Consider the following 144179-nt stretch of genomic DNA (forward strand, 5'->3'; position numbering starts at 1 on the left):
TGCAGTGCCATCAGAGTGCCTTCAGTTTAAGAAATAATAAACTAATCTGCTGTGCTTCCTGGTGTGACAGTTAGCAGCCCCCGCCTCCCTTAACAGCTAGTAGTCTTATAATAGCTGGCAACCATTAGGAAAAATTGAACACCTCATGGACACAGTAGCCTAAACTTTTAAACTGTCTTTCCTTATCAGTATTAAGGCAGTTATCAGTCATAAGGCAAGCTATGGTATACTCATTTATGTCCATAATAGGTGGCTGTCGTTCATGTCGACATACATTCACCAAGATTATCCAAAAGGAGATTTATGAGCTCCCATTTAATTTTCAATATCCAGAATTGTGCTACTATGATGTTCTTCAGAACTTCACCTTTAATATCCTTTCTCTCATCCTCTTTTTGCTGCTGTTTTTGTTATTGTAGGGAACCAGATTTGTCTAATTTAACTAAAGAAACATACTTAAACACTGAGATAAAACTGTGGAGCAGTCCTACACGAACATAAGGTGGGGAAATAAACAGTAGGAATCTAGTGGATAATTACAATATAATCAAGAATGACACAGTTGTATGTGTTGTATAGATACTTGAAGCTCTGCTCTTCAAGTAATAATGAAAATACTCCTCTAGCTACATGTTCCCCTGCATTGAAGCCTGTGTGACTCATCACACTGCTGCAGATATTGCAATCCATAGTGAGTGCTTTGAACTGACTGAGAATGTGAGTCTTTATAAAATCACAGTCATAAGAACTAGAAATATTTTTAAGTGAAAAGTCAGATTTTTGATCTCTGTTCTGCAGCAAGGGATGCATTGTGTAGCAATAGAAGTGCAGACTATATAGACTGCTGCCACCTGATAATTTTATCATGAGTCTTTCATTATTTAGTTATTTTTAAGGCCCCAGCTCCTGGAATCTTACTTTTTTAAAAAAAATAATAATCTACGTCATTACTATATTTACAGAGTTCCTACAATAAAAATATCAATAACAAAATATTAGATATTGTGTGGTTAAAGTTAGGCATCTAGAGAAGTGACCCAAATATCCAAAAGTGCTTACTCTCCAGATCTCCCATATTTATAAATAGGAACTGCTCTGTAACTCTAAGAACTAAGGTTACTTTTTTAGGTGCTTAACTTTAGCCACAAGTGTTTCATTTAATCTCTAAACTATCTAATACAACAGTGACTCTACATTTAATTTTTTCTTACTCAATTGTCTTCATGTACTCTACTTTTTACCTGATTTGTGGAACGGCTGTACTGAATGAAGACAGAGAATAGAATCAGAGTTTAGGATGTTGTTAGAATGTGTATTATGAATTTTGATATGTCTATATTGCTAATCAAATGCATAAATTGTAAGAGTAATAACATATTTGTATTAATTGCTTGATATGTACATTTTGTACTTTTTAATGCTTACTTTTAAAATGTCAGTATTCTTATATAACAGGTATCAGGATTCTATTATATCAATCTTAATGATAACAATTATGTTTTAGCAGGATATCATAAGATCTGGAATGTAGAGTTAACTAAGGGTATGTTTATGTGGAGACATCCAGGAAAATTAATCTGAATGAACTAAAGGTTTATGTTTGAAGTGGATTAGTTAAATTGCATGAAATCTGTGTGGATGCTGTTATTCAGAATTAAAGTGCCATTAATTTGATTTAGACTAATTCACTTTGGAAGTGAATTAAACAAAATCACATTTAATTCTAGAGGAGAGTGTCCACACAGGGATTTAATGCTGTCTGTCTAACCCACATCAAATTCACATCTTTAGTTCATTTGGATTAATTTTCCAGGATGTCCCCATATAGACACACTCTAAAAAGTAATATGTATTCAATATGCATAGTGAATATCTTCCTCTTACACTGAAAGAGATTTTTTTTTAAAAATCCTTAGTCTTGACAGTAATGTTTTAAAGTACTCTGAATTACTCTATCAAGTAACTATCTCCTATAGAAGAGTACATGTTAATAACTGTCTTCTTACCAAGATAAATAGGCTTGATCTCCTTCCCTTAAGCCCAATGCAATTTTTGTCACTAATTGCAATGGCCCTATAATTATAAAAATATTACACAGTAAATATATAATTAGGGTAAACAATTAAAAAAAAAGAACACTACCACTTAGAATATCTATGACTTGTAAATTAAACTCAAACAGAGCTTTTTGAAATAACATTTTTGTTGAAAAATGCAAAACATTTTAATTCAATTCTCCTTCTTCAGGTTATTGCAATGCTGAAAACAATAAAATATAATGCTCCAATTGCTTATGGTATGGTACAATTATAAAACTGCAGTTTTATCATTTTTAGTTTTAAATTATTAATTTTGAGCAGACTAGGATTTTTAATCAACACATAAAGTGGGTTGTTAAAGCTGCTGACCCACATATAGTGTATAATAGAAACATAAAAATCACAATAAAATTTACTAAACTAGGTCCTTTCTGAATGATAAACTTTTTAAAGTGTTCACTGAAAATCTTTAAAATCCCAATTTTTGTTTTTTTTCTTAGAGCAACATCGTTACAACCTGCTCAGAAACCAAGTAAATTACACTTGTAAAATAAAATGATTAAAAATGTATTCCTTTATTTGTGTGAGAATATCCATTATGCCAAAAGCACTACATAAAAAAATAATGATTCCAATTCTTAACTGATTCCAGTGGAGTCATTTTTCTTTCTACAGCATTAGTTAATCACTTGATTAAATCATTTACACTACTGTATAAGAGTGAAAGATTTAGAAGTGACACTGAAAATAATATTGTTTATAAAACAAATGATAGTTATGAACTTGATCCTATAGTCCTTCTCTGTGTACAAGTTCTATCTGTTTTAGGACTGGTCTACACCTACAAACCATAGGTTGACCTACCTATGTCACTCAGGGGTGTGAAAAATTCACTGCCTTTCAAGGGGGTGGATTAACTACAGTGATGGGAAAGAAACCTTCCTTTGTTGTAGCAAGTGTCTACACCAGGGGTGGGCAAACTTTTTGGCCTAAGGACCACATTGGGGATCCAAAACTTTATGATGGGCCGGATAGGGAAGGCTGTGCCTCCCAAAACAGCCTGGCCCCCGCTCCCATCCGCCCCTTCCCACTTCCCAGCCCCTGACCGCCCCCCTAAGAATCCCTGACCCATCCAACCCCCCCAGCTCCTTGTCCCCTGACTGCCCTCTCCCAAGACCTCCGCCCCTAACTCCCTCCCCCAACAGGACTCCACCCCTTATCCACCCCCGTCCCCTGACTGTCCCTGGGTCCCTCTGCCCCTAATCCAACCCCCTCACTCCCCGCCCCTTACCATGCCGCTCAGAGCACTAGGACTGGCAGCCGTAAGTAGTACACCATAAGTGGCACATTCCTACAGGGAGCAATTTAATCCACAACAGGGACAGATCTCGCAGCCATGCTGCTCAGCAGGAGCTCGCAGTCCAGAGCACTGGTGGCACAGTAAACTGAGGCTGCAGGGGAGAAGCCGGCAGGTAGTCTCCCCAGCCAAGAGCTCAAGGGCCAGACAGGATCGTCCTGCCAGCTGGATGTGGCCTGCCAGCCGTAGTTTGCCCACCTCTGGTCTACACCATAGTGCTACAGAGGCACAGCTGCACTGCTGTAGCTGTGTGGCTGTAGTGTAGACATATCCTTAGATTCTTGTATGGGCCCCATCACTGTAGTATCGGCTATCCTCCCAAGCTTTAATTTATTTATCATCACATCGCCCCTGGGAGGTGGGGAAGTACCATTATCCCCATTTTACAGATTAGGACCACTGAGTGTAAGGCCCAGATCCTCAAAGTTATTTAGGTTCCTAACTTCCCCTGAAATCAAAGGCAGTTAGGAGCCTAAATACATAAAACTCAACATTTTAAAGCTACTTAGGCGCTGAAAGATGCTGAGGTATATCCTATTAAACACCTATCTGCAGGTGCCTAAATACCTTTGTAAACCTGGCCCTAAGCACCTGGCCTACAGTGCAAGATGTAACAGGTCTAGAACCCAGGCCTACAGATTTGACAGCAGATCCATACTGCCACCCAGCAGCAGCTGTAACTAGCTTGTGCTCCGTAGCCCCATGACGCGCTATGGATATAGACCACGGGAAGTCCCGCCTCAAGGGATTTGACAGGCAGCAGCCTCGTGACTCCCGATTGGCTCTCTAGCCTATATAAATTCAGGAATTGTCCAGGCAACTATGTGGGTCTTCTATAGCTGGCACGACCAGTTCTGATCTCTGCTTCTGAACTCCTGGCTTTGACCTTGGCTTGAGTTGGATTTCGCCTACTGATCCAGACCCAGAAACCTGACTTGGATTTTGGCCTTTGGTATTGGCTCTGGCCTAGAAACTGAGTATGAACACTTGTACTACTCCAGGCCTCAGGTTTGCCCTTGCTCTGACCTTTGGTCCTGACTGTTTGCCTGGACCACCCTAGTCCGTGGTGAAGACCTATCCTGTGGGGAACATGGAAGCACCCAGCTACTCCCCGTCCATAATGTCCCCAAATGGTACTGGAGATACCTGAATGGTTTAACTGCTCCCAGGAGGAATTCCCCATGCTTCAAGCCCAAGTATCACAGCTTGCAAGAGAGAACCAAGCTTGACAATCTACCTATGATGAAAACTTTTCACTGTAGGCTCAACTGGCACAGCACACTGCAGATAACCAGATGTTATAACAGCAGGCAGCCTGGCTGCAGGAGGAGAATCCTGCACTATGGGCATGCTCTGTGCTGCGTACCCAGAACCAGTCCCCCTCCCAGAATGTTTTAATGGGGACCACCAAAATTCAGGGGGTTTATTAACCAATACTGCCTGATATTTCTGCTCTGCTCCCAGTCCTACCCCACTGACCAAGCAAAAGTAGGACTCGTTATTTGGTCTTGTCTACACTGGCAAGTTTCTGTACAGTAAAGCAGCTTTCTGCATTGTAACTCCTGAGATATACACACTGCCAAGCTACTTAATGCACAGAAACTGCATAGTTGCAGCACTGTAAAAAACACCCCGACAAGAGGCGTAGAGCTTTCTGCACTGGGGGTACAGTGGCACGATGCCAGTGTAGACACTCTGGTCGATTATGGCACTATGATTGGCCTCCAGGAGGTGTCCCACAATGCCTGTTGTTCCCTCTCTGGTCATCGGTTTGAACTCTACTTCCCTGCCCCCAGGTGATCAATTGTCATCGCCACCCCATAAATTCCTTGGGAATTTTGAAAGTCCCCTTCCTGTTTGCTCGGTGACGCGTGCAGTGGTATCAGTGTATCTTTCCAGGGTGACCACGCCTGCTCCATGCACCAGGTGATCCCCTGCTTGGAAAAATGCTGACTTGCTGGACCTCATCAGCATTTCAGGAGAGAAGGCTGTCCAGTCCCAGCTGTGCTTCAGCCGTAGGAATTATGATACCAACAGACAGATTTCACGATGCATGACAGAAAGGGGCCATGACTGGGACTGCAATGCAGGGTCAAAGTGAAGGAGCTGCAGAACGCCTACCACAAAGCATGAGAGCTAAACTGCCACTCTGGTGCTGCGCCCACAATCTGCCTGTTCTACAAAAAGCTGGACATGATATTCAGTGGCGACCACACTGCACTGCAAAGTCCACTGTGAATACTTCAATGGCTTATGTGCCAGTCGAGAGTGGACAGAGCCAGGAGGAGGAAATCTTGGACGAAGATGTGGAGGGGAAGAGGGAACCCAGAGGCAGAGGAGGACTCGCAGGCCAGAGATGCATGCAGTCGGGAGCTCTTCTCTACCCTGGAGAAGGCTAGCCAGTCACAGCTCTTGGATCTTGGGGAAGTACAAACAGGAGAGGAGGCCCCTGGTAAGTTGCTATGATTTTGGGAATTGCTGAAGTGAGTTGTTGGGGGCAGGAGGGTTGCAGAAAGCAGACTTGTGTCTGTCTGATGCACGTACCGCCACATGCCTACTCTGAGCAGTGGAACAGGGTGTTGATTGACTCCCTCACTTCAGGGGAATCTGCCTCAGAGATCTCCAGGAAACTCTCATGCAGGTACTGGGAAATCCACTGCTGCAGGTTTTTTGGCAGAACTACTTTGTTTCTTGCCCCATTAAGGATAACTTTGCTGTGCCAATCTGACATCATTGAGGGTGGGGGGGACCATTGCTGCACACAGGCAAGCCGCATAAGGGCCAGGAGGAGGCTGCAGTCTTGGAGAAGACCCTCCCTTGATTCCCTGCTCACCTTCAGCAGTGAGATAGCTTGTATAATGAACACAGCCTGTGGAAAATGTGGGGACAGGAATGATTATAAGCCCCCCCTCCCGTACAGTGCTGGCTCTACCCAAGAACCACATGCCCAGTGTACAATATGGTCCTCGAACACTGATTTCCCCTGCCCCTGCAGCTACTCACCATTTTGGGGGGCTTGTGGCTCATGTGTGCTTGCCTGGGGTCATCCAGTCAGTGATAGGTATGTGAATAGTGGCTGTGTTTTAAATCATTGAATCAATGTTCTCTGTGTTGCAAACAATAGTGCTTCTGTAAAATGTTGCATTTTGCTTCACAGATATAACCTTGGGAGCCCAGCCTCCCTCTTTGTTATCGCCAGCTGAAAGGCTATGGAGAATTTGAAAGCGGCCGTGAAGAACTAAGGAGGACTTTCTGCGTGATGTCATGGTGAACTCCGGAGCTGAAAAACAAAAGTTCAAGGAGTGGGAAGACAGCGAGAAAAGAGACTGAAAGGAGCACGTGGCAGTCCAGAACGAATCCACAGAGTGGCTTTTAAACATTATGGAGCACTAAGCAGATGTGCTCCAGGCGCTACTACTGCTGCAAACTGAGCAGCTTCGTGCCCACCCTCCCCTGCAGCAGCTGTTACAAAACTCTTTCCCATGCACCCCCTTTAAACACCGCCAACACACTATTATCAACCTCCTGGCTCCAGTCTGTACCCACAACATTCCACTTCTCCACCATCACAGTCCAGCACTGCAGACTGCCAGTACCCATTGCACTCAACAATTGTCCTTCTGCGGTTCAGCATTGCTGAAGTACAGTACCCGCTGTACTGTACTCTAAAGGACAAGGTTGCATATGATACCTGGACATACAGAAATCTTTAACCATCCCAGGACCCCAGTTCCTACTGAGACCCTCCCTTCCCCCATCCCACTCAGTGCTGATGTGTTTTTTCGTTTCTCTCTTACAGTTGTTGTTTTTTTATTAAAAGAATTGTGTTGGTTTTAAAACAATATTTATTCTATTAATTGAAAGAGAAAGAGCCCTGAAAAGCAACAGTCAATTTTATTAAACCTTCATAGTGCATCATCTGTACCAATCACAATAATCTCCTAGCATTACAAGCACTGCACTCCTAACCATAGAAACTAATATTAGTGGCTTTCAGCTTACAATTTCTGCCTCAAGGCATCCCTGATCCTTATGGGCCCGTGCTGCACCCCTCTGATAGCCCTGGTCTCTGGCTGTTCAAATTCAGCCTCCAGGTGCTGAGCCTCAGTGATCCAGCCCTGAGTGAAACTTTCACCCTTCCCATCACAAATATTATGGAGCATACAGCACGTGGCTATAAGCATAGGAATATCATCATTGGCCAGGTCCGGCCTCCGATATAGGCAGCGCCAGCAGGCCTTTAAATGGCCAAAAGCACACCCCACAGTCATTCTGCACTTGCTCAGCCTGTTGTTGAACTGCTCCTTGCTGGCCCATGTATGGCTTCATAAGCCATGTGTCACAGAGTGAGCACAGGCTCTCCCACTTTTGTACCTGCACCCTGTGTTTAGGCTGGTTTAATAAAGAGTGTTCACTCCCTCTTTTGTTGAATCACCCCAGTGTCTTTATTTACAGTGCTTGTGCAGTGCCCAGATCCCCCAACAGTTGGTGCCCCACAGACCCTCCCCAGGGTCTCCTGGCCCTTGAGGCTTCCTTATTGGCAAGAAGACAGAGATACTGCCCTCCTGTCTCCTCTCAGGCTAGTCTCCCCACCAAGGTTTGCCCAAGGCTTTTACAGCCTTCTCCTGCTTCAGCCCAGCTGTCACTACTTAGGCCAGCAGGTTTCTCTGAGCCAGCCCTCGTTAGGGCTTGCAGCTGGGCTCCCTGCTGAGTACCTGCATCTCTACCCCGGCCTACCGGCCAGAGAGCAGGCTGTACCCAGCATTTTGGCAGGACTTTAAAGGGGTTTTACCCCTGCCCTGCCACACCATGCATTAAGGGGTAGGCAGGATTTCCCAGGATCACAATGGGCATTTTGACTTCCCCTATGTCATAAGTAGATAGGTAAGGTAAGGGTTAATTTTCTTTTACTGTTAAGGGTTTACAAAGGGAACCAAACACCTGACCAGAGGACCAATCAGGAAACAGGATTTTCAAAAGTAAGGGTGGGAACCTCTGGAGGTTTTTGGCTTTTTTCTGGGTCTTTTTGTTATCTTTGGTTTCCCACAGCTATGGAGGAAACAGCTTTCCATGCTAACTCTCCTATTTCTTTCCTATATTCTCCTACAAAGTGGTGAGTTAGCAACAGGCACAAAGGCAAATAGGCTGTTATAATGCTTTGTGTTGTAATTTACATGTGTGTGGTAACTGTGTTGGACTGGTTTACATTGGCTATCTTTTAAATCAGACTGTTATTCATATTTTCTTATAAGCAAGAGCTGTATGATCTCCTAAGACAGTAACATTGATTTTTTGTAATTTCTTTCTTTTTAATATAAATTCTTTTAAACCCTTGTGGAAGTTTCTTTCCTAGTGAAGGCAGAGGGAAGAGGAACCGTCTGGGGGCCCCAGAGCTCTGTTATAAATCGATGACAGGCTAGAAGGGGGAGGGAAACCCAAACTCTGTGTCTCCTTCCCTAGGTTTTTTGCCTTCAAGGAGTTAAGTACTGCATCGCCCAGGCTCACCCAGGGAAATGCAAGCCTCGGGGGGGTAAGATAGCGGGGGAGCAGAGTAACGAGGAGACAGGCTCAGGGGAAGGAACTTGTTTTCTGGGTTGAGATAGGGAGACCCAGGGGTCTGGGTCTTGGGGGTCCCCCAGGGAAAGGTTGGGGAGGCCAGAGGGGGGTCCCCCAAGGAATTTGGGGAACCCAGGCTGATAAGAGCCTCCTTATCTGGTGGCAGCGAGATAGATCCAAGCTGGGTATAAGCTTGGGGGAGGTTCACAGTAAACACTCAGATTTTGAACTCTAAGTCCAGATTTGAGACAGACGTTTACCACATGGTGGCAGCGGTGGGAAGTAAGAATCCAGAAGCCAGTAGCTACATATATTTTCTTTTTCCTGCTAGGGATTAGCAGGAGAAAGGGGTTGGTTTTAAAAGTAGCCAGAGAAAACTTTTTTTCTGCCTGCTTTTAGCAGCTTGCATTTTAGCAGAGTCATTAAGAGAACCATTACAGGTCTTTTGTTAAACAATTGGGACTTAAGTACCCAGCCAGCAAACGCACACAGGTAAATACAGTAGCTTTTGTTTGGTTCAATTGCCTATCAAACAGAGCTAGAGCAAGTCAAATCAGTTGCTAGGCAGACTTCAAGAGACAGAAAGCCAGCAGTTCAGACAACAGACACCAGAGGGCACCACAACACAAGAAAACAGAAACCATGAGTTCCAAAATGCCGCTAAAGCAGGAACGCGCGAGACTAGAGGCAGAGAACAAACAAAAGAAGCCGATCACAAGCGAGACATGGAAAAAGACTACAAGAGATGGAGATGAGAGAAAAAGAAAAAAGAGAACAAGCCCAACTGCTTACAAAGAGAACAAGAAGCCAAAAGGCAGGATGCAGAAAGGACAAACAGAAAACAAAACTAGAAGAGGCAACCCAAATAAAAACAAGAAGAAGAGCAGCCTACCGAAGAAAGAAGAGAGGCAGCCTTCAACAGAGAGATGGAAAAACAACAAAAAGAAAGTGAAAGAGAGGGAAAACAGAGAAGCATGAACTGGAATTAGAACAGGCTAAGCATCAGACCCAGCAAATCCTAACCCCTCCGCGCCAGTTGTTGTTCACCGCACAGGAAATTTCCAACTACAAGGCAGGTGATGACACTGAGACCTTCTTAGAAAATTTTTGAAAGGGCCTGTCTTGGGTACAAGATCCCTGACAGACCAGTACATGCTAGAGCTGAGGTCACACATCAGTGGACCCTTGCAGACGTGGCGGCTGAAATGCCAAGGACCAAATGAACGAGTTATAAACTGTTTCAAACCATGGCCAGATCCAGAATGGGGATAACCCCGGATCACGCCCGTCGGCGGTTCAGAAACCAAAAGTGGAAACCAGAGGGGTCATTTCCCAAACACGCCTACTACGTGGGGAAGCATTGTGACGCCTGGATAGCAGGAACCCAGGCTCAAACCTTTGAACAACTGCGCCACCTCATACAAATGGAGCAGTTCTTGGATGGTGTTCCTGAGGACATAACACGGTACATCCTAGATGGAAAACCCAAAACTCTCACCGAGGCGGGGGAGATTGGAGCCAAATGGATGGAGTGGCAGAAAGCAAGAAAGCTACTGTAAAGGGGAGTGAAAACCCCAGGGGCCACACCGACAATAAACCCTACAACCGAGGGCAACCCGACAATAAACCCTAAAACCGAGGGCCCCAAAACCCCACCTACAAACCAAGGAAAGCCACAGACACCCTATCCTTCCACCTCACCAGTCTTCAGTAACTTACTTCAACCCAGTGACCCGTTATCTGGAAGATGCTATAAGTGTAATGAAAGGGGACATATCAAAGCCAACTGCCCAAAGGCCAACTGCCCGAATAACCCCACCCGGGTGCAAGTCATTGCACCCCAGCAAACCAAAGATCCCCAGGCCCAGATACCTCTCAAATCCCCTTGGAGCGAAGGGAAAATTTGAGAGTGGGCGAAAGAAGGTTACCGCGTGGAGAGACACGGGGCACAAGTGTCAGCTATCCACCAATCCTTCGTCGATCCCAAACTCATCAACCCAAGGGCCAAAGTGACCATTTACCCTTCATGTCACAAGCTGTGGACTTGCCTACAGCTGAACTGCCTGTCCAGTACAAAGGCTGGTCAGGAATGTGGACTTTTGCAGTCTATGACAATTATTCCATCCCCATGCTACTGGGGGAAGACTGGCCAACCAAGTGAAGCAGTCCAAGAGAGAGGGAATGGTTACACGCAGCCAAACCAGGCAAGCTTCCAGACCCATTCCTGTTCCTGAGCCGTCCACAGAGAACCTGTCTGTGTTACCAGAGACCCAGACTGAGGTAGTGGACCCGGATCCCATGTCAACGGCTGAACCAGCCACAGCACCTCCAGTCCCAGACCCGGAACTGGAACAGCAACCAGCACCAGCACAAGCAAGTGCAACCACACCTTCAACCCCAACGCCAGAAGGGACCAACGAGCCTGAACTGGCAGAAGCAACAGACAACCATACCGAAGAGGCTCAGCCAGAGCCTGAAATACCACCAGGTGCACCAGCGGACAGCGGTACACCAGCTACAGAAACAACCCCATCATCTACTACATCACTTCCAGAGGGACCAAGCCCAAGTCCCCAGTCTGAGGAAGAACTGGTGTCCCCAGCTTCAAGGGAACAGTTCCAGACTGAGCAGGAAGCAGATGACAGCCTTCAGAAAGCTTGGGTGGCGGCACGGAGCAACCCACCGCCTCTCAGCTCTTCTGACCGATCCCGTTGTTTTTATAGACCCCAGATAGGACCACCCTTTGATCAAGGAAATTTCTTTTGCGGTATGGTGGACAGCCAGGAAAGAAATGAGCAGCCGCACAAATGGTGGGTGAGGTGTTCCAACTAAATCAGGTGGGAAGCTCTTAAGCTTAGCCCATGATTAATCCCAGTGGGTCATTGGCTGGGTGCAACAGGAACAAAGATAGCTTGGGAAGTCTTCTATGGGAAGGCGGATGGGCAGAATTGCCAATAATGTCAGTCTTGTGAGGTGTGCCAAAGAGTAGGGAAAAGCCTCAAGATTGGTTCAAGGCGTCCTCTCTCAGCCACTCCCATCCTGTGAGGTCCCATTTCAGCGAGTAGCTCTGGAATATTCAATGGGTCTTTTTCCAGAAAGACACCCAGGGGAAAGCAGTACGTACTGACTTTCGTGGACTTTGCTACCCGATGGCCAGAAGCAGTTGCTCTAGGCAACACCAGGGCTAAAGCAGTGTGCCAGGCCCTAACAGACATTTTCGCCAGGGTAGGTAAAGGGTAGGCAGGATTTCCCAGGATCACAATGGGCATTTTGACTTCCCCTACTGTGATCTTCTGGTCCGGGAAGAAAATCCTAGCTTGCAGATTCCTGAACAGGCCCGTATTCTGAAAGATGTGTGCATCATGCACCATTCCAGACCAGTCTGCCTTAATGTCCATGAAATGCCCACAGTGATCCACAAGTGCCTGGAGAACCACAGAGAAATACCCCTTCTGATTAATGTACTCAGTGGCTATCTGGTACGGTGCCAGAATTGGAATGTGCATGCCATCTATCACCCCTTTATAGTTAGGGAAGCCAATTTGTGCAAAGCCATCCGCAATGTCATATATATTACCCAGAGTCATGGTATTTCAGAGCAGGATGCGATTAATTGCCCTGCACGTTTCTGTCAACATGAGTCTAATGGTCGACTTACCCGCGCTGATGATCTTCACTATGCCTGCTCATCAGAGACAGCACTGCATGAACTCCAGCAGGGTCAGGGACTGGCCTTTTCCTCTATCTCCCACTTTCGGCAACTAGTCTCTGACACAGACTAGAACAAAGTGGCCCAATTCTACTAATTCTGATGGGGACTACGCAAGGAGATTAAAGATGATCTAGCTTGTGTGGAAGCCCCAACCAATCTAGGTGTCTTTATCAACCTTGTCATATGTATCAACAATAGGCTCAGCACATGACATGAGGAAAAGTAGAAATCCCTTTTACCACCTAGCTGGTACCTCTTGGTACCTATCTCCAACCCAGACCATGTGTGACAGGTGCCCCCCTTTAAGGTGCCACCTGATGTACTGGGATTCCACTGAGCCTGCCTGTTCACCAGTCTGGGCCACCTTCACTCTGTCTTGCTGAACCAGTCTCTTAAGCCTCCTCTAGCACACACACAGGCAGAGCCACACCCAGCTGCAGAAAGACACAGACACTGAGATCAGCTCTGGGAAGACCCAGCTTTAGAGACTTGCCCCAGCACTCAGGTGCCCACCTCCCTTGGAGTGCAGACCCAAAGGTATAGTGTCTTGAGCTCAGAGGTGAAAGTAAGCCATTATGGTCCGGTATGGCAAACTGGCAAGAGCAGGTACACAGCCGACCATACTGGAAGGGGACAGCTTTCCCAGACTGGGAACTTAAAAGGGCCCTGAGCCCTGGGCTTCCTGCAGTGGTTGGAGCCCCTGGTCCTTTAAATCACTGCCAGAGTGCCGCTGCCAGAGCCCTGGGTAGCAGCGGCATCTGGGAGCTCCCAGCTGCCACTGTAACTGCCACTACCATGGGGCTCCGGCAGTGATTTAAAGGGCCCGGGTTTCTTGGCCACCTCTACCACAGCCAGAGCCCTGGGCCCTTTAAATCATTGCCAGAGCCCTGGGGTAGCAGTGGCAATGGAAAGGGCCCGGGGATTTAAAGGCCCCGTCCCTTCCGCCTGAGGCCCAATCCCTTCTGGTGGAGTCCCCCCTGCCTCTTGCTCAGGACCCCGGCCCTGTGTACTAGAAAGTTACATTCACCCCTGCTTGCACTGTATAGAAAGATCTGCAGAGAGTAAGCTCATAAAAATTTGCCCTCTCTCCCAATGTGAAGAGAGATATACACAGCTTCTTGCTCCCTCCCCCCCGCACCCCAAATATGGATTGCAAAAACTGGGTTATGTTATAAACAAAAAATAAGTTTATTAACTACAAAAGACAGATTTTAAGTGATTATAAAGGATAGCAAACCGAACAAAGCAGATTACCAAGCAAATAAAACAAAATACGCATACTAAGTTTAAGATCTTCAAGATTCTGGTTTCAAGAAGTAATTTCTCTCCCTAAATGTTATTTTAGGCGAGTTGCAGAGTTTTGAAACTTAGAGTTCTAGTTATTTCTTCTTACAGACTGTACCCCTGTCTCAATCTGGACTCACCTGCCTTTCCCTTCAGATTGGTTCTCTTTGTGCCGTCAGGTACTTTCAGCATTCCTCCTTCTTGGGTAGGCAATGGAGAAGAGCCCTGTTTGCCTTCTTCCCCAGCCTTAAATACTATTTACATAAGGTGGGAATATTTTGTTTCCTAAACTTGACTTTCCCCTCCAGTTAGTGGAAGATTAATAGAAGTCCAAGACAGTGTTTAGTGTCAGGTAACAGGACCAGCTGACCTACTGGTGTCATAGCTACATCCCATGATGACTCTCAGGAAGAAGAGAGATTAGTATCTTTACAGTCTTGTTGTTGCTTCCTAATGGCCCATCACGGCTGATGGCCTGTTGTCTGGTGTATGTCTCCCAAAATACATACCCAATTATAATTGTTACATAGTCCATATTCCTAATTTCAGACACAGAAATGATACATGCATGCAAAATGGATAATTACATTCAGTAAATCATAATTTTTCCAATGATATCTTACATGAGACATCTTAAGAACATAAGAACATAAAGTATATCTTAGTTATGCCATATTCATATCATAACCATATTTCTATGAAAAATATGGGGTGTAACATCACACCATCAACCCATGCAGCCAGATAGCACCCACTGCCATTTGATCCCTGAGAAAAAAAGATCACTATTGCCACCATGGACTATGTTTCTACTTTGGAGAATCCAGCTATACTCCAGCACAACACAATTTGAGAAACAACTGTGCCTGATCCTGGTAGAGTGAGCCCCAAGATAAGGCCCCTCTACTCCTCACCGAGGCATGCCCCGGGCCTGGTGGACACTCCCTACACATTCCAGGTTTGCCTCCATGTTCCAGGGGAGCCTTACAAAATTCCACCTAGTGGGCACTGGTGGATTTTAGGGCAGCAGAAAGCTTCATTGATGCTGATCCTGGCCAAACCCTGGGTATTCCAGTTGAACCAAACACTGTCCCTGACCTAGTGGAAACTATAGATCACTCAGTCCTGTCATAGAGGTCAGTGACACAGGAGACAGTGTCTCTGGAAGTTGCCATTCAGGACCATAGGGAGGTCCTGCACTTCTGAATGATCCTTTCACCAAACTTCCCAATAATCCTTGGCATTTCATGGCTGGTAATCCACACATCCTTTGCATGAGCACCAGGTTAGTTTCTGATCCAAGTTCTGCCAGCAAGTTTGCCTTTGTGTGCCATTTAATAAACCTCAAAACCAAGAAATACCCCCTGGCCATGGGTCAGGTGGGACCAGCATCACAGTTGACTGCAACACTGACTCCCAAGTACAGAGACTATGGTGACAGCTTTGAGAAGAATTCTAACATCCTACCACCATACTGGGATTGTGATTGCCCCAATCTGCGATTTGGCTGTGTCTATACTTAGAACTTGAGTTGGCTTGTCTGCATTCCTATCTTCAGGATAATCTGGCCAAGGGTTTCATACAGCCATCTATCTCTGCCGCTGGGGCCCCCGTTCTGTTTTGTTAAAACGAAAGATGTAATCCTGAGTTTTACTGGGTCCTTAGTCAGGTATGCATCATGAATCAATACCCCCTTCCACTTATCCCACAGCTACCGGACCATGTATGACAACATGGCTCGTATCCAAATCAGGGATGAGTGCAAGACAGCTTTTCAAACCCAATACGTTCAATAGGAATACTCGATAATGCATTTGCCTCACAAATGTCCCTGCAACTTTCCAGCGCTTCGCAAATGAAATCTTCCATGACATCCTAGACCAGTACATCATGGTCTACCTAGATTATACCCTCATCTTTTCTGAGGATAATGACAACACACTCAACACATCTGGTCAGTCCTAAAATGACTCCACCAGCATGGCCAGTATGCAAACATGAACAAAGTGCAGATTTGACTTGTGCTTCATGAAGTTCCCAGGCTACATTTTGTCTCCCCAATGTCCTCCAAGGGACCTCTAAAAGGTGGAATTGGTATGGACCAGGGCACCACACCAAAACATCAAGGAGCTGCAGCAATCCCTGGGATTTGCTAACTTTTATAGGTGTTTCATCTCCAGGTTTTCAAGCCAAATCACTGCACTGACAGCACTTCTTCAAAAAAACACTACTTTCACCTGGTTTCCAGAGGCCCAACAAGCATTCAACTAGCTCAAGAAGACCTTTACCAGTGCCTCAATCCTGCACAACCCTTTATTGTCAATACTGATGCCTCCAATGTGGCAACTGGGGACATTATCTCTCAGTGGCATGGTTCCCAACAGCACCTCCACCTTGAACCTACTATTCGTGGAAGCTCATTCCAGCCAAATAGAATTATGACATCCTACATAAAGAGCTTCCAACCAGCGAAGAAGCCTTTGAAGAATGGCACCATTATCTGGAGGGTGCTCAGTAACCAGTACAGGTATATACTGTTCATAAAAAATGGAATATCTTGGCTGAGCCAAAGTGCTGAACCAGAGGCAGCTCCACTGGGCCTTATTCTTCTGATGCTTCAATGTCACCATCATGTACCACCCAGAACAAGACATCTGATGCCTTGTTTGGAAAAGGGGAATATGTCACCTTACAGAAACCTCACCACATGAAGTTGCCATGCATTCTTACACCCCAGAACTCTCTGGAGGCCACAGTTCCCTGAGACCTCATGTCACTGATTCATTCAGACAGAGAAAAGGAACCCCTTCCCAAGGAACTTGAGACAGCAAGCCAGGGGCAACATCAGATCCAGGATGGCTTGCTCTATGTTAAGGGCCATGTGTTTGTTCCAACAGGACCTCCCAATCCCCAGTTAGAAGTACTGCATCTCTCTCATGATTCACCATTAACTGGCTATCTGGGGTGCCTCCAAACACACCACTTGTCTTCCCAATCCTTTTGGGATGGCCCATATGCACATGAAAATCCACTCATATTTTGATTCCTGTGAGACATTCACCCTCACCAAGACACTGCGCTAGAAACCCCTCATGCCTTCTGAGACCCCATCTAGACCCTAGGTGGACATTACCTTGGATTTCATAGCTGAGCGCCCTGTGTTTAACAGGCATCCTGTAGTTCTCACTGTGATCAACCAGTTGACAAAAATGGCCCACTTTGTTCCCATTGTCCCCTACTATCTGAAGAAAAAATGGTCCAGTTCTTGGTGACTCATGCTATCCATCTCCACAGACTTCAAAAATCAGTCACCACTGATTGGGATCTGCAGTTTTGGCAAGAACCCTACAATGGTTTGGGGTCTACAGTTACACTGCCTATCACCCACAAACTGATGGTCAGACCGAACTATTAAATCAAGAGTTAGAAAAATACTTGAAGTGCTTCACGAATTTCCACCAGGACAACTGGTCAAGCCTCCTCTCTCAGGTGGAATATGCTCACAACAACCCTGACCATGTGTCCACTGGGCAGAGGCTGTTCTATGCAAGCTGTGGCTCTCCCCACTCCCATCTTCCCCATACCTATCATCTCCACCAATCCTGTAGCGACTGAATGGGTGTGTCAGATGCATGCGATCCAAGAAGAATTCAAGATCCATCTGGACAAGGCTAGAGAGGATTAAAGTGGTACCCTGACAGCTGGCACCAGGAAAGCCTGGCATTCACTGTTGGGCAAAAAGTGTAGCTCTCTGATCAAAACCTCCACACCTCCCGGCTGTGTCATAAACTGGACCACTAATACCTAGGGACATATCCCATCAGCCAAATAATCAACCCAGTGACCATGAAGCTTCAGTTATCTCAGTCCCTCAAAATATACCCAATGTTTCATGTAGCCTTGATGAAATCCTACACTGACAATCCTTTTGCCCACCAGGCTCAAGCACTGCTCTCTCTGGTGAGGATCCAAGGTGATAATGAGTACAAGATTCACAAAATACTGCACTAAAAATTAGATGTGGCTCCTTTTGGTTCCTCATAGACTGGCAGGGCTACAGCCCAGAAGAACAATCCACACGAAAGTCCATACCCCTGACCTTGTGGGAGCCTTCCATGCAGCCCATCCAAACAAATACAGACCTGTGAGGGCATTCCTAGGGGGGTAATGTAAGACCCCAAGGGGTCTAGAACCGAGGCCTGCAGAGTTGCCAGCAAATCCATGCTTCCACCCAGTAGCGGCTGTAGCCAGTTTGTACTCCACGGTCCCACAACCTGCTGTAGACACAGACCATGGGAAGTCCTGCTTTAAGGGGTCTGACAGGCAGCAGCCTAATAGCTCCTGTTTGGCTCTCCATTCTATATAAACCCATGGAGTGTTCCAGGAAGTATCCAGGCAACAGTGTGTTTCTTGTGCAGCTGCTATGCCCATTTCTGCTCCCTGCTCCTGAACTCTTGGCTTTGACTTGGCTTAACTTTGGCTTCACCTACTAACCTGGACCCTGAAACCTGATTTGGATTCTGACCTTTGGTATTGATCATGGCCTGGAATCTGACTCTGAACTCCTCCACTACTCCTAGCCTCAGATTTGCTCCTTCTCTGACCCTTGGTCCTGAGTGGATCCTGAGAAACAGGAAGTCTGTAGCAGAGCATGGAATGGAATTGGTCTGCCCAGACCCTGTCTAATGGCCTAACCACTGGATAGTCCTTCCTCTACTTCTCTCCTTCAAATTATACTGAAGACGGTATTTATCCCTGAATAATTACAGGATCAGTCCCAATAATAAACATAACTTACATTTCTATAATATTTTCATCCTGAATGATCCTAAATTGATGTATGTACCATGGGCCTGATTTTTCTTTAAAAGGCACTATAATTAATATTAATTTTTGCAAACAATTTTTGATGCCGCCTATACTAATCCATGGAGTTGGCTGGGCAGTAAAAAGAGAGTGTGTTGCAGCATCCATTAGGATGAAGCAATGTAGGCACTCTTGGTTTTGACTGGGATTTTTAGAGGGACTTTGGTACCCAACTCCCATGGAAGTCAATGGGAACTGGGTGCCTAAATCCTTTAGTCCTCTTAGAAAATTCTAGCTGTTATTTTGTTTGTGTCACCTTAATACCTAGAGGCTGTAGTCATGATTTGTGGCCCTGCTAGGTGCTAGACAGAGGCATAATTCCTCCCAGAATTCAGCTTGGTGTAGTGTGGTCTGTACAAACTCCAACACAGATCAGTGGCTAACTGCTACAATGGGGCCTCAAATAGATTTTGTTGATACAATAGTCAACTATTTGCACTTTAAAAGAAAGTGTGTGTCAGACGACATCAGGCAACAATTCAGTCTAAATTTGAAACCGTCTAATATTTCCTAGTAAGGACTAAATGCAAAAGTACAAGCTATGAAAAAAAAATATCAGTGGTCTTTGCATGCCTCGCTCTGTTGATGTCATATAGATGTAGCAATCATTAGCACTTATTTCTTCAAACCTCCTGTTCTCAGAATGATTGAAGATCATTGCCCATGTACAAGCTGAGGCTTCTTAAAAATCAATTAAGGCTCAATTTATCATTTTTTTCTTTCTACTGAAGTACCTTAATAGTATGTTTTGGGTCATTATATTGTATTCTCATAACTTCTCTGCTGTTTCTCATTATGTGTGGGTAACTCGGCTTTTTCATAACACAGCTATTATGTGTTAAATGGCACTCACAGTAAAGTGGGCTTTGCTAGTTTTAAACCTCAACAACTGAGGAGGCTCTTCTCATGTTGTTTCTTGATTTCCCATTGACACAATAGAAGATGTAGGAATCACATGATAAAAGACTGTAACAGTATGCAAGGTAGCTGGAAATTAGAAAAGATATTTTCTTTTCTAGGTGCATGAAAAATCAAATGTAGAGTTCATTAATATGTCTGAAAAGGTAATCTCAGATTGTGGAAATTGACAGTACAGTTTCTAGACACAGTGCTGCATGGTACATATTGTACATCTCACAGTTGGTGGTGGTTAATATTTGTTTAGACATCTAATACAACTGTTGTGTTTTTTTTTCCATAGGACCTTTCAAACAGAAATATAAGAAAGCATTTCTTAAAGACACTATAATAAAAAATTAAGGGAATATTCTATTTAGAAATAATTCTGTATAGCATATTTTGTTTTATTTTTTCTTCCCTTATTTCAACATGAAATGACTTCCTGACTCATGAAGTGCAGCACGAAAAGACTGCAGATGGTTCCTTTGCGTTTGTCATGATGCTCTGTTTGTTACATATTTGGTGAAGATTTTTACAAAAGAGGATCCTAAAAGCAGACTTTTCAATAAATAATCAGGCGGAGACTTTCCAAAGGTGCCTAAGGGAGTTAGTTACTTTGTGGCCTGGTTTTTAAAAGTGATGAGTATCCAACAGCTCCCATTGACTTCATTGGGACCTGTTGGGTGCTCAGTACTTTGGAAAATTAGGCCACTTATTTAGGACCCTAAATATAGCATTGATTCCTTATTTAGGATCCCATTTTTGAAAGTCTTGGTCACTATATTTTCTGTGGACATAGTTAAAATGTCAGAATCTAAGGCTCTTGAGTTCCGAAGAAGAGTAGCCACTACTAGCACACAAACTTTCCAGTTTTCATGCCAATATTTCTGGGAATGAAAGAACAAAAACAAAATTGAAATCTATGGACATATGGGTTTGGGAACCATCTGGCCCTCTCCTAATCATAGAGAATACCTCATGCTTTTTTATAAGAGCCTATTGGCCATTTTAAGTAACAAAAGGAAAATATGCAATTTTTTTTCCCCTCAGGCACTATGGAGACTTTATCAATGGAAAATAGGGAATTTAGGCACCTACAGGGTTAGGTGGTAGCTGAGCAGGGGGGGTGAGGATCTAAATTTTGGATTTAGGCACCTAAAATGGCAGATACCAAAATTCCTTTGTGGACCTAAACCTTTACCTCTAACTCAAGATCAGCTGTTTCTGTTTCTTTATGCACTCTTCCCTCTCACACACATTAGTTCTAATAATTTTTTCTTGGTAACAGAGAAGACAAGGGACTTTCTATGTTATGGAGTAAGAACTTTTCATACACTGGACAGAGTTATATAGTAAAAGCCATTGGTTAGATTTCTGAATCAATACCACAAAAATCAAGCAGACAAGATATGGTACATTTCCAGGCCTGAGTCTCTAAAATCCATTTTATTTTGTAGTATGTTGAGTAACTTCAAAACTTTCAAAAGTAGACTCATTTCTTGTCGTGGTTCCATGATATAGTTTATAACTTTCATACTTTCAATATTTTAAAATATTTGCTGTCCACCAGGTGACTAGAACAATTAAAAATTGCTGTGCTTTTGGAGAAACATTTGAATTTCTGACATGATCACTGAAGTTAAACAAATCTAATGTAGAAGCAGCAAAGAGTCCTGTGGCACCTTATAGACTAACAGATGCATGCATCCGACGAAGTGGGTATTTACCCATGAAAGCTCATGCTCCAATACATCTGTTAGTCTATAGGGTGCCACGGGACTCTTTGCTGCTTCTACGGATCCAGACTAACACAACTACCCCTCTGATAAATCTAACATAATTTCCTATCTTGAAATATGATTAATCTTTTCAGTACTTTTTATCCTTTTCATGCAGTTGTGTGTGTGTGTGTTTTACTTTCTTTTTAACTGAGCCCTTTCCTGTACAAAGCTTGGGGAAAATGAGAGTAAAAAAATTTATTGGCCAGCTAACATCCTCTCCCCTCACCCAATTTTAAGCCTTCAACTAAAAGTGCAAATTCTGCAGATTATTCATTTTTTGTGGTGGGGGCACATATTTTCATATGCAATCACAAATAAGTGTTGCCACCTATAATACTTAACATTTTTAATCAGAGGCCAGAATGCGCATAATTAAAAATAGCAATTAAATTAGTAATATAAACTATTAAGCTCTAATAAATAGAGAAAAACCCAGAGACATGTATTTAAATTATGTCAGTTTGATTCTACATTTAGTTCTGAGATAGAACCATATATTCCAGGGCCAAACCTGAATTGAGCACGGAGGATCCATTGAAGTCCAGAAGAAAAGGATCCTTCACTTACTTAATGATGTTCCACAACTATTACTTCAGCCTCAGGGCAACAGTAGCTTCTGTGGATATTAAACTTGCCCTCTATAGGGGAAATGGCTTGGACTACATGGAAGCACAACCACCAGTTCCCTTTCCGATGGCAGCATTGAAGGAGGATGCTAGGAGAAGTGTGGTACCTGGAATCCCCTCTTCAACCAGTTGGTTGTTCCACAGTATTTCTGCTGCAGAGTAGGTCTTCTCTGACTGTGGCACAGGATTTGCCCCATAGTGTTTACTGAATTGGAAATATCAAGTCCATAAATTATTAAAAAGTTCAAGGGCTTGAAATGACCATCCTGGCTTTTTTTATTAATGGCTGGGAAAAAGAGGACATCTCTACCTTATCCATCGATGCATTAAGGTATGTTGCAAAAATTATGTCAGTCTATGATATACATATAGGAAGCTAAATTTTGCTCCCTACAGATTGATTTCAGGCTACAAAATTTGGTCCATTATATCTGAAACATTGCATGCATTTTTAAACATGTTTGGAAAAATAGTATACCTTTTTGAAATTTCACTAGCTTAACTCAGTATGATTGTTGGCTACCTTGTCACATTGCATTATCCCAAAGATGTGAGAACCTAAGGGGAGAAGCAGTGTTGAGTAGAAACAATTCCAGCTGACTGACTCTCTATATAAATATTGTTGTAATGTTATTCACCTGAGTACCTAAAGGTAACATGAAAACATGCTAGATTTAAATGGACACAATAGTGCCACTTGTAAGTTCAATGCCTTGAGTTACCTCTACACCGGACAAAAGGCTTCATCTGTTAACAATTCACCATTTGGAGAAGGAGAAGGCAGAAAGTCATTCAACTCATTCTATATTGTACAACACTGTTTTTGCTTATGTTTGGCAATTAGTGGCATGGGGAAAATCCTGCTATAATGAGTGTTCTACAATGCATATATGTAAATAAGTAATTAATAGATGGCACTCAAGAATGCGGACTAGTTAATGGGTTTTGTAGGATCAATACAACTTTTATTCTTGTTCTGCACTACAAATGGCTTCCTCTGTGTAGATGTTTACAAGGTGCTCTTACCACCTTGTTGCTCATAGACTTTCAAGATAGGGGAAAGTAGAGGTAGGCAATCTGGCAGTAAGTCTTGGACTGATTCTAATTCTATTCTATACAGCTTTTTATACTGTGTATATCACCATAGTATCTGATTGCCTTCCAGTAATACAAGAAACAGCATGACTAAACATGGTCACATGTTGTTTGTTCTCTCATCCTCTCTACAGAGGGAGAGGCATGTGCAGTGGAATGTCTTGTTTTGGTATGGTGTCCTTTTTAAAAAATCTAAATATACCAGTTGCTATGTGTCTATGTTAGAAAAGGGAAGATCAGAGAAATACACTTTGTACTTGAAACTGAAAGTTTCGAGGTTTGCAGTTGCCTTTGGTTCCTGGTTGAATTCATTTCATAGTCTCAGAACAGCCCCCGGAGAACGTTCTGTCTCCCTCACAGATGAACTTTACTCTTACTTTTGAGTTCCATTTTGCCAGAGGCGTGTAGCTGTCAACCACAGTCTTCATTCCAGAACTTCAGACTATCTTTCAGATATCCTGGGCCAGATCATACTTTGCTTTCAAACTAAGGGCTGATACTTTGTCTGATACTAAGGGCTGAGCTTGAGTAAAAATTCTTTGAGAAATGAGTGTAGAGAATGGAGGACAAGTTTGATATGTTTATGGTAGCTTCTGCTTGAGGAGTTGCGCTTCTGTGTTCTGATCTAGTTGGAGTTTCCTAAGTGCTGAAGGCTTCACGAGCAGAGATATTGCATTGCTGTAATCCAGCCAAGAGGTGACAAAGGCATAAATAACTGAGGCCATAATGGGACAGCATTTCCTAGCCAAGAGAAAATAGCATAAAAGTGTCACTTGTGGATGCTGCTGTGTGAGACATCAGCATCAGTGAAAAATTAAAAGTATTCCTAGATAATGGACTGGAATGAGCAATTGTGGTTGTGTCCCTTTACCCAGCTGTGACTTCCAGGGATGCAAGATCTTCAAAGTGTGTTCCTCTGTTCTCCAGCATCACCTCCGTTTTTCTTGGATTCAGCTTCAGAAACTGTTCATTCATGAGCTGATCTCATTCAAGAACTGGGGGATGAGGATGGGGCATACTCTGGAGCATATGTTTCTGTTCCCCTATAATGAAGTACCATATGCCACCTCTAGCAAACGCTACATATATACAATGAGTCAAGAAACTACTCTTCCTATGCCAGCACCCACACAGAGTCATTGAGCAGGGCAGTTGTGTCTACCAGACTTCTTATGTCTCTTTAACCCCAAGCATACTTGGAGACTATCCTTCCCTGGTGTGTGTAGAAGTCTAAGGTTGGAGGGTTGGGGAGAATGCTTCTTGTGTCATATCCAGTGCACCATAGCAAAGGATTTGGCTCATAATGTCTGACAGTCAGTGCATTATCTCTCTAATTTGAATGGTAGTTGTTAAAGCCATTTCAGTGATTTTAATATTTTACCTAATAATATTATGCCATCTGACAGGAAACAGAGTCCAGTGCTGGAGAGGAATGTTTTCTCAGATACATTCAGAGAGAGTAATGAGTGGAGGAAAATCCTTTGGAAAATATCAATTAATTAGATTCTTTCTGTTTTTATGCACAAGGCCAATGTATACTGGACTTACAAGGCTAAAAAACTGAGAGGTTCAAATACTTCTTTGAAATGGGTTTAATACATATTTGAAATGCAACCATACAAATTAGAAAACCATTACAAAGCCTGTATCAAGGGATAAGAGACATTATGAAATATAATATACAGGTCACTTTTAAAACTGGCCAGTTTTGCCTTAGGAAGATATTATTTAGATTTAAATTTAAAAAACAAATATTCAGTGGGCTGGGCACTTTTAGGAACTCCCCCAGCATCCACCCTTCCCTAATAGCCCAACTCACTGAAGGCAGCACGACAGTAGTGCCAGTGTTGCTGCTGAAATGGGCAAGATAAATAAAAATCTAATGGAACATTTTCCTATTGAAATATGGGGGTTTATCAAAATCAATATTTTTAGAGGAAAATAAAATTTAGATGAAAATTTGAAACAAAACGTTTTGGTTTGGAACATTATTAGCATCTGCAACCACTCTAGCTACCACACTGCCTGTGGACATTGTAATTCTTGGTCCTTAATGCCCCAATTCTCTGTTGGCCCTTCTTCGCGCCCTAAATACACCTAGCACAGTATCCTGTCTTCTACAGTGGCCAATGATACATGCTTCAGAGAAAATGAACAGAATGATCATTAAGTGACCCATCCCCTGTCATCCAATCCCAGCTTCTGGCAGCCAGAGGCCTAGAGCCTACTAGAGCATGGGGTTGTATTCCTGATCATCTTGGCTAATAGCCATTGATGGACTTAGCCTCCATAAATGTATCTAATTTTTTTCTAAATCCAGATATAATTTTAGTCTTTGCAACATGCTTTGGCAACGAGTTCCACAGGTTGATTGTGTGTTGTGTGAAGAAGTACTTCATTTTGTTATTTAACCTGTTGCCTATTAATTTCATTGGATGACCCCTGGTTCTTGTGTTATATGAAGAGATAAATAACATTCTTCTTTCACTTTCTCTGCATCATTCATGATTTTATAAACTTCTATCATATCACTTCTTAGTTGTCTCTTTTCTAAGCTGAACAATCCCAGGCTTTTTAATCTCTCCTCGTATGGAGGCTGTTCCATACCCTTCATCATATTTGTTGCCCTTCTCTGTAACTTTTCCATCTCTAACATATTTTTTTGTGAAATGGGGCGACCAGACTTGCATGCAGTATTCAAGGTGAGAGCATAACTTTTCCTAGTATTTCCTAATATTCTGTTACCATTTTTGACTGCCAATGCACATTGAGTGGATGTTTTCAGAGAACTATCCACAAGGACTCCAAGGACTCTTTTTTGAGTGGTAACAACTAATTTAGACACCATCATTTTGCATATATAGTTCATAGATACCGACTCCGTGGGTGCTCTAAGGCTGTCAAGGTTCCTTCCCCACTCTGAACTCTAGGGTACAGATGTGGGGACCCATATGAAAGCCCCCTAAGCTTATTTACCAGCTTAGGTTAACAATAAGCTGCCACCACCAAGCGTGTTCGAAATCTTAGGGGAGAGTCACTTGGAACTCTGCCTTTCCCCAAAGATTTCCCAAATCTCTAACCCCCACCTTTCCTAGGCAGATTTGATACTAATTCCTCCACTCCCCAAGTCCTTACACTCTTTTTCTGGATAGGCTTAAGAGTATACCCTCACAAATTAGTCCTGCTGAACACAGATCCAAAACCCTGGGATCTTAAAACAATGAAAAATCAGTCAGGTTCTTAAAAGAAGAATTTTAATTAAAGAAAAAGGTAAAAATCATCTCTGTAAAATCAGGATGGAAAATAACTTTACAGGGTAATCAGATTCAAAGAGTCCAGAGTAACCCCCTCTAGCCTTAGGTTCAAAGTTACAGCAAACAGAGGTAAAACCTCTAGCAAAAGGAACATTTACAAGTTGAGAAAACAAAGATTAAACTAACACACTTTGCCTGGCTGTTACTTACAAGTTTGAAATATGAGAGACTGATTCAGAAAGATTTGGAGAGCCTGGATTGATGTCTGGTCCCTCTTAGTCCCAAGAGCTAACAACACCAAAACAAAGAGCACAAACAGAAGCCTCCCCTCCCCTAAGATTTGAAAGTATCTTGTCCCCTTATTGGTCCTTTGGGTCAGGTGTCAGCTGGGTTATCTGAGCTTCTTAACCCTTTACAGGTAAAAGGATTTTGGTGTCTCTGGACTGGAGGGATTTTATAGTATTGTACACGGAAGGGTTGTTACCCTTACCTTTATAGTTATGACAAGGGCCATGGAAAAAATTAATGGGTGCTTAGCATCCACCGGCAGCCAGCTCTCCATATTCTCCCTCATCACCTCCCACCTGCCGGCAACCCCCCAATCAACTCCTCAAACTTACTTCCAGTGCCTCCCTCCTACCACAATCAGCTGTTCCACTGCACAGAAGTAGAACTGGGGAGAGGGAGACGGGTGGGGTCAGGGCACGCTCAAGGGAGTGGATGGAACTGGGTGGGAAGAGGTGGGGTGGGGATGGAGCGGAGGTGGAGTCTGGAGCAGAACGGGGTGGGGGAGCAGATTGAGCACCCCCAGGGCAAGTAGGAAGCCATCATCTGTGGTTGGGGTTATGTTTTGTAGTGTGCATTCATTTTAATTTATCAACATTGAATTTCATCTGCCATTTTGTTGCCCAGTCACCCAGTTTTGTGAGATCCCTTTGTAACTTTTTGCAGACAGCTTTGGGCATAACTATCCTGAGTAATTTTGTATCATTTGCATAGAGATTGTATTTTCTAAAATACATCACAGCCTCTCAGCCATGAGACCTTGTGAACGGTACAGGAGAGTGCTGAGCCAGGTTGAGAGAGGATCATAAACAGTAATTCTTCCACCTGCTTTACAATAAGACAAGTGGCTCTTGCTAGGTGGAGGAAGAAGCACTGAAGGTCTTTAAATAGCAATCACATGTAGGTCATAGCTGGAAGTTTGAGGTAGATCAGAGACAGTATTATTCCCCAGCTGCAAACTGTTAGGGAAAATTTGCCTTTCTCCCCTGCCTCAGTAATGTCTATATACCTGGGCCCTGAGAAACATCAGCAGGTCTTGTTGAGGAACCATAAGGCTTGAAGATTCTAGGAAAGCAGAGTGCGTATCTGCATCTGACTTTCTCGTTTTGTAATTCCTATATGTTTGTTTCATTAGGATAAATTTCAGATGGAGCTACTTTTTTTGCATCATACTGTTTCAGGGGAGTGGGCCAGGAAATCAAATGCCATTAAAATATAGAACAAGTAAACAAAAGAACATAACATGTAGAAAATTAAAATCAACTCAGCTGCCGAAGTACAGTAACTTCTCATTGAAGCAGTAAAGAAAGAATCAAGTAGTTAAGAGTCTTTGGCAAGTTTCCCTCAATTTAAAAATATTAAAAAGAAAACCTAACAAAAAAACCCACGTTTATTTGGCAGCAATTGTGTTAAACTCCACAATTAACATTTTTCTTACTGTGCATTTTGGTCATCCCTGCTTGATATCCATGCTCAATCCTAGTTCAGCTGTTCTGATGTGAATAGATTTTCAGCTACCTTCCCAGGTATTCCAAATAAAAGTACCATGACCTCAGTCGAAATGTTTCCTTGCAACTTTGTTGGTTCCTGTGCTTAAAGAAGTTTGAATTCTCTCTTTTTAATGGCTTGGACTTGGTGTCACATTTTCACCTGGTTGATATTTGTTGAAAATGAAAGCAATGCTTAAGGGATGAATGGCAGTGAGCTCTTGAGGTTCAAAGGACTATATGTTCAGCTACAGTGGACTGCTTGGAATAAGTGTATATTAAAAAGAAATCAATCAATGGAGTCTTAAAGGGAGATACTATGCTTTGTGAAGCCACCGATCAGCTCTGAATTGTAGAAAGTACAGTAGCACAGTGGTTCTCAACCAAGGGTATGTGTATGTGTTGGGGAACGCAGAGGTCTTTCAGTGGATACATCACCTTATCTAGCTATTTGCCTAGTTTTATAACAGGCTACATAAAAAGCTCTAGCAAAGTCATTAAAATCTAAAATTTCTAAGACAATGACTTGTTTATACTGCTCTGTTTACTGTATACTGAAATGTAAATACAATACGTATATTCCAAGTGATTTATTTTATAATGATATGGTAAACATGAGATAGTAAGCAATTTTTCAGTAATAGTGTGTTGTGATACTTTTGTATTTTTATATTTTATAAGTTTTTAAGTGAGGGGAAACTTGGGGGGATACACAAGACAAATCAGACTCTTGAAAGGGGTTCAGTAGTCTGGAAGGGTTGAGAGCCACTGCACTAACAGATAAGCCATTGTACATTTCCAGACCTGCTTCTGCTTTAGGGAAGCCCGGAGGTCCCTTACCTTTCAGAGTGGATGCTACTTGGCTTAACTAGGGAAATAAAATGAATGAACTGAGGTGGAAAAACTGAGAGGAAATTATGTCAAAGCAACTTTGCTTCAAATATATAAATACTTTTTTTTACACTGTTCCTTGTAACTGAGAGATAGGCAGTCCATACTACTTAAGAACACCAAACACATAACCTTTAGTTACTTTAAGTCTTCTAAAAGTAAATGTAAATAGATTTTAGCTATATGCTAGGTACACATACAGAAATGTATACTGTAAATAGATTTTACTTTACAATCCACATAACTCATTACATGAAGATATTCTTAATTGTTTTAACCTTAGATTATATGGCGTCTTAAGGACAGTGAGACACTTGTAAAAACAATTGTTAGCTTTTTAAAAAACACCATGAAGACACAATGTAGGACAAGCATTTTCTCATTCATGAGTAAATTCTGATTATTTAAAGCTCAGTTATCTGAAATTTGGATTGTCTAAAATTCAGAAATGTTATTGATTTTATGTGTATAAAATAAATCTTCTAGTATTGTCTCAAGGCACGAGGCAGAATCAGAGTGCCATTGTGCAAGACACTGTACAACCATCCATGCTGCATAGCGCTTACAATCCAAATAAATCTGGCTGACATTTTGTTTTATGTTGCCTAAAGTACAGTCCTAGTTATTGCCCCAAGCCACTCATCAACGAGTGACTGCTAAAGTACTCCAACATGGTGACCCTATTTATTTTCCTTCAACCCTCACTAACAGGTAGAATTATTTTTGTCAGACACTTTATTGCCATCTCTTTTTATTATACTCTTCATTGTCTGGCTCTCATTTGCATTTACCACTCTAGGCATTATCAGTAATCAAACTGCTACAAAATGAGAATTTGTCTTTTCTGAAATTCCAGTGTACTGATGTTTGTACATTTTCCTTGAGGTGTATCGATAATAGGGGCCAGTTTTTGTAAATTGACATAGAACCACTGAGATCAACAAAGCTAACCAGATTTAGACTAGTTGAGGATAGAACCACTGAGATCAACAGAGCTAACCTGATTTAGACTAGTTGAGGATATGCCTTTAAGGGTTTAGAACATGGCCTTTTCCATACAGAGAGAATTTTTTTCAATAATTGGCTTGTTATTTTTTACTAGAATCAGTGCTGACTCTGGTCTGGATGTGGGTTAGGTGACCAGTCAGCACCAGGGAAGAATGAATCTGGGTTCAGGGGGGGAGGTAACTTTGGTTCAAGAATACTTACAAGTTGAATGCTTTAACCCCCTTCTACTACACACACACACATCCTGAGAGCCTTTTCCATTCACAGCAACCCATCTTTCTCTTTCATAGCCTGTGTTTTTTGCTATTAGCCTCCAATAGCCTCTTATTCTGAAGGTTTGCAACATTCCCCTCTGGCTTGTACCACTTATTTGTTGATGTCATCGTAGATCCTAGCAGATCACCATTCTTTGTGCTGTAGCAAAGGCTAGTTTCTCCTCTCCTTATTCACATACTGTGGTAAGCTATTTATAAATGGCCACGCTCTCTCTCTAAAATAATGAATTATAATTCTCTCACCTTTTACATCAATGAAAGAGGCTGCCAAGGAAATACTTGGAAGTTAAACCCCTGACTTGTTTTGATCATAATAAATTAGATGTCTCTGTTGTAAATTGTTACCATACTGAGATGCTTTCCAAGTTGCTTCCCTGGCCATTACATAGCATTCACTTCAGCATAATGCTCATATTTCTCATTTGGCTATTGTAACCAGAAAACATTGTTTCCTAAATGGAAATGACATCTTGCTCTTCCTTAGACAATACTGTCACCACTATATGACCACTTTCTAAAATCACATATAGTTCCAGCCCAAGATAAATATCTCTGATCATTATACACTGAAGAAAAGCTGGGGAAATATCACTACTATGCAACAATATGGCATACTATTCAATGATTAAATTCATTTCCATATATATAAAATAAATATTTCAAGATTTAATGGAAAGGGATATGGGACAAATTTACATATGTTCCACAGGCAAACACTCTTGCTAAACTTTCTAGCAGATTTACCAGCTGAAACTGTGATGTTTCAAAGATTCCGAGGTGTCCAAATCCCCTAGATATCTCTGAAACTCATAGCCTACATCATAGCCTAAAGCTACTTGGCCACCCTTGGAAGGCTACTTATATGTATGTTTTCCAGGCATTCTTGATAAAGCTACAGTGATGGATTCTATCCTCTAGCCAGATGAATGATTAATGCAAATGCTCGCTGGCTCTTCTCTCTTTCCCTGTAAAGGAGATTTCTTTCCTTGTGACACCTAGGGCCTCCACTCTGCACCTCCCTTCCAATACGGAATAAGATTGGGTTGATGAGACTAGACAGTTCTATTGTTACGTCATAAGAATGCTTTGGAGTTTTGTAGAAGTATTAATGATGAGAGTTAACAACATGATTAGTTTTTATGAGGGTTATTTATAGTAATACACTCACTAAGTACAATAGTTAGATTCTACTAACTAATATTTTATTGGATTGAAAAAAAACAAGGAGGTGGATGGATGGTATATTAGTACAAAATATAAGGATAAACAGCCTGTATGGAAATGAAACTATGCTGCCAGTGATACTTTGGCTAGATTAACATTAGTTATCTGGTACCAGAAAACACCAAAGGAAACCAAGGTGAGAGCCTATATTTAGTGGAACTCTTCAAAATAATATGGCTGCTTTAGATCTTATTGTCGTGCATGCAGACCTGTTGTGTGCACACTGTAATTCTCAGGTCTCACTTTCCTTGGAAAACTCTGCAAACTCTGGACTATTGAAATTACCTAACATGGAGTCCCTACCTTACCTTTTCCAACATTACAGCACAGGTTGGGAAATGAACCCAGAATTGCATAGCAAGCCTGCAGCTGCTTGGAGACAGTGGCTACGTTAGATCTAGGCCCATCCCATTTTCATGCCTTCTCAGAGCTGTGTTGATAAGAGTCCTCCTGCCCAGGACAAAATAATAGCTGATGTCCGTGAACCATACAACAGGGAAATGGAAGCAAGACACGTATTTAAGACAATGCTACAGTAACGTCCTCTGATTTATGTTACTAGAATATAAACTTTTTGGGAATTCTCTCTTTATCCCTCTCTTTCCCTCTTTTGGCCTGCTAAATGAAAAGCTCATGTTGAAATACCACCTCTATCCCCAAATACTTTTTGTTTTGAAGCACATGACCATTGACCAAAGATGTGTTCATTTTTCATGTTTTTTTTTAAATTATCCATAGTGTTATTATCTGCGGCTTTAGCAAAGCAACAAAGCAACAAAAAAGCAAGCCACTGAAAGCTCGAGTACTTGCTTATTTAAGCTGTTAGCTACTGATTCCTCCTCCTTTTTCTGTTCCCTTGGAAACAGAAATTGGATAAGCAAAAAATAAGGTAAGCGTTTTAAAATACTGACTTTAAAAAACTGCTGCTTACTTTATTTTCACAGATGTGACTCTTGTTCCCTCAACAGTAAGGATGGAAATGTTTTGCAGATTTACATGGTATTGTTGCTCATCTCTGTCACTGCTGCAAATGTGGGTGTCAAATATTCGATGCCTCCCTCTGTTCTGTTTGCACACATCTTTCAAAATAAAAATGTATGATTAAAGGGAGCTAGAGAGAGAAAAGGGGATGAGAGAGCAGCCAAAGCCAATAGCAGGAAGCAACACCTCTCTGTCACATTCAGCTGCTGTGTGTGCAGTAAAAGTGCCAGTGTGGAAGAAGCACCTTCATATGTTAGGAAACTAATGTTTAATATGGGATAAACAAACAAAACAATATAATTGTCCTTGCACTCAAATTTAAAATAAATCAGATAAAAATGTACTTTTTTTAAATCAGAGATGACACTTTTCAAGTAATGCAGATACATATCATTTATTGATTTGAGTAATCAAAAATTTGGTGGTTGGTGTCAGTGTTTAAAAGCATCTAAACATCTGGATGCTTATCTGAAATTTATCTGAACCTTGATTCAACAGTTATTGCAGATCTTGCAAGAACAGGATTTCTTAGCACTTCTGCTTTTGGTTTATGTCTGCAATACTGAGACAGTAACTTTTTTGTTAGCAAATCTGACCTGGGCCAAAATTCAAAAGTGTAGTTGTGCAAAAATGGAGAAAAATCTCATATGAATATTTCAGTATTTGAAAAATGTTTATATTCTAAAAACAGGCACGCGTGTGTGGCTCAAAGGAGACAGAACTGGGCTTCCTGTAGATGTGAAGGTATCCACTACATGAAAAAGACTGCTTACGTAACTTGCAATTATATATTTCATTAGCAGCGTACCTGTGTTCGATGTTTTCCAGCAGAGGGGTTTGAAATCTCCCATTGCAATGATTTGGCAATCTAGCAGGGCCATCTTCATTTAAACTTATCTAGTGGCAGTATTGCATAGTGTTGCTTATATATAGTATTAATGCTCTCTACATAAATGTACTTTGATAGCTTCACAGTTCTAATGTAGGTTTCATTTTGTATGCAATAGTTTAATGAACTTTCAGATATTGTAATTTATGAATCATGGTTTCCTTTGCTACTGCTTTTCATTCCCTTGGTATATGTTATTTAATTTTAGATAATACTTAAAAAAATAGTGAAACCATATAGGGTTCATTAAAACATATTGATGGAAAAATATTAACTATTCAGATATTGTTTGTGTAGGATTTTTAAGTTCCAGAAGCAATCCTCAGACTTGAGACAACAAGAAAAAATATGTTTCTGAAAAAGCCTCTCCCCTGTTTCCAACCCCACATTGTGGGCCCTATCTCAAATCTGGATACTATTGTTCTTGACTTTGACTCGAGTAGCTGTGTTTCCTTAATGGTTACTAGGCAACTCTTACCTTTACTGGCCAATCACAATGCAACCTGCTTTCTTACCTGCCTCTCTCACCTGGGTCAGCTTTTGTCTTGGGGCATTTTTTCTGTATGATTCCTCCTTGAATGAGGTCTCTGTAGGCTCTTTCCTTCTTTACAATAACTTCAAAAGAGGACATCCTTGTGACTGCTCTACTAGAGGAAGAGTAGTTCCAGACCAAACACATTCATCCTCAATCCATTTAAGGATGGTCAGCTTTTGGGAGAAGCCTTAGCTCAAACTCGATCTGATGAAAGAGCCAAAGATATCTACCTCCTTCTCTTCCTACCACTAGTCTCCCTATAGATCCTATTATAAGATGTGATTATAGAGATCTCACCAGAAAAGGACATCTTGAAACAGAAATAAGCCACCAAAGCTCCTACCCAGCCAGGGAGAGCTTCTGACACTGGGAATCAAGTCATATTCTTCCAGCAGCAGTGAGGGAATATCATGGATAATCCCTGTGCACTCTTCATGAACTGATCTGGATACTAATGTGGTCTTTGAGACATTCTTGCAGACTGGACAGAATCATCCCATCCCCAAACAGAAAATAGAGGCAATGAATCTATCTCCTTGGGCATCAGAGAATTAACAATGGTTCCAGGCCAGAAATCTGCTCTCTGAAGTGCCAGCATGGGCATGGTTCTTCCACCTACTGTTAGATCTCAAATATCTCGATTCCTTTGCTGCCTACAGGAAATTTAAGAGAATGACCTGGATGGTCATTGAAACTCTGCAGCAAGGAGTTCCTTCACATCAATAAACAGGAGAGACATCTATCTGCACACTCCCACTACATAATCACATATAAAATACCTGCACTTTACTCTGGCCCAACGGCATTGTCAATAGACTGTTTTACCCTTTGATCTTTTCTTCATTTCCACTGTCTTTACATAGATAGTGGACCCAGCATCTTTCTGCCACACATTTTAAAACCTTACCTTGATGACTGAGAACATGCCTACCTGAGCACTTACTGGGATGTAAACCTCCAGTGTTCTACTGTCTGTGCGGACCCTTCTGATGCACACTAAGAGTTCTGTAGTGTGCTTTGATGTACTGCTGTTTCAAACTCTGGTACAGCAAAGTACACTAGGAAACTTTTAATGCATAGTGGCAGGGACCCTTGGTGGCACACTGGGCTCTTGTAGATTTACACCCTGGCTTGCCACACAGTAAGAACCCATATAGACATGCCCAGGGTCATAAAAGACACAAGCTTCTGGAGTTTGAGAGACCCAGAAGTCTGTGTTCGTTCTTCACTAGTGGTTTGTTGTAAATTTCAAAAACAATGAAAGTTCCTTCTCAACTATTTTCCCACTTTATGGCTGTCTTAGGGGGGAGAAAAAAACAGGGCCTGGGCTATCCCTCTCAGGAGAAAATAGGCCAAGCCATTTTCTTTACCCGAAATGTGACTGTTCAACACTCTGTGAATATGCTGTGCATGTTATCCCCTTTTCACAGAAGTGGCCCAGGAAACACAGAAGTTACCTTCTAGCAAGTGGGATACACATGGGGAGACCTATATTATTTCGTTTCCTATACCATACTTGTCACTCTGGCGTCTGAGCTTGATCTATAGATGAGGCTTCTCTCGGACCCAACATCAAGTCACAATTATAATGGCAGGTACCAGATGATCTCCCCAGAGGGATCTCCACAACCAACAGCATTTGCAGACACCAGTCATCACTAAGGCTATAATTTTGTCATGGAGGTTGCGGAAGTCACAGATTCCATCACTTACAAATACATCCATGATTTTGGCGGCTCAGAGCTGCAGGGTTCTACTGCCTCTGCATTGGTGGCGTGCTGCAGGGCCCCAAGGTCCGAGCCACCATGGGCAGTGGGGGTACTCTGCAGCCCACTAGTGGCAGGGGGACCTCTGCAGCTCCCCACTGCTGCAGATGGATCCTAGCAGCTCCCCACTGCCATGGGCAGAAGGGGGATCCTTGCAGCCCCCAGCAGCCATGAGCAGTGGGGGACCCCCAGAGCTCCTGGTCTCAAGAAGCGATAAGGGGGATTCCTGCTGCCCCCAGCCCCTGTAGGCAGCAGGAGGACCTCTGCAACTCCCTGCCACCGCGGACAGCAGGCAGACCCCCAGCAACTCCAAGCCACAGGTGGAGAGGGACTCTGGAGTTCCAAAACCCCGTTAATGGTGGGAGTCCCCAGCACTCCCAGCTGCCCCCGCATTTGCCCAGTGGATTCTCATTTTGTCATGAATATTTTTAGTATTTTCCATGAATTTTTCTTTATTGCCTGTGACCTGTCCCTGTCTTTTACTAGAAGAATCTGTGACAAAATCTTGGCCTAAATCATCACTATTGATGAAAATCTCACAGGGTGGAGAATCTGTGGGGGAAGGGGTGAGAAGTGCTCTTTCATCACACAGCATAAGGTCCCCTAGGAAGCTAGTTCTACACGTCTATTTCCAAGTTTCAGGCAGTGAGTCTGGCCTTCCTGATGAGGATTGATAATATGGCAAAAGTGTCTTATGTCAAAATCAGTGATGGTACCAAGGGCAAGAGATGTTCCAGAAAGTTATGTTCCTGACTGACAGGACGGAATGCCATCAAACTTCCCTCAGATCAACACAATTGGTTGGGATGTTTGATAATCAGACATGCTGACTAAACTGAAGAGTCTTCCTCCCAGGTGAATGAGGCTTGCCTCCAGAACGTCAATGAAGAACGCTATAGTCCCAGCTTTTTGGGATCCTGGAAGATTAATACATTTCATATTCCTTGATCTCTAACATATGCCATCTCCCCCAAATCTCTGTTCCTAGACTCTTCATGTTCAAATTTCGTGGATGACTCTGATCTTGCTAGACATGAACTGGCCCCATCAGTTATGGCTGACCTAAGCAGCTGAAGACCACTCTATCTCTGAATCTTCACCATAAGATTCACGGTACAAAGCAGCACAGATTTCTTCAAAACTCAGTTTGAGTCTACCTCATTAAAGGAAATCCCTAAGTCCCCGGGGCCAAAAGAGACAGCAATATTCACTTTGCTAAAATCTCTGAAGGTTTCAGCTAACACTTATGACTACTTGGGAAAAACTCCACTTCAGGGGCAAGGAAAAAGATTGAGAGCTGGTTCCTGTTTTATAGTTAGAATCCTCCAATAGGTTAGAGAAAAGGGTGGCCCCTAAGGGCACATGTCTGCATTTGGAGCAACCTTGCCTTCTCAGGGGTTTCCACTGTGTCTCATACACTAGCTTCCACATCTACAAGAAAGGCCAAAACACTTCTGCCTGGCTAAGCCCAGTCAGAAATCTCTGGAAGCCAAACTTGGTTCCTGTATAGATTCGGCTTCCTTCCTTTGAACCTAAAGCTTAATTTTCTCTCTTCTTGTTATTAACGTAGCATTTATACTGTATATTATTTGGGACAGAAATGTGTAAGATTTAGGAGCACTCTCTCTTGTACATCCCTTTCCTGATTTTTCATAAAAAGGTGTCACTCCCTGTGTGTGATCCCTGGTTTCACTGAACTTGAGTTTTAGTTCCCCTTCTCAATCAGTTCCACTTTAGTCTGAATTGTGTACTGTTAAGCATATCATCTACTCCAGATAGGAGCGAAAAAGAAGATTTTCTCCTATTTTTTTCAGTTCACTTTCTGCAGAGGAGACCCTCAGTCTGGAAGTTGCAATAATCTTGTTTTGCAGTTTGTTCCATTGTTTTGTTAGCATCTGAGGCTATGGAAGCTTTCAACTAAGGATTCAATGTGGCACTTCAGGAAAAAAAAAAAAGACAGCACTAAAGAGTGACGCTACATGATCCAGATAGAAAAGGAGCAAACTATGTCAGTTCCTGATGGGGGGGTGGTTATTGCAGAAAGTGAATTTACAATGTAAGATCTAAATACTTTGCTTCTATGATCCTCCTGAAAGTATAAACATTAATCAAGCGTGTGATTGCTATAGGAACAACCACTGCGTTAATGTTCTGCCTGAGACCTCACACCTCTATTGATAGTGCACACAATGCAGAGCTCGGCATGTTTAACTGAACAAGAATTAACTTGAAAAGTAAAGGATGATTGATTAAACAGCACCAAGGCATAATAGTTTAAAGTACACTTGTCATATTCCAAGCAAATTCTGGAAACAGCAAGTATATACTTGTCAAACTTGTCATTTGTATGCTACTGCATGATGATAAACTGTGAGGTGTTTTAGGTGTCTCTTGTCAACAGGATGTAATTAATTATTGCTACATTAAGGTAGGGTTTTTGCTGAGGAGATCAACAACTCTGTTTCTCTCTGCAGGGAGTGTGTTTGTTTGGAAAGGTTCTTTGCCTTCCTGAGATTTTCTCATCAGGTTCTCTCCAGGGGTTTCAAAGCAATCATCCCTCTTCTCCAAGGAACTAGCAACAATATAATCAAAAGTAAAACAAACACAAAAAAATAATGCCCACTAAACTATGTTTGGGGTTCATTCGTTCAAATGGGTAGAAATGTTCTCTAACCCAGTGTTTGCTTCCCAGGTTTTGTTTATAAATTATGACTCTGTAGACTACACTGAAGCAGTATCATTAATCTTAGATGGGACATAACAGCTAATTAGGTGAAATTTAACTATTTGGAGCAAATGCATTTTCTTTGCTCTGCGTCATCATGATAACATGGTTAATGTATCATAAAATACTTCATATACCACTCTACAGAGCATGTTGATGATCATTAATACATTTTTAAAATAAATCTGCAATCTAGATTTGAAGTTCAACGATTTTCCATTTGCCAGATCCAGGCCTACTGCAAGTGAATGCAGGTCTATCAAAGACATTGCTTTAATTAGGGCTCAATTTGGGGCTATGCATTTAGGTTATCTCTACTTAGACAGATTTTTCCAGTACACTCAATACCCTACAGCTCCCACTGTTGTTAGCTGTGGTTTTTGGGTGATGAACAATTTGGAAAACTGTTATAATCCTGCAGTTCTTACTCAGGCAAAACATCCATTGACCCTATTACACATTTTCTGTCAATGAAAGAGTAATTCCCAAACTCTTTTTTATCATATTGAATTTGAAGTGAAATGAAACACAATAAAGAATACTATACTTTTCAGACATATTTTATAATTGTAAATTAGAAACTTATATGAAAGAGTGGTTCTCAAACTATGGGTCAGGACCCCAAAGTGGGTCATGACCACATTTTAATGTGGTCATCAGGTCTGGGATTAAACTTGCTGTGGCCTGAGGCCAAGCTGAAACCCGAGACCCAACACAGGGCCAAAGCGCAAAGGTTTCTGCTGGGAGATGAGGCTTTGCCTTCAGCCTCTCCACTTGGTGTCTTGTAGGAATTTTTGTTGTCAGAAGGAGGTCAGAGTGCAATGAAGCCCTGCATTAGAGTTTGTGAAATCGAATTTGGACTGTAATATGATCCCCTTTGAGTTAGTGCTCAGTGAATTTTTTTATTCAGTTACTTTAGTAACTTTATTTTGCCTTATTATGCTAAACTTTCATTACTTGATTATACCACATACCAATTACTTATTATTTTTATTAAATGTTGGATAAGAGTTAGAAATACACACTTTTATACTTTCAAAAGAGAATCACCTGGGATATTTTTCTAAGAGACAGCATGCAAATGCAACAACCCATTATCTTCAAACCTTTTAAGCATCATCAAAAGAACATGTTGTGAGTATGATCATGTTCTGTGTAAACAAGATATTGCCAAGGTAATGGAAGTGCAATTTTTCACTGATCAGGAACATGCCATAGCTATTTCTGCAATCTTCTGGGATTATAATAGCATTCCCTGAAGAAACTTTATGAGACTAATTGATACTGTGCAAGTCTCAATCGATCACAGCAATTCAAGTCTACCAATATAGTTTCACAACAAAAAATATTGGGACTATCTATCTACAATTACTTAATTTTTAATTTTAATCTATTTCACACATCTATCTATAGCGCAGTGATTTGAGCATTGGCCTGCTAAACCCAGGGTTGTGAATTCAGTCCTTGAGGGGATCATTTAGGGATATGGGGCAAAATCTGTTGGCTGAACTCTGAACAAATGATAAAGTGTTTTATCACTTTCAGTTATCTTGCTATTGTTGCTTAATTTTTATACAATTATATCTGCGACAGTGCTGATAAATTAGCACTATATATAATCACAATTTCATTAATATTTAGTATACATGTTAGGAAGTGAGAATTACCCATTGTTAGTGCTTTCGTGGTTTCAATGGAAATCATTAGAGGAGTATGTTTGTTTCATTTCTCCTCCCTCCCCACTCCATTAATTCAGAGTGGCAGTGATAAAAACCATGTTGGGAATGAGTTATGTCATCTTGTCAATGGCATATCATGCATCAGCTCACTACAGTACCTCCCTTAGAGCATCACACCAATCTGCTGATGTCTGCTCTCACAAATAAGACAGATGCAGAAGATGATTACAGGACACAACTACGTCACAGAAGGACACGAAGTTTGGCCTCAATATGCCAGTTTAACTCATAATTTATGTCTATAAGTTTATGAATTTAGGACCAACTTTGATCATTTTCTGTAAAATATCAGCCTGTTTTATCTGCTCTGAGATTAACATTTTAATTCCTTGGTAAAATTTGTTCTTTTAAATTGAACTAATCCCCCCGCCAAATTGATAGCGATTATGCAATAGTTAAAATTCCCTGTTACTGTTTTGGTCGAAAAAAAGAGTGACTCATCAAAGTAGTGGGTATTTCAATAAATGCTTCTAAGATAAACTGATGCAATTGAAATATATTACATATGAAATAAAGTTAAAAATTCTAGAACAGTGTTTCTCAATGATTCATCCATGGACTGGCTTTGTCCCTGAGATCTCCCTGCCACAGTTTAAGAAGGCAGCAAGTCAGTTTTTATTATCAAAAAGGTGAAGAAACATGGCTCTAGAATGATCTTATTCCATACATGTGTATATAGCTTGTTTCTCTTCTCACTTAGGCCCTCATCAGGCACATGTATAAATTTATAACTTGTCACCCCTAGGATCGTTTTTTTTTAATTTATGCATGGGGAATTACACACCAGTGAAGCTTGTATTTGATCAGTCAGTTGAAACAATATTTAAAATTGAAAAATAAAACATCTGGGGCAGTTAGAGATTTCCAGATAGGTGCCTCTCACATTTTCAACATTTATTTTCAATAAATCGGAACAACTAACAATGGAAAATTTGTAGTTCAATGGGATGATAATCACTGTGATGCAAGTAACTCAGTGGATTCATTTAAAAGTCTTTATGGTCCTCTGACTGTAGTATGAGAAACACTTTGCTGTCCAATACTTTAAAATCTCTTTGAAGATTAAACCTTTTGAGAATTGTATAGGTGGTGAATTTGATAAAGTAGAAGGATTAAATAAAGAATTGAAAGTCGGCTTTTTGTTTTGTTTTTGCCAAAGTTTGATTTTTATCAAAACATTTGCTGATACAAAGGGTAATAATGATGTTTTTTAAATGTCCTGTAAAATTTTAAAAAGACATCCATCAACTATGTTTGCTTTGAAACAAATTCATTCATGTCAAAGGGGGATGGGGGAAGCCACAAGCAGAAATGTTCTGATTTTAGGTGTGATTGATAGAGAGAAACAGATACAGAAAGCTGAATAGTCTAGCTCAAAAGTGATCCTTGCATTTACATTTTTCCACTAGTAATGCTTTGTGACATTTTACAAAGTGAACTACTCCTTCGAGAACTATGGTTGTTTTATGTCAGGCACCCGCAGCTCTCAAATGAACACTAAAATGGCACTCCATCTGGAGGAATCCTTCACCAGATAGCCTTTCCCTAGTCTCATGTTACTGAAAGATGACAATTTCAAATATTTGTTAGGAAAAGAACCAAACTGATCACAGAAACAAATCAGACTTGTACCTATCAAGGAAACAAAAGTAAACTGACATAATTTGGACTGAGAAGAAATATACTGTTTTATTTTGGCTTGAACAGAAAATCCTACCAATAAGTCCCTTTCATTGTGTCTTGGGTTGAAATAGGAGTTTCACCTGTAACATTAAAACCAACAAGAGCAAACAGCTCCTCGGGTTTTGCAGTACTGATTTTTTTTTTAAAAGGCATGTATGCAAGTACAAAATTGCATGTTCAACTGCATGCTTAATTTGGCCACACAATTACCAGAGATGTGCAAATAAACTGGCTATTTACCTTTCTAAATAACCAGTTATTCAGGCATGCAATTGGTCACTTGTAGGCTTAAATGTGACTCGCATGTGCGACTGTATGCAAATTAGGTATATAATTACTCATTCATTTTTTAATTAGGCCTTACCGCCCAGATTTTTAAAGCTATTTAGTTGTTACTGTGCTCAGTGTTGCAACATATAATTGTTTTAGGTGCTTAAATCTCATTTTCAAAAGGGATTTAGGAACTTTGGAATCTAAATTCCATTGACAGTTGAGCTCAGCAGCATCTAAATAGCTTCAAAAACTCGGCCTAGATGTTTAAATGATATCTAGGAGGTTTCTTGCCAAACAAAACAACATACATACTGCAAAGTAGTGGATGAAAGGTGTGGCTGTAAACATTCAGAATGAGAGTTCTGTTTCTACTAAGCTGCTGCCCTGATAGCTCTGTCAGACAGATACTGTAGCTCGTACTACAGCTGTAGTTGCACTTGCTGCCATCCTAGCGACCCCAGTGCAAGGGGTCTCTGTAACTGTTGTGATATCCCTGACTCCTCTAGGTGTCTAGTAGCCATTCTATGCACCACAAGCTCACAGGCAAGTGCTGGAAGCAATCCAAGCACTAGCTTGCTAACTGTAGCCCTCAGTAGCTTTCCATAAACACTCACTTTGAGGAACAGCATCCAGTAGGGGCTCCAACTTCAGGACCTTAGTGCCCTGTCTGTTTTGAGCCAGACTTGCTGGCCTGCTGCAAACCCAGACCCAGGTCTGAATCACGTCCCCTAACAACTGTAGGCTTACCTAAAAGCAGCTTACAGAAGTGTTCTTGTCTTTAACACTCAGATGCCCAACTCCTAGTGGGTCTAAATAAATCCATTTTACCCTGTATAAAGCTTACACAGAGTAAACTCATAAATTGTTTGCCCTCTATAACACTGATAGATATGCACAGCTGTTTGGCCCCCCACCCCAGGAATTAACACATAATCTGGGTTAATTAATAAGTAAAAAGTGATTTTTTTTAAACACAGAAAGTAAGATTTAAGTGGTTCCAAGTAGTAACAGACAGAACCAAGTAAGTCACTAAGCAAAATAAAATTAAACACCCAAATCTATGTCTAATCAAATTGAATACAGATAATCTCACCATTAGAGATGGTTCAGTAAGTTTTTCCCTCAGACTGGACACCTTCCAGGCCTGGGCATAATTCTTTTCCCTAGTATATCTCTTGTTCCAGCTCAGATGGTAGCTAGGAGATTCTTTATGATGGCTCCTCTCTGTTCAGTTCCACCCATTTATATATCATTGCATAACGCAGGAATCTTTTGTCTCTCTGGGTTCCCGTCTCCCAATTCTCAATGGGGAAGCACCAGGTTAAAGATGGATTCCAGTTCAGGTGACATGATCACATGTCACTGTAAGACCCCAGTTCCTCCTGGCCTGACTCACAGGAAAGTTTGTCTACAAATAGAGCCATTTACAGTAAATTGTCCTGGTTAATGGTAGCCATTAAGATTCCAAACCACCATTAATGGCCCACACTTTGCATAATTACAATAGGCCCTGAGAGTTATAGTTCATATTTCTAGTTTCAGACAAGAGTGATACCTTTATACAAATAGGATGACCACACTCTGTAGACAATAAGCTTTGTAATTATACCTTACTGGAGCCCTTTCGCATGAAGCGTATTCCAGTTACATTATATTCACTCATCAGCATATTTTTATAAAAACATAATGACCTCAGCGTCATAATGCCTACATATCTCTCTTCAGCTTGTGACCTCCCATCTGCAAGTCAGATGTGGACTCAGAAGCTCTGGAAGACTTCCTGCTGATCTTATTCTCTGGATGAATTTCACCCACAGACAGAAGTTCGTCCTCAGGAGAAAAGTGCACTCTGCTCCCTGTGGGGGAATTCTTTAGGTGGGGCATTCATTGGGTCATGAGCAACAAAAGCATTTCACTGTTGAATTGTCCTTTTCAAAACAAATTCATTGTAAAAACTGTATGATGCACTGCCTCAGATGCTGCTTGTCTGTTATTGAAAGGTGATAAATAAATAAAAGTCTTTTTAAAATTTCATGATGCTTTCATATGTTATTTTCTATCCTGATAAGAAGAAAACCTGCATAAATTAGTCATAAAAAGCATTTTGCTCTTGAGCAAAGTATCACTTTTGTTTCCACAGTCTCTCGTCCTTTTCCACAAAAAAAAAAAAAAATTGGGTGAACTATTTTAATTCTATTTGTGGAAGCAAGACAACAACCTTCATGTGGTGCTCCTGTAAATTGGTGGTGGTTTTCATGCTTTGTGCATGTAAGCAAAGTCAGGATGAGCTCTACCCTGACATTTAGTGGTGAATTATGGGGAGTGTGGAAAGAATTTCAGGGAATGTGGAAAGGAATTTCAGGTATTTGCATTGGCACACCCACCTGACCTAGCATAGCCCATGGCAGCCTGGGATGGCTATTTTGACAGCTCTCACTCTCACTCACTCACGCCCGTCACCCCAATCGGGGTATGGGCCGCCAACCACAGATCTCCAGAGTCCTCTATCCTGGGCCATTAGCTCTAGCTGGTTCCAGGTATAGCCCATTTTTGCTATAGTCCTGAGGCCGGTCGCCGAGGTGTTTCTTGACGGGCCTCTTTTCCGCTTGCCTGGGGTTCCACCGCAGTGCCTGTCAGGTGATGTAGTTGCTGCTTGCGTAGTGTATGTCCTATCCAACCCCACCTTCTCCTTCTGATTTCTTCCTCTGCTGGGAGTTGACGATCCTCTCCAAGAGGTGGGTGTTACTGATGGTGTTGGCCAGCGGATCTAGAGACTCTTCTGAGGCAGCTATTAATGAAGCGTCTGGATCTTCTGTGTTGTTTTGGTTGTCCTCCAGTTTCAGCTCCATACAGTAGGACTGATTTCACATTGAGTTAAACAGTCGAATTTTTGTTGCCAAGACAGCTCTGGGAGCTCCAGATGTTCTTGAGCTGGTAAAAGGCTGCTCTTGCCTTACCATTCCTTACTTTGATGTCCGCGTCTGTGCCACCCTGCTGGTCGCATGATGCTACCTAGGTAGGTGAAGGATTGCACTTCTTCCAAGGGCTTCATTCAGTGTGACTGGTCGTTGCTGATGAATTAATCCTAAGGATCTTGGTCTTGTCCTTCTGAATTGAGGCCAACCTGTGATGATGTGGCTGCCACAGTGTTGGTCTCTCTGGCATCTGCTCTTACTGTGCGAAAGGAGTGCAAGTCGTCGCAAAGTCCAGGTCATCAAGCTGGGTCCACAACGTCACTGGATTCCGTCCTACGCTCGTAAGTTGATGTCTTCATATCAATCGATGACGAGGAGAAAGAGAAGTGGTGACAACAAGCATCCTTGTCTGAATCCAGTCGCACCTGGAAGCTGTTAGTAGCTGCCCTCCATGGATCAACTACAGTGTATACCATCATATGAGTTTCTTGATCAGTATGCCATCTTGCTGGAATGCCATAGTGCGAAGGAGCTTCAGAGGGTGTCTCGATCCACGCTATCGACGCTTTCTCATAGTCAACAAAGTTGATGTACAATGAGGAGTCCACTCCACAGACTGTTCGACTATGTGCGAAGCGTTGCTATCTGGTCGTGCTGATCTGTTCAGCCGGAAACCTGCTGTTCATCTCGTAGCTGTGGATCGACGGCATCCTCATTTCTGTAAGAGAACTCGGTGAATACCTTCCCTGGCAAATGACAGGAGTGTGATTCCTCTATATTGGCGCAGTTGCTAAGGTCTCCTTTTTTGGGGATTTTGTGATATCCTCTTTCAGTCTGCGGAATCACTACTTCTTCCCATATCTTCTCAAAGAGGGGTACAGCTTTCCACTGAAGCATCCAGTCTGCTTTCAGGGCCTCTGCTGGGATGTCATCAGGTCCAGCCGCCTTCCTGTTCTTCATCATGGTGTGCTTTTCTGATCTCATCCTGGTTGGTTATCGCAATTAATTGGAGGTCCTCGTGACTGGTTAATGTCTGGTGGATTTGGTGGTGCTGGTCTGTTCAGGATTCCTCAAAGTGCTCCGCCCATCTGTTCATCTGTTGTTCTATCTGTTATAGATTTCCCTGCTTGTCTTAATGGCAGTTCTTGGCTTGCTGAACTTTCCAGACAGTCGCTTGGTAGTATCATACAGCTGTTTCATGTTACTGCTGTATGCTGCCTGCCCGCTTCTGCTGCCAGTTCATCCACCTACTCTCTCTTGTCCTTCCTAATATTCCTCTCACTGCTCTGTGGGTCAGCACTCTCTTTTGAGCTTTGGCCTTTGCAGCTCTAGTCCTGCTGTTTTGACTGCGCCTTCTTCTTCTTCTTTCTTTTGACAGCTCTGCGATCCCCAATTTCTTGTTATTGGGGCAGGAAATAAAGTGGTATTACCCTGATTATATGACGGAACTATAAGACTGCTTATGACAGAAATGACTAAACCTCATAGTAGCACTGCTGAGACAAGGAACATGGTTCCAAACCAGTGATTGAAAAGAGGTTGGGGACTGGTGCTGGCCCCATTGCACATCCTCCTCTCCCACTGTTAAAGAGTACAGCTAATTTTGATTCCATTAGGAGTCCATCTAAAGGCTGCTGAGCTGAGTTCATGTTGGCCAATGGTGCACCAGCACGGGCTCCCCTACTAGAGCTGAAATCACTAAGAATTGAATTCTCTAAAGAGCTGAATACTAAGCTGAGAGCACTGAGTGTGCTCTAACTAGGGGAGCCTGAAGACCTATCGCTAGGCGGCTGGCAGAGTGGAGCAGTTTGCAGCATGTTGAGCAGCCCATGGACAGGAGTGGAGCGGTTGCGGGGACGATGGAGTGGCTTCATGGGTTGGCTGAAGAGCGGCACAGCTGATGTAGTGGAGCTAGTCGTGGGGAAGGCTGCAGCAGAACTCCATGGAGGGGAGGCAGTTGGCCTTGGGCCATGTAAGGTACCCCTTACCACTCTGTGTGGGCTCACCACCCTGTATGGGCCCCCCACCATTCACCAGGTTGAGGAGGTAAAATTCTGCAGTAAACTTCTTACTTGGGGTGGCACTGACAAGATATTTGGTTGTTGGACTTGGGGATGGGACTTAAGACCCTAAGGGGGAAGGACATTGCCAAATGTACTTGAGGTGGTTTTTCTTATGTTTGTATTATAATCCTGTTTGTGGTGTTTCTCCAATGTGATGCTGCATTGTTTCCCTCCTTTATTAAAAGGATTTTGCTACACTCAGACTCCGTGCTTGCAAGAGGGGAAGTATAGCCTCCTAGAGGTGCCTGGGGGGGTGGTATGTAAGTGTCCCAGGTCACTGGGTGGGGGCTCGAGCCGGATATGCATTGTGTTATTGAAACGGAACCCCTGGATACTGAACCTGGCCCTTGTTGCTGCCAACTCAGAAGGGCAGAAGGGTTACGTGTAAATTCATTAACATACCAGTGTCATCAACTGGCCTCTGGACATCACATTACCAACCTCCCAGTGAACGTAGCAATGATTATATTTGAGGTAAACACTTGTATGTGACTGTGGTCACCAAGCACAAATGATAGAGCACATCATATCTGAATGTCCCCTTCATTCTTTGGCCAGGGGCCCGAAGGACATTTACCAGTTCACTGCTGCGGAAATGTTTTGGCTGTCAAATTTAGATATATATTTGTAATCTTTGCTACATACTCCAGCCATACTAAAGAAGAAGAAAATTCTATTTCTTATTCACTGATGAGTGGTTAGAAGGAACATTTGACTTCTGCAGAGGACTTTTCATTTGTTGAGGAAGAACTTCATCAACACTAACAAAGGATGTTTCTACAAAGTCAGGTGGGGAGTCAAGCAATAATCTTTTCCTAAACAGTTTTTGAAATGTTCTCAGGCGGTCACTGGTGGCTGAAGCACAGTCCTACCACCTGCTTCACTTCTCATTAGCTGCATTATTGCAGCAGATTTTCTCCCTGCTTGTATTAGGTGCATGTAGACCACATGCAATGGCCCTTTGCTGACTTGGAGCTTGTGTGCAGAAGCTGGGAGAGACCACCAGTGTAGCAGCCATGAAGTGATACCTAAAGTATCTTCTGTCCACCACTGAAGGGGTCTCTGTACCAGTCACAGCTACTGAAGGAATTTATAGCAGAGGACAAGTCAGAGGAAAGTCATTGTGAATACAATGATACTTACACGTGGTTCAAATACTGTGGATGGGCTGTGACTGCTATTCAAGCCCATAGCCCAAATGGGCAGCTACTGGAGGCTGTGCTGCAGCCTGCACCTGGTTCTGTTCTGGATTTCACTTCTGCAACTCCAACTTTCTGCATATCATCTTCATAATGTTAGATTACTTGGCCTTGATGTGGATCATACCAACTGACCATAAAATATAAAATGTACAGGGGGATCTTCATCCCCAGGGCCAAATTCCATGCTGATATAAATAGTGATTTTAATGGAGTTAGTCTACCAGAGAAAATAACACTCAATTGTTGCAAAACAATTAAAAGAAAATATGGAGCCAGCTCTTCAGAGCCATTATGCACTTTTTGTGCCACTCCCGCCTTGCCAAGGGACTGTAAATTTGCCCTAATTGGGCAGCTGGGGATGCCTCCAGCATAGGGTCTTTCCAAGTAGCATACAGTCAGCACTGATGGCTCTGTAACATTTCTTCCTGCTTTTCCCCAATCCTCGGCATAGGGATCAGAAGGATTTTTTGCCACTGTGCATGGGTGTAAATGATTACATATGGTGCAAATCAGTGGAGGATAAGGCCATTTGCTTCTGGACTCATTTGCCTATATATTTCTGAACAGGCCATGTAACATGCTGTAAGTATGTTAGTACCCTAAAAATGCATTGCCAACACACAGAATTAGAATTATGTATCAGTGCTCAGAAGGCGATTGGGAGACATTAGCTCTGAGGAGTAGTGAAACTTTCCCACTGTTTGACATCCATCTAAGAGATTTGGATAAATTCCATGATTATCTATTTATCTTGAATGCAGCACATTTTCAATGAGATACATTTGGTTGATTGTCTGTAGGTTTCCCAATTTATCTAATGACTTTTGCAATTTGTTGATATGAGATGAGCAGAATGGCATGCAAAACTGACTGTAACAGCCTGAGTCAAGGGAAGTGGTGCAGATTTGAAATAAGAATTATGAATATTTGATGTGGGCTGATTTAACAAATTAACTTGCCAATGTGCTAATTGAACAGCTTACAGGAGCCTACATATCTGATAAGAGTAAGAAAGAGCAAATTCAAATCACTTCTACTCAGAGTCCTGCACTGGCAGGATTCCATGGAAGGATTTTCATAAGTGAGCAGAGCCACAACACCCTGCTTCTTCTAAATCATCTCTGATAAACAGTAGAGGTGGAATAAATGGGGAAGATAAAGGGAATGATGGGCCAGATCTTCAGCTGGCGCAAATGGGAACATATCCTTTACTTCAGTGGAGACAGGCTGATTTGTGTCAGTTGTGGATCTTGCCTTGAGACAATCCCTTGCACTTTTAAATCCCATGCAAGATTCCCCTCTGGGCTGTCATAGATTTGAATGGCAAGTACAAGGCCTTGTTGTGCCTAGACCAACCAGGAGGCATTTTGGCTTGACTTCAGCCTGCTTCTCCTTATCCCCTTTGCTGCAGGTAATGTCTATAATCAGGCACTGTGCTCCATTATGCTTCCCACCCAGCATCGGTTTAAGGGAACAAAATAGGGATGATGCAAGTTTCTTTTGTGTATACCATGCATAGCCTGGCCAGAATCTGGTCCTAAGCTTGCCAAACAAAGTTCATTGGAACTACTTGGTTACATAAAGTTCCTCACATGTTTAAATGTTTACCCTGTTACAGCATTTATTTGCCTTTTCTCACACTTGTAGAAGAAAATAGTGAAATAAGATTCTTTCTGGAAAATATGTAGCTTACAATTGGAAGAAAGTAATAGGTTTGTAGATGCATAACTGAGGTCAACATTTCACCAGTAGATTGATTATTACAAGTGATGATATACAAGCATGAAAAAATCAGGTTGGCTACAACATCACAAACTGCATTTTGAAGGATGGCAACTGAAAAAAAATGACAGGATCACCTCAGCAGTTGGTATAAATCCAATTAGTTCAATTGACATCTTACTTCACCTAAGCATCTGAACCCATGTTTTTACTTTTGTGGCAGGAACTGTGTTTTGCTATGTGTTTCTTCATCACAAACCTCAGTCTGTGATGAAGAAATAATAAAACAAGCAAGTGTGATATGTAAATCTTAATATATGTGGAACATAAGTCATTGTTGTCCAAGTGGGCCCACACTACAGGAACTACATATAACAAAAATGCAGACTGATAGATTTGAACTATACAACCTAAGAGAAATCACATCCTGTCATAAACAGATAGCTAAGGGTTAATGTCTCTTTCACCTGGAAAGGGTTAACAAACAACACCTGAACAGAGGACCAATCAGGAAACAAAATACTTTCAAATCTCGGTGGAGGGAAGCCTTTGTTTGTGGTTTTTGGGCTTTGTTTTGTTCTCTCTGAGTCCTGGACGGGACTAGAGGTGCAACCAGGTTTCTTGCCAATCTCCCTGCTACAGTCTCTTATATATATTCAAAATAGTAAGTATTAAGTAAAAAGGCGGTTATAGTCTTTTAATTATTTCTGCATTTGCAACTGTGTATCTGGCTGGTGGAGTTTTACTGTGTATTTGGGTGAAAGTATTTTAAATTGTATTTCTGCTGGAGAAAGCTTTTTCTCTATTGTCTATAAGCTAAAAGACCCTGTAATACTTATCATCTAGATTACAGAGATAACTTGTACTTTTTTTTTTCTTTCTTTTTATTAAAAGTTTTGCTTTTTAAGGCCTGTTTGATTTTTTATCCTGGTTAAGGCTCAAAGGAACTAAGTCTGTACTTACCAGGGAAGTGGTGGGGAGACAGGGAGAAAGAAGGATGGGGGGAAAGGGGGAATCCCTTTGTTTAGTTTCACGGAGCTTGAATCTGTATTTCCTCTGGGTGAAGTGGAAAGCCTCTGTTTTAAGATTCAAGGAGTTGAACACCAGCGATCTTCTAGGGGAACCCAAGGAGGGAAAGCCTAGAAAAGACACTAGTGAGGGAAAGAGTTTACTTTCCTTGTATTAAGATCCAGGGGGTCTGAGTCTTGAGGGTCCCCAGGGAAGGTCTTGGGGAGACCAAAGTTTATCTGGCACTCAGAGTCCTAACTGGTGGCAGCATATCAAATCTAAACTGGTAATTAAACTTAAAGGATTTCATGCTAGTATCTCATTTTTAAACTCTAAGGTTCGTATACTATAACACATCCTCTATGATGCTAAAAAATATACAGAAAGGATACTCCATGAACCTGTATTTCCAAGAGAAAGAAAGACATCTGTAGATTGGGGTCTACATGGATGGTGAGCTTTAAAAAATGATTGTAGAAGTGCTTCAGCACTAATAGATCAAATGTGTATCTTACTTTTTTCCACTCAGTGACTGTTGGAAGGAAGGCTTATAGTTTCCCTCTTCTCTCTCCCCTCTGCCAGTGAAAGAGATTTTACATTCCCATGAAATGACCCATGTCACTTAGAAAACACTGGATCAGAGGACCTGTATCAGAATCACAATGTGTGTTGTTCTTCACCTTTAAATTTGGATATTCGTTCACATTGTATTAATCTTTATAGCTCTTTTCCACAAAGGATTTTTGTAATCCCGAATTATGGTGTCCTCTCTCTATGAATGGAATTATGTGTGGTAGGAAATGAAATTGTGGGAGATATTTCTGCTAGCTTTTGATTTATTGATCTAGATGTAAGCAGAGTCAGGATGAGCTGTACCCTGACATCTGGTGGTGAATTCTGGTGAGCTGTGCAAAAGAACTTCAGGGGCTGGTCTTGTTTGCATGGGCACACACCCCCGCCTCAGCATAAGCCCACAGCCGCCCAAAGGGTCACTTTGGCTGCTGTGGGATCCGCAGTTTCTCTGTTATTGGGGCAAGAAGAATAAAATGTTACCCTGTATTATGTAAATCAAGGCCAGTGGAACTCTTTTATGGCAGAGGGACTCACTGTCAACTTAGCAGCACTTGCTAGACAAGGGACATGGATTCCAAAACCCAGTGAATTGAGAGAAGCTGGGGACAGATATTTGTACCTAGTGATGTGGGCTGCTTTTGAGGGCCTGAAGTACCAACTGCTCCTCCTCTTCTCTCCACCATTGAATATCAGAGCTAATTTTTATTCCATTCTGAGTCTAGTTACAGGCTGCTGAGCTGAATTTCCTTTGGGCCAATGGTACACTAGCACTGGGGTTCCCCTGCTACAAAATGAAATCACTGAAGAGCTAAAATTACTAAAAGTTGGAATCACTGTGTGCTGTGTTAACCAGTGGGGGAGAGCCTGAAGATATATTGTTAAGCATCTGGCAGAGCAAAGCAGTATGTGGGATGGTTGCAGTGGCTCACGGGACGGCTGGTGGAGTGGAGCAGAGTGGAGCTGAGCAGTTTGTGGGATGACTGGAGTGGCTCATGGGAAGACTGGTGGAGTGCAGCGGAGCTGCTTGTGGTGAAGACTGCAGCAGAACCCCATAGAGAGGCGGGGCAGTCAGCCTCGGACCCCATAAGGTGCTCCTTAATACTCTGTGCCCCCCACCATTTCCCCCCAGGCTGGGGGGGGTTGGTAAAACTCTGCAGATAAACTTTTCAACTCTGGGGCTGCACTGACCAGGGACAGAGACTTTTGGGTTGTTGGACTTTTGGGACTTTGAGTGATTCTAGGGTTGCTGGACTCAAGAGACTTTTGGGTTGTTGGACTTTTGGGACTTTGGGTGATTTTTGGTTTGCTGGACTCAAGAACCAAAGGGAAAGGAAATGGCCCAATTTGCTGGGGTGAGTCTTTACTTGTGGTTTGGTCTAGGAACCCTAGTTGTGGTGTTTTCCCAATTTAATACTGTTTACCCCATGTTATTAAAAATTTTCTGCTACACCAAGACTCTGTGCTTTCTAGAGGGGAAGTAATGCCTCTTTGAGGAGCCCAGGGGTGTGTGCAAGATTTTCCCAGGTCACTGGGTGGGGGCTTGAGCTGGTTTTGCATTGCGTGTTTGGGAGGGGACCCCTATGTACTGAACCTGGCCCTTGCTGCTATCAACTTGGCCTGGCAGAAGGGTTACATATATTTTTAGCAAGGCAGGGATAAAACATAGGAATGTAGGGATTGCCAATACTGGATCAGATGCAAGATGGGAAGATATGTGATAATCTGCCACCTCCACCCTGTTAGGTTTCATCCTGATATCTGATAGTCATTGGCTTCAACCATGAAGCATGAGGTTTAACATTAAAGTTTAACATTGGATGGCTTAGATTAACCATATAATTGAGCTTGATCCCAAACACCTCACAGCTTCAAAGAGCATCATTTTAAAACTATTATCATATCTTCCTGTCTTTGACAGCACAACGAGTGGGATTTCAGGTATTGCTGAATGTCTTACCTACTTGCAATGTAAGCATTATTCGCCTTCTCATTGACCAGAATAGACCTGGGAACTGAAATGCTTCCAAAAACATTATGTTGATATGGATATACCTTTTCTTTTATGGCTTTATATGGAAGAACAGAGAAACTATCTACCTTCCCACTATAGTTGTGCTGTGTGTAGGCCACAAAGCCTGCTGAGATTGTTATTTCTGCCTCATCAGTAAGAACCTTCAGATGAGAAGGCAGATATGATTTGTAGTGGAACAGAGGCTGACAAAGCCTAGCTGGAAACATTTATACTACAATAGATGAAATGTAAAGAAATTAGGTTAGAGCTGTAATGCAAAATTTAATCTATGGCATACAAATGGAACTAAGTAATTCATTCTCATGAGCTGCCAGACAAGTGCCTGAAAATAGCAATGTTTGTATCTTCTTTTTTGATTGAACGTGCCAGTAATAGAGTTAAAATATAAATGAATATTTCTCACCTCCCCAACACTCCATTGCAAAAGGAAATGTATTGCTGAACTGTAAGTGGTTTGATGGCCAGTGAGACATGAGTTATCAGTCCTAGACTAGTTCATAGTGGACAGGTGTCCACCACATCACAAGACCTTCACAGGTGGCATTTGTTGTTAACCTTATCGACCAGCTCAGGAACCATGACATTTTTATTGTCGTAAAGACTGAAAAAGAGACAAGACAAACACTTAGTATGTGACTTAGGTCCACAGAAATGAGCATTCTGAGTTAATATTACAAATTTAGTCTGAAATGTCTTTACTAATTGCTATTTTTCATAAAGAGGTTAAAGATCAAAGATTAAACGGTATATAGATACAGTGAGACCTTATAAAGTTAATTCAACTTCTGGTTTTGAAGTTTATTTTCCATTTCTCTCCCAGAAAAAAAACACATACAAATAATTATCTTCTAAGCCAGTGGAATTTTGCATGAGTAGCCAGAGTTGGATTTCATCCACAGAATGTTGTAGCACAGCACATCATGAGATTCCATGCAGGAACTCCTTTGTAGTATCTATTACAATAGCTATCAGATGTTATTTGGAGAGCACAAAATAACTCTAATGAGGCAATCTGGAAAAATAATGGTGTCATAGATATATTATCATGTGTGTATCATAAAAAACAGTTATGTAATGCAAACAACAAATGCTGATTTGAGGGGTGGATCATTCATCTGCAACCTAGTTTGGGAAACTGCTTTGGGGATTTTGTTGGTGGGGAGAAATAACATTTTGGATCCAATTATAGAAATGCTTAGAAAATAGAGGTGAAAAAAGTTCTATGGGTCATCTCAATTATCACTTCAAAAGTTTTTTTTCTCCAGCTGCTGATAGCTCATCTCAATTGTTTAGACTCTTCCTGTTGGTATGCATAGTTCCACCTTTTCATGTTCTCTGTATGTATAAATATCTCCTGTCTGTATGTTTCATTCTATACATCCGAAGAAGTGAGCTGCAGCCCACGAAATCTCATGCTGAAATAAATTTGTTAGTCTCTAAGGTGCCACAAGTTCTCCTGTTCTTTTTGTGGATATAGACTTACACGGCTGCTAATCTGAAAAATATACCACATAAGTTCTTGTGCAGAACTTGTAATGCATGGTAACTATGATGGAGTAGTGTGACATCAATCTCTAAAAGAGTAGCCCCCGTTATAGATTAATGTACAGTATAAGGATAATTTGGGAGAGGATTGTTTTGAAGGACTGCATAAGTGGGAGAAATGTTTTTAAAATATTTAAAATCAAAGGGATTAATTCCCCTGTCCTGCCATTTTTGCTGCTGTAACATTGACTCGACTAGAGTTACTCTTGATTTAAACAACCGCACATCTGAAGATAATCAGACACAAAGCCTACGTTGCTATTGCCTCATGAAATGGGCCAGTCTTTGAAACAACAGCTACGACCAGCATCTGATATACAGAAGATTTCTTAGCTCATTTTTGCACATTATTTGAAATGAAATAAAGGGATATGATGTAGAGGTACGAAGACAAGTTACAATCACTGAAGTGTCTTAAATCAGACATTGTATTCGTGCTGCTGGTGGTCTATCCTAAAACCCATGATGTTGCTGAACAGCATCAAAACTCTACAATCACTTGTTCTTTCCCTTTACTATAGAAGCTCATAAATTAAGAGCTATTTAGATCCTAATACAAAATGAACGTGGAAAATGGGAAAATGCCAGCGACTGTGTAATTCTGGCACAAACTGCTATAGATTACAGATGGAGGGTGCAGAATCTGACAGTTTAGAATACGAGGGGAAAAGATGTATGACATATGGCCATACAGTCATACAAATGTCACTTTGTCAATAGATTATCAACATAGCAGCAAAGGGATTAGGATGACATATGTGTTTTTAATCTCTGCTTTCCTTTTTCCCCCCGATGTGACCATATTTCACATTGAGAAATTACACAAACAAAACATCATCTTTATTGTTTTATTTTTGAATTTTTATCTTTGTGATCTGGCAATGGTTCTTCATCTGACCAAATAATATTTTGATGCAACCCCATAGTAATTCATTTTTAAGATTGTGATCACCAATATTTACCCTATTATTTCTGGTTACATCTGTTGACCATACTCACTTTTTGGTAAAGGAAAAAAAAAACACTAGTGTTTTTTTAAGCCTAGCCCCAGTAGTGACTACTAAAAAGTCCTGTAGCTATAGTCCAGTGGAACTTTACAATTCTATCTGTTCTACAGTGTCAGTTCCACTGCATTACACTAAGATACTTATTTACTGCAGGACAGGTGACATTTTAATACTTCAGGACACTAATCACATGGCCTGCACTATGTGAACTTCAGATTTTAATATATGGAGTACACAGGGCCTGTAGCTATGGGCCTCCATAATTTTTGATAGAAGGAATATGTCAGCATTTATTTATTTATTTTTAAAATGCCCTTAGCCCTTTTCCTTGAGCTTATGTTATGACATGGAAATTTCCCGCAATATCCTGAACATACCTTATTGAATTACATTAAACCTTACTGAATTATGTTTAGGTATTTTAAGAGTTAATTGTATTAAAATGCAAATGTTTATGTATTGTAGGAGTCTATGTAATGACATGATTAATGTAAACCCTCGGAAATATTATGCACTTTAAAGGACAATTTGAAACAATGAGAACTTTTATAGTTAAGTGAGTTTTCCTTTAGGGGAAGGTGTATGCAAATGCAAAGGTAACCCCTCCAGATAGGCAAGAACTCAGCCTTTTGAAGCTTCACCCTAAAGAGGGGAACTTTATCCAGTGTTCAACGGTTACATGAAGACAGATCAAAAGCCCATTTGATGTAAATGACTGCTGCGTAGATTGGGCTTGTTCTGAGCCAAGGCAGTTATGAACTTTTAACCACAGAAAAACCTCTTTGTGAGTTTTGAAGGACCCTTCACCTACCAGAGTCCATGTTGCAGTCAGAGTGGTCTCTGGTAAGCTAATCAACATGTGTAGGATGTTTTCTGTTTTTCATTATTTTTTGTCCATAACTCGACTTCTACCTTAAGAATAAATGGGCTTGTTTAGAAAAGACTGTGAGATAACTGTGGGACTTACAGGGTGTATAGCCTCTGAGGAGAAGTGAAAGCAGGCCTATTTAGGCAGTCTGACTTGCTGGGGAATTCACAGTGTAGGTAGGAAACTGGGCAGCCTGGAATTACCCCAGTCAGCAGGGAAAGGGATACATATCGCTTCACAAGAGAAGGATGTCTGGAAAGCTGGAAGCCTGAGAGTGGGTGCCTTTGCGGGACCACAGAGGAGGAATAACAGTTCTGTTGCCTTGAATTGTGACATATGTAAACCATCATAAATTGGGTTTTGGGTTCCAGATGAACTATAGCTATAAGTCATTTAATTTTGGGGAAGACCTCTCTGCTACAGGTTACCTGCTGTCTCATTTTATGCTTAGATTGTACACTCTTCAGAGAAAGGACAATCTCTTTTTTATATGTTTGTGCAATGGGTCTGAAACATCTAGGTCAGTAGTAGGCAACAACAGGCTGCATGCGGCCTATCAGGGTAATCTGTTTGCAGGCTGTGAGACATTTTGCTGACATTGACTACCTGCAGGCATGGCTCCCCGCAGCCCCCAGTGGCTGTGGTTCACCGTTCCTGGTCAGTAGGAGCTGCTGGAAGCGGTGGAACACAGGGACGTGCTTTTGATAGAAGTGTGCTATAATTTTGTTTTATATGTAAGTTTTATTTCCATTATTCTTACTCACTATCTCTTACATTTTGATTTTTGATAGTAAACTTATTATTGTTTTCACTGCAAATATACTCAGTGCCCTGGTATTAAACAAGCAGCTAATCCTGAGTTGAAACATATAAGCTACTGTGTACACTGTTCCCTTGAGGACAGCAGATCTGGTATTTCTGTGAGTGTTCAGTAGAGAAGGGGTGAACACTAAAGGGGAAAGCTTCAAAGTGACCCAGGGATGGGGGGGCACCCACTTTTATCTTGATAGGAAAGTGAGGTTCAGCAAAGTCTCCAGGAGAGTGGATAATAAACTGGTGGTTTCACAAAGGTGACACCCAGTTAAGCACAACCATGTATCCCTCATGCTGGAGGCAGAGAAGTAACAAGGTGACTCACAATCCTGGATACCCCAAGAACCGTCACAGGTGCCACAATACAAAAATGAATAATAATAATTAATGGCTGGTTGCCTGTAATTGAGCCAGCTTGTGTCCTGAGCCACCTACATGACCACTGGCAACAAGATGGAGCATCTCAATAGCATGAGAGGCAGCAGGATCTAATGAAATGATCCTAATCCAGACATTAATTCTGTCTGTGGTGTTTGGAGTTGGTCAAGATATAGGCCAATTTTTTCTAGCTTGGATGTCCACTGTGCTCCAAAAAAACATTGTGTAGGCATCATACAAGTATATGGCAAATGGCGATCTCAGCCACAAAGAGCTTATAGTCTACAATCTATTCTACCATTAGTCTACTGTATTTTTTTTTCACCTTTTCAACTTGGAAACTAGACCCATTTACATCTCTGGTGCTAGGCAAGAGGCTTATTTCAAGGTAATTTCATAGGAAATCAAAGAGTGATATGTTTTTCTAAAGACAACATTTTGTTTTAAAAGTAATAATCTATTTCCTAGTTCCATTCATAATTTAAATGATCCACATTCCCAATAATCTCAGTCATAACTGAGTGACTGTATTTTTTAGTTTTCTTTTTGTTTTAATGTCCATGCTTCCCAGTATGGACATTTCATCTCATTTCAGTTTGAAATTTGCTGAGTTCAAGTAGTCCCCTGGGGGCAGAGATCAAAACAATGATGTGTTTTTTTGTGGGGATACCTGGCGTACCAGTTTACAACCTTAAGATGTCACTACCAGTTTTCTAATAATATATTTCAGAGTTATTGAAAATAGCTTGAGCTTTCTTTTCTTTTTGACATTTTGGGGGTTAATTATGTTAAACTTAAGTATTAACAAGTGGTTGTTGCCCGCCATCCTCCACCTGCTTAGGAGTTCTTGACATGAAAAGGGAATCACAACATTTATGAAGAGATCGTATGTGTTTGTTTTTGGAATAGTATCATAAACTTTCTTTGACTAGATAAATGATTTTTTTAGGCAAGGGAAATGCAGTAGATCTAATCTATCTGGACTTCAGTAATGTTTGCAGTGTTGTACCCATATTGGTCCCAGTATATGGGAAACAAGATGGGTGAGGTAATACCTTTTACTGGACCAATGTGAAGAAGAGCTGTGTTATAGCTCTGTGTAGTCTCTTTCATCAACATCAATTGGTCCAATAAAATATATTATCTCACTTATGCTGCCTCATTGAACTTCAATAAAGCAATTAACAGGGACTACATGGAAAAATGATTAGTTAAGATGGAGATTAGTACAGGAATTGGAAGACAGGTAAGGAACTGGCTAAAAGGCAGTGAATGATTGGTTGTAGTGGAGTTCAAAGATTGGTCTTGGGTCTGATCTTATTTAATATTTTAATTAATGACCATGACATAAGAAGTAGGAGTGTACTAATGGAAGTTGTTGATGATGTACAGTTGTGAGGTACCATTAATACAGAGAACGATGGTAATATTATACAGAAATAATTATTTCATTATTAATCCACACTATAGATTGGCTTTTCCCTCCTTTAAGGAATTTCATTTAATATTTCAAAGTTATACTTTGGTTAGGTTTTTGTATCTTTCTATAATTTTTTTCCTTCTTATGCCACTCCATTTCTATACTGCAACAATCATTTAGAAAAAACAATCTAAAAATAAAATTCCTTATAGTGATGCTAAATTAGGGAATGTAGTTTCAATATTTTTGATTATATCTAATTTCATATCTTTCAGGGCTTGGAGTATGGTATGACATTACGTTGGAGGAAAAAGACAGATTATTCACATGCAGAAATGAATCTCTGATTTCTAAGACAGATGAATGAACAGTTTATAAATTGCACCGACTATGTGGTTTGGATCTCTTGGTGTAACAGGCAGTTTCCCTTATTTGACCTTCAGTTTTCTGGGTCTCACAGCAAGTTGAAGGAATAACAGTTTATTAATTCTATACTCCTCTCTGACTCCTGGTTAACGTGTAGGACATAGAGCATTCTACTCAAGGAAAAAATAGTGGTTATTCTTGTCTGACACCTAACCCTTTTAAGCTAGATGAAGGGAGCTGGAAGTTTCATCCACAAATAAATTTTGGGAGTCCTTGGTTTGAAAGTCTACTAATAAGTGGAAGATTCCTTTCCTGGGGAACATGTTCTTCAACTTTAGCTTAATTGATGGTTCTCAGACAAGATGTGGAATGTGCATATTGACTGTTACGGCCCATAGTGCCAAGAAGAAGTGAAAGGTAGGGAATATGCATAGAGATAATTGGTGATGATCTTAGGTACTGCAGACAATTAAAAGGACAGAGAGAGAACAATATACTTTCAAGACATATTTAACATCTATACTTCTGCAAGTACAATGAACAGCCAAGTCTTCTAATGTATAGTAACTTACTTTCTCACGAATGCTATATAATAAAGATAAAATAAATTTAACCAAAGCTGAGATTCTTTGTATAGTTCTTTCATCTTGCTATTCATTCTTTTGGATATATTTCCAAGATTTTAAATTCTCTTGAACTGAAGTGGTTTCTACAGGATCTTGCTTCCCTTTCTCTTTGCTTCTGGCTTGCAAGAAGTCAAATTGTCCCAATTAATTTGTATTTGATGTCACTCGACAAATAAAAGAAATGAATTTTGCAATCTTCACTGGGGACCTCTAGTTGGAAAAAGGCAAAGAATGGAAAAAGGAGGTGAAAAAAATTAATGAAGCAGAAAACCACCCAGGAAACTCACTTTAAGCACATGCTGTCTGGTTGGCTTGAATGCCTACTCTTCACAAGACCCATTTATTTGTTTTCCTGGTCTACTTTTCTCTTTTTACCTGTGATTTATTGACTATCTTCATCCTTCCCCTTTAGTTTTGTCACCTGTTCTGTGCATTTATCAACTTTATTTTGACTCAGTGATTCTTTCACCACAACTTAATTTATTTCCCATTAGCATGGCCTAGATCATGAAACCGTTGCTCATGAGGCTGAGCATTTAATCATATACTTCCATTAAAGCCAGTCACATAAGTGCTTCTCAGAGTGAGAATGGGCTCCATCATCTGGCCCTATATTTTTATGCCTCTTATTTTTCATTCTCACATGGAATGTGATTTCATTCTATTTCTGCTCTAATGATCCTTTTTCCTTTAAAGGTCATAACTGAAAGAGACATCCTAGACCAAATATGGCTGCCAACTTTATTTTCACCAAACATACTATTTAATGCATCCTTTTTGTTCCACTTTCAACCTACGTGTTGCTGACACAGGCTACCCCTCAACTTACGTTCTCTATTTAGATTTTAGCTGCCAGTTCTGCTTATTGTTTATTAGGAGCAGCTTTATACTGCTTAAAATAAATCTATGCACCCTTGAACAAGAGCTTTACTAACTGCTCCATAATGAGAAATTCTAAAGACTCATGAATAGTCCACCGGGAAGACTTAATGTTTAGGAAAACAACTGTTCAGAAAGACTGAAAGATCTGTCACAGATTGTCTAGTCTAGTGTCATTTCATATGAGTTTCAGCTGAGATTTTTTTCCCCTAAATATAACACACATAACAATGGCCTCTATAAATAAATAGGTACTTTTCATTATTGCCATAGCAGCACATGCATCTTCTGATTTTATTTTTAGGTATCAAGCATATATTCCAGGTAGAGTGGAAATTAAACATTAAACATTAAAAAGTTAACAGCATGGTATGACATACCTTTTTAAATATGGGAAATACTGTGGTATGTTAAATCATGCTGTATGGTACATAACTTTTCACTGACATCCTCTATAAATGGCAGTTATTGGTTTATGATGTTTGATATCCCAAAAATGATTAAAATGTGCCCATTCTATAAGTGATTTGTGATAAAACATGCTCTTTACTTGCAAATATGAATAAAGTTGGGCATTTTAGTATGTCACTCCCTTCAGATTTCTGATATTTCCCTGATGTTCTGGTTCCTCTAAATAGAATTAATGAGTTCTATCATCTTCAAATTTCATTCCTTTATTTCACCATAAAGGTTATTTTCTGGTGGCATAAAATAAGAGATTGTGAAGTTTTCCAGCTCTTCCACACACACACACACAAGTCTCAATTACAGCATTTCTTCTGCTTTTCATGTTGGAGAAAGAGTTTAACGTAAAGTGACTTTGATCTGACACAAATGCCATGATACGTAATACCTTCCTTTGTGTTTGTTTCATTCGAATTAATCTTACACTGCCACAAAACATTAAAATATCAAATTATCTGTAATTACTAAACCATCTGAAAGTGGCAGGTATAATTAAAAAAAATGTAGTGACACTCTCTTGAAACCCTGCCCTTGCAGAAACCTAGAAAACTATAGCTACCATCCTTGGTGTCCCTGATGGGAAATACTTCTCCACTCTCAATCAGTGTATCCAGGAATTAAAATAAACAGAACTTTTGTGGGGAAGGGTGGCAGCAGAATGAATTTGGGAAAACCAGAAATTATTAAACCAACAAATTCTATGAGGTAAGACTCTGATCCCCTAGAGGTCTTAACAATGGTCTAGTCATTTCCCTCCTCCACACTCAGTTAGCTGTCCTGGGTTGGAGAAGCCCAAGGATCCCGGCAGGTCAGTACTGTCTGGGGTGCTCTGGAGGCTTTGCCACATGAACTAGCTCAGGTGACTTCAGCATTAATTGCTTTGTAAACAGCTCCACACCACAGTCCCAGAGGTAGGTTGAGGCTATCCCTGCAGCTTCAGCACAAGCCATCTCAGCCCTGCTCCAGGCACCACCATTCTGCAGTGTCTGATGTCTTGAAGCTGCCACTGCCACTCTGCACCATCTGTTACCTCAAACCTGCTGCCTCCCTGTGCCGTCCTTCTCCTGAAAGCTGCCTTTCCCAGCCTGCACTGTCCCCTGTTCTGCAGCAGTCTCAATTCAGCTCTTTAGAGAGAGATCCCTGGTATTTAGGACTCTTTACAAAGTTCTCACTACCAGAAAGACACTCTCAGAAAAGAAGTAACAATCTTTTCCCCCCTCTCTTCCTCTGTTAGCTTTGTCAAGGCTCCCTTAGCCAATTGTGCCTGACGGCAGTCTCAGTCAGAGTTTTGAACCCAGGCACATTCATTGTTAACCTCTTGTCCTTGTCACCTCTCCAACAGATGCAGGCAAAATGCTCCCTCTCTCCCCTCTCTGCTTTTGTTAAGCAGCTCTGGTCTGCTCTTGTCCCATTTCACTAACAGGTGTCAGAGCACTCCCTTCTCTTTAAGATGTCAGGCCCCACAGGGCTTACACTTGCTTCCAAATCCCTTCTCCATTATCAAGCTGAGGGAGCATTAAACTCAGGTCTTCAACATCCCACAGAAGTACTCTAACCACTGAGGTTCGTTTATAAGTGAAGTGGTGGGACTTCCTTTGGACATTTTGTGGCTCTAATCCTTTCCTTTGCTTTTGTCAAAATGCCTGAAGATTAAAAAAAAAAAGAAGAAGAAGAAGAAGAAGAAGAAGAAGAAAATAAAATGTTTAATTTGGACAATACCAAAACATTTAGACTTTTTCCAATTCAGTCTAAATTATTCCTCAAACTCAACATGAAATAATGAATAATTTGGGTCACCAGAAAACTGCATTTTTGGCCAATAAACTATTTGTCTTTAAAATTTCATCCGATTCTATGTGGGACTTTTAATACCAATGGAACCTGTGCTACTAAATCAATTAAGCACTTCTGGACATATTTGGGGACATGTTATAGAATTTAATATAAAAGTGTACCCCACTACAGAATTTTATAAGATTAGGAAAAAACCATAAAGAATTTCATGGTCTATTATTCCTTAGGTTTTTAGCATAATTTCTATAAAACTCCCTATAATATTCTATACAATATAACTTTTCAATAAAAGATAAAATGAAGAGAAACTCAAAAAATTCTCCTTTGTTTAAATTTGGTTGTCTATTTTATTCCCAAGATTTTGAAAGTTTCTTATAGTTGTTCAGCCGCTTGGGAGCCTGAGAGAATACAAAAACTAAACTTAAAAAAACACTGCTCATCCTTCCTGGCAGGAATGGAAAAAAAAAGAAATCCCCAGGTTGATCCTTTTCATTGGCATGTATTCTTCAAAAAAAAAAAAAAGATAATCCTGCAGGGAGAAAACAAATCTTGCAATCTAGAGATCAAATCGTTTCCTAGTAGCAATCGGACAAATTTGCTCCTTGGAAAGGCCCAGGACAACTGGGGACCTTTATGTGAAATGCCCTTCCTCCAATTCTACCTGCTTCCCCTAACATCCTTGAGCCTGCTGTTTTTCTAAAAATAGCACTATATCCATCAGCTGTGAAATCCTCACTGTATATGACTTTACACACACACCTGCCTGAGGTCACACTTCTGATAATGTAAATCCTTCCTTCCACCACAGTGAGGTGGTGAAAAGAGTGCTTGAGAGCACTCAGTGTCCTCTTGTTAAACCTTCACCAAGAAAGGAAAGTAAGGGGTTAGTCATCTGCTTCTGGTGGAGTTCACCACTTTTCTGGTTTTCTGACTCAGTCTGTCAATAAGAAGTTTACTACTCAGCCACTTCAGCATGCCTGTCACACCAGAAGAGGGATTTCTCAGAGGGGAAACATTTCAGTACCTCTCTGCATAGCAGATGCATGAATGGGGAAGACTGGGGAGAGATTCCATTACAGGAGGCCTGTGCTTTAAGAACCTAAAATAGCAGATTCTTGGAAAAGGTAAAGCCTCTGGAGCCCTATTTTTCTCTGAAGGGGAGACATTTTGTTTTCAGATACCAAGCCCACATGTATGATCCAGGCTGCCAAAAGCTCCTTTGCCTAGCCAACCAGGTCAGTCCTGGCCTGCGGATTGGGCGGGGGGTTTTTTCCAGTTGTGGGCTAGACTGGAGACATCTGGTCTCTCCAGCGGCTGGGGCCTTACTGAGCTCTGAGGGTGAGCCTTTACACTTCTGGGTCGCCGCCTGACCCACTGAGGGGCGGGCTCAGAGCTCCCTAGCTCCATCCACTCCGGCCTACAGATGGGCTCAGCACGCTCCAGGGCGGCGGGGAGCTACACCGCCTCACTACAGTTCCTAAGATGGTTTTTAAAATGTCCTCCTACACACACACACACACACACACACACAGTAGCTGTCATTCTACTGAAGGAGGCAACTGCACCTAAAAATTCTGTGGATAAAAGACTTGAGTCATAGAATAAATCACAGGTAATTTTGATGAAGTGAAGTTACAGCTGAGTAAAACTAGAGTAAGTGAGAGGAAAAGCAGGCCCTGAGTAGTTATGCCTTCAGAAGTAAGAAATGAGATGCTTAATTGATGTCAAAGGATCTAAACCCTATTTCCTAAAATAATTTAGCTTTTAGTTACAACTTTGATGTCAAATTAGATATTTATTTTCAGTGATGCAGTCAATCAAATTTGAAAACAAATTTGATGTATCCTAAATAAACTGGCTACTATTAATTATTATTTTAAACTAGTGTTGTTTTATTTTCAAAGAAAAGTAATTTGTGTCCAAAGTATACTGGTACTTCTTAATTCTGAGGTTTTAGTCTGTACACCACTAAGCAATATATATTGCAAATCACAACATAATTATTCTAGACAGAAAACAAAAAAGAACTTAAAATGTTATATTTTTTTTCACAGAAGAGTCCAACATCTTAAGCCTGCAATTCTTCCTTTATTTTAGTTTTATAGGCATCTTTATTTCTTTTTAATCTTTGATATAACGTGCAGTAATTTTTCGTTTGCAGAAAGTGACCTTTTATAATAGTGTCTTCATTTTATAGCATCCACTTTTGTAAACATATTTTTGGCCAGTAAAATGGGCCAATTGTTTGAACTTTCACATGAAATATGCAACGTTTTCAGAACTTGCAAGTATTAAAGTTTCATTTTTAATGTCTATATTGCTTCTTCGAAGAGACAATTGAAATGCCCTATTATGAGCCTTATTGCTTGAAACCTGTCTTTTCCTAAAACTGTCACAAGCTACTGAATCACTGTCTATTTTTAAGTAGGACAAGCCATGGAAAAATGTGTACTTCAATAACATGGTCAAACCTAAAATTTTTTGTTCCTGAACCAGGCTCTGATGGAATGTATAAACCCCACTCTGGTTAAGCATAGGTTTTAACTGGAGCCTAATTAGGCCACTGAGTAGCACCTAGAAGTGTGTTAGGCAAAAGTAGTGATCAAACCCTCAGCCCGCGCCACTTCCAGCAGCTCCCATTGGCTGGGAGCAGCGAACCACAGCCACTGGAAGTTGAGATTGGCTGAACCTGCAGACATGGTAGGTAAAGAAACCGGCCCAGCCCTCCAGGGCCTTTCTCTGCACAAGCAGTGGAGCAAGTTTGGGAACCACTGTCTTAGACTTTTCAACATCAAACTTGTTAGAATTTCAAAACTAACCTCTAAATATATCCTATTCAACTCAACACTAGTATGCACTGCAGTATCATTGGTGCATTTTAAATATCATGCATTACAGTAAAAGCTGGGCCATCTTTTTCAGACAACTTTTTTCAAGAAAAATGCAGATTCGCATTAATTGAAACATATAGCAAATTTGTGCTGATTTTGTCAAATGACTTCAGTAAAAAACAAAACAAATTCCAAAATTCAAATGTTCATCTCTTCACATTTTCAAAATGTAACATTTTAATTTAGATTCTAAATACTTTAATTTTTTTTAAATAAAAGGATCCTGAAAACCAAACAATTGTTTGAGTCAAACAAAATATGATTTTTATTTTATTTTTTATTTCAACCATTGATTTGAAAAAATTAGTAGCACAGCTCTCATTCAATACACTAAGGCATTTTATAAATATATAATTTTGTAAAATCTGAATTGTTTAGTTCCAAAAGAATGTAGTAGGTAACGAATCTCTCAATTTCTCTTTTTATTTGTTTGTCTCCTCTGTTTTAATATGCTCCAATGTATTTACTCTTTAGGACAAATTATGAATTATTCAATCTATAAATAAGTAGTACAAACTTCAATTAAATAATTGATTTACTAGGTGCTACTTACTTCGTCTCTGGCTCCAACCTATTTGTAATACAATATAACACAATACTGTATTATCTCCAAGAAAAATAAAACTTGTTGGAAAAGAGAGAAAGGGGCACATACTTTTAGAAGTTGAACAACTTTTTTCATTTAACTTAAGACTTGGAGTAGAGTCCTGGCCCCAGTGAAGTCAATGGGAGTTTTGCCAGTGGCTTGAGTAAAGTCCAGCTTTCACCCAGGTTCTGAACACATTTCGGTAAACTCAGTTAATGAAAATATCTGTTTTAAAAAAAGATAATTTCAAGCTTTCAGAGTGTAACTAGATAGGCTACACACTCCCCCCCCCCCACCGTCTTTTGTATAAGTCTTAAGGGGAAAACATAACTTATAAAGGAACAATTGAAGGACGTTCTTGTTATACTAGAGTTCAGCATGATAAACACTCATTTTGCAACAAAATGTATTATAATTTTCACCCTGAATAAAACAGAGGCCTTATATTATGTTTTTAGTTGGTAACATAGGTTTGTACTGAGCTCCAGCCCTTGACAATCTAATTGTGTGTGTATATATATATATATATATATAAATGGATCCAAGCTCCCTGCAAACCTCATCAAGGAAAGCAAGACTTTTCCACTCAGGCTCCATTAGAACACAGTATTATGCCTGAATCCTTGCAATCCAGGTTTCCTAATGTGGATCTAAAGCTAATATTTAAACTTTAGTTTGTCTTTAATTTTACTTGCTATTGTTTCCCATAAAATGTCACTTGAGTGAACGCTTCTAAGAAAAGAGCTTTATATACATATGATGTCAACTGGCCCTTTTTTAGTGTCTTGAACTTTGAGGATGAAGTTATGATCGAAGGTGATTGAAGTACCATGTGTCAAGGAAAGAATTTTGCAACAGTGTTGCATTACTTCTAGATTCAGCAAGTTAAGGTCTTTTCACTGCTTGGTCACAGTCCTTTTGCATTAATTTTATAGTAGCATGTCTGTGCAATTTGAAATTTCCTTCACAGTGATGCAGGAATAGATACAAATATCTAATTATTCAGTTAAAAAAAAAGTGGATGTGCAGCATTTCTTTTAAAGTGTTGATGTGTTATTTTCCACTGTGTCAAGAGATAATGTGATCTCATTCATACTGACCAGCATAAATTATTGCTAAGATTCTGAAACTGGGTTTTGCATAAACTTTGAGCGTACTATAGACGTAGGCCCCATTGGCCTAAAAGAGATTTCTTATTTCAAGGATATAGCTGGGGAGTGACCAAAGAACTGCTTGAAATGGGCTCAGACAGGGCATTTGGTGTGCATCCATTGGGAATCAGGTATATAACTGACATGCTCAAGTTTTTCATTAACTTGTGACATCTGCATGTGATGCCACTTTGACTTTTGCATGGTGTATGTGGCATCCACAGAACTGGAGGGCTCCATGTGAAGTTGCTTCTACCTTTTACTACCCAGAAGCAGGAGAGAAGTTCCATCTGCCAGTCACTTTCACTAGCCTCAAAAGGAGCTAAACAGGAGAGCCCTCATCATTAACCCCACACACCTAGATAGAGAGAGGATTGTTTCAGTGGCTCTCAGCCACCCAGTGCCCCTGTACAGAAGAAGGCAGGAACAGGACACAAGGCTGAAGATTCTGTGGTGTCTCCCCTACCTTGGGTTTGTGGAGAAGTGGAAGCGGATGGGATATATATGAGGAGCCTGCAAAAAGGACTGGGGTGGGAAGCAGTGAACTGAACTGATTTAGCAGGAGCTTTTTATCAGATTGAAATTATTCAGACTGCAAACCTGGTGGAGCTCAGGATCAAGGTTGGAACAGGTGCATTAGGCTGACATCCTTGTGTCATATGAGTTCCTTTCCTGAATGTAATCTTGTTTGAGCTGTAGGATTCTGTTTCCCTTCCTATTCCTTGTTGTATTGGTTAATGTCCAAACATAAGAGTTTCACGTCTATTCAGCTGTGATCCCAGCATGCTACTCCTCAAACTAAGAGCTTGATATTCTTCTGGACTTCAGTAAGTAATGCAACAATCTTGCAAGTGGTTCTCAAAACTAGCACTGGAACTGGTAAAATAATGTAAGTCTGCAGATTAACAATAAATTGACAAACTAGTAGTAAATTCATAAAATATAAATAAATGTATAGAATTGTGAAATGAACCTTTAATGTATTAGCAATATCCAGTATCGTTGAATGTGAATGTGACAAAAACTAGAAAACAATATTATAAAGGATCAGGGATATTTGTAGCAAAATTAGAGTACTGTTGGTAATAAGTTGCTTTATCATCATTTTAAGTTCTCATCAGATACAGTCTCAGGAACTAGAAATATCACGTTTAGATTTAGATCTAGGTTTCATCAGGAAAGTGGATTTTGGATTTGAGCTAGAGTACTTTCCTATAGAATGTGATTCTACCTTGCATTTTATATCTGGATGATTTCACCCATGTGAGCATATTGTAGCTATGAATATAGCTATAGTACCTTATGTGGCATCTTATAATCAAATAGTTTTGTATGTGGATTTTATGTTGTCAGAGTGATGAAAGCCCTAATGAGAATTAAAATGGAATTGGATTTAATGCAGCTGTTCTACTTGAAAGACTCAAACTGAAATTTGCAAGTCTGAATAACTTTTCTGCAACTGTGACTCATATGCACAGGTCAGAAGGGGCACACCAATGTTAAATGGACAGATTTATCTTAGCTAGCTTTTATTTCATTGTTTTAGCATTCTCTCTGAAAATATTGGTATTGCTCATAGAGCACTCTGTCTCCCACCTGTTTATAGATGAGTCCCCTTTGAGAGAGAGTGCTGATAATAGGAACTTGGTTCTAATTAGGAAACCATATATATTTTTTAAAAAAACAACATATTCTATCAAAACAATTTACCTAAAGAACTCTTCAAGGCCACATTTGCATCATGCAGAAAAGATTACATGGCACTCTGAAATCTATATGCATACTCTGGAATTTGAAACTTTAAGAACTGTGGTGACTGAAGTATGGTACGGGCAATTCTGGGCTGCCAAAGTTCCAAAGGCTTGTCAATTGGCAACAATTTCAAGCTGGACCTGGATCGGACAGTGAAATGAAATGAGGCTGTATGTAACTTGTACACAAGGATTCTCTCACTGTGCTAACTCAAAGATTTTGTGTTTATTTTCTAACTGTTTTGATCCAATTAAAAAGTTTATATTTAAATTAAAAGGTGTGATTGGCTGATGAGATTTTTGGAAGATTTTTCCACTTTCATGGTTATAGTTCTAAGTTCTAAAGATGATTTCAGTAGTTTGTACACCTTTGTTTTTAAAGTCTTCACAAAATATATTTTGGACATATCCTCGTTTTTCCCCAAAGGCTTAGACTTTAGGGAGGTTTTTGTGGAATAGTGTTTCCATTCTCCATAAAAATCTACCTTCGTGGGAATGTAGTGTGTTTAGAGATTCCAACATGTCAATAAAGTTCTGGCTGTGAATCAAATCAATGTTTATCTTTCTCCATCTTTAGATTACCTTACTGAGGTGTTGATTAAACTAGGAGAAGGACTGCTGTTGCAATTAACACTAAATAAGATTTGTTAATTGGCTTTTTTTGAGGCAAATTGAGACTTTTCTTCTGTTTGATATGAGTTCATATGTGGAGCAGGACTAGTGAAAATTAACTGTGGAGGGACTGACACTTCAAAAATTCAATCTGTTTAATTTATGTACCTATAACACAAATTAGAATTTAAATAGAGTTAAAGGAAATTATAAATGTGTTTATAATGTCGGCTGTATAATTTGATCATTTGCTAATTAGATTAATTCAATTTGGTATCTTAAATTTGAAAAAAATAAATAAATCCCACAACCCAACAGCCTAGCAATGATCACAGATACATGATCCCTTTGGGGACTAATTCAGAATGCATATGTGAAAATTCTTCTAGTCCATTCTGTTTGTTTGGCATTGCTGGCTTTATTGGTATGCTGAAAAAGGAGGCTTGTGAAATTGCGGGGAGATGGGGAAGTCACAACATTTATGTCTAGATGGGAGGATCTTTTTTTAAAGGGGAAAAAACTGCATTCATTATATGATGTCTGTGCACAATTCTGGGGCACCAATCTTGCAAAGACTTAAGCATATGCGTAACTTCGTATAAAGCTAATTGTTTGTCAGTTTTTCCAGGATCAAGGACCTGGGCCTGGATCCACAAAGGGGCTTAGGCCTTGCAATGCTGATCTTTTGAGTATCTAGAAAATCATAGGAGCAACCATGTGATCCACAAAGCCTGAGTTAGGCACCTAAATGTCCTGAACAATAAATGAGACGAGATAGGAGCCTAAGACTGGTATCCAAAAATGCCAGCATGCTATCTGGGAAGCTGTGTAAACTCTCCAATCGGAGATGAAAATAAGAGGGGTGTGTCCTACACCCTGTACCTCTCACAGATTCTGGGGCCTTGATCTAGGATTGAGGAGGCGCTGCTTTCTGCTTCCCATCCACAACTGGGAATCCCTTTTCTGGAGTCAGGCAGCTTAGTTTCCTGAGGCATTTCTTGTGAGAATGTATTAGGTCAGTGGTGGGCAACCTTCCCCCCACTGCTCCCACTCTCTGCAGTTCGCTGTTCCTGGCCAATCAGAGCTATAGGAAGTGGTGGCCAGCACGTCCCTGCGGCCCACACCACTTCCCACAGCTCCCATTGTGCCAGGAATAGCAAATCGTGGCCACTGAGAGCTGCGATTAGCCATGCCTGCAGCAGGTCAATGTTAATACTGTCTTGTGGCCCATCAGCGGTTTACCCTGATGGGCCACATGCAGCCTGCAGGCCGCAGGTTGCTCACCACTGTTAGGTGCCTGCCATACTGCACAAAATGGCCAGAGGACGGAATACTGGTGCCCACCTTATAACCTTTAGACCAGTGGTTACAGTAGTCACCTTGGATGTAGGAGAATCAGGTTCAATTCCTCTGGGAATAGGCGGTAAGAAGATTTGAACAGGTTTGTCCCACATCTCAGAAAAGTGCTCTAGCTATTGAGTTATGGGATATTCTGGTGGGGGAGGCTTTAAATTTCTCCTGTTCGACCTGTTCCATTGAATCATCTCTGCTCCTGATGAAGTGAAAAACAAAATCATTCCCTCAGGTAAAGTGATATTTTCTGTTTGACAGTAGTACATCTTCCTTTTTAGCACAGCATTTGTCACCCATGATGGTCTGTGGTGTTTGTTAAGGCCTATTGAATCTTGTTTGATTAATTACATTGTATGCACTGAAATACAGATCTTACAGTTGCAACTCTGTCAAAAGAATATATTGTGGCCAATGCACTGATCTATTTCATTCTTGGTCGATGATAATGAATTATTGATTTTAAAAAGTGGTAGTTATACATGTGCTAAAATACCCATTTCCATCCGGGTCTACCTGCTGTCTTACAGCATATAATCACTAAGAGCTTGATTCTGGAAGGTGCTGAATTCCCTGATCTCCCATTAAAGACAAATGGGAGATGACAGTGCTCAGACCTCTTCAAAGCATTCAGTACCTTGAAGCAGCACCAGACCCTTAGAGCTGTGATGGAGTTCCTGGGATACAACCTGGACTGTGTGACCACTGAGCCCTCTGTCCCACCAACCCTTGGGCTGCCTTTTACACTGTGATGCTGTGACAGGTTACAAACCACTGGCAGGCACTACACTTACACAGACATCCATGGGCAGGGACACACCCAACTGAGTTACATGAATGCTTCTCCCAGCCATTCATGAACCAACAATAGAGAGGCTCCAGCTAATTCCCCCCAGCTCCCCAGCCTTGCATCTGTAATGTTTTGCACTGGTGAGAAGCCAGACTGCCCCTCCCTCAATGTGGGAGCAACCTTGTGAGCTTTGTAAACTGAGCTGAGATTTCCTAAACACTTCAGCCACAAGACACTGTTTTAGGTAAAATATAAAACAGATTTATTAACTATAGAAAGATAGATTTTAAGTGATTATAAGTAGCAAGTGTAGAGATCACAGTTGGTTGCCTAAGAAATAAAAGTGAATTATGAATCTGAGTTCTATAAACTAAACTGGATTTGAATCAAGCTGTCTCTCATCTTAAGAGATGGTATAATTCCTCAATGCACAGGCTGGAACCCTTTTCCACCCTGGGACCACCCTCCCCAGCTGTAAGTCTTTGTCCTCCAGACATGTTTCCAGGTATTGAGTTGTGGGGGCAGTGAGGCCAAGTCATGATGTCACTACCCCAGTTTGCTTGCAGGAAAGCACTTTTGCTATGATGTGGGTCAAGTATTCTCCATTGTATATGTGGTCTCTCTGAGACGGTTGTTCGGAGAGTGGATTAACTTCAATGAGTCATCTGTGCATCTGGCTACTCCACTATAGTACCTTAAAGGTTGGTTGTGGGTGTTCCCAACCTCAAAATATATTTCAGTAACACACACACAGCAAAACTTTGTAACTTCCCATACGATGATAGCATAAACAATCTAACAGGATATTAATGTTCGTCCCAGCAAAACTTTTTAAATGATACTTTATAAAGCGTACTTTGTACAAAACGTATCATAATTATATGACAGTAGTCAATATGAGGGTTCCAGGGTGCTGCTTTCAGGTACAGAGTGCCACAAGAGCACTTGATAATTAATGTCCTAACTACTCAGAATACTGGATAATACACTTAATTATCTTTAATTTCAATGATATTGCATAGTATTGGCTTTAGGGTGTTCTCAAACTGTGGAGGCAGATAAAATAGTTTATCTTTGACTCTTGAATCACGTCAGCTAGTCAATGTTCTCACATGAAATATCTGATTCTTAGAACTGTAATAGGCAAAAAAATACTATCTAATTATAGTAAACAGGGACAAACACATTCAGATTTAGAAAAGCTCCTAGCCAATAACTGAGAAACTATATTGACACTGAAGATAGCAAGTATTTTTTCATATGCTCTATTTCTTTTATTGATGTCATGTTTCAGTTAATGAGGTCTACGTTGGGATTGTGTTCTTTAAAATCACTGCTCTCTCCTCCCATATCTGTACATACTCAGAGCTGATGGACCTGGTTTTCCTTTTGAATAAAGAAGTCGTCAGTGGAGTCACACAGATGTAAAGCTAGTTAGAGGAGAAGCACACTTTATCGTTGAACCTTAATATATGCTAGACTACCATAATTTCCCCCCAATCCTTATATTTTGACTCCTGTCACCATGCTCTGACCCATCCATGCTAGTTCTGTGCCTCTTCTCCACCTGTGATTCTCATATGCTCTCTTCTATTTCAATCAGTCACGCTGCCTTCTCTCAATTGGTTTTCACCAGTAAAATTCTGGATGCAGTTTTTAAGTGGATAAAAGAATGGAGATATTTGTGAGCACTTGATAAAGAGGCAGATGAGGCTGGTATTATGAAGGAGAGTTGAGAAAGGATGATGTTGTGATATTGTCATTGTTCCTAAGGTAACTGTACCTCTAACCCCTTTATGGTGTACTCCCTCAATGTCACAGCCCTCTGTCACCTTTTTCATGAGTTTCTTTCCCTCCAGAGCAGAGATTAAGGCTGCAATTTACTTCTGTAACTTATTGTGATCACCTTAGCCTGTCTGAGTTCAGTTCAGCATCTAATATCCTGTTCTCTCCTGGGGTTCGATATGGTTTACCAGTGACCACCCAGCATTTGTAAAGCAAAGCATTTATTCAGAATCAATAGCATTAGAGAGAAAATATATTAAAAAGAATATGCAGCTTAAATGCATGCCTCTCTTACCAGGGGCCACCCATCTGGAAACCCTGACAGGTTTCAAAGTCTTTCAGACTGGAGCTGGGTGCATAACTGATTTTTTTTTAAGGACATTGGCACTTCTGGGTGAAGAATAATAACCATAACTAATCATTTGGACCTGAACCAAAACCAATTTTTTGGATGTTTCAGCTAAGCAATTAATGTTTAGAAAAAAAAAATTTAGATTAAACAAAACATTTTAATTCAACTCAAAATAACATTTTTGTTACCAGTATTTTTAATATTTTTGTTTGTTTAATACCCACAAATTAAACAAACAGCTATATCCACCATTAGAAGAGGTGACTTTCCATATTCATAACCAGTGGGCTATTGGGTAACGACCCAACTTGAATGGGCAAAACCCAGGTTTGAATCCTCACTCTGGAACACAGTATTAAACACAGTCCAACCCCGTCGTCCCCCTCAGTGTGAGCCCTAACCACTGTACTATCAAACATATTTCTCTCAAGCTCTGCTGCTGAAGCTTTTTCACTTTGTGGAACTGATCACTGGAGCAGGACTCAAATGTGAGTCTCCCATAATCCAGGTGAGTGACCTAATTACCAGCCTATAGAACTATTCTCTCTAGCCCACAGATTTTTCAAATATTTTACACAATGTGGAACACACCTGCATGGGAGCCTGGGTACGTATTCAGGCTGCTAGCCTGTACTGCCAGGCAGGGCCATCCCTAAAGGAGTGCGGAGCCCAGGACAGAAGTGACGAACCACGCCAAGGGCAGGTGGGGAAGGCGGTGCCTGGAGCGGCCGCCTTAATTCACCATCCCCTAGTGATGGCTCTGCTGCCAGACCATCACTGCAATCATTATTCAAGGCAGCTGGATCTAAGCTAGCTTGGACATATCTACATACTTCTATCATATCTCTGATTGCAGTGCAGACATATCCTGTCATGAATATTGGGGGAAGTGTAGCATAAAATCCCTCCTTAGCAGCAATACTGAATTGCCTTACCTGTAAAGGGTTAAGCAGTTCAAATAACCTAACTGGCCCCTGACCAGAAGGACCAATGGAGAAAGAAGATCCTTTCAAATCTGGGTGGTGGGGGGGAGGATTCATTTGTTGTTCTGTGTGCTGTTCCCTCTCCAAATGGAGAGAGAAGCCAAGCAGGTACAATATCTCCTGAAACATATACCTGGGATAATCCATCTAAAACCATAGAAACTGTGGGTAGGGCAAGGAAATGGGTTAAGTTATCTCTTGTTTTGGCATGTGAATTTCCCTATGCTACAGAGGTAGTTTCATTCCTGTTTTTGTAAATGTGAAGCTGAACTCAGAGGGGAATCCTCTGTGTTTTAAATCTTTTTATTACCCTTCCATCCTGATTTTGCAGGTGTGATTCTTTTACTATTTCTTTATAAATAAAGTTCTTCTTTTATGAACCTGATTGATTTCAGTGTGATAAAGACAAAGGGTCTGGTTAAGCTCACGTTGCTAAGGCAACTGGTTGGTATTTTAATCTCAAGCCTCCCCAGGAAAGGGGATGAAGAGACTTGTGGCGATATACTGGGAGAGATAGGGATTTCAAGTGACCCTTCCCTGATTTACTGGGTAAATCACTTAGTGGTGGCAGCAATATACCATCCTTCATGAGGGTCCCCACATCTGTACCCTAGAGTTTAGAGGGGGAGGGAGGAACCTTGAAATACCCTTAAGAGCATTCTTCTAAATAAGAAACAATAGTGGATATATGTAAAGAGAAGTGTTGTGAAAGCCCTTTAACATAGGAACAAGAAGTTTGAATCTGATGCTATTCCTGCAGGAATCAGTGGAGGGATTCTAAGAATCGGTGATATGCAATCCTTTTTGGACAAAAGCTAAGATCTTTCAGGCAAAGATATTGGAAGTCAGAAACAGAAGCTAAAAGATCTGACTCATACTGTAGCTTAAAATACAAGTAGTTGGTGAAGCAGGGAAAATTAATTGTGAAAATGTCAGTGAAAAATTTTATAATGTTTTTTTAAATATCAAAAATCCAAAAGGGCCCATCACTATGAAAACAAATGAAGCTGTCAAAAATGACTACACATGCTTTGTGCATTCCTGAATACAAAATGATACATAATATTTAAAATTTACTATATGGAGAAGAAAATCCAATCCCACCAAAACTGAAGAATTGCAATTAACCGACATTTTCAGAGACAGAAATTGAAACCTAGAGTATTATAGATAACCCAATAACTCAACAAAAAAGACAGAACTGCAGGCTAAATAGTTTCCTACTTATTTCCAAAGTTCTTCAAATTTTAACCAAATAATTGAATGGCTCATTTTGAAAAAGTGTAACTACAGCATATTCTCTAGCTCCATAGAATCATTGAATCATAGAAGTATTTTGAAAGTATTAAATAACTCTGACATCAATTTTTTACACTTTTTGTTCCCTATTGATTTTTTTAAATGATTCTGAAATGATTGAGGATACAGAGCCTGATTCTCTTTTTACAACAGTTTTTTCACATTTCTGCAGCACCAATAATGTTATGGGGGTTACTTCGGATTGACACTAGTGTAAGTATGCCATTGACTGGTCTACACTCAAGTATTTCAAAGTCTTCAACCACTGCTGTCTGTAGTGGCTCACCATTTTGAGTGCTTCCCTCAGGGCAGATTGTTAGAAAACAAGGGCCGACACCCCCAAACTACTGGTATATTCTAAATTTAGATTTTACCAGCCCAGTAACAAATGCTGCAACAGTCTTACCATGGAGTCACAGAAATCCCTTAGGCCCTCCAGCCTATCTTGCCCCCCAGACAAACTGGACTGAGTGATAATGATCATATAAATGAAAAATCACGTCACATGAGGTTGCTCCCAGTGCCAAGAGCCTAGTCATTTACTCTGGATCAATTGGTATTCCAGATCTTACACCTAAGACAGTGCTGGCAGCCAATTTTATAAAAAACTAAATAGAGGTTTATTAGCTAAGAAAAAGAAATGAGTTGGTTTGTTTTGCTTAATCAAAAGAAGGCTGAGGGGAACTATGATTGTTCTCTATAAATACATCAGAGGAATAAATACCAGGGAGGGAGAGGAGTTATTTATGTTACATGCCAATGTGGATACAAGAACAAATAGATATAAACTGGCCATCAACAAGTTTAGGCTCAAAAGTAGGCAAGGGGAGCAGTGGAGGCAAAAAGCCTAACTGGCTCAAGATTGAGCTTGATAAGTTTATGGAGAGGATGGTATGACAAGCCTACCTGTGATGGAATGTAGCTGTTCGGTGACTGCCAGTAGCAAAAATCCCCAATGTCTGGAGATGGGCCACTAGATGGGGAGGGCTCTGAATTACTACAGAGTATTCTTTCCCAGGTGTCTGCCTGCTGGGTCTTGCTCACATGCTCATGGTCTAACTGATCACCATATTTGGGGTCAGGAAGGAATTTTCCTCCAAGTCAGATTGGCAGATACCGTAAAGTTTTTTTGCCATCTTCTGCAGCTTGGGCACAGGTCACTTGCTGGTTTAAACTAGTGTAAATGGTAAATTCTCTGTAGCTAGAAGTCTTTAAGTCATGATTTGAGGATTTCAGTAACTCAGAGGTCAGTTTCAGAGGTCAATTTCAGAAGTGGGTTAACGTGATTCTGTCTCCTGCAATCAGACTAGATCATCACAATGGACCATTCTGACCTTGAAGTCTGAGCCTGAGAGTCACTGAGAGGTTAAAGCAGATAAAATACATTAACATGTCAAAGTCTGTAAATCCAAAATGATAGCAGAGATTAGTAATCTGCCAGTTTCCCAGTTTTCAGGACTACCCAAAATAACTCTAAGGATCTCTGTTGTCTTGTTCAGTTATTTTACCCTGTTCAAATCCAAACAGAGCAGAGATAAAGGATCTCTCTGTGAGTCAGTACTAACAACTTCTTTTCACCGACAACAATCTGACAAAGCTTTGTACCCACACAATGGCCAATTGCTTTGAATGTAGCACTCTTCCTTGTTTGCATTTGATGAATTATTTAGCTACAGGGATATACATAATGTAAAAGGAATAGATAAGTGAAAACAATACAAGTAACTTTACATTAGTTTTCATGAAGTTCTAACATCTTAATACACTGTTGCATGAATACACACTTTGATCTAGTCATACATAATGTAAATGTAATTTAATAGTAAACAACAGTAGATAGGTGAAAGCAATACAATTAACTTCTCCTCCTTGGATCTCTGTTAATGCATAAGTGAATTGGTCTGAATATCTACCAATATATTTAACTCTTAGATATTCACACACAATTGAATTGGCCTATGGCTCTGGTCTGAACTGGTCTATCAGCATCACAACTAGATTACAACCAGGGGATCTGATTACAGTGATATAGATTGCAATAGTGCTGACTGGCTGCCAGCCTTTTTTATGCTACCTTGTTGTCTGGACACCATGTTGTTCAGAAAAAGTGGAAGATTATAAGAGAAAGGTCAAGGAAGGCATTGTGCAAAAAAAGAATTAGGCCACAACATATACTTTCCCCGTAGTAATATTTAAATCAGTACCAAATGAACCAAGAGTGGTATGAACATCATGATTTAAGCAGTGATACTGAGGGAAACATAATTCTTTGGATTAATGTAGTATTTAGGAGTAGATCTACATTTCAGGTAGTATAGGGTGGAGTAAACTTCTTTAGAAAATATTATTCGGTACTAAGAATAAACCTCAAGCTGCTCCCAGATCAATACTCTCATCACTTTAAACACCCTAACTCCTATTCACATCATAATAATCACAATACACAAATAAAAAACAAATACCTAACCTTGCTCTAAATTAGCCTAGCATTCAAAATGCACATATCAATCTCTGGTCTACACTAGGAGAGGGGGGATTGATCTAAGTTACGCATTTTCAGCTACTTGAATAACGTAGCTAAGTCGACGTACTTAGATCGACCCACCATGGAGCCTTCATCGTGGTGAGTTGACTGCTGCCATTCCCACATCGACTCTGCCTGTGTCTCTCATAGAGCTGGAGTACAGAAGTCAACAGGAGAGGGCTCAGGGGTCGATTTATTGCATCTAGACTAGATGTGATAAATCGATCCCTGCTGCATCGATTGCTGCCAGCTGATCTGGCGGATAGTGTAAACATACCCTAAGCAAAACCAGATGGTAGCAGCATCAAAACAGGAGAATCAAAAGCAGAACACTTTTCCTCTCCTGTGACTTTCAGCTTCTTAGAATTTGAAAGGTAGGATTGCATGAAGAAAGGAGAGAAGGGGGAAGGATGCAATGAGTAATATGGAGAAGATAAAACTGAAACCTAATTCAAATTCCAACACAACTGGTATAAGGTAGGGAAACTAATATGAGTGGTAATTTTCTGCTCATATAAATTGTTAGCTCCATTGAAGGCAAAAACTGTTAATGTTTCCATTAAAATCGGTGGAATTAGGACAGTTTATACCAGTTGAGGATGTTTAGGAAGAAGGGACCATACTTTGACATAATGCAATAAAATAATTAATGCTCATAAAACATAGATGTCATAATACAGTAATCATATCTGTTTCTCTATTTGGGCATACACCTAATTCCTCTCATGTACCTTGTGCCATTGCAGAACACGAAGCTGCAATTTAATAAGATCAGAAGAGATAGCAAGATGAAAAGTACAAGAGTACTAGAGTGATTTCTTTCAAGAAACGAAGATGGGCTTATCAGTTTTATTATCAATTGACAGCTTTGTACGCTACTGTCAGTGATTAGGAAACTAAACACTGCTCTGACTTCAATGAAGCTATGACACTCTACACCTTCTGTGTACTTGTCCTGTGATATTTAGGAGAATTACCTTTAGTAACAAAGACCTACAACAATTAACAGTTTACAAGGAATAGCTAGCTGTTCCATGTTCCAGATAAGGTGTTTGTTTGAGCAGCTCTTAATATGTCTGATATGAAGGATATACTATATGATTACATTAATCATTATTTTGTCTTTAAATTCTCATTGAAGCATGATTCTGTATAATAGTAAAATGTTATTTAAACCATACTGACTAACGCTGCAGTCTGACTTGGGGCTGGGTTAGTTAAGACCCTGAAATAAAGCTCCTGTCCTCTTGTGACTAATGAAAACAACAACATTGCTGTTACAAACTTGATTTCTTTTAAATATACAAATAAAAATACATGGCTACCTCAATATAACACCACCCGATATAACACAAATTTGGATATAATATGGTAAGGCACTGCTCCAGGGGGACGGGGCTACGCAGTCCGGTGGATCAAAGCAAGTTCAATATAACACAGTTTCTCCTATAACGCGGTAAGGTTTTTTGGCTCCCAAGGTGTCATAGATAGCTAAGGGTTAATGTTTCTTTTACTTGTAAAGGGGTTAACAAAGGGAACCAAACACTTGACCAGAGGACCAATCAGGAAACCGGATTTTTCAAAGTGAGGGAGGGAACTTCTGGTTTTGGGTTTGTTCTGCCTATTTTGTTTCTCTCGGCTATGAGGGAAGACCTTTTTTTCCTATCTTCAAGCTTCTAAACTTCAGTTCCCCAGTTGTAAGTACAAAGGTAGCAAAGCAATAGGCTGTTATATGTTTTGTTTTGTATTTACATGTGTGGAGTTTGCTGGAATGATTTAAATTGGATATCTTTTTAAATCAGACTGTTTATTCATATTTTCTTAAGCAATAGCCCTGTATTATGTTATCTTAATGCAGAGTTTATATTCTTATTGTCGTTTCCCTTTCTTATTTTATATACAATTTTCTTTAGAAGACTTGTTGGGAGATTCTTCTTGGTTTAGATTAAAGACACAGGGGAAGGACTCCTCATTTGGTGGCTTAGATCTATAGAGGGGAAGTCGTGGTCAGAACGCAGGGAGTTGGTGGAGGGGAAAAGAGAGTTAGGATGCACTCTGTTTCTGTGCTTGAGGTTTGTCTCTTTTGTGGATAAGGCAGGCAATGTCTTCTGGATATTGTGATGTACAGATTGCATTCTAGTCTCTCACAGTAGCCCAGACACGGAAAGTCTAGGTCGGAGAGGGAGGGGAAGGAAGTGAGTATTTCCTAGCCCGGTTAAGAACTCAGAGTTTCTGTGTCTTGGGGCCCCCCAGGGAAAGGTTTGGGGGAGACCCGGGAGAGTTTATCAGGAGCTCAGAATCCTGATTGGTGGCAGCGAGATAAGATCCAAGCTGGTAATTGAGCTTGGAGGTTTCATGCTAGCTTCTCAGTTTATGAACGCTAAGGTTCTAATCTGAGTAGGAAGCTATTACACAAGGACAGCATTATATCAAGGTAGAGGTGTACTGCACCTTATTTTAAATAGGATCATAGCAATTTGAAATTCCAGACATTTCAGAGTCATATAAAATTCAGTTTTAATTTTAAGTTTGGCACATTTAGGGCAAGAAACAATTGTAAGCTCTGGCTCCCAGTTCATGGGAACTGAGCTCCATTGCAGATTCCATCTACCCCAATACCATTTCTCACTTGAGATTATTGGGCCTGGTTCTTGGCTCATGTCAGTTTGATAGTGATATAAATCTTCCAGTTACTATGGAGCTACTCCTGATTTATACAAATATGTAAGTGAGAACATAATTGGCCCTTTTGAATTTTATTTAGGAACACGCTGTAAGAACTGTCATATGGGATCTGAGTAGTGGTTCATTTAGTTCAGTATTTGACCTATAACTAGTGTAATAAGCCACCCAAAGGAGAAGCTGCTTCTTATCATTAGGCAGTTAGTACATGGCATTTGCCCTGTACCATAAGCGTTTACATTTGTATCCTATTAGATATAATCATTTTATAATTCAAATATCTAATACTTTTTTGAATGAATCATACCCTACCATTGTATTTGATATATTATGGCAATGTATTTAGTGGGTTAATTATATATTGTCTACATGTTGTTTTGTTTTGTTTGTTTGTTTAAAAAACCCACACACCAGTTCTAAGTTTACCATTTAACCTCATTGATTGTCCCCTTGTTTTTTAGCAGATAGAGAATTATGAATTTTACCTTTTCTGTGTTGACTATTATACACCTCTACCCTGATAGAACACTGTCCTTGGAAGCCAAAAAATCTTACCGCGTTATAGGTGAAACCATGTCATAGTGAATTTGCTTTGATCCACCAGAGTGCGCAGCCCCCTCTCCCCCAGCACTGCTTTACTGCGTTATATCCAAATTTGTGTTATATCAGGTGGCATTATATTGAGGTAGCAGTGTATATAGAATGTTATGCCCCCTAATATTTTTCTCCAATAAAGTCTGTCTTCTCATGTTTTTATATGAAAGTATTTTCATGCTTATAATCAACTTTTGTTACCAGTCTTTGCAGCATTTCTATTTCTGCACACACTATTTTTTGAGAGGTTGATGAGAAGGGAATGTACTGTTCTAGGTGAGGACGTACCATCAAGTTGATATATTGGCATTATATTTTCAACTCCATGCCTCCTACAACCTAATAACTTTTTGTTTAGATTGTTGTCCTTTGCTACATTTTGAGCAAATGGTCTTTACTGAGCTATTCAGCGATTCCTGGATTTAAACATAATAAAAGGTGTCTTTTACCCTGGAGGATTTCAAAGCACTGCGCAAACTATGTATACACAGTGGAACTGAAATACAGAAATGCAAGATTAGAGAGCAGTAACTAAATGGTGCAAATTTCACAAAATTCACACTATTATGATTAATGTTTTGTATGTATCAGTGAGACTGGGGCATACTCTATCAAATAACCCTTCAACTTAAAAGCTATTCTTACTACCTCTGCTGGGTTTACAAAAATCCATTCTACAATCCCAGATTCAGAGAGGGATTTCTGTTTGGTAATGAGCTAACTAGCAACTCATACTGCAATAGCACAGAGGAGGGCAATCTCTGGAGTGGGCTCTGCAGTCAGGTTGCCTGGAGTGCCATTAAGTCCAGAGTGGATACACTCCTTATATTGCAGCTATATTCACAGTACCTAAAGAGAGCCATTTAAACTGCCCTAGACAGCATGATACATCTGTATACCATCTCTATCTGCTAAAAAGCAAGACATCAAAAACATTTTAAAAAACACTTGTTCTACTGCCCTAGAGGTCATTATTTGTTTGATCTCTTTAGAATGTTAATCATTAACAAGAATTAGGCACTGAGAAAAGGATATTGGGAAGTAATCAGAGATTATTGTTGCCTACATCTGAGCAAACCACATAGGATGTGCTTTAAAGAAGACTAATACTTAAAGCTGTCATTTGAAAGCCAAGAAGAGAGCGTTAAGCATTGTGCAACCCTTTAGCTAGATTGAACTTAGAAAATTGTCAGAAGAAAAATATATAAGCTATAAGCACTGAACCAGCTCTGGGAAGGGATACCATTATGTTTGGCCACAGGAAATCAATTTATCTGTGTGGATGAAAGTAAAAATGGTTGTCCAAAGCAAAATAATTCAGCTTTATGAAACATTATATAGTGCGGATCATATAGAGGAGAAATGAGAAAATGGAGTGGGCAATCTCTATGAGGAAGGTTACTGCTCTCAGAAACCTGAAAGGGAGGAGTGAAACACTAGCTCCTGGCAGACTGCCTGTCGTGGGTATGGAATAGGCAGATTTCTATGTGCTGGAAAATGTTTAACAGGATGCATGAAAGATTTTTCCACTTGTTAGTTTCTTCCTACAATAATTATTTCAGTGAAAAGATGGAATCATAAACTGATCTTAAATATCTTTACAAAGCTTCTTCTTTTCAGGTATTATCTGCAACTTTCTGAGGTGGGTCAGAGTATTCTCACCCAAATTCATCATCACCTAAGTGAACATCAAACATTTGAAGAAAAACCCTGTACTGGTGGAATAACATATAAAAAATATAGAGCATATGGATTTCTTAGAACAACTAATAAATATTAAAGCAATAACTTTTTTATAAATGGCCCATATTAAGCTTTGATCCTGCACACACTTATGCACATGCTTAACTGCAACCATGTGAGAAGTCAAATTGGCTATATTAGATTTTAAGCATTTGAGTAAGTACATGAGTCTTTACTACACTGGGATATTAATCCCTGATGGCGAGCCAATGGAAAGGCTCCCACTGATCTCAGTAGGAGCTGGACTAGGCCCAAAATGCATAATCTCAAATGGAAGTACCCTAACCCTTTGCACTCTCTGTCCCCACGCAGAATATCATTGATACATGTTAAGTAGGCTGCATTATCAAAGCTCTGCATCAGCACTTGAACCAAAAAGTGTTTCAAACCTCTCATTTGGTGCATGTTTTGTGACAAAGTGAGATTAATTTTTAACTAAGCTTGTAAATGTCAATTGACAGTATTTTATTCTTAGAGATAGGTTCATAAATGAGACATAAACACTGTGTCTTTGAATTATGTAAATAGGATTGCTGATTTTCTGTTTTTAACATGTACTAGATAGAGGTAAGTGATACACACTTAGTCAGGGTTATGTGCCTAAATAATTAACATTTAAAATGGGTCTCTTTTAATGTATATTTTCTCTCCCTCTAATAAAAAAAACCATTCTAATGAAATAATGCAAATTTACTATTTAAACTTCATAGGCTATGGACAAGGAAGACCTTTACTATTTTGCTAAGAAGATGTACCATTAAGTAATTAATGTTCTTAATCAGACCAATGAAGAGTGCAGAAAATAGTGAAATGGACACACTGACCAATGAACCTTCTTGTGACCGTATTGGTTTGTGGAGTTGCCAAGCATCCCTAACACCTCATGACTGTGTTCTCTGATGGGAGCACAAGGGGGAATTACAAATGTTCCATAAACAGCAGAGCTCCTTTGTTACCTCTTCACTTCCTTGTACACCTGCTCATGAATAAGGTTGTGAGTTTGTTATGGAGGTCACAAACTCTGTGACTTTCCTGGACCTCTGTGACTTCTGCACCAGAAGTTGCTGTGGCTGTCTCCGGCTGTGCGTCCCCCTCCCCCAGCAGCAGCAGGAGTTTTGGTGGAAGTCTCAGGGCTGGAGGCTGAGATGTGGAATGGGATGAGGGCTCTGGCTGGCGCTTACCTCTGAGGGCTCCCTGGAAGTAGCGACATCTCTTGGCTCCTAAGCAGATGGGACTGGGTGCCCTGCATGCTGTCTCCACCTGCAGGCACTGCATCCGCAGCTCCCATTGGCTGCAGTTCCCAGACAATGGGAGCTGTGGAGCTGGCACTTGGGGCAGAGGCAGCACACAGAGCCACCTAAGAGCTGAGGGAGAGGTATATTGCTACTTTTGGGGATGCTCAGAGCCAGCTATGGTGCCTGCCAGCCCCACCAACCCCCCATCCCTGCACCAATGGGGGTCCCAGGCCGCACACTGCTGCCCGCCCCCCCCAAGCACCTGAGGCATTCCCTGGGCTGCCCCACCCTGGAACCTGAGGCACTCCAGGCTGCCCCCCCCCCCAGATTTATTCAGGGATATATAGTACAAGTCATGGACAAGTCACAGGCCATGATTTTTTGTTTACTGCCCATGACCTGTCCATGTCTTTTACTAAAAATACCCATGAATAAAATGTAGCCTTACTCATGAGCAGCCAGAGTATGACCAATAATTTAGAAAACGTTGATGGGGAGATGGACTAAATGGATCAGTAAGCCTTTTACTTCTCTAATTTAGGGCCATATAGAACTCCTTGTGTCTGACAGTGGAGTGCATCGGCTGTTGTATCCTGGGAGACTTCAATATCCCTGTTGACATGGCCTCAGACATAAACCCTCAACTTATCTCCTCACTTGCCTTCCTAGAGCTTTTACATGGCATCTCTGGTCCAAATCATACAGGTGATAATTACAGCTGGTTGGAAAATATTTTAGTTTTTCCATACAAAAAATCAATCTCACAACTGTAGTAGAGCAAGGTAACCTTCCTAGCCTGTATTTTAAAAAGATAAGGCTGGACGGCAACTTCAGAGGTCACCTAGTCCAGTCTTCACTGCTGAGGCACTACCAACTGCATCTAGACTATCTGTTGACAGGTTTTTGTGTTTAGATATTTCCAATTGAAATGAAACAATCAAATCAATTTGTTCTCTTTCAGGTCAATTTAACATTAATCTGTTTCCAGATGAGCTGCCATAGTATCCCACAGGAGTTGTAATTCAGGTGCATCATTTCCCCATTCTACTGCATGTACTGAGATTGCTGACTAGAACACATCTCCCATGACTCATCATGGCCACATAACTCCCATGATGCACAACATGGGTTCAACCAGAGGGAAGACCCATGGTGTATGGTCAGCCTGACCAAAATAAATAAATAAAAGTCAACATTTCAGCAAAACTCAAGTTTTCAGGAAGAGGGGAGAGGCACTTTGTTTTTGCAAAAACTGCATTTTGTGTCAAAACATTTTGATGGAAAATTTCCAACCAGCTCTCCATACAAGTAAGAAGTTGGCTTTAGTTCATGAAATATCATGTTATACAATGAGTAGTAGCTATTCTCCTTTCTTAATTAACCATAATCTAGTGACTGCTTTTATGCATCTATATTTTTATGAGTCTGTCTTCAAGAACCCAATCCTCCAATTTTGTACATTAGAAATTTTAGGAATGTAAACAATGCAGAACCCTGGCCCATGCAAATTTTATTTTATGTAGTCTAAACTCTTTGTTTTTGTTTAGTTTTATAAGCAATTCACTTGCTGCTTTGGCAACCTCTTGATACACTTAGGAACAAGATGTTGTGTCTTAAGTGGTTTTCACTAATAAAATAGTAATGGAAAAGACCAAAAAGCATTCCTCATTATTAATAGATAAAATGGATTGTGTTTTGTTTTTCCTCATGACAAGCATTTCACTACCCAAATACTTGTCTTTTACCCACTGGTTCTGGTGATTTCTCTTATCTGAATAATTTCTACAGCATTTTCATGTAAATGAACGTTTCTAAAATGATATGCCCTAGGAAAAACAACCACTGTAGAGTCAAATTTCATGTTCTAGGATTCAGAAGAGTTGACAATATCTGCCTGAGTTGCAGAATCCAGGATGTTTGCAAAATTCTTTCATCTGTCTTCGTGGCCCGATATTGACTGACACTAGACACAGGAGGGTAGAGAAAGGCAGTTTCTGAGAGCAAGAGGTAAAATTAGCTGGTAAAAAGGGTACTTACTATAAAGCCTATCTAATAAGTCACTTTTGAAAACATTTATTATGAATGCTAGATGTGCGTCCATAGTGCAAAGTGTTTGTCACAAAGAATTGAAAGCTCAAAGCTGTAAAAGAAATTCATGGCACAATAAAACAAGAAATGCATAAAAGTTGGAAAAATAACCAAACATGCTTGTACAGTTAAAGCTGAAATTCTATTTGTCTGTGTTCTAATATGAAATAGAAGAACAATGAAAGTTGAGCTTGTAGCCCACTAGAGGATTTCATGCCAAAGATGGAGACTCTAAACTAAAGAATTTAAAGTGAGAAATCCATTAAAATAAATTAATACCATACAGCAGTTTTATCTTCTAGTGGCAAAATAATTACCCTCCTATGAGTCTCAGTTATTTGTTTTGGATTTAAAGAGCCAGATCCTCAGCACGTGTAAATGGCTCTAAGCACTGTGGCAAAAGTTGTAAGCTGAAATTGCATGAAGGGCAAATATATTAACAGAGTAAAAATGGAAAAATTATGTGCTGTAAGATCCAGCCCTAAATACTGAAGGAGTCTGAAATCCAGAGATGTACACACAAACATGTGCCACCACCCTCTCCAGTTCAGCATAGCTTGAGTGGCAAATATTTCTGTAAGGATTAAGATTGATGTCTTTTGTAATTCTCCCATTTAAAATGATTCTACTGCTATTTATGAATGCATGGTATTAGTATTTTGTTTTTATAATTAAATATTGTCTTTGTTTTTCTCAAACTAATACATTACAAGATAAATAAAGATAATGTATATTCAAGACATATTGTCTACAGAGGAAAATGCAAACTTTTTATGAAGAAAGATCACTTGGAAGCTTATTGGGTATGTAGTTGATGCTTCATGACACACTATTTCAGATGCAGACCAGATACATTGCTAAAACTCTGAGCTTTCTGAAGTATGTTGACTACCACCACTTGATTGACTCAGCATATTTATGTAGTGTAGAATTAGGTATCAGCCCACAGATATTCTGATCTTAAGTTTCTGTCATCTTCCAACAATCCCTCCAGTGTATCCTTCTCAAAATACTAGCTGCACATGTTACTGTGTATTGTACTTGTCTCTACATGCTGAGGAGAGAACCATTGTCTGCTGATTACCTGTTCTTGGGATGTGAAAATCAAAGGCCCATGCTATATAAAGCAGAGATTGACTTATTTATGTGTGTGCTTGTTCTGTGTAAAACATCTTATGATGTTGTAACCATAGACAAACACCTTGATGTGGTCTGAATGACTGACTCCTGCCAGAGCTACTGCTGGAGTTTGGGATGTGGGAGGGAGGTCTTTGGCAAGCTGATTAGCATGCATGTAGATTGAATTACAATTTTAAATACATTTTCTCTGTAATGCTTTCACCTGAAGAGTAAATGTGCTTGCTTAGCCCTGGTATACACTACGAGTTTAGGTCAAATTTAGCAGCGTTAGATCGATTTAACCCTGTACTCATCTGCACTACAAAGCCATTTTTGTCAACTTAAAGGACTCAAAATCGATTTATGTACTCCTCCCCAATGAGAGGATTAGTGCTGAAATTGACCCTGCTGGGTCGAATTTGGGGTAGTGTGGATGCAATTCAACAGTATTGGCCTCCAGGAGCTATCCCAGAGTGCTCCATTGTGACCGCTCTGGAGAGCACTCTCAACTCAGATGCACTGGCCAGGTAGACAGGAAAAGCCCTGCGACCTTTTGAATTTCATGTCCTGTTTGGCCAGCATAGCGAGCTGATCAGCACAGGTGACCATGGAGTCCCCGATTAGCAAAAGAGCTCTAGCATGGACTGAACGTGAGGTACTGCATCTGAACGCTGTATGGGGAGACAAATCCGTGCTATTCAAACTCTGTTCCAAAAGACTAAATGCCAGAATATTTGAAAAAATCTCCAAGGGCATGAAGGACAGAGGCTATAGCAGTGCCACGTGAAACTTAAGGAGCTCAGGCAAGCCTACCAAAGAGCCAGAGAGGCAAACGGCCACTCCAGGATAGAGCCATGGACATGTCGCTTCTATGATGAGCTGTATGCCATTCTAGGGGGTGCCCCTACAACTACTCCATCCCTGTGCTTCTCTCCTTCCCCCACCCCAGGCTGCCTTGGCAGTTATCCCCCCATTTGTGTTATGAAATAATAAAGAATGCGTGAATTTGAAAAACATGACTGTATTGCCTCTGAAAGCAGAGATCAAAGGGGGAGAGGAGGACGGTTGGCTTACAGGAAAGTAGAGTGAACCAAGGGGGTGGGTTTTGATCAAGGAGAAACAAACAGAACTTTCACACCGTTGCCTGGAGAGTCCTGAAACTGGTTTTCAAAGCTTCTCTGATGCACAACGCGCCCTGCTGTGCTCTTCTAACTGCCCTGGTGTCTGGCTGCATGTAACCAGCAGCCAGGTGATTTGCCTCAACCTCTCACCCCACCATAAACATCTCCCCCTTACTCTCACAGATATTGTGAAGCACACAGCAAGAAGTAATAATGATGGGAATATTGGTTTTACTGAGATCTAACCGAGTCGGTAAACTGCACCAGCGAGCTTTTAAACATCAAAAGGCACATTCTACCACCATTATGCACTTGCTCAGCCTATAGTTGAACTGCTCCTTACTACTGTCTGGGATTCATGAGCCATGGGAACAAGGGGCAAGCTGAGGTAGGTGCAACTGCGTGGTGCTGCCGACTGGAGAGCAGCCTGAGGCAGAAGCCTCCAGCTACCATGATATTCCAGGCAGGACTGAATCTCCATTAGACGAAACTTAAAGAAGAGAATGACCTGGAGTCATTCCCATTTTTGTCCAGATGCCCCCGATCGACCTCACCGAGGCCGGCCAGGAGCACCCATGGGACAACCATGACAGCTAGCTGTCTTATTGCACAGTCTGCCATCTGCAAGGCAAGGCAAGTGGATGCTGCTGTACAGCACTGCAGTACCGCCTCTGCCAGCAGCACCCAGGAGACATATGGTGACAGTAAGCTGAGTGGGCTCCATGCTTGCTGTGGTATGGCATCTGCATGGATAATCCAGGAAAAAAGCCAAGACATGATTTTTTGCCGTTGCTTTCACAGAGGAAGGGAAGGAGGGAGGGGGGGTCTGATGACAGGTACCCAGAACCACACATGACAATGTTTTTGCCCCATCAGGAATTGGGAGCTCAACCCAGAATTCCAATGGGAGGCAGAGATTGCAAGAACTGTGGGATAGCTATCACAGTTCAATACTCCGAACGTTGATGCTAGCCTCGGTACTGTGGGACGCATACTGCCGCCTTAAAACGCTTAGTGGGGACACACACACACAATCGACTATATCAAATCGATTTCTAAAAAAATCGACATATTAAATCGATCTAATTTCATAGTTTAGACATACCCTTAGAAAGGGGTGTGTGGTAACTTATATCTTGGGAAATTATGCTTTTTATAGTCTGTGAGGAGAAAGGAACGAGCAAATGCTCTTCTGTTTTAGGCAGTCTGGCCTGCTAGGGAAAAACACACATGGTAGGCAAAGAATTGTGTAGTTTGGAGCAACCCCAGTTAGAAAGGTTAGGCAGAGAGAAGTAGGTCTCCTTCCTAGAGAGGTGACAGTTGGGAGGCTTGAAATCCTATGAGTGGATGCCCTTGCTTAATCAGAGAGAGGAATATAAGTTCAGTTGCCTTAAACTGTGATAACATTCACTTGGTATGTGGAAGATCCAGGTTCAGATCCCTGCTCTAAATCAGGAAAAGCAAGGACTTGATCCCTGACTCCCAGGTGAATGCCATAACCACCGGGTTCTAGAGTCAGCCTCCCTTTCTAGCCCAATGAATATTTAGCTATTTATATAAAGTGGAACGGTTTCAGCAGGAGAGATTGAGAGAGATCCCCCTTCAATCATCAATAAGGCCCAGTTTCAGTTCACTGAGGAAAGGGAAAAAATATTTTAAATCTTAAAAACTTTAGTGGGATAACAGACCCATTTCCTGCCCAGCTCAGTAATGAAGTAGATGGATCACTTGTCTGGTCCAGTATGACAATTTTCAACTTCAAATATTCCTGATAAAACACATTTAAATTTTAGGAAGAAGGTAAGCAGTGTCAATCAAAACCATGAGTTACCAAAAATAATGAAAAGCTGCAGTCTCACATCCTTGATGGCAGGCAATGCTGAGAAAAATGTTTCAGTTGAATATGCTTTGTCAGTTAATCACAAAGTGCACAATAAATCATGCACATATCTTTCAACTGTACACAAGCACAGATCCATCACTATTGAAAATGCACTGCTGCTGTTGTCTTGGGTTTATAATTAAATGTAAAATATTTATAATTGAAATCCAGATAGCTGTAGCTCATCTGCAGGGACATGGACTGATATTGTGCATCTGAACTGAGTGCTAACACTCTCAGAGATCAAAACTGTTCTAAAAAAAAATAACCTCCAGCACACCAACACAGGCATAATCGCAATCCAAACAGCAATTTCATACAAATCAACAATTTCAATAGTGGCCACTTTGTGGAGTCTTAGGACTTTTGTCAGGGAGAATAAAAAAATGTTTTTGTGACACCTTAGAGACTAACAAGGACTCCTTGTTTTTTTTGCTGATACTTTATTTTTCAGAGTGGTAGTTTTGTTAGTCTGTATGTTTGTTTATTTGCTAATTGTTTTAATAATTTTTTTCAACTATGTGCCTATTTTTAGATGAAGCAGTGAACCACTAGAGTGATAACCATCAAGCTTAAAATATGCCCAGTGCAGAAGAGAGGGATTCCAGTCTTGATTCTTGGATTCCATTTCTCCAGTGTCTATTAGGGGTGGGTAACTGCAAATATTTTGTAACTAGAGAAATGAAGGATCTATATTGTAGTCAGCTATTGTATGTCCCAAGCCATCCAGTTGTCTCCATACCTACATTTTATGATCTATAATAATTTCTTTAACATGATAGCCACGCTCATAGGCATTAAGAACCTGATCCTGCAAACATGGATACGTGTGATTTACTTAAGAGCATATGTAGCCTCACTTAGTTTCCTGACATTATTTAAATGCTTAAAATTAAGCACATGCATAAATCTCCATCGGATCAGGGTCTAAATGTTAGTTGCTGTTGTGATTTCTGTACTCTTTTGTTTCATTACAAAGATCCTGCTACAAAACTGAAAAATCTGTGCATGATGGTCACTTGCCCCTTGATTGAGAAATTATCTAACTATAAGAAGGCTCAGTAAATTACTTCTGTTTTCATGACTTGTAATTGCTTGACATATTGATTTTCAAATTGATAAAAGGAATTAACTGTGTGGCCTTAAATAAAACTAAATTTAATAAGAGAGAAAAAATAAAAACATCCTTCATGCTTCAACAATTTGCAAACGGCCATTTCAGATTTCAAAATGCTCTTCAAGCTACATTACAGCAGCGACTGAATGTAATGTCAAAGATAAAAGGTGTGCGGTGTGCAAATCACCTGACACTGTTTATCTTTGTCCTTTTTTGTTAGATATAGATTATTTAATGGAATTGAAAATACACATATAGGGTAGGAGCAAATGATTCTGTATCTCTGATGAAGCTGGATATATTTGTGATGGGTTGCCCCCCTTTAAGGTGCCACCTATTGTACTGAGGTACCACTGAGACCGCCTGTTCTGCCAGCCTGGGATCCCCTTTAACCTGTCTTGCTGAGCCTCCACTAGCACACACACAGGCCCGTCCACACCCAACTGCTGAAAGACAGAGACACTGAGGTCAGCTCTGGGAAGACTCAACTTAAGGGACTTTCCCAAGTACTCAGGTGCCCACCTCCCTTGGAGTGCAGATCCAAAGGTATATTGTGAAATCCACCCCCTCACTCAGTGCAGAGGAGGATATGCGCAGCCTTTTACCCACTGACCTCACCCCATTATGAGTTGCACAAACTGGGTTTCAGAATAAACAAAAAAAACCCCACACTTTATTAACTAGAAAGGGTAGATTTTAAGTGATTATAAGAGATAGCAAGCAGAACAAAGCAGACTACTAACCAAATAAAACAAAACACACAAACTAATCTTGATTCACTAAAGAGACAAGTTACAAAATGTAATTTTTCACCCTAAATGTTGAATTAGGCAGGATGTAGAGTTTCTGTAGTTCAAAGTTCCAGTTATTTCTTCTTACAGGCTAGACCCCTGTCTCAGTCTGGACTCACCCCTGCCTTTCCCTTCGGTGTAGTTCCTTTGTCTCTTCATATTCTTTCAGTAGTCCTTCTTCGGTAGGCGATAGAGGAGAGTCTCGATCAACCCCCTCCCCAGCCCTTAAAAAGGATTTAGCTAAAGCGGGAATCTTTTGTTTGATCTTCATCTCCCTATAGTGGAAAAGTGCCAGCAGTGTCCAAGGTGGCATTTTGTATCAAGTGACAGGACTACCTAACCTGGTAGTGTCAGAGCTATGTCCCCGGATGCCTCTCGGGAAGGAGAAAGATTAGTATCTTCACAGTTTTATTGTTTCTTCTTAATGGGCCATCAAGGCTGTGTTGTCCGGTTGTCTGGTTTGTTTCTCCCAAATACACACACATCTGTAATTGTTACAGCATCAATATCCTAACTTTAGATACAGAAATGATACATGCACACAAATTGGATAATCACATTAAGTAAATCATAACCTTTCCAATGATATCTTACATGAGTCATCTTGCATAAATTATATCTTGTTATGCCATATTCATACTATAACCATATTTCTATGAAGAATATGGCATATAACATCAACATATTCTGGGGGGGAAAAGGGGGTATGTTCACTTATTTACCTTCTCTGAGGCTGCCTAAATATATGGGTCACTTTCTACTCTCTTTACAATATCATGTAATATATCTTGTACAATATATTGTGATGGGGCAAGGCCAGATGGCTACAGTAAAGTACTCAGAAACAGGTATGTTAGCCCCAGGCTAAACAAATCCCTAGGACCATGGTAACCAAATGGCAGTTGCTCCAGGTTAATCAAGGCACCTGGAGCCAATTAAGACCTTTCTAGTAGGCAGTGGAGATAGTTACTTTAATTAGAACACCTGCAGCCAATCAGGGCAGGCTAATCAGGGCACCTGGGTTTAAAAAGGAGCTCACCCCAGTCAGGCAGAGAGGACCAGAGGAGAAGGGAGTGCGAGTGGAGCAAGAAAGCAAGGAGCTGAGGAGGAGAGAGTGTACTCGCCTGGAAGGATTTAGGAGACAAGGCATCTATCAACATCCAAGGCAGGAAGATCCTAGTGGTGAGGATAAAGAAAGTGTTGGAGGAGGCCATGGGGAAGAAGCCCAGGGAGTGTAGCTGTCATGCAGCTGTTTACACGAGGTACCTTAAGATAGCTGCAATCCACAAGGGCCCTGGGCTGGAACCCGGAGTAGAGGGTGGGCCTGGGTTCCCCCCAAACCTCCCAATTCCTGATCAGACACAGGAGGAGTTGACCCAGACTATGGGGAAGATCACTGAGGTGAGCAAATCTGCCAAGAAGTGCAGGACCCACCAAGGTAGAGGAGGAACTTTGTCACAATATGTACAAGGCACTGGTAAGACTTCATTTCAAATACTATATAAAAGTCTAGTCACCCAAATTCCAGAAGATAAACTCAAACTGGAACAGGTGCAGAGAAGGGCCAGTGGATCAGGGGAATGGAGAGACTATCTTACAAGAGGAGAGTAAAAGACTGGCTTATTTAGCTTAGCAAAACGAAAGCTGATGGGGTTATGATTGCTTTCTCTAAATATGCCAGGGAAGGAGAAGACTTATTTAAGCTAAAGAACAATGATGGCACAAGAACAAATGGGTATAAACTAGCCATGAATAAATTTAAGCTGGAAAGTAATGGAGGTTTCTAACCATCAGAGGAGTGAGGTTCCGCCTTCCAATAGGAGTGGGGGACGGGGCGAAGAAATCTAACTGGTTTTAAGATGGAGCTTGATTAATTGGTGATGCAGCTCCTTGCATTTAAAGAGGACTGGACTCAGTGACTCAGGGTTTCCCATCTAGTTTATGTTTGTTATGCCCAAGATTCACAAAGGTACATAGTCGTTGTGATGGTCGAGCATTGCAAAACCTAAATTTTATTAACACACTGAGATCTGCACAAGTGTTAGATGACTAAGCTCCCTGCAATTCACAAAAGCAAGAATTCTAGGCAGGGAGCCACCTAAGATAGCCAATGGGAGATGCTGACAAAAGGGGTCATTAGCCCCAGCTGTCTTTTGGAAATAGGTGCCTAAGTCTGGACTGCTGGGATGCACCTATCTCTGCTATTAATTCATGAGTGGGAACTGAACTCCTGTAGTCAGGAGGCTTAGGTTGCTAAGGTGTTTCTCAGGTAGCGGCACAGACAGCTGCAGTGGCAGAGGAGCCAGCAAACAGAGCTGCTAACAGGAGAGTTTCAGTGGGAGTTCTGTTGGAGGTTCCAGAGGAGACTAAAGCAGAGAAACTAACAAGCCAGATAAGGGAAGGGGAAGGGGTCTGCCAGCAGCCCAGTGCTTGCTGGGGGCCTGTGGTGCGGTGTGTGGCGTGGACTGCCAGGCACAGAGTTGGAAGGCCATGACTGAGACAGAGGCAGAAGGTAGAGACACACTGAGGATGACCAGATGTGGAAGCTATGGCATGTACATGGTCCTGGAGGGGGCACCTGAAAGGGGTTTTGTCTGCATGAAGTGTCGTCTGATAGAGCTGCTGGAAGAAAAGATAAGAGGACTGGAGATGCAGGTGGAAACTCTGGCTGAGTTTAGAAGGGGGTTTGAGCAGATGATGGAACACAGACATGATGAGGAGGGGGGATAAGCTCAGGACGAGCAGATGGAAACAGGAACAAAGATTCTGGAGGAGGGACTGTGAGTGGAGGAAAGTTGGAGCGGTGGATAGCATGTGACTAGGAGAACCAGGCAGAGGAAAAAGACGGGCCCAGGACGGCGAATAGAACTCAGGAAAGGTTTGGCTGGGTTGAATGAAGATGGAGGCCACAGCAGGTGCTTCAACCTGAAGGAAGAGAGGGCAAGGAAAAAGAGACGAGCAGCTAAGTCCTGCAGAAGGAGGGGAGGAGTCAATGGGAGGCGACACAAGTGATGAGCCCTAGGGATTGCAGGGCCGAATACGAAATCGGGAGGACCTTGTGAGCAGGTGCGGGGCGGATAGACTGGAGAATCACACTGTCACCAGCAAAAGGCAAGTCTACGTGATTGGAGGACTTTGCTTTATGTTAGCAAAGTCTTGACCATTACTTTAGTCCAGGCCTTAGGCCTCATACCAGGCCTCTGATACCAATGTTTATGTCTCAGGGCCTCCTCTTACTACACTTATGTTGCTCATGAGGGTAGTTTTTCCACGCCCTTGAGTGACAAAAGTTTTGCCGACAAAAGTGCAAGTGTAGACATGGTTTTAGGGGCTGAGAGATTTTAGATGACTGCTGGGTTTGTTGGGAATTTGGGAATCACAGTGCACCCTAAAACTGGTAGTCAACTAAACTCAGATTTTAGGTGCCTAAACAGTGGCTGATTAACAAATTTGGCTCCCCTAAGCCCTCAAAAAATTGCCCCCCCCAGCTCACCTCTGCTCCCCCATGGTAAGCCTGGGAGGGAGGGGGGAGAAGAGGAGTTGTGGCGTGCTCGGGAGATGGCAGCGGTGGAGTGGAGGTGAGCTGGGGCAGGGAGCAGTTCCCTGCCTCCCCCCCAAGAGTCACTCTCTGCGTCCGCTGGCCTCAGCTTACCTTTGCTCTGCCTCCTCTGATTGCACTGCTACTCGCTTCTCCCTCTCTCCCTCCCTCCCAGAGCTTTTGCACAGCGAGCCTGGGAGGAAAGGGGGAGAAGGGGAGTTGTGGCCTGCTCGGGGGATGGCAGCGGTGGAGTGGAGATGAGCTGGGGTGGGGAGCAGTTCCCAGCCCCCCCAGGTTACTCCACGGGCCCATGGGCCCCAACTCACCTCTGTTTTGCCTCCTCCAAGCGCACAGCTACTCGCTTCTCCCAGTGCGGCAAGACTGGGTGGGAGGTGGAAGGAGGGAAGCATGGCGCTCCTGGGGGAGGAGTAGGCTGGGGATTTGGGGAAGGGGCGGAGTTGGGGAGCGGTCGCGAGCAAATTTGCCGCCCTAGGCCAAGGCCTTGTTGGCCTAGGTAATAATACGCCGCTGTGCCTAAATCTGGGGTTTAGGTGCCAAGGTATCTTTGTGAATCCAGGCCTATGTTCTTAGCTTAGCAAGAGAGAGTTCTCTAAATCCTGAGCTAGCTAGAATTAAACCTCTCAAATGATGAAAAGGTTGAGATATTACTTCCACTTTCAGAAAGGCTACAAAAAATGTTAGGAATGCAACATACATTTGCTTTAAATTTCACCCCAGACCTCCTCTGTAGTGCATGCACTGCTTTTGCTTACAGGAAAACGACAAAAGTAAAATACTATTCGACTATTCTGTTCACCTATTCGCAAAACTGGTAAAAAAGTCCAAATTCACATATTGATTTCCCCACAACACTTTTCTGGTAGGTCTAATGGATGTTTCAGCCCAACTCACGAAAGCCTCAGCCTAACATTCATTGGAGAAATTTCTCAGGAAGCAAAGTGGACGAAGTCACATCCACTCTGCCCCAGGTTACTTTTTTTAATAAACCATTTTTAGACATATGATTTTAAATGACTTTATAAACAAAAAGAGTTTAATCTTAATAAATGAATGGAAGTGCTTACAATTAAATGTAGAGTAATTGTAACGTGAAAGTTGGTATGGTTTTGTTTGCTACATGTTTGCTAGAGATAATTGCTAAAGAGGATTATTAAACTGCCTTTTCCCACTAAAATACAAGTTTATTTGAAAGGGAAATGCCTCCTTGTCCTCAAATATTTCTCTAATTACCCACTCAAAGCTGTAGGTTTTCCCATTTGTTTTAAATAAGGGCTTTTTGAATTCCACTTTAAAATAAAGTACAGTCCCTCAAAACTATTTTCTTGAGTTTAAATAGGCATTGCATTAGATGTCTGTAAAGCAGTTTTTCATGCAGAATGGCCCATTGAAGCCAAACTGCAAGTAATAGCTGAGATTATTTTAAATACAAATACTATTGAAAGTCAAGGACAAATGAACAGTGTTCAAGTCTTTAAGAGCAAAATTCTTGAGTTTTGTTTAAAAATCCAGACTACAGACTCAAAGATATTTTTTAGAATCCTTATGAGGAATTTGCTAAAAGGAGATTGTTATTGGGACAACAATGCATTGTTAAAAATACATGGAACTATATACTTTAAAATCTCCTGTTCTTCATGGGTTTATTATATTCCAGTCACTGCAATTCCCTTAATAAAAAGGCAACATCAGAAACATTTGTTACATTATCAGTAGCCCAGCAGAGAAGACAAATTAGAACCACTTTAATTGATCTTTAATTGACTTTTGCAGTTATATTGTGTTTATCAGAAATTGTAGGTAATAGTTTATAGACAGAGATTGTAATATGAACTTTTTGATTATGATTATGTGCTTTCAGGAGTAGCATTCTTTGAAATGTTCTCTTTACTTCCAATAATAAGATTATTTTGTTAGTGTTTTAAACTTAGAATCATCAAAGCACAAAGCACAGTTCTACAACAGGTAGACTGAAGTAAACTACAATAAATAAAAAGCCTGATTCAGCACTTCAGTGCTCCAATTTTACATTTATGTAACTTCCATGTGATAATTTAACACCGTGATAGGTCCCAGTCAGCTCTGCACAACCACAGAGGACAATAACTATATACAGATTCAACCGTGACTGGAGTGAGTATTATGTGATAATTAACTGGTAGAAAGTTTACCTATTTTTATCCTTACCTGTAACTTCGTGTGTCAGTGGCCATATGTTACCACACTCCCAGTGAAGTTATTGGAAAACTTCTCATTAACTTTGATGTAAGAAGGATGAGGCATCAACTTCTAAATTTTCAAATGTGGCAACTAATTCTTCATTCTTTGTTTTAAAGATTCCTGATTTGAGATACGTTAGGCGGTTAGTATGTCTGTGTTTCAATGTCGGCACCTAGAATTTGAGACATTCATAATTACAGGCACTTCTGAAACCGGTCATTAGTATGCAAGTATTCCATAATGTAGCTGCTCTTGTGCATGTGTGGAAGCAACTAGCAACTTTAGCTGCACAGTAGAGAAAATGTAAGGAACAGAAATACCCAGGAAGCAGCAGGCTTCACAGAGAAACTGCAAAGCCCCTCAGAGAGCCATCACACAGAACTAGTATAAATCCATTCCTGCAGTTACAATATATCTTAGAATATGTAGTTCAACTTTACCGTCAATATAACATACATAATGACCATATTCAACATTGATACTAATCTGCCCTGGTCCAAGAAATGTTTATGTCAAAGGATAACAGTCTCACGTATCATACAAAGACATAACTTTTCTTTTCTGAACTTTAAACTGTGCAAAGGGAAGAAAGGGTTTACACTGTGGGATCCAGTCTAGAATAAGGTCTACAACTGTTGTCTGGGCACCAGTCTTGTTACACAAATTTTCAACAGATCAGCTTTTAGCTTAGTTAAAATGGTAAGGCCTAGGAGCTTGCAGAAGTTATGTGAGAGGTAGAGGGACAATTGAGTTTCCAGGTTAGGCCCTATGATGACCCCAGGCTTCCTACATCCTGTGCTCACCACCAAGCTTTATGCCTTGAAATTTTATATTTTCACTCCTCACTTTGTTCCCTTATTCCAAGGACTCTGTCCCTAGGAACAGAGTGTTCACTGATAAATATAGTGAGTGCTTTTTTGAAGACCACTGTCAAAAAACTCCATCACTGAAGCTCCACTTCAGAATTTGTTAATGAACTCTTACTTTATTACTCACAAGTAAACCCATGAACGGACTCAGTTACTGTTCATCTTGAGGTACCCTCTCTACCTTGTCAAGAACAGGGAAGTTATATTGCAGATCCCAGTTGTAACTTCCTTTCCAGAAGTTGCTGAGTCCTATCTCCTCCAAACTTGGTCTCAATGGCACCTTCCTAGTAGCCTGGTTCCATACAGACAGCAATGGACTAGTTTCTGGTATCTTCAGAGTCCATACCTGACACCTTCAACCAGGCCCCAGAAAGAAATCCACCCTTAGCTGACAAACATCAACTCTCCCTTCCCCCAGCTCTTCTCCAACTGCTGGAAATTGAAAAGACATTCAGTAGTGGCTACCAGTGACATCCTCAGAAGGGAAATCACTGTATACTGTCCAACCACAGGTTTTACTTTCCACAACTTTATACATAACATAAACTCACCATGTTACCTAGCATTCTCCACACAGTCTGACACTAATTTCACTGAAGTCAAAAGCACAATTATTGTTGACTTAAAAGGCTGTGGATTCTCTCTGTGATCATAGAATCATAAAATATCAGAGTTGGAAGAGACCTCAGGAGGTCATCTAGTCTAACCCCCTGCTCAAAGCAGGTCAAATTCCCAACTACATCATCCCAGCCAGGGCTTTGTCAAGCCTGACCTTAAAAAACTCTAAGGAAGGAGGTTCCACCACCTCCCTAGGTAACCCATTCCAGTGCTTCATCACCCTTCTGTGAAAAAGGTTTTCTTAATATCCAACCTAAACCTCCCTCACTGCAACTTGAGACCATTACTCCTTGTTCAATCATCTGCTACCACTGAGAACAGTCTAGATCCATCCTCTTTGGAACCTCCTTTCAGGTAGTTGAAAGCAGTTATCAAATATCCCCCCATTCTTTTCTTCTGCAGACTAAACAATCCCAGTTCCCTCAGCCTCTCCTCATAAGTCATATGCTCCAGCCTCCTAAAAATTTTTGTTGCCCTCTGCTGGACTTTTTCCATTTTTTCCACATCCTTCTTGTAGTGTGGGGCCCAAAACTGGACACAGTACTCCAGATCAGGCCTCACCAATGTCGAATTGAGGGGAATGATCACATCCCTCGATCTGCTGGCAATGCTTCTACTTATACAGCTCAAAATGCTGTTAGCCTTCTTGGCAACAAGGGCACAATGTTGACTCATATACAGCTTCTCATCCACTGTAATCTCTAGGTCCTTTTCTGCAGAACTGCTGCTTAGCCATCCTGTCCCTAGTCTGTAGCAGTGCATGGGATTCTTCCATCCTAAGTGCAGGACTCTGCACTTGTCCTTGTTGAACCTCATCAGATTTCTTTTGGCCCAATCCAATCCTCCCAATCCTGTCCACCTCTTTGAATACTCGTCGGCAGCACACACCTAACGAAGTCTTTGGTCAAGCACAAGTTAGTTGTGTAACCTACTGGTAGTTTGTGTTACAGGTCTCTCTCAGTGCTTGATCCACAGAGCATATGAGTACAGATGAGCAACTGAACTGTTTTTTCAGTTCAACAGCTGAACTAGAAGTTCACAAAACAATTCAGATAGTTTTGAACCGGAAGTGATTTTTTTCCTCACTGAAATTAAAAACAGAAAAATGTTAGGTTTGAACTAAATGTTTTGAATTGATATTTTCTAAATGAAATGCAAATTGAACTGACATTTTTGAAATGTTTCATTTTGAAAATACCTAAACAAAATATTGATGTTTCAGAATTTTCAGAGTTTGCAACTAAACTGAGCAATAAGTTTGATGCCCCCTGATTTATTTATTTATTATTGTTTTTTTGCAAATTTCATATTTGTAATAATTTCACCCAGTTCTACATGAGCTCTACATAATATCAGCTGGGGTGCTTTAGCTCAAGCTGCAGCAACTTGTTCTCTTAGCTCTGGGGTTTCCTGTTTTAATCCCAGATGTGTTGACCAAGATGGTGGCTATCACATTTACATCAGGTTGTTCCCTAGATTGAAAGTGCATTTCCCCTGGAACATGTAGTTGTGTAAACCTTTGAAAATTAACCATCAATGGGATTTAGGTACCTAAATGGCTAAATCCCTTTTGAAAATGACAGGATCTTAAATCAGTTAGGCATTGAAACACTAAGTATAGCAATGTTTGCATGCCTTTAAAAATGTGAGCTGTAAGGAATATGTACTATATGGTGCAGTGCTAATTATACTTGGTCTACCCAAATATTGTTCTATAAATTATGTATTATGTATACTCAATAATTTATTTTTTTAACTATTAATGTTTCCACAATGTCAAATTAAAATAATTCATTTAAGAGTTTTTAAATGTTGAAGGGAATAAGAAATCACAATTCCATAAATAAGTCGGGGAAAATACTAGAGCTATTGAAAATATATTTGTCTCAAAATGCTCCCATTTAAAAATGCCTGATGTGGAATCTCTGTGTGCAGCTGGATGCTATGATGTGTGTAGGGGTGTGAAGTGAGGTTGATCTAACATATGGAGATATATCTATCGTCATAGAACTGGAAGGGACCCTGAAAGATCATTGAGTCCAGCCCCCTGCTGTCACTAGCAAGACCAAGTATTGATTTTGCCCCAGATCCATAAGTGTCCCCCTCAAAGATTGAATTCACAACGTTGAGTTTAGCAGGCCAATGCTCAAACCACTGAGCTATTGCTCACCCCTCTGAATGCCAAAGTTGTATTAACTGGTGATTTTTGTGTGTGTATTAAATGGGGCAGGTAGCACTGTCCATTATAAACTTGTCTAACACTACCCAATATAAAACCCTAGTTTTAGTTGCTTATAACTTTGCCAAAGTTCAACTGTTTGTGCTAACATTTTTCACACTTGGTGTCTGCATCAGGTTTTTTGTTTTCTTTTGAAAAGTGCTAGCCAAAAACAGTTCACCTGTTTCTAAGAACAAGTGTAGAGAAGAATATATTTCTTTTTCTGCTCATGTTAAAAATATCTGCCAACCTTTTCTTTGAGAAGCTCTAGTGCCCCTCTGGCTTTGGAGCAAGGACTTGAAATTTGGCCTTTGTGTCACAGATGTGACATTTGTGAACACTGTGAAAATCCACCCAAATTTGGCCAAGCTATAAGCTTTAAAAAGAGCAGTCCACACATACACAGGTACTTGCTTCACAGCTAAATTCTCTAACATTCTGTTCATACTGCCTGCTCCAGCCCATGGCTGTAGGAGGCTGAACAGGACTTCCTTGTAATTAGAGATCTGGGTTGGATACTGGAATTGAGAGCAGGGAGACGATATCTCCTATGCTCAATTACTCTCCCACTGCAGACTTTCAAGGAGGAGGAAGGAGGAGGAAGCTGTCTGATTCAGACAAAAAGGGGACAAGAGCTGGACCTGGACTGGGGTGACAATAGACTGAGACAAAGAGGCTGGGAGGTGGCAAGGGAAGGGAAATGTGGACAGAGAGTTGGAGTGTTGAGGAGACTGGAACTGGCTCGGAAAAGAGATGGAGACTGGAAGTCAGAGGGAGGAGATTATGGCTTGGCAAGCATACTGGGGATTCTCCCCTGCCCACAATGCTCCTCTAGTTGGTGCCCAGGCAGCATGGAGGAGACGGAAGTAGCCTGACTGCAATGTAGAGTGGGTGAGGAGTTGAGGAGGTGGGGAGACTCATACAGGAGAAGAAGATAAGACTCTACCACTGCATACTTTAGGTAACAGTCTATTTATTTTCAAAAGACATTCTTTTCTAATTGTCTCCACTTCCTCTTGCTGTTCTCTTTAACACATTATAATATATTTTAATAGTAACCTTACCATTCCCTCCAGCCCATCCTTGCCAGTCCTTAGTCTTTTTTCCAGCTCCTTCTCCTCTTATAGAGACTGAGCATCTGCAAATATTTTCCCCTTTTGTTTCAGTTCCCTCCAGATTTCTTCAACATAGTAATTCCCAGCCTTGCACCTCACACTTAGGTGGCTTGGAAGTCTCATGAAATAGCACTCCTTGTGGTTTTACAAGTGGAAGAATGACCATTTGTACTAAAGTCAGATGAAACTAATTCAAAATGAAGTGTTCTCAAACCACTGATCATTTCCTTGCTACAAATATGTGGTGCTATTTGTCACTGATTAGGTTACTAGTCAAGAGACCTGAATTCTAGTCCAACCTCTACCTGACTTCCTCTGTGAACTTGTACTTGTACATCTTCACTGTGCCTCAAGTTTCCTGTATGTAAAAGGGGAAAATTAGGGAAGAAGGTAGGGATAGAATTTTGGGAAAGAAAGAGATTGAGATCATGCCTATGGTGAGACACAAGAAAGAAGTCAGAGAGGGATATCAAAAGAGCTTGGGGCAAAGGGAAGCGATAGATGCAATAGAATCCAGGACTTGCTTTACTGGGTGTAACAAATAAATAGGGTTTGGATGTAATTTATACTTACGTCAATTTACATTTCTCTGACCATGTAAAGAGTTCTAAAAATGAGTGTAAATGTATCTTCTGCACACTACAAGGCCCCTTATCAATATCAGAGCAGTGCAAAGTTAATGACATGTAGGCTCATACTTTTTTTCCATGTCAATATGGCTGCTAAAATCAATGGTGTCACAAATTAGCACCAATCTGCTATGCATCACATCTTCATTCTAAGCTTCTCCACAGCTCTACCTATGATAGCAGGGCAGCCAATAAGTTTTTCTGTGAGAAAGGGAGAAAAGAGAACAAGATACATAACTGGAGGCTTATAGGAAAAATGAAGATAAAAGAACATGACCAAAAAAAAAAAAAAAAACCAATCAAGCACAGCCAGTTCATTGGCTTGGTGACTGAACAATAAGGCCAAATATTTTCAAAGTTTGGAAACCTAAAGTAAGACAGCTAAATCCAAATTCAATCATCTAAATAAATGGTCTGATTTTCACAGCAAGTTGACATCTGTAATTGTGGACACACAAATTTGAAAAAAAAAAAAATCATGGGATTATACACAGGAGTGCAGTAAATCTTTCCCAGCTGCCTTTCCCCAACACAGGGAAAGACTCCAGTAGTGGGGAAAGGCTCCGTCAACTCAGCCTTTCTCTGTTGCCTCCCCACTGCCAAAGCCTCTCCTTGCCACCATGAAATGATCCTGGAGTGGGAGCTATTGAAGACTTTACCTGCTTCCTCCCCTCTGCGACGGTCTTTCACTGACACCTGCAGCTGCATACCATAATGTGGACAAAGCCTACTTTTCACTGTGGAATGTAGCTATAGTCAGTGGTGTGTAGTTAGACTAGTCTAAGGGCATTTCTTCAGCTGAGCTGCCTCTATATCTGTTTTTTTAGCTGTCCATTTAAATAAATTACTCAGGATGACTATGGCAGGAAAAAGAATAAACCTACTCTCAGTTCCAACACCCACTCTCTCTTTGCAGAAGACTGGATCTAGGATAATAATGATAAGAATAAAAAAGAGTGGATTTCACTGTTAAACATTCTCTGTGTATATGAATTGGTGTTCTGTAAACATGGCATATCAGTCCTGGGAGAGATTACTTCATTGTTCAACTGGGCAGAGTACTTTCCCATAGGCTGGCTATTCCTACAGTGATGTTATGGGAGATGTAGTCCAGACAGAGAGGCTGGCCCAAAGAGAAAATGACGGGATGAGGCACCATAACTGCAACTTCTATGAAGTTCCAGGGTAGGTCAGGTGGATGCAGTTCTATGTTAAACTGAGCTGAAACAAAACATTTGGATTCAGGAATATCAAAATGTGTTTCAGTCAAAAATATTGCAATAAAATGTTATCATTTCTCAAACTTTTTTTAGAACTTTCCATTCCACAACATTTTTTGACATTTAAACTTTTCCTCTGAAGTTGGGATGAAAACAATTTTGAAATCAGAATTTACTGTGGGACCAGATTTTTCAACCAGCTCTATTGTATTGTTTTTTTTCTCATCTTCTAGTGCAAAATAGTTAAAGTCCCAGGACTCACATTACCAGCACCAGAAAAAAACTAGGATCCATGGAGATTCCATAATCTCCATTGCAGCTTTCAGAAATCAGACAAATTTTCATAACCTCCCTTTAGAGATTTCTTTCAGCTTGTGCTCCTGCCCCCTAAACATACACTCATGTTCTTCATGCAAAGAACTTGTTTTCCAGAATTTTTGAGTGTTCTTCTTCTTTCTCTCATGATGCCTATTAGGTCTTTATGTTCCCTCTCTGACTTTCCTGCCTCTATATTCCTCAGGCCATTTACTCAGCTAATTCTGTTCCCATTGTATTGACTTGCTAAGTTCCTTCTGGAAAGTTAGGGCAGGCTTCAACTACACTGAGGCACAGTGCTGGCCTCAGCACTGACTTAATAGTGCTGGGCTTTGTGCTAATCAGATGACATCACAGTGCAGAGCTAAGATGTTCCCCACTGTCTCTTTCCTTTCTCCCAGAATTAGATAGCACTCACTGACTCAGTCTTTCATGCAAAGTCTTTTACTAGCAGACATTATGAGGTCATCAGCTGTGCACTTCCTGCAATCTTGAACAGTGGAGCAGAAAATCTCAAATTTTGACATCTTTCACATTAGTTGTACAATCATTCATAAAGTGGTTCCTACTGCATTTTGGGCCCTTCGTTTTCTTTCAGTTTGTGATGGTTCTGTTTTGTTTTCCACATCTCACTGCTGGGAGGAATCTGTTAGTGGAAAGGTTCAAGTTAAGAACTTGTAGTGACCAGGTATGTTTTGACTTCTGATCTTTTACCCAGTGTTTAGTGTATTGTCCTCTTAAATCTCTGTTTGGAATGTTGTTGAATTTGGAGTGAGGTCATTTGATCTGTTGTTCTGGAGGTCAGTGGTGGTAAGATCTGTTCTATCCCTGTCTCCACCATGCCTAGTTCCAGGATCAACATCACCACCACATCCCCAGAACTGAGCAGTGGGATAAATCTTAATTGCCTCTCTGATACAGGGATATCCCCAGTCTTGCTTGTGCATGTACACTTTGATTCTTCACTGAGAATCTCATGTCAATTGCACAGCAGAGAAAATGGTACTTCCTGTTTTTGTATTTTTTTTTTCTGTCTTAACTTTGCTGATGTCAGTTTTCATAGTTTGGTATGATAGCAAAGATTTGAAGTTGCGGCAAATATTGCCTTGTAGTATCCTTTGGAGATGGAAGTGAAAGTCTTATTGAGTATCGGATAGCAGGAGGCAAAGTAAAGGTGGCAAGGAATGCAAAAATTTTTCTCTTATTTCCGTGATTTAAAGGTTTTGGAGGAGGTGTGGAGGGTCTTGATGCAATTTTAAACTGTCACTTAATAAAAAGTCCATTACTATATAATAGATACATATTCAAAGATGACTGCTATCAGGATATAATATTAATATATACAAAGATGACTGCTACAGGTTTTCCACTTCATGGCAAAATGTTGTAGTAAAGTGACTTTTGAATACATGCCTCTATTGGAGGGAGCAACAATTCACCCAATTATTATGGGAAATCAACAGTATTTAATGAAAGGCCTTTCTTCCATGAGACTCCATGGAATATTATTTTAATCACTTTTGCTCAGCACTAGAAAACATAGACCTAAAAATCAAAATAAAATTAAAGAGCAGAGAAAGTTCTGAAGCACTGGGAAGCAATCCTCAGTTCTTCTTTAATGTATTATAGACTCATAGACTCGTAGGTCAGAAGGGATCATCTAGTCTGACCTCCTGCACAAAGCAGGCCACAGAACCCTACCTATCCACTTCTATAACCCCGTAACCTATGTCCGAGTTACTGAAGTCTTCAAATTGTGGTTTGAAGACCTCAAGCTGCAGAGAATCCACAAGCAAGTGACCCATGCCCCACGCTGCAGAGGAAGGCGAAAAACCTCCAGGGCCCCTGCCAATCCGCCCTGGAGGAAAATTCCTTCCCGACCCCAAATATGGCGATCAGCTAAACCCTGAGCATGTGGGCAAGACTCACCAGCCAGCACCCAGGAAAGAATTCTCTGCAGTAACTCCAGAATCCATCCCATCCAACATCTCCTCACAGACCATTGAGCAGACTTATCTGCTGTTAATCCAAGATCAATTTGCCCAAATTAAACTCCCATCATATCATCCCTCCATACTACTTATCAAGCTTAGTCCTTACAAGCCAGATAAGTTCTTTTGCCCCACTACTTCCTCGTAAGGCTGTTCCAGAACTTCATTCCCTAATGGTTAGAAACTATCGACTGGCTAATTCAATAGTCTGAACGACTCTCGCAGATTAAGAGTAGATCCCAAAAGTTGAATTAATGTACAACCCATCTGTCCTAGTGCACATACATTGAGTACTGAAGGCATAATAATATGACCTCCGCTCCCTAACGTTAACATCCCCTGATATATTTATAGTAGAGCAAGCATATCCCACCTCGCAGCCTTCTTTTGCCAAGGCTAAAGAAGCAGCTCTCTGAATCTCTGTCATAAGTGGCAGTTCCATTTCCTCGGATACATCCATGATAGCGTCGCGTCTCTGAACTGTCAACAGTTTGAATTCAATCTTCTTAAACATTGGGACACCAGACTAGACACACAATATTCCAGGTGGGGTCTCAGCCCAGCGCCTTATAAAGCGGACTAAACAACCTCTTTATCCTTGCTGAAAATACTCGCCTTGATCACCCCTAAAACCGGCATTGCTTTTTTAACAGCCCACATCGCATTCGCGGCTCATAGACATCCTGCTATCAACCAATCCCCAAGCGGTCCTTTCTCCTCCTCCATTCGATCCAACTGAGGCATCCCTCAATGATATCAGAAATTCTTATTAATTAATCGCTAAGTGGCATGAACCTGCACTTTTTCATATATATTTCATACCTATACTATTACTCCAGTTTAACAAGGGGTCCAGATCTCGACTGAATAGATATGCTCCGGTCCTCTCCGTGTGAGCAATACCCCCAGCTTTGGTCAACCTGCAAACTTATTACACATTCCCGCTCTTTGTTGCCCAAGGTCAGTAAAAAAGGTTAAAATAAGATCGGATCCCAAACCGAATCCTTGAGGAACTTCCACTAGTAACCTCCTTCCAAGCACTAAACAGTTCACCCTTCAGTATAGAGCGCCGCTGGAGTTCCCCTACCCTACCTTAACATATTCCTTAACACTAGCTTCATATTCATACCCCATCTTTCCATTTAACTAACAGTTCCCCAAAATGCGTTAACCGTGTCAACGCACTTATGAAATGAGTTAAGATTAGATCGTAACTGCATTCTCATTGTCGTAAAGTAATCGCTCCGTCCACCTGTCTCAAAAAGGAGATCATGTTGTGGCACGAATCTCGCCTATAAGTAAATCATGTTGCAATTCGTCCCGCAAGTGTTACCATTGACCTCAATGATCCTAACTAACGTTTCTGCCTTTAAAATTTTTTCCAAGACCTTACATATCACAGACGGTCAAGCTAAGCGAGGCCTATAGTTACCAGTCGTATCTACTTTTTTTCCCATTTCTTGAAGGATAGGAACTACAGTTAGCAATCTCCAAGTCGTAACAGTACAACCCTGAGTTACCATTGGTTTAAAAATTCCGCTAACAGGGCTCGGCGATTTCATGCGCCAGTTCCTATTAATATCCGTGGATGAAGATGTCTGGCCCTCACGAATTTTGTCCCATTAAAGACTGTCAAATTGGTTTTCCCCTCCTTGTCTAACAACTTTCAAAAAAACCTACGGTACGCAAAACCAAATGGGGAATCAGATCTGCGAGGTGAGACATCGCAGCGCGCACCTGATAATGCGCGCGATAGGCGCGATGTAGTCGATGACCGCGAACCATCATGGATGTGACCCATTCTACAGCTTCTCATCACCTATACGTGTAAAATAGAACATGAGAGGGGATAAAAGATTCCACTATGAAGATAGAGATCTAACTAGTCTAATCCTTTGACTCAGCCGATGTAACTGAAGCGCGAACACTCGAGTGGAATAACAATTCACATTCCTTCTACGAGGTACGGTTTCGGCACTTCTCCAGTCATCTCTTTGCGTACGTGGTATGTAAGTAATAGCTAGTGGCTAAGGACAAATCCCACTGTTACTCATAGTGGCTTCAGTGAGATCACCGATATCTTATGGAGACAAGAGGTCCAGTTTCTACGTGGCTTTTAAGTTCTTCCATTTCCTCACTTCCATTCAAAAATGCGCACGGGCATACTACAAGATGAGTCCAATGGACGCCCTATAATGTCTCTCACCTAGTCCAACAAAATGCATTAGTTACCTGCATTATAATGTTCCTCAGAAAGAGAGTAGCCTCTCCACACCCATCACACTCTATGAGTTTTCACTAACCTTATTTCGCCGCCGTGTAGACTGTCCAAGTTACGAAAATTTGCTATGCCGTCATCAGAACTGCCGAAACGAGCCGGTATTCAATCCTGCCGCTGTAAACAAGAGTGAATCCACCAGTTTTTTCCTAACCTGGATATCCGTTTAAGTGCTCTGTCAATATCTAGATACTCTCAAGATAATAGATGAAGAGAACCCAGCTAGCACCAATAGTGAAAGAAAGTTGCTACACCAATCTGGCTGCCCAGCACACACCATGCACCTACAATAGAACACAATGTAACATCAGAAAGGGAGGCAAGAACTTCTTTCCCCACTGGGATGCATCTTCCGACCGGTGCAGACTTAATAATTTCAGATTACAAGTTCCTTCATCCACCTATAATTCCCTTACTCTTTAGATGATAGGCGAGACTATTCTAAACCATTTGTTAACCACATGTGACTGATCAGCTCATGTGACTACAGGTTGTCCCTACACTACGACGGACCACTTGCCACCGAGGACCATCTAGCCAAGCAAGACACTCACTACTATTGAGAGAAAATCCATCCGCTATCACATCCGAAAAATCTGACCACTATTATTCTTTTGCCAAAGCCCTTGTCCTCCAGTATACTGGGAAGTGAAGCTTCCCATGATCACCAAACATTTCCCTTACGTGTTTACTTTCATTAGACATAAAGAGGTCTCTATCCATATCCAAATCAGATCCCGGCGGTCTGTAGCACACCCCAAGCACTATCTCAGGGTAGGCTCTAGTAGCTTTTTTACCCAGTGTGATTTTTGCCCAGACAGACTCTGTCTTATCCATTCCATCACTTCTTATTTCATTACAGTTAACCTCATCATTATACAGGTTCACGGTGGATCACACCATGGGACAATGCCTGCTCTCTATCCTATTTAGACATTGACTCATAAACTTGCTTTTGATTGACTGTTTCTTAATCAGATCTAATCTACAAGCTTGCTTTGTTTTTCTTTATCATAATTAAGCTTTCTGCAATTTAAATGTAATCACTACAGATGCAGATAGTAAAGCTAACCTGGTTTTACCAAGTCCACCAATGCAATCATTCTGTAAAAAGGAAAACTACTCAGATTTCCTGGAATGATCTCTGTTAAATTACCACTACATTCATTTTTCCAATAAAAAATACTTAAATTTAGTGTATACTATATTTTATGAACAGTTAATTACCATGGAAAGCAAGAGATAGGGCCTGTAGAACATATCTCTTTTGCTACTGAATATTCTGATATTGCTTTAATATTTTTATTTCTTGTAATGTCAGCAGTTCAATAGGTATGACAGAGGATCAGCAGTAAGAAGGTTAACCTGTCTCCTGTTTCAGATCAGTGGTCAATAAATGCACAGTGTGAAAACCTTACAAATCCTCAACTATTAGTGAGCACCTGTTAAAATAATGGGCTGTTAATTAAAGGCGTGTAGGTAGTGCAATACCCATAACCTGTTTCTATACACGCTTACTAAAAAAGAACCATCTGCACTTCCCAGAGAGTGAGATCTGCTGGTTACTGACATGGTGTGCAGTACTAATGTCTAATTAGCTGCTAAAGGGCACCACTCACTTTTATGTGCAGCTGAAAGAATACTCAACATTTATATTCATGATAAATGTAGGCTGCTGCCTTTGCCTTGTTACCTCCTAGTCCCTCTGCAGCATACAGCCTTTCAAAGTGTTGATAGTCACCTGCTTAAATTTTTCAAAATATACTGCAACACTAATTCTAAATTACAGAAATGATTCAATGGCATCTTAGGAAAATGACACTTGTTATCTGACCTGGATGGAGAATCTAGCTAATACCCTGACAATAATATAGCACTGGGATTTAATTCTTTCTATGTGTTTTGTGCAAAGCTAGTCACTCCATCCCACAATCTCTTTAATAGGTACTTGTAGGCGTCCGCTGGTGGCTGGGAGCCAGGCCGCCTCACTACCTGGGCAACAAATGACAGCTCCAGGCTCAGGCCCTCAGGCAGGGGCTGAGCAAACAGTTCAGCCTATTAAGCCCAGGCCCTAGGTCAGGGTGGGGCAACAGCCATGAGTTCAGGGGCTCAGGCCCTCAGGCAGGGGCTGAGCAACCAGTTCAGTCTATTAGGCCGAGGCCCTGGGGCAGGGCGGGGCAACAAACAACAGTTCAGGGCTCAGACCCTCAGGCAGGGGCTGAGCACACAGCTCAGTTTTTTAAGCCCAGGCCCTAGGTCAGGGTGGGGCACAACAATAGTCAGGGGCTCAGATCCTCAGGCAGGGGCTGAGCAAATAGTTCAGTATATAAGCCCAGGTTCCTGGGCCTGAGTGTCGGGCGACAGGGAGACTGCCACCCGTGAGTGGGGTGGCAGGGGTGGACGCAGGCCCACCCACTCATCTGCGTCCCAGCCCGGGACCCTAACAGCGGCAGGCAGCCTGCTGCTGTGTCAGTGGGGATCCTGGCCGCAACACACTGACATTGGCTCTGGGTGTGCTGCAGCCAGACCAGGGTCGGCTGCCCCGAGCTACTTCCGGACTCCCCCTCAGGGCCTATGTGGATCCTGGGGTCGTCCTCCACAGGGTCCAGGTGTATGGGTTCATCATGGCCGGGGCTGGGTGGTAGGTCCGGCAACGCCTCCGGAAAGTCAGCCCATGGTAGCTCTGGTGGCTCCTCCGGGTAGCAGGCGCGGGGGAGCTCGGGCCACTCTGGGTGGCTACCCTGGGTTGCCAGAGTCTCCCAATCCCGAGCTCCCTGAGGGACGTCGATTCGCCCTGGCTGCTGGGGCTGAACTGAGCTCTGAGGGCCTGCCTTTATAGTTCTGGCTCAGCGCCTGACCCTTTGCGGGATGGGCTCAGAACTCTTTAGCTCCTCCCAGTCCGGCCGGGCTCTTTCTCCTCTGCGGCGGCTGGGAGCCAGGCCGCCTCACTACAACACTGAATATTTATGGAAAAGTGTGTTTTCAATATATAAGAGAGAGAATTCTCCTAACATTTTGAAGTAAGTTACACTTCTTTCCCTTCCCTTCCCTTCCCTGCCACCCGCTCCCCACCAGGTTATTCTCTAGATTCTGGTACCTTTACACACCCTGATTAGTATTCTACTCCACTAGTCATTTCACTGACTTCACTGTGACTTTTCCACATGAGTAAAGACACTATTCCACATGAATAAAGCTATTAGAATCTGGCCTCATATTTGCATTCATCCTTTAAATAAAATCACATCTCTAAACTGTAACATAGGCACATAGATAAATATGTGCATCTCATCATTACTTACAGCTTATCACCCATCTTTCCAGTAACTTTGCCATGAAAATTTACTAACACACTATAGGGACAGGAAGGAGGAGGAGGCAAAAGAGAACAGTTAGCAATTTAAAGGCAAGGTCAAAAGACACTTTCATTGCATTTCGGCAGATAATGTAAGTGACAGGCAAGTAATCAATTTAAAACAAAATGTCAACTCTTCATAGTCAGGTAACAATTATCTAAACCGTCTTCAACCAGATTTCCCAGCAGCCACATCTTCATTTAGATGAGCTTCCTTCTGACCTAATTGTGTTAATAATACTTTGTACATTTCAGTTTTGCTGGAATCAACATGGAAGCTTAAAAGCCTGATTAAATGAAGTAAGGGTACAGAGCCAACAATGTTTTTCTACGGCTACAAGTTGTACCAACAAGAAAAAATAAAATAAATCTAAACATTTTATTACCCTTTCTTCACTGCATCATAGCCATACTATATAGGATTGCATCCTTATCTGGTGTAAATCAGCATAGTTCCAATCACCTCAATGTAGGTATGTCCATTTATGCCTCCCAAAGATTTGCTGATTAGTATTTTCCTGCTCTCAGAGGAAGAGGGCTAGATTCACAAAGGAACTTAGGCATGGTAATGCTCAGCATTATAATGCTAAACTTTTAGGTGCCTAGAAAACCACTCTGGTTCAGAAAACCTGAGTTAGGTGTTTGGGCTTCCTATACATAGGTGCCTCAGAATGAGGTCCACAAAAGCCAGGATGCAAGGCAGTTCCATGCCCAGGTTATCCAATGAGAGATGCCAATATAAGTGGTGTGTCTTCAGTTCTGCCCCTCTTGAGGTGTTTGCAGCCTATCTCTGATTCACATTTTCCATTGTGAGCCGTCACCTAATGTTGGTCACCTAAGGCGTTTCTTGCAAGAAGGTGGGGGTGGAGACACTCCCTCCTACCTTTTAACCCACTGGTTAGGATACTCCTCTGGGATGTGGGAGACTTATCTATCCCCAGAAGTTCAAGTCTTCTTTCTGTCTGAAAGAGGAAAAGAGATTTGAATTGCTATCAGCGTTCTTTCAGGTGGGGACTGTAACCACTGGGCTACAGGATATCCTGATCTGGGTCTCTGTTAATCTCTCTTGTTGAAGTTGTTCCACTTTGGATTAAATAGGGAGTGAGACAGAGAGAGATTTTTGACTTTTTCAAAACACTTAATAAAATCAGTAAAAAACTTCACAGTAAAACCAAGAAAATGAATTACAAACTAAAAAAAAATTGCCCATCCTGAACAATACAAAGTGCATTTCCTACAGTCCCACTGAATAAATTGATCCAAATCACTTATATGAGTATAATATATAAAATCCAAATGAAAACAGAATTATTAAACATCTGCAAATGAAGAACATCAGCAACCCCAGTAACAAATGAATTACATTGCTTTTTTAAATAACCATCTTTCTTTGACCCAAAATAAATGTTGCAAGGCATACCACAGACGTATTTGTGAACCTATAGTTAACAGCAAAAATAAATACAGTAGGAGAAAAAACAAGGGTAAATAACTGAAAAATAACCTCAAGTAAAATAATGGCTTGGAACATAAACAGATGTGAAAAACAGTCCTGTCTATATCATAAAAAATATATGACACATGACACAGACACCTCTGGAGTCAAACAATGCACAAACACTTTCATGGCAATAGTCCCAGAAAAACATTCACCTTAAGTAGTCTGTATATTTCATTATTCAGAAATTGAATGAAAGAGACAAACCCGAGCCCAAAAGCACAAAGGGTGCAAAACAAATATCCATGATCTATACAATCACAAGCCTTCTCCTGATTAAGGGAAATCAACCCAACATACAAATCAGACACTTCTGAAGCAAAAATTACAGCCCACAGTAGGAATATTTTATCAAAAATTGACCTGTAGGGGATACAGTGGGTCTGATCAGGGTGCATGACAGAACCAATGACCATTTTCAGTCTATCTGTGAAGGCTTTTGCAAAAAGTTAATAGTTGGAGAAAAGCAGACGCACTGGTCTCCAATTCTTCATCTCCCTAAATTCCCGTTTCTTAGGTAACAAGGTAACAACCACTCAACAACAACTGAATGGGAATACCTTCTCTATGTTGGTCTCCTGAAAAACATGGAGCAAGTCCAGTCCAAGAAGGGTCCAAAAGTCCTTATAAAACTCAATAGGCGAACTTTCAATACTAGGTGACTTTCTTGGAGCAAAGCCATTTAAGGCAGAGGTCAGTTCTGAGAGTGTCAGGTTCTGTTCAAGTCTGTCCATATCCAATGTTCAGATCCTAGGAAGATCCTCAGAGAGCTGCTGATTCTCAAATGGATACACAAACTCTGTGGCATACAGGTTGAGAAAAAAAGTCACAGCAAAGTTCCTAAATCCCAAAGGATCTGAAAGCACTTGGCCCAACAACATCTTGAAATGGTCAATCATCTTCTGTCCTCCATGTTTCTTTTCCAGACTGAAAAAAAACTGAGTAGATGTATCCATTTTAGAAAGATCCTGAAAACAGACCCTAACCAGTCTCCCGTGAACTTTGCTATATAATAGGTCCTGTAATAGCTGTTGGTTTTTTTTGTTTTTTTTGTTTTTTTTTTAATATTTCAAGCTCTCATGCAACCCAACATCCTTACTGTCATGGAAAGGCTTTTTCAGATTCCACAGTCCCCAACTGTAACTCCTCCATACTCTGGCAAAGGCTTGCTGGGTGTATTGCTGACAAAAAAAACATTTAATATTAATTTTACCCACTTCCTACCACTGCCAACAAGGGGAAAACATCCCAGATTCCCCCCAAAACAATTGAAAGAGTCCTGAAAGTGAACATCTTGTTAAAGATGCGTGTTAAAATGCCAATATGGATGACAGTCTTGAATAAAAGGCAGAGAGAACACAAATAAGACCAAATCCTGATCAGAAATCCCAATAGTGGCAAGACAACTAGAAAGCAAACAAGACAAATGATAAGTAAAAATGTAAAAAATTGTCCAAATGAGCCACAAAGAAAGAGCTGGCTCTCAACCAGGCGTACTTTTGTGCATAAGGGTGAAAATGTTGCCACACATCAGTCAGGTCAGAAGCCTGTAATAGAGTTGCAAGTCACTGAGCAGACAGTGAATGCAGTTCTACATGATTCCTATCCAATCTTTCACTAAGAGTACAGTTAAAATCCCTGCCCAAAATATTAAAATATGATTTAACAAATATTTTTTAATAAGAGAACCCAAGCTCTAAACACACACACACACAGTTTATGTCTACAGTAAAAACAGAGACATTAATAAAAAAAAGATGATAATGCTCAAATGTAGCTTGAACTGTCATTAAGTGTCCTGGACCAACTTCCTGCGCAACCGCCGAATCAGGCTTTGCCCTGTCTGCAAAGTGATTAGCAACTGCAGAAAAACTTCCTGTCTCCACTCAGCAAGCTTATTGGTTTGGTTGCCTACATGTGTGTGCATCTCTTGCAAAAATGAAATGTCTAGCCTTTTCCTGGGACAAGTACTCAAGAACAGACATTTTTTTTTAAATGCCCCGGAACCCATTCACAGTCAGAGAGCCATATGCAAAATTATCCATCAGACCAATACTCATCAGAAAAATAAGGAAAAGTGAGACACAGAAAAAACAAACAAACAAAAAAAAAACCCACCAGATTCTCCGATGTCTGTTAATCCCAAATGTTTGCACTAGTCAAAGAAGCAAGCACTTTGGTCACCAGTTTTTTCAATCTGTACCAGTTCTGTTTCACAAACTTAGACACAGAGACACATCTCATAGTATACTGAGCAGATAACAAAAACAGATTAAGATCAGGAAATCAATCTACCACCTCTACTCAATGTTTTCCCTTAGTCTCATCCAGAAACCCATCAATAAAGTCTGGGATATATCATGCATTTTGGAGCTTGGGACCCAAAGAATCTGAGTTTGTGATTCCCCCTTGCTCTCAGATTCAGTAATTACCTACCTTGTGGGGGTAGGGAGGAACAGCAGAGGAAGCAGAGGAAGGGAAGGGGCTGCTGTGAGCACAAGGGCAAAAACAATACCTGTGAATTCTCCATGCCCCAACCAAAGAACCTCCCTCAGCAGCACCCCAGCCGTGTGCTTCCCAAGTGCACTGACCAGACTAGCTCACTTTGCAGCACCCTCAGAAATTGGGGGCCCGTACTCCTGCGATGGCTGTTTTTTGCTTTGGGATTTTCCCAGCAAGCCAGAATTCGCAGGTAAGGCAGCAGATTCCATAGCAACAGGCTCAGCCTCCATCTTGCAGTCAGCCTCAGGGTGACAGCTACTGAGTCAGGAGCCACAGAACCAGTAATATCATCTCCCCCACATTGTAAAGGGGCACGAATCCCCCAGAACAACATCTCAAGATACATCTGGAGCCTGTTGAGACCCTGTGCATACACACCCTGTGTTTTACTCTCAGAAACCCCCACATTCCCTTGCATGGGGTCACCATTCCGATGGGCAGCCTGCCATTTAGGGCACTGATTGAGCAAATGTGTCTGACTCCCACAACGAAAAGAGACCATGTCCCCAGTGGCAACAAACACAGTGTAGACACACTCCCCAGTCCCATACTGCAGGGAAACTTTGGAAGTATTTTTAATGTCATATAAACTGCTTACAAAAGGACAAGAGATCCCAAACCTTGTGGGCTTTACAACCCACAAGAATCCTCCTCACAGGGCTAGTGACCTTACTATAACTCACCACTGTCTCTAGATAGCTGCTCATTTCCTAAAAGAGAAGGAAAATTAGAGCTAGTGATTTTATCAGCAGATGTTGTGCAGGGCACTATAAGGACAAAAACACTGCGCAACACTCCCCTCCGTAACCATCCCTTAACAATGCTTAGCATGTGAACACACACAATAATAGCCTTGATCATGCAGGAGGCATACCTCACATTTTCAAACCAATTGCCTTCCCTGCAGCTAGAACACACATTTTCAGAGGCAGTCCGGAGGCAAAATCCTCAAAAATCCACAACAACCTGAGGCCTTTGTCCCCCTGGCCATGCCAGCCCAGAGGGCAGACAAAAGCCTGATGAAACAAATGAAATCCTGAAATTATACCCATAGCAACTACAAAACTAAACAAACACATAAAGAAACCCCCAAATTTCATTTCCCGAACAGAAAGAAACATGGAGAACAGCAAAGCGTACTCAATCTCGAAGATGAGAGAGAGAGAAAAAAAAATATATGAATGAAAATGACTCTATGACTTGGTGGTCAGAGCACTTATCTGGGTGACTTAGGATTCAATCACCCTACTCCAGTCACTCTTTATTTATCTATAGTGGCACAGCTTCAACAGGAAAGGAGAATATCCCATAGGCCAGTGAACAGGGCATGCCCATGAGTAGTGTCAGATCCCTGTTCATGATCCCTACTCCTCATAAATCACAGGGAGGACTTGAAAAGGGGGTCTCCCACAACCCAAGTGGGTACCCTTACCACTGAGCTAAAAAAGTTCTGAGGAAGCTTCCATTCCAGTTGTTTTGTGTGGAGTTGGGTGACATCTAAACATGACTACTGATTGGACCCTACAGAACAGTTAGGTGGAGGAGCACCTATCTTCCCCAGGTTTGTTGCTCTCACTGGGTCTTGGACAAATAAGGCTGTAGAGCTCATGCTCAGAGGCAAAAACTTAGGTGGATAAACAACTTTAATTTCAAAAACTTAGGGGCCAAATGAGTTTAAGTGCATGTAGAGTTAGGTAGCAGCTGAACAAGGACTTTGTGAATACCAGTGATATTTAAATCTGATACTTAGACACCAAAAGTGGCAGTTAGATGCCAGTGATGGGGCTCCACTCAGCACCCTGGTGCTTCCTGCTGGCTGTTTTGGGGACTAGCTTTACAGGTCATCACAATAGTGCCTCGGCCACCATCACTTCTGCTCTTGAAACCGTGTAACTCCAAGGACCGCAGCATCCACATCATGACACAGCCCTGTGGCCTATTCACGATCTGTGTTCCCACCTTCCAGGGTCCCTGCAGTCAACCGTACATCCACTTCCCCAGTTGTGAGTGGGGGGCCCACTACTCCAGGTCCCAGCCCAGGGATCTTGTGGATAGCACCACATGCTGTGTCCTCTCCAACTCTTGGGTACATTTCCTTGCAACTCTAGCATCTTTTCCACCCTCATCATGCCAGTCCTAGCAGCCAGCCAGGAATTCCCTTTTGCTCCCCTGTTCCTGCCCAGCACTTCTCTGTCGAGGGCGCTAGCTTTCATCCATCAGCGAGGCACCCACTACCCCTCCTTCAGTTCCAGGAACTAACTGAACCTGCTCTGCCCTGCAGCTCTTCTTATAAGGGCCTACTGAGCCCTAATTGACTGCTCCTTTCAGCGCCTCTCCTATTGGCTGCTTCCTGTGCATCCTCCCTAGGGCTCTTTTAATGCCTTTCATGCCAGCCTGGGGCAGATGCTTTATCATAGTCCTTACGTCCCTTTGTGACTGTAGTTCAGAATACCTATAATAAACCTAGTTGGACGGACAAAACAAGTAAAGATTTAACCTGAAGAGAATTTAGAGTTATGTGGAATTCTAATGGGATTAAAATTTGATAATGGAATTTAGAAGAAATATTTTCATATAACTACTCCCCTTTCTAAGATTCTGGAACACTTAGATCCTGATTTTCATTTAGACCAAAGCCACTTTACACCACTCTAGGCATGTAAAGGGATCTTAAATTGGGTGTAAATAACTTTATGCCCTTATTTGGGGCCCCTTTTGCTCCAAAAGTAGTCTTAGTGTAAATGAGAATACGATCCCCAATCTTTTTATATTAATAGATTTTATGAGGTTTTCCTTGGCCTCCATTTCTGATGTACAAATGTGTTCTTTTATTAATTCTTTCCAAGGGATATAGCACTGTCTTTTTCAACTTGTGCTAATCTTTTCTCTAATATATTTCTTAAGTATCTATATGCCAGAACTAACATATTTTAGGAAACTGGATCCACCTGTTTCAAATGAATCCAATTTCAGTTCTGTGCTGCATTTTCTAATTGGACAGTCTACACCGCAGTAAGGGTTAGTGAAAACCATAGAGTGGATAGGGTGAGAGCATACTCCTGAAAACATTAATCATACAAATGTAGGACTGGAAGAGACCTTGATAGGCCATTTAGTCCAGTCCCCTGCAATGAGGAAGAACTACATATTATCTAGATCTTCCCTGACTGGTGATTGTCTAACCTGTTCTTCAAAACCTCCAGTGACGGAGATTCCACAACCTCCTCAAGTAATTTGTTCCAGTGCTTAATTACCCTTGCAGTTAGGGAGCTTTTCCTGATAATCCCTTTTATTATCCTGGTAACAGAAGATGAAACATTCCTTCCTCCTCCTTCTCCCCTCCAAATCCCCCCGCCCCCAAGTTCTTCCCCATTTGGTTTTCTACCTTTTTTTGAAAAGGTTTAGACAAGGAAGGGAAACAAAATAATACTTCCTAAAAATATCTAGTGTTATGGTCCCTTGTGTGCCACCTGATTAGCACCAGGGGTCATAAAGGGCTACAAAAGAATAGCAGAAACTTCTCCACTTGGAGAGGAATTCTGCCAGTGCAAGTGTGGTACAGGTGGGTCCCTACCTTATATCTTCGACTCTGCCCAGTGTAGGGTGTGCATCTCAGGGAGCGGGGAATGGGTGTGATACAGCAGAGCCCTGCTACACCAACCTTGCACTAGTGCAGAGTCTGTAAAGCATAAGAGTCTGCAGCTATAAGGTTTTAAAGAAGAAATAAATTACCAGTTATGAAAATTCAATAATGGGCAGCACTGGAAATCTACCCCTAAACCTGAAAAGAAGAATATTATTGTCAGTAGAGGAAGCAGGTAGATGCCGCAATCAAAAAGTTTCTTCTTCACATAAAATAATTAATTTACATTCAAAGATACACATCTGAAGTGAGAGAGACAACATAATAATAATACAAAATAGCCCTTACTTCCTTGAAATAATTTCCAAAATCTCAACAAATGAGACCAAAATAATGATACTAATATGTTTACAAGAAGTAGAAAGGCAGGGCCACAGGGAAAATCCCTCAGTTACAGCAAATTCCTAATACAACATTCTGGTACATATTTAAAGCATGGGTTTTAATGTATTCTCCAAGTGCTGACGTTACTCTCAGGCATGCCCAAGTAGATGGAGCTATTTCATTAATAGACCTTCACACATTGTTTTTATGAACTTTGCACACAGGTAGAGTTAAGTATGGAAAAGATATGCAACAAATATGATGCACAGTATGATCGATTAGACTTTAAGATTTTTTCCCATACCACTTTGGTGAGAATTTCTAATAGCCTAATTACTGGAGCTATTAAGAACCTGAGAGTAATGTCACTTCCGTACTATGATTTCCACAGCAACTAATTATAATAACAAACAAAGAATGTGTCTGACAAAGTGGGTATTCACCCAAAAAAGCTTATGCTCCAGTACATCTGTTAGTTTATAAGGTGCCACAGGACTCTTTGTCGCTTTTTACAGATGTCATTAACAGATAGTTAAGGGTTAATGCCTCTTTAACCTGTAAAGGGTTAAGAAGTTCACCTAGCCTACTGACACCTGACCAGAGGAACCAATGGGGGAACAAGATGTTTCAAAAGGAAGGAGGGAAGTTTCCTTTGCTTAGAATCAGTTTCAGTTTTGGCTGGAGTGGAAAAGATCAAGGAATCAGCCTCTTATCAGAATAGTGAGTGTTAAGGAAGGAAATAAATAGGTTTATGTTTATTTTCTTTTTGTAACTTGTCTTGGCATTAGGGGAATAATCAAATTTTTGTGTAACTAAGTTTTGCCCAGGAGAACATCCTGTTGTCTGGGAGAAAAATCTAGCATTTGATTCCTTTAAAATCCCACCATGTCATAGGTTTCACCCCCACTCTGAACCTTAGAGTATAGATGTGGGGACCTGCATGAGAAGCCCGAAGCTTAATTACCATTTTAGATCAATATGCTGCCACCATCCAAATATTTGAGTCATTTGGAAAACTCAGTCTTCCCTCCAAAAACCTTCCCCTCTCTGCGTTGCTTTGAGAGACTCCTCCACCAATTCCCTGGTGAACACCAATCCAAACTTCTTGGAACTTAGCACAAGGAAGAATTATTCCTCTCCCCCCCGCCCATCAATCCCTGGTGAGTCCAGATCCAATCACCTTGGATCTAAAGGCTTTTAATTAAAGAGAAGAAAGGTAAAAGGAAAAAAAAAACACCTCTGGGAGATAGCACACAAGCTGATCTCACAGACAGCAGATTCAAAACACAGTGAGATGAATTAATCATTGGGACAATTTACCAAGGTTTGCGATGTTTTAGGGCACAGAGAAATGAATCAGTGCATTTTTTTTTTTAGGATTTAAATCTAAAAACCTAACACCCTGTATGTAACTCAAAGTTCTCCTGTTCAGTTTCCCTAATCTCAGGTGTTAAAATCCTGCATTGTTGTCATTTCTAATACAGTGGCATTTAGGGTATGTCTATGCTGCATTTGGCAAGGGTGATCTGCAGCCCATATAGATAGACACACACTAGCTCCACTTGAGCCAGCATACTAGCTTGTGCCACCACCAATGTTGCAACTTCCACCAGGGGCGGCTCCAGGCCCCAGCACGCCAAGCATGTGCTTGGGGCAGCATGCCTTGGGGGTTGCTCTGCCGGTCGCTGGGAGGGCAGCAGGCAGGGCTCCAGTGGACCTCCCGCAGGCTTGCCTGCGGAGGTCCGCTGGTCCCGTGGCTTCGGTGGAGCCTCAGGACCAGTGGACCCTCCACAGGCACACCTGCGGGAGGTCCACCGGAGCCACAGGACCAGCAGACCCTCTGCAGGCATGCCTGCAGGAGGTCCACCAGAGTCGCAGGACCAGTGACCGGCAGAGCGCCCCCTGCAGCATGCCGCCATGCTTGGGGTGGGGAAATATCTAGATCCACCCCTGACTTCCACACTGCTATTTTTAGTGTGGTAGCTCAAGTGGAGCTAGTGTGTGGCTGTCTACCCACCGAGTTAAAATCCCAGCTGCAGTGAAGACATATCTGAATACAAACCTGCCCATTCACCTGGGGCTGAGCTTGGGTGGCTATCCCAAGCCGGCAGCTGTGTCACACTATCCACACTATTATTTTTAGTCTACTAGTTTGAGCTGAGTTACTAGGGTATGTCTACATTGCCTTATAAACCCAGGTCGGTGGGACCAGGATTTGTAGACTCTGTGTTTCCAAGTTGGTGCTTAAGCATCCAAATGGCATTGTAAACCTGGGTTTAGAATTGTTGAACCCAGATCTGACATCCATGCTAACACATTCATACTGCACTGCACAGACTTTCTGACTTGGATCTCTGAATTAACCTGCATCCACACTGCAGAATGATAGGGCTTAGACCTATGTCACATTGGGACTCAAGCTCTGACCCATCTGTTGCAGCAGCATGTTAGGACCTGGATTCTGAGTGCTTGCTGACCTGATTCACATTTATTTGTGTGTGGACAAAAGGGGAGCTTGGACTCATGCCTAAATCAGCACCTAGGCTTAATTTGCAATCTAGTCATATTCTTTAGAGATCACAACTAAGACTGGGGCATTACTGTTCTGAAACAAATATATAATAAGAAATGCTTCCTGCTCTGAAGACCTTACAGTCAAAATAAAACAAGATGGACAAAGAATGGAAAGGCAATATTATAATACCAATTTTATGGAAGGAGTCAGAGTCACAGGAAGATTATGTGATGTGCCCAAGATCAAACTACAAGTCTGTGGTACAGCCAAGATGTGATCACAGATTTAAGTCCCAGTCCAGGGTAATTGTTGCCTAATTATCCTTGAAGTTAGCTGCCAAGTTGTAAAGAAGTCCAGCATGTGTCACTTGGTCTGTGGGAAGAAGAGGATTTGAACAGAAAATGAAAGAAGGATGGGGTAAACATTATCAACACTGAAACTTAAAAGTAATCAAATGACAGGTTATGATATGTAAATATTTTTGAGTTACCCATAAAATCAAATCAAAGAAGGAGTTGATTTAAGCATGAGACCCAATGCAATGCCCCCTGAAGTGCATGGGAATCTTTTATTGCCAGCCTTTGTTGGAGTAGGCCCTAACTTAAAATCTGCATGCTTTTTTAAGGACAGGTTAGGGACTCAGCCCATCACACATCCAGTCTCAAAGAGACCAAGGTCTGAATGGTTAATCAGACTGAACTATTTATTCATCACTTTATAGGTGGTCTCTCCAAGTCAGTGCTGAGAGATAGTGGTAGCCCAGTGGAAGAATTCTGCACTTCCATTGCCCATATTTTTACCAGTTCCGTGGAGAAATGCAGAATCTTTGTGCCCAGGGCTGTCAGTGTGGTACCTGTCACCAGCAATGTAGGCACACTAAACGTTGAAATTACCTCAAAAATAGCAAATGTTTCTTGAACATATTTTTATAATCCAATAGACAGACTTTGACTAAGTTTTAGTACTACACCCCTGCCAAAGTAGGGTAAGTACAAGCATTACCTGCATACAATGACTGTAACAGGTCTTCTAAAACAGTTCTAATATTTTTAATCCAAAAGAATTGCCTGAAGCCAAGAATATCTCATCAGTTTCATGAGTAAATTCAACTTTGAAATTGTCAGAGAATATCTTTAAAAACTGACAAAGTCCTGTGGCACCTTATAGACTAACAGAAGTATTGGAGCATAAGCTTTCATGGGTGAATACCCACTTCGTCACCCACAAAAGCTTATGTTCCAATATTTCTGTTAGTCTATAAGATGCCACAGGGCTCTGTCACTTTTTACAGATCCAGACTAACAAGGCTACTCCTCTGATACTTTAAAAATTCACTCTTTAAAATTCAAAACTATACTTATGCTTCTTACATTTTTCATAAGCTTTACATTTCCCCCATCATCTCCCCCTTATCCCTAATATATGTTATTACTCTCTTATACCCAATCACTTCTGCCACCATGAATTACTGTGTGTTAAAAAATTGACATTGCCCTGGAAATCCATTGTATAAACACATTGAGTGACATGATTCTTAGCGAAATAAATACGAAGGGTTAAAAGTATTTCATAAACCTACTAAAGGTGTTCATTATAACTTTCAATAGAACTCAGACGCTGAAAATAGACTGTACTGAGTTGGGTCTAGGTCAAGTAGATCTTTTTATGTTTATTAAAATACGTTTTTCTAAGATATTCATAATCAGAGAAAAAGCAATTGATCTAGAAATGAGGCACAGGTCAGAAGCCTATTTACTTAAACTAAGACCTCCTCTTCATTACTTCATTAACTCAATAAGCCAAATAAATAAATAAATAAAGGGGGAGAGGTTACCTACGTGTACCAAAAACCGAGCACATGCATGTGTCTTTTCAGGCCTGGGGCTTTGGTATGTCCAATACTTAGGGCTATGGCTAACCACCATCATCTAGCCCACTGTGATTTTCAATAATTCATAATTACTTAAATGTAAATATCCCTAATGAGACATTTGAAGCACTAATTATAATTATTTATTAGTATTACATTAGCATCAAAGGGCTCTAATTAAGGCTCAGCGCCTCCTTGTACTGCGTGCTCCAAAAACAAATAATAAAGAAATGATAGTCCTTGAGCCAGACAGCTTACAATCTATGTGATCCTGCAGCATCTTGCACAGGGACTGATTTCTGGGCTTGTTAAATGCACCAGTGAAGTCTAATAAAATAACAAATGTGACTCTTGTACATGTTTTACTTTATCACACTAATTTAATTTACAAAACCTAAGAGTTCTAGATATTACTGCTATTAATCATAATTATTATCTTGCAGTAATTAAAATGTGTTAGGCTTCTCACAATAATAATACGGAGAAATTATCTCTGAACCAGAGATCCATAATCCCAGTCCCCCATCCTGGTTTGAGAACCACCTGGGCAGACCGTTCACCTGTGCAGAACACTACAACACACCAGTTAGCCACCCTGTAAGTGCAGGAATCTGCTTATGCAATTCTCAGTACAGGATCAGGACCTAATTAGAGGCATTGTCTTGAGCTGGATGATTTTTTTTTTCAAATTTACATTTGCTTTTTGTCCCAAAGAAAGAATTTCATATTTTCATTTTGGAAGAAATGTTTTGGGTTTTCTTTGGAGCAAAAAACAAATAATTTCATTTAAAACATTTGATTGTTGATTAATTTTTTAATTTCTTAATACAATTTTCAGTATTTTTGTTTCAATTTTTAGTTTATGAAAACTTTTTTTAATCAAAATCAGATTTTGAAAATTGAACATTTTTCAGTTTTTCTTTGACAATCTGGAAAATGTATGCAGGGAATCTGAAAAAAAAGTTGTTTGTTTGTAAAAATATCTTGCAAAAAATGATTGACTCTTTTTGACCAGCTATAGAAATGATATGGGAAGAAGGGTATAAAACTGCAGGAATGTGTAGATTAAGGATGGACAAAGGATACACCAGTGTTACTATCTAATTAATCTGAATAGGCTATTGGAGAGCACAGCCGAATAGAGCAAAGGTTTTTTATATATAAATGTAATAAATATATTTATAGATTCATTTCTTGTAGGCATTACAGAAAAAGTGCATTTTGAGAAATTTGAATTGTGACAATTTTACTTAATATGAAAATATCAAACACAAACAGTAAGATATTGCTATTTCAAATGTTATAAAAGACATGTTGGTGACAGTATCTTGGAGTCCTGGACTAAACAACATAAACAATATTTCTATTACTTCTAGGGGAATTCTGCGCCACTGCACAGTGCAGAATTTGACAGAAATTAATGGGTTTTGTGTAGAATTTCCTTTCCCCCACAGAAATGGGCTACAGTATTGCTGGCCACCACTAGCAGCCACTAGACCCAGCAGAGCCCAGCTTGCACGTAGAAGACACTGCTAGGGGTGGGGTGAGGGGGTGGGGAGTAGATAGTTCCTAGCTCCTGCAGTTCCCTGCATGCCCTGAGGGAAAGAGAATGTAGCATACAGAAAATTCCCTGCAAGCCTAGGATCGAGCACCAGGCTGTTTCAGCTTTCTGGGCTTTGAGGGGTAGGATGGATGGGTGTCTGGTGGTGATGGAGTGGAGTAGGCCCAAAGGACCCCTGCTGGAGGCCTCAGGGTTCTGCCACACCCATCCCAGGGAAAAAGCAGTGGAGACCTCCTCCAAGCAGGCTAGATTGTCTGCTTCCTCTGCAGTCAATCTGGGCCCAGGAGGGCCATATAAAAGGAGCTACAGAGCAAGGCATTAGTCAGTTGCTGCTTGGAGCAGGAGAAGAAAGGACTGCAGGCCTGACTGCCTGGAAGAGCAGCAGGGCCACAGACAGTTTGCTAGCAGGGACTAGGGAGCATTGAGGGTGCTTCTGGCTGGTTGCCAGAACTAAGTAGGGACTGAGCCTAGGGAGCACTGCAGGAAGATAATGTCTCCAGGGAGGAAGCCCTGGGAATACAGACCCATACCAGACTATTTACAGACCAAAGTCCAGAGAAGGCTAGACAGAGAAACCACCAGAGGGGTTGTCATGGTATAAATCCCCACTCTGAACCTTAGCGTCCAATAGATGGGGTACCAGCATGAATTCCTCTAAGTTTAATTACCAGCTTAGAACCTGTAGCGCTGCCACCAACTAGGAATTCCAGTGCCTGGTACACTCTGGTCCCCCCCAAAAACCTTGCCCAGGGAACCCCAAGACCCAGGCCCTCTGGATCTTAACACAAGGAAAGTAAACCCTTTCCCCCACTGTTGCCTCTCCCAGGCTTCCCCTCCCTGGGTTACCCTGGAAGATCACTGTGATTCAAACTCCTTGAATCTTAAAACAGAGAGGAAAATTCACCTTCCTCCCTCCTTCTCTTTCCCCCTCCAAGACTCTACCTGAAAGAGAAAGTAATCCTGAGACAGAGAGAAATTAGCCTATCTCTCCCCCTTCCCTCCTTTCTCCCCACCAATTCACTGGTGAATCCAGACCTCGTCCCCTGGGGTCTCACACCAGAATAAAAAAAAACAATCAGGTTCTTAAACAAGAAACTTTTAATTAAAGAGACAAAAACAGTAAAAATTATCTTTGTAAATTTAAGATAGAATATGTTACAGGGTCTTTCAGCTATAGACATTGGGAATACCCTCCCAGCCTAAGTATACAAGTACAAATTAAAATCCGTTCAGCAAAATACAAATTTGAACTCCTTCCAGCCAAATACACCTTTGAACTCCTCCCAGCCAAATGCACATTTACAAATAAAGAAAACAAGTATAAGCCTAACTCGCCTTATCTACCTAGTACTCACTGTTCTGAACTTATAAGAGCCTGTATTGGAGAGATTGGAGAGAAACCTGGTTGCACATCTGGTCACTCTCAGAACCCAGAGAGAACAACCACCAAAAACTAACAACACACACAGAAACTTCCCTCCCTCAAGATTTGAAAGTATCCTGACCCTGATTGGTCCTCTGGTCAGGTAACAGCCAGGCTTACTGAACTTGTTAACTCTTTACAGTCAAAAGAGATATAAAGTACTTCTGTTCTATTAACTCCTACTATCTGTTTATGACAGGGGTACTGAGATAAACTCCGGTGGACCATGTACCACGGAAGGAGTTTGTGCTGGTTAATATGCAGACAATGTGAGTCGGCTGGAGCACAGTGTCACTGAGAAACCTTCTTGAGAACCACTGAAAGGGAAAGGGGTTAACAGAACTAAAGAACACTCAAGCACAGGGGGCACTCATGAGAGGTACAAATGGGCTCTGAGGGGTAGGGTGTTCAGATGTGTTGGCTAGGGGGTGGGCATGGCTGAGGTCTGGGAGTAGTGAGTTCGCGTATATTGGGTGGGGGAGGGCCTCACAATGGGCTCTGGATGGAAGTGGTTGTGAGTGTCACCCCTTCCGGCTGGGATGTGTGGGAGGAGTGAGTCAGAGAAGCAGGAACTAGGTTGTCATAACAGTTATTTTAACTGTCTATTCCTGGGGGAATTTTTTTGTATGTCTGTCTTGTTACAGACATACTTACTGACAAGTATTTTGAAATAAATTACTAAAATAATTGAAACTGATATGATGTAATTTTTTTGACAAATAAAATTTGAAGAATTTTGAAATAATATGCACAGAATTTTTATTTTTTGGGTGCAGAATTCCCCCAGGAATAATATTTATATATCTTGGTACATTGCTGTCATGCACATTCATGGGGTGGGTCTATAGGTAAGACTACTCAAATGTTTATATTGTGTGTATATATATATACACAGTGTGAATGGAGAAAAATATTTTTTTTCATTCTGTAGTACACTTGAAAATTTATCAGAGCACTTATATCCAGCCTGTATGTACTAAAACAAAACAAAACTAAACCCCATCAAACACACAATTTTCTTCTCCTGAGGTGCCATGAAGTGACAGCACGGACAGCCACATTTTTTCCGTAATGATGGGCATCAGGTCCTGAGCAGAGATCTGTCAATGACTTTTCATATCACCTAATGTCAATTGACATACTGGAGCCTCAACATATATCCCTAAATGGATTCATTTTACCAACAAATTGCATGCCAAAATCTTGACCCAATCAACATTTTGACCACTGTCAGTCAGTCAGTATCTGTCAGTTCAAATGTACTTCCGCCTTGTGATGATTTAGATCCACAGTAGCATCCGAAATATAAAGAAAAATATTACTAGACTTCATAACAAAATTGCAAAGTGTTGCTGATATAATAATACAAACATACTAAACACCAATCATGCTAAATGTTGTTTGATGTAGGCTACAGTAATGATGACTTTTCTCTCTCTTTGAAAACAATGACCAAATTAGAGGAAATAAGAGTTCCTTCAGGTCCCTCCACTAGCAAAAATGGATGTGAAAACTGCAAAACAGAGGACTTACAAATCATTGGGAGATAAACAAAAGAGAGTAGAAGGACATATGTAGCTTGTGACATTGACTGTCTCTCTTTCCTATCATCTTCTGCTTTAAAGATGGTCTGAGGGTTCCATTAGCACTGATTTTATTGCTCATATGCATGAAATACTCTTTCAGCATGACATTTTACAGATGTTTTGACAATTTACTTATTAGAATATGATAAATAAACGTCTGAACATAGTTTAGAAAGAAATATATCTGGAGGTCTTTCATCAGATGAGATATTGATCTATTTGCAGAATATCATTCAGCAATGTGACAAGTCAAAATTATCTACTCTAAATCACACACAAAATATCAATTTTGTATAGATCTACATAATAGATTAGCTACATGAAATACTTGTAAATAAGCACCTGATTCCCTTTTACGAGAGATTGATTCGTTGTTCTCTTCCAATAACTGTTTTGCTGAACTCCAAGTGCAAACTTTTCACCACTGCTGCTAAAGTTTCGATTTATGCAATCAGTTCTAATGACATTGTGGTATTACCAGTGGCCATAAAAATAATACATTAGAATGTACACATGCTAAGACAATAATGAAGGAGAGACTGGTGCATGGAGTTCAGTGTCTGTATTTGTGAACTTATGGCCTGGGACCTAGATGAAGCCAATTAAAAGGAAGAACATACTTTGAATGGAAATGTTTACCATATTGAGAATAAATTTGTGAAATTTTGTGTTGTCAGAACCAAAACCTAGTTATGATTGGGCCTCACAATAGAACTGTATTCTTGCCTCAATGCAAATGCAGATAAAAACATCGCCTCTGGACTATATAGTAATAATGAATAACAGTCCCCCAACTAAGGGATTCAACTTTGCAGGAAATAGGGGAGAAAAAAAAGATGTGGCATGAGAATTAAGAAATTAATCCCATTCTGTTTTAGACATATAAACCAAGGAACCTTTATGCATTAACACAAGTAATAGTGGCACAGCCGAGTCTCCCACTGGTGCCAGTTTCAAAAAGTGAAATTGGAGCACTCAAGGTCCTACAGAGCAACAGGGAGCTGCACTGTTCCCTGGTGATTTCTTTTTGGCTACTTCAGTTCCAATCATACACATAGACCTTATATAATCCACAAACAAATGTCTCCTTATTGGTCTGTCCAGTTAGGGATGTTGTCAGAAATTTCCTTACTACAAACACAGGAGCAAAGACAATATTGCTAAAACACAATTTCAGTGTATCTGTCAACAGTTAGTTCACTCCCATGAGATTAATTTGGGATGTAGAGTTTCCATAAATCCTCTGTTGGAGCACTTCATATTCAGCCATTTGATGTCAACTGATGTACAAGTCATAAAAATTAATAAAGTCTAAGCTTGGAGCAGAAGAGTGACTGGCTTATTTGGGTTCTGTCAGTCACTGCAGATGTTCATATATGCAAGAAGCTGTAAGTCATTTTACCTTTTTGTACTATTCATTATCTGTTTCTTTTTTTAAAAAAAATCAATGAAACATTAATACAAAAAGCCATGGATAAGGCATATTTAGAGGCCATACTTAAAGTTTGGAATGCAGTATTGATTGTTTTGGTGAAAAGAATAGGAGTACTTGTGGCACCTTAGAGACTAACAAATTTATTTGAGCATAAGTTTTCGTGGGCTACAGCCCACTCCATCGGATGCATAGAATGGAACGCATAAGAAGAGTATGTATATATACATACAGAAAAGATGCCATACCAGCTCTAAGAGGCTAATTAATTAAGATGACTCTTTATCAGCAGGAAAAAAATCTTTGCAGTGATAATCAGGATGGTCAATTACAGACAGTTCACAAGAAGTGTAAGGATAGTTATTATGAGGAAATAGATTCAAGTAGTGTAATGACTCAGCAATTCCCAGACTCTATTCAAACCAGAATTAATGGTATGTAATTTGCAAATCAATTCAAGCTCAGCAGTTTCTCATTGGAGTCTGTTTTTGAAGTCATTCTGTTGCAAAATTACCACCTTCACGTCTGTTAGTGAGTGGCCAGAGAGGTTGAAGTGTTCTTCTACTAATTTTTGAGTGTTATGATTCCTGATATCAGATTTGTGCCCGTTTATTCTTTTGCATATAGACTGTCTGGTTTGGCCAATGTGCATGGCAGAGGGACATTGCTGGCACATGATGGCATATATCACATTGGTAGATGTGCAGGTGAATGAGCCCCTGATGGCATGGCTGATGTGATTAGGTCCAGTGATGGTGTCACTTGAATAGATACTTGGACAGAGTTGCCATCGCGCTTTGTTGCAAGGATAGGTTTCTGGGTTAGTTTTTTGTTGCATGGTGTGTGGTTGCTGGTGAGTATTTGCTTCAGGTTAGGGGGCTGTCTGTAATGATGCGCTGGAGAGCTTATTTTTCTTTGTTGGGCCTGTCCTGTAGTAGGTGACTTCTGGGTACTCTTCTGTCTCTGTCAATCTGTTTTTCACTTCAGCAGGTGGGTATTGTAGTTTTAAGAATGCTTGATAGAGATTTTGTAGGTATTTGTCTCTGAGGGATTAGAGCAAATGTGGTTGTATTTCAGAGCTTTGGCTGTAGACAATGGATCGAGTGGTGTGTCTTAGCCAGAAGCTGGAGGCATGTAGGTAAGTATAGTGGTCAGTAGGTTTTCGGTATAGGGTGGTGTTTTTGTGACCATTGTTTATGAGTACAGTAGTGTTTAGGAAGTGGACTGCTTGTGTGGATCGGTACAGGCTGAGTTTGATGGTGGGGTGGAAGCTGTTGAAATCGTGGTGGAATTTTTCCAGAGTCTCCTTCCCATGGGTCCAGATGATGAAGACGTCATCAATGTAGCATAAGGGGTTTTGGTGATTGATTAAAAAAATCACTTCCATTTACCTCTAATTGTACAAAAATTTAAATGAATCAATAACAAATTATTTAATATCTAAACAACCCAACATTAAACTTTATATACAGCAAATTATAACCATCCACATCCTCTCAGGCAGTAGTCTGACTAAACAGATATATTTTATACCATGTCTCGGAGGTGAACATACTCTGTTAAATTCTACTTTCACACCAATATAAACATGGAAAAAAACTTATGTGTTGCCTCTGAATCAATGTGAGGGTGAACTCCAGAATCATGGATCCTCCAATGAAAATCTTGTGTCATTGAGCCCCCAGAAAGCACACCCAAATCATACCGCTGTTTTTAAGAACAGTATCCAATCCCTGAATTGTATTGGGAAGCAACTAGGGAGTGAGTGCATTCCTTGAAGTACCGATGTAATATATTCTCTGCAGCTAATACTGTACTGTTAAGCAAATGGACCAGTGTATACTTCATTAGTTATAGCTTCTGAGTAGTGCTCCAAGGTAGTTCCTGAGAAAGCACATTCAAGTAATTTGATCTGGTGGTAAGAAATCCATGAAGAATTGTAGCAAAGTCCACATGAGAGAGGAAGTATCTCAATATCATGCCAAAAAAAGTCACAAAAATGAACTAGCCAGTGAAGTAACTGGGAATTTCAAGAAGGCGGAATACAGAGTATTGAAAGCTGCAGAGTTCCTTATAAAGTGTTGAGGAAATCCTCAGGTACATGGGGGGTGGGAATGGTATCCCCATATGTTAGATACTTCCCCAAACCAATCAGCTTCACCCTTCTATCCTGGGGACTGAGCCTCAGGCTAACTTGCTTACATACTTCCCTCTCATATAGGCATTAGGAACATATCTTCTGGGTTCAGTGAAAGAGGCACATATCTCTATGTCACTGGAATACTAATAGTACTGTAGCCCATATCACCTACCTTTCTCCCAGCAGTATTATAGAATAGAAAAAACATTTGCAGTGTTGATGTAGCTGTGTTGGTCTCAGGATATGAGAGTGAGACTGCCTCCAACATGTGTTACACATCTGCTTAACAATATTTTCCAGCTTGTATTTAGCTCAGACACTCTGCTTCCTTCCCAAGACCTGAAGAAGAGCTCTGTTTAGCTCAAAACTTATATTGTCCACCAACAGAAGTTGGTCCACTGAGGAGCTTATCCTCAGTTATACTTTTGACCTCCACAACATCCCCTGACAACAAGTTCCACAGGTTGATTGTATGTTTTGTGAAGAAGTACTTCCTTATATTAGTTTTAAACATGCTGCCTATTAGTTTCATTGGGGGTGACCCTTGGTCCTTGTGTTATGTGAAGGGGTAAATAACACTTACCTATTATTTTCTCCATACCATTTATTATTTTATAGACCTCTACCATAACCACCATTAGTTGTCTCTTTTACTCTCGCCTCCTATGGAAGCTGTTCCATACCCTTAATCATTTTTGTTGCTCTTTTCTGTACCTTTTCCATTTCAAATATATATCTTTTGAGATAAGGTCATGAAAACTGCCTTACAGTATTCGAAATGTGAGTGTACTGTGGATTTATACAGTGGCATTATAATATTTTCTATCTTATTATCTATCCCTTTCCTATTGTTTTCTAACCTTGTTAGCTTTTTTGTAGTATCTACAAACATTGCCACATCACTTTTCTAGATTACTCCTGGGGAAATTCTGCACCACTGTGTGCATGCATAATTAATGAGCCATGCAGATTTTTAATTTGTTGTGCAGAAAAAAAGCTTCTGCTGAAAAGTTGCTTCAGTTCTGCCTTTTGACTACTATGAGCTGCTATGGTGATAGAACACAGCAGCAGCTTCCGGCAGAAAATATCTTCCACAGTTCTGTCTTTTGCCCACCAGAGAGTGCTGTGCAGATAGAACACAGCAGCAGCTCCCAGCCAGCTAAGGAAGAGAAAGGGCCTTCTTCACAGTGGGCCAGGTCAGGAGACAGGGGCTATCAGGAGACAGACAGTGTGGGGTGATGGGGGTGTCAGACAGGGGTAATAAGGGCTAGTGGTGGAAGACATATTGGGATAGGGGCTGAATGGGAGTAGAGGCACAGGGCCATGGGGCGAGGGAGGTGTAGGTCCACATGGTGACGGAGGGAGGGGTTGCAGAGCTAAATAGGGATAGAGGGTGCCTGACGGGGGGCATAGAGACACATGGGGATGGGGGAGTGGGATTTTGAGTAGAGGTGGAGGGACACATGTGGACAGAGGGAGTGGATGTCTGAGTGGAGGTGGAGGGACACATGTACCTGACTGAATGGGAGGGGCTAGGAGTCAGCCAGAGTCTGCATGGGGGAAGCTCCGTAACAGTCCCTCCCTACCTCTCTAGCACCTATTCCATATTTTTTCCCACCCATACCCAACAACCCTCCAAGTTCACACTCAGGCTCCTCCCCAGCAATTATTTCCCTCTCTCTCAGTTCCTCCCCACACCTCCCAGCCTTTGCACTGCTTCTGGGGGTGTGTGGAGATATGGTTCTGTATTGTACTTTAAATGGATTATTAAGCAGAATTCTGTATTAATATGCCTAGTAAGGAAGCTATTCGTAAAAAAAAAAACAAAAAAAAACCCAAAACATTTTCTGAATCTTTTTTGTTGTCTATATTGTTAGAGACATACTTGCTAACAGGTATTTTGAAATAAAATGAGCAAAAATAACTGAAACTTCTGATTATATTGTTTTTGACAAATAAAGTATGCAGAATTTGAAAATATTGTGCTCATAATTTTTAATATTTTGTTGCAGAATTCTAATTTTTTTGGTGCAGAATTCCCCAGATCATTTGTGAATGTGTTGAACAGAACTGGTTTCAATACATATCCTTAGAGGACACCCAGTATTTACTTCTCTCCATTGTGAAATGTGACCATAGAATCCTACACTTTGCTTCCTGTTTTTTAACCAGTTACTGATCCAGGAGAGGACCTTCCTTCTTATACCATGACTGCCTATTTTGCTCCAGAGCCTTTGGTGTGGAACCTTATCTGAAAGTCTAAGTGCCACTATATCAACTGGATCACACATGTCTATTTGGTGTGGCATAACTTTCCTTTACAAAAGTTGTCTTGACTCTTCTCCAACACATGTGTCTGAATTCTGTTCTTTATCTCTAAATTGTCCCTCTCAAACAGAAAATATGATAGATTGGAAGCCTGTGAAACACCATGATACATAGGACTTGGATGGATGAAGAATTATCCAAAGATCCTTGTGAGGACTTTCTGAAAGGAAGTAATGAAACAAGTTACATGAAACTCCAGCCTTCCATGCAATCTTCAACGAAGTCAATGAAAACTTGTCACCAGAGGTATCAAGGGCTACTGACAAATCTGCATGGATTCAACAGCAGAGAATCATTGCCCAAATATGAGCAGTACAATCTCTGTACTAAGCTCAGATTGAAAACCTAATTTACTGAGAACAAGGAAAACTGAGGGTACCAGATGATAAATTACCTTATCACTTCTTTGTTTATAATTGTGCCATAAAAGGGAAGGAGAGAGAGTTAGATCAGTGAGGTTGTCAATGTTAAGATAGTTTTGCGAGCAAGAGCTTGGTAGTGGAAAGCTCTCTCTTGTGGAAAGTAGACAATCCTACCCTTTCTTAGGGATGCATTACTGATCTCAACCAACTACAGATCCAGTACCATCTACTTAGTTTTATTAGCCATAAAGAACATGAGTTCAACTCCCAGATAACAGCTTGAAGACACCCACTCACCAATCCATCAGAGCCTAATAGCGAAACTCAGCCCTCTTGACATGCAGTAATGTATCTACCTCTATGGAAGCATCCACTTCAGTACAAATGTGATGCAATTCTTCCATAAAAGAAAGAAAATACTTCACATCAAAAACTGTTCTATGTTTTTTTCCCCTAGGCAATTGCTGTCTGAATTCACCAAACTGTATACTAGCTTTAATAGTTCTTCCGGATAAGGCTTTATAGATGCAATCATCAATATATATTCCAAAAAAAACAGAGGACTATGCTTATCAGAATTATGGTTCTTTCCATTCACAAAATATGTGTCTAGATCGATTTTCTTAATTAATCTCACAATTTTGTGAGAGCAAGTTAAAAATGTCACTTGAAAAAGTCAAAGTAAAATAATTTTTCATAGGGTTAAAGAAAATGTCAAATAAGAAACTTGTGTTTGACTTGATTTATGTGTAGAACATTTCTCACAGCATTAGTATGTGTGCACTAGTATCAGAATATCGAGTGGAGAGTTCAATGCAGCTATACCATCTATCACAATTTCTAATGATGATGCAGGACGCCAGGAAGCAGGCAACGTAATGATTTTCCTGAAAAAGAAATAGCTGTTAGATGGAAAGAGAATCACCACAGAAAACGGATAAGTGCTTAGAGGTGTTTAACGCCATATGATAATGATTTCATTGCCCTCTGATATCTTGCCCCTGAATACTTCAATCATTCTTATTAAAGGACCACAAATATGGAGTGAAACACAGTTAGTATAAACTGCTTTAGATTAGAATAGTAAAATCTTACAATAGCTTTTTTAATATCATTACAATACTTTGCCTTGGTTGATTTGGATGAGAAAAATGTTTATTTTGGTTTTTTAATAATATTTCCATAATCTTAATATAAAGTTTTCCTCTTTTAATATTAGAAACTGTTTCATCAATTGCAATTTTTCCTCTCTTGGACTTAAGGTAGTTATTTTTCACATCAAATATTAAACTTATAGTCTGACTGTCAATCACCACATATAAGAAAATGTACAAATTAGAAAGCTGCTAATTTGGGACAATTATACACTTAATTACTGATTTGACTAAATCAAGATACAATAATCTGAATGCTGTGGGTAAGAATGCTATATTTCTATCCAACTATTTCCGCTACTTCATATAACAGTAATATTAATGAATTTTGATAAGCAGAATTCATTTTCTTTAATAAATTGGCATTCAATTAATGAAAAATTAACACTTTTTAATCTCAGAATGGAATAAACAACTAAAAATTAATCAGAGTAACCTCTAATAAATCTTATACGGTATGGAGTGGAGCTAACATCTAATACTTTTGTAAGTGTACAAGTCATTCAGTCTTCATTTGTTAAGATAGCACTTTATTACAATTTTTCAAGATTTCAGTGCCAGGGGTGGTGTTTTGTTTTTTTCCATCTTCCTTTCTATATCTTAAGACAACAGCAATATACCTGGGAATTTGGTAAGCATCATCACACTAAAGGACACTATTTTAGTCTCTAAGGTGCCACAAGTACTCCTGTTCTTTTTGCTGATACAGACTAATACGGCTGCTACTCTGAAACCTGTCATTAACGGACACTAAGATCCAAATCACGCTCACCTTACTTTGCACAAGATAAAAAGGATTTCCCTTTGTTGTTCCAAAAGTATTCAGCAAACACAGTGTACAAAGTAGCTTTATGGTTGATAGTTTTGCAAAAAGGTAAAACAGTGCAGCATTTTGAAAATTAAGTTTAGTAAATTAGGGCCCAGTCCCACTGTCACTTATGCATGTGAATAGCCGTACTCCTTTGAGTAGTCCCTTTGAAGTCAATAAGTCTCCTTGCATCAGTAGAGCTATGCATATGTTTTGCATGATCAGGTCCTTATTTTAAGTTGGCTTACCTCTTGGTAAGTGAATGTATTCTTTGGCTATGACTATGAGGCATATTGCTACAATTTTTTAATATCAGGTAAAGCTGAGAAAATCTGATTTTCTGGTTTGGTGGCCAAACCAAGGGAAAAATATTGCTTTGGTTTAACTTAAATGAAAATGTTTCTAATGTTTTGGCAAATCAAAATGTCAAAAAAAACCAAACCAACCCACCTTTTCTTTTGGATCCACCTGAATTGAAACATTTTGTTTTGATAGAGTTTTTAAATAAGCTTTTCAAATAAAGGCAAGGGAATTCTAAAAACGTTTTTCTGAAATAACATTTCTGATTTTTTTCAACCAAAACAATTCACCAGAATTGACCCAAATTGGCATATAGTTTTGATCAATCTGAAGTTGCATATTTTTTTTGCTGGAAAAGAGGTTTGTATTTAAAATTTATTTAGCTCTAGCTTCAAGTGTTTGTGTATGAAAACCAGTATTTTGAAAAATGTTTGAGAATTTCTGCAAGCAATACTATTCCACTATTTCCGCAAGTTAAAACCTGGTGTATGTGTGTGCATGCAAAACTATGAATTTGTCCGACACAGATACATGCCATTTTGCAAAGAAATTTCACCATTCCACATGAACAATCTCAAATATATGATTCCCAGTGTCCTCTAACTGTACCGCCTCTAACATCACCCTAAATCAACTGGGAGATAGAATTCATCATGACTTCTTCAGAAGAGAGCTGGCCAACCTTTCACAGTTCTGTGTTTCACCCTCCCTTTTGTAGACTCTTTAGTTGCTACAGAATAAGATCTTAAACAGATGCCTCTGGACTCCTGCAAAAATGTTTTTTGCCTAGCTTTCCAATTCTGCAGAGTGCTGGAGATGTCCACATCTCCTAGCATCATTATCTCATTCTTTCACGTTGCGATAAAATGTTTCAACTGTGGACAGAAGTATGTAACCTTATCGTCACTACTTTAATTGGCATATCCTGTCCACAGCATACAGATCAGATATTTTATTTGTATCTATGACATTTAGGACCAACTTTTTAAAGAAGTGGGTGAAGCCACAGAAATGAACGTACAGCTGTCCTGTCCTCAAAAAACAAAAAAAAACAACAAAACCCTTGCTTTTGTACATACAAGTAGAATTTCTCTTTTTCTTTTCTTTGGTACAAAATGGGTAGAAGTGAAAGAAAAGTTGGAATGTATATTAGCAAAAAATATTCATTTGTGTCCAAGAGTATATATGTTGGTGGGTACTTTGGATTAACACACATTTTGGGTTTACTTATTTCCCCCCCTTCTGAGAATTTGGTCCCTTGTGTTCTATCCAAGAAAGCTCCACAGCCCACTGAGATATTAAATCTGCATACCACATTGGACCGGAACTGTGACCAAGATTCACACCCTTTTGTGATGTGTAAGATACAGATAAATCTGGGGCTGTACAATGAGCCAAGCTATTTTAGTACAAAGATGGCCCAGTATATAAAGGGAGAAGAAACCAGCACCTTTGCACCATAACTGGAAATAGTGGAGCTGATCTAAGTGTGAGACTTTCTGTAAGTGAGCTCACTGCACTCATGGTTTGCACTTTAGATGCCCATGTTTCATAAACAATCTCTTTAAAGGAGAAAAAAAAGCAGGGAAAATAAGTCTCAGAAGTCAGAAGACAAATGGATCATTTGCATCAATCAGGATTTTTTTCCCCCTGCTCTATATTATGTATTTTCTAGGTACATTATAAACACTGTTTTTACTTTCTATAAACCACTAGCAAATCTATCCCAAAGAGAAGAAATAACCTTTTTTTTTTTTTGGACCTATCGGGCTCACTGCAAAATCTCTATGTTTACATGGACATTGGCAGAGGTTGGAGTCAGTTGAGAGTGGGATTTCTGCCTAGAGGAAAAATGCAGTGGAGTGGTGTGAGCTGCATTAGTTACATGATTAGTGAACAAATGGTGTGTGTGGTAGAGAAAATTGCTGCTGCTTTGTTCATTTTTTTTATTTGTATTTCCTATGTTCTTATATATCTGAACGTTATGTCAAGGGCACAGAGAGTTTTGGATGGGCACATTTTGATGTGGAGTTTTACCAAAAGACTAAAATCTCAAAAAAAGAGGGACACTTGTGTTTAGAAAAAGCCAGAGATGTCAATCAGCATTAACAACAACAATATCCTTGACCCGCTAGCTGTCCATGGGTAGCTCCTCAAAATACAAATAAACCATGGGGATGTTAGTGCTGTTTATATGTAACTCCTCTTGAAAAAATGTATAGAGAAAGACTGCAGATGAACACAGTGGGATTGGGACTGCAGATGAACACAGTGGACTTAAATCATGGTAATCACAGACATTGAAAGAAGAGTTAGGATTATAGATGGTAGAACTTGCAACCACCACCTACTGTCTCAGCAAAAATATAAATGTTCCCTGGCCAAAGGAAATGGTGGATTTTCTCCTGCCATCCCCCACTCCCTCCCTTCAGATACAAAGCAGATGAAAAGCAAGAAATAAAATGAGAATGTGAGTAGCCTAGAGCACATTGGGCAAGATGCAAATCATCATGAAAAAAATATCACTGTCATTTTTCCTAAAGAGAAAATTGCATTGCTGCCCATACATTACCTGTGAAAAATAGAGGACTTCAGACTCCAGGGCTACCGAGCTGACACTTTTTGTGAGTACTAAATCTACTGTATATTTTTTTTTTTAAATAGAGAGTTCTGCTTCAACTGTGTATCCTTATTAAAGTCTCAGGGACACTAAAGGGCACAGCTTATCAGTAAAATCAATAGATCCCAAACTTGACTACCAAGAAAAGAATGAAAATGGTATACCTTGGGATACTATGGATCATAACAATTGGAAACAACAACAAAGGGTGCATCAAAAAGTAAGCAAATAGCAATTAACATTTAAAAATCAAATCAGATCACCAGAAAGACAGTGACAAATTGGAAACACTAGAGGTGAAATGCTGGGCTCATTGAAATCAATGGCAACATTCAGATTGACTGGGAGTGGATTTCACCCCAAAATGAGGAAGATGAATGCTGGTAAAAAGACAAAAACAAACAAACAAAAAAAAAACACAGAACACCCTTGGAGAAAGGAATTAGGGAATTTGCGAAACCGGAATGTACAGAGTCTTAACATAAAACCATCATTTGAAGGGTTGGAAGAGGCTGGTACCTGCATCTGTTTCAAGCCACTCATCATTCTACAACATAAATTGCTCATTTTGACTTAGTTCAAAGCAGAACTCTTTCTACTATGTGTGGAGAAGCAGTCTGTACAATATTTCTTATAACCACAGACATAATACATCACAAAGATTTCCATCATCAGTGCACAATGTTGCTGTGCACTGTTGAACAGTTGCTGTATTTCACTCCAGATATGTTTGTATTTCAGAGGTCAGTGAAGTGATTTCTATCTCTTATCTGCTGTACATGACAACGTGTTGTGAAGAGGATTCATTTATGTTTGAGACCTGTGGCTGAAAAGTGCTATAGTTGTGCAATTGCAAAATGCTAATTATTATAATGTTAACTAGGTAGCATTTAGGATTTAATTGACCAACAGTAATGCACAGCTATACTACTCTAACTTCATCAGCTGACTTGTTTTTGCCTCTCTTGTTTTAGGCAGTCTTATTGACATAATTGTGATTTTCATCACAATATTAGGCCCTGAACTTGCCAACACTTACGCACACTTGTAAGTTGATTCAAGTGAAATGTCCATTGTGTTCTGAGACATTTCATTAGGATCAGAGCAATATAGAGATGGAAGGGATCTCAATAAGTCAAGTCCAGCCCCCAGTCCGGAGGCATGACTAAGTAAGCCTAGAACACCCCAACAGATGTTTGTCCAACCTGTTTTTAAAAATCTTCAACAACTTTCCCTGGTAACCTATTCCATAGTTTACCTATCCTTACGGTTAAAATGTTCTTTTTCCCCCTAACAGCTAACGTATATCTCCCTTGCTGAACATTAAGCATATTACTTCTTGTCATAGTTTCACATGGAGAACAATCAAAATAAAT

Source organism: Chelonoidis abingdonii, chromosome 1 (genome assembly GCF_003597395.2).
Source record: "Chelonoidis abingdonii isolate Lonesome George chromosome 1, CheloAbing_2.0, whole genome shotgun sequence".
Classification (NCBI taxonomy): domain Eukaryota; kingdom Metazoa; phylum Chordata; order Testudines; family Testudinidae; genus Chelonoidis; species Chelonoidis abingdonii.